Source organism: Anoplopoma fimbria, chromosome 21, assembly GCF_027596085.1.
Source record: "Anoplopoma fimbria isolate UVic2021 breed Golden Eagle Sablefish chromosome 21, Afim_UVic_2022, whole genome shotgun sequence".
In the NCBI taxonomy this organism is placed as follows: Eukaryota; Metazoa; Chordata; class Actinopteri; order Perciformes; family Anoplopomatidae; genus Anoplopoma; species Anoplopoma fimbria.
This window is the reverse complement of record NC_072469.1, coordinates 7,127,190-7,271,368: the sequence shown is the minus strand read 5'-3', so window position 1 is coordinate 7,271,368 and position 144,179 is coordinate 7,127,190. Positions and strand designations below refer to the sequence as shown.

The 144,179-nt window shown below is 39.2% G+C and overlaps 5 protein-coding genes across 5 annotated transcripts; 2 read left to right on the top strand and 3 right to left on the bottom strand.

Moving 5' to 3' along the window:
• Positions 1–54,662: 54,662 nt before the first annotated feature.
• Positions 54,663–62,941, bottom strand: mettl4 (methyltransferase 4, N6-adenosine). Its single transcript, XM_054622599.1, is given in 9 exon segments — positions 54,663–55,412; positions 58,888–58,979; positions 59,068–59,174; positions 59,270–59,301; positions 59,304–59,443; positions 60,007–60,076; positions 60,317–60,677; positions 60,860–60,925; positions 62,535–62,941. Coding segments are annotated over 9 exon segments (1,503 nt in total). The 5' UTR covers positions 62,907–62,941; the 3' UTR covers positions 54,663–55,149.
• smchd1 (structural maintenance of chromosomes flexible hinge domain containing 1) lies at positions 62,926–85,727 on the top strand. Its single transcript, XM_054622598.1, has 47 exons — positions 62,926–63,096; positions 64,372–64,447; positions 64,751–64,909; positions 64,994–65,076; positions 65,191–65,324; positions 65,459–65,573; positions 65,962–66,081; positions 66,520–66,686; positions 66,788–66,881; positions 67,002–67,215; positions 67,313–67,430; positions 68,639–68,819; positions 69,313–69,507; positions 69,599–69,712; positions 69,954–70,060; positions 70,642–70,724; positions 70,835–70,948; positions 72,273–72,347; positions 73,747–73,866; positions 73,952–74,096; positions 74,220–74,319; positions 74,614–74,686; positions 75,003–75,142; positions 75,473–75,601; positions 75,699–75,917; positions 76,099–76,241; positions 76,854–76,939; positions 77,028–77,146; positions 78,436–78,597; positions 78,791–78,919; positions 79,049–79,128; positions 79,421–79,578; positions 79,699–79,814; positions 79,891–79,952; positions 80,747–80,834; positions 81,008–81,139; positions 81,256–81,411; positions 81,497–81,623; positions 82,239–82,358; positions 82,648–82,727; positions 82,826–82,948; positions 83,139–83,320; positions 84,173–84,282; positions 84,777–84,847; positions 84,931–85,099; positions 85,186–85,344; positions 85,437–85,727. Exons 1-47 carry the CDS (start codon positions 62,965–62,967, stop codon positions 85,550–85,552), a joined length of 5,895 nt encoding a protein of 1,964 aa, XP_054478573.1. The 5' UTR covers positions 62,926–62,964; the 3' UTR covers positions 85,553–85,727.
• Positions 85,728–86,130: 403 nt separating this feature from the next.
• Positions 86,131–97,910, top strand: emilin2b (elastin microfibril interfacer 2b). Its single transcript, XM_054622731.1, has 9 exons — positions 86,131–86,321; positions 86,512–86,637; positions 88,014–88,195; positions 88,327–89,982; positions 95,995–96,204; positions 96,294–96,347; positions 96,458–96,499; positions 96,580–96,696; positions 97,600–97,910. Exons 1-9 carry the CDS (start codon positions 86,203–86,205, stop codon positions 97,908–97,910), a joined length of 2,817 nt encoding a protein of 938 aa, XP_054478706.1. The 5' UTR covers positions 86,131–86,202.
• LOC129110604 (phosphatidate phosphatase LPIN2-like) lies at positions 97,870–113,817 on the bottom strand. Its single transcript, XM_054622730.1, has 21 exons — positions 113,770–113,817; positions 109,209–109,409; positions 107,658–107,753; positions 107,090–107,385; positions 106,892–107,008; positions 106,609–106,735; positions 106,001–106,451; positions 104,977–105,076; positions 104,544–104,731; positions 104,015–104,108; positions 103,857–103,926; positions 103,686–103,769; positions 102,836–102,915; positions 102,188–102,347; positions 101,871–102,019; positions 101,639–101,725; positions 100,896–101,048; positions 100,093–100,207; positions 99,877–99,980; positions 99,659–99,779; positions 97,870–97,917 (listed from the first exon to the last, which is right to left on the bottom strand). Exons 2-21 carry the CDS (start codon positions 109,398–109,400, stop codon positions 97,870–97,872), a joined length of 2,832 nt encoding a protein of 943 aa, XP_054478705.1. The 5' UTR covers positions 109,401–109,409; positions 113,770–113,817.
• A 3,670-nt stretch (positions 113,818–117,487) lies between these two features.
• On the bottom strand, positions 117,488–142,654 carry myom1b (myomesin 1b). The gene is made up of 37 exons (XM_054622623.1): positions 142,494–142,654; positions 140,465–140,599; positions 140,171–140,345; positions 138,392–138,549; positions 138,109–138,201; positions 136,701–136,789; positions 136,301–136,342; positions 134,158–134,319; positions 133,733–133,894; positions 131,932–132,073; positions 131,390–131,589; positions 130,898–130,951; positions 130,642–130,766; positions 130,375–130,558; positions 130,111–130,285; positions 129,913–130,034; positions 125,155–125,351; positions 124,945–125,071; positions 123,927–124,111; positions 123,728–123,842; positions 123,492–123,648; positions 123,303–123,409; positions 123,156–123,200; positions 122,917–123,053; positions 122,667–122,811; positions 121,990–122,049; positions 121,630–121,697; positions 121,418–121,531; positions 120,794–120,853; positions 120,460–120,547; positions 120,335–120,373; positions 120,130–120,235; positions 119,736–119,899; positions 119,503–119,539; positions 119,301–119,323; positions 118,930–118,985; positions 117,488–118,795 (listed from the first exon to the last, which is right to left on the bottom strand). Exons 1-37 carry the CDS (start codon positions 142,652–142,654, stop codon positions 118,535–118,537), a joined length of 4,470 nt encoding a protein of 1,489 aa, XP_054478598.1. The 3' UTR covers positions 117,488–118,534.
• Positions 142,655–144,179: the final 1,525 nt, after the last annotated feature.

Below are 144,179 nucleotides of genomic sequence, written 5' to 3'. Positions count from 1 at the left end.
GTCATAAGGAAAAAAAAGATATATTCTTAAAGGAGAAACCACTTGAAAGCTGAAGTTGATGGCTTAATTACTCAAATAAAACACAATTAAGATGCAGTTAAATACAAAATGATGACGAGGTTCTTCCCCAGGCAGCTGGAATACCATGAAAAATATCTTAATGTTAAACAGCAAACATCACTCCATTTGCAAATCTCCCTTTAACGGAAGCTCCGTTGTAATTTTCAACAAATAATTATCACATTCAGTTCAAGATCATGTACCAGAATGTGACCCTGAGGTGTTTTTCTCTGATCCGAGGGGTGGATGTGTTATTAATAGTGCTCGTTATGGCCTGTGTGTTCTTGGGGAGACATTTTCATTTGTGCACCGTGATGCGCCTCTAGTGACGGTGAGGACACGGCGCCTTCACCTCGCCCTGAATTTCATCCGCTCAAACTAAAAAATCTACATGGAGGAGAAAAAAGATCCCACGGCCAGCTGTCATTTTGACCTGTAGCTTGAAATACACCACATTACAATGCTTCAAAAAGGGAATAATGGAGAAGGCTGTAATGAAAGTCTCAGTGAGCTTGGTGTAATTATGTCCGAAACCTTTCTTCATGTTTAATTGAGAGGATGCAGCACCAGGATGAGTGTTTTCCTCTTGGCTCACTCTGTTTTGTAGGAACGAGGACTTGCTCATTATTGGTCCATTCAATGCAAAGGGTGTTACAGTGTCAAATGAGATTTGTCTCATCATTATTTGAAGTAATTGGTCCAGGCTCTTTCTGTAATTTACTCTCAGCCAGCACTACATTGCTTTATGGTGAATAATTGCTCCTGTCTGGCTCACCACTGTTACGGGTAACACGAGTGTGGAGCTCCTGCAGCTGAGAGGACAACGATCCACAATCCACATGGCTCCAAAGCTCATCTCTTCTAATCTGCCATGATGTCTTGTTTGGAGCTAAATATCTATCCTTTTTTTTTTATTACAGAAATGCAGTCATTTTGTCGCTTGCAGAAATATAAGACTGTGCGAAAACGGGTAAATATTTGATGAAGTTATGAAAGGATTAATGCTTTTTCTTCTGCAAAGATATTATCTCCCTTAAAAAACTTGAATTTAAAAGTTCACTCTTGACAAGTTTGTATTGATGAAACTCCTTAAACCACATCCTGGCCTCTTGGTGATAAACAATGAATGTGAATGATTCCACAATCTCATTTTAATGCCCATAATGTGCTCATAAGACAAGCTCACAGCACTATGGATAATGCAGGCGCACAGACATTTTAATAATCCAGTACTGTGGTGCTTTTTCTCCCCACAGAGCCCCTTTGAATCACCTCACTGTATACTGATAAACTGATGAGAGTCTTGCCATAGTGGGAAAATATTATGAGCAGTTTTTCTCTGTCTTGTAGATCATCATTAATCACCATAACTGTACCCAAAAATAAAATGCAATCTTTTCTTCTTTAAGTCTACAAAAGTTGCCAGTTTCTGTCTGTGTTTAACTATGTAATATATTTTATTTTAGTTTTTTTTTCTTCATTTGGCCTTTTCATTAAAACTGAGAAAATGATCCATCATTTTTCATATTTATGTAAAAAGTAAGAAAGCATATTGAAACATGTTCACCAATGTAGCTATTATGTGACCCTCTTTCAATTTCCCTATTAATAAAATACATCTGAGACCAAGAGAATGATTCATTATTTGTGCACCAAAATGATGCATATATTTAGCATAAAAGCGGATCCGATCTAGTTATTGCTGTTCACTTACAGAAGGAAATAAAACCCTTTCATATACAGTGGCAATTGGTCATTAGTTATTAATACAAAGTATGTTATAATTTATTGTCAAAGTTTACTATCTGCTATTAATTATCATCTATGACTATAGCATCTTCCTTAATTGCATAAAAGTTGTGTAAGGATTTAACGTGGTGATGTGTATAGACCAACCATAGTGTCATTTCATATTTTAAATTTAGGAAGAGTGGAGACTTTCTTAGCTAACTGGGCGAAATGAATGAAGTGGAATTGAAGCGCCTCGGTGGCCAACAACCACTGGATATTATCACCACTCAAACTGCTGGTGGTTTTGAAAGTGTTTTCAAGTTGAAAGCTGGTTGATATTCCGTCTGAAAGCACCGACTTGCGGAGTGAAGTTAACGAGCTGACGAAATAAACGTGAGACTTCACGCTAATTACATACTTTGTAAATACTCGAACAACTGGATTCCAATAATGCAAACGGAGATTAGCACCATTAGTATCATTTATTGTTACTCGCAATGTGAGCTACGCTGCTAACTTGTTGCGTTAGCATGTTAGCTTACATTGTACTGTAGCGTGTGTGTAGTTAGTGTCGGCAACTGTCCTTATGGGCTGTTGCTTTAAATTAGATTTTCTGTACAAGACCTTGTCACCATTTATTATCATATAAAAACGCCACTGTTCATATATCTTCAGTTAATACAAATTAATTCAGAAGAAGAGTGGCTAATGCTTCCTCAGGGATAGATTTCTTTCAGAGATTTTAATTGACTTATAATGCAGCATAAAAAGAATTTTATGACATGCAGTATAGTCTATGTCGTGAAAACTACGAGAACTTGAGATTTCTATGCTGTAATGCTCCTCTTGTTTACAGTAGTTGTTGTTCCTCATAAAGATCAGTCCTTTCCAGATGGGGATTTCATTGATCTGACAATCCGTGGGTGGGCGAAAGTGAGGGAATGGTTAAAAAATCTAACTGAGGGTTCGATCAATATTGTTTTCTCATGCTAAGTCTCAGTATATGTAGGGTTGGATCCAAACGCAGATCAGCAGGTGAGGAGGCAGCAGGAAGAGTTCAATGATTTAATGACTAAATTAACTTACATAGTCCAAATGAACCAGGAGATCAGACGGGTAAGAGGGAAAACATTGGTGCAAATAATAGGTTATTGAGAGGAACTGAAAAACAAGGTAATATCAAGCATTACCTGTGGAGCTGTATTTGTTGAAAATCAGAAAGTGACCATTACCCAGTCGATTAATGGTATAACTTGCCCGTTAATATCATGGGCCCCTTGAGGGTGTCTAGGGTTAATCAAGTTTAGGAAAGTAACGCTTGGTGAATTTTTCTGCCACCCAGTTTTCACCCACTGACAGAATCAGAATCACTTGCTAAGAGCTGGTGTTGCGGTTTATCAGAGTACTGTCGTGTAGCATCTCTCAGCGCATTGCCAAACCTGTATTTTGACTCTTTAAACACGTCCTTATCCCCACTCGTTGTAACAACGAACCAGTGTTTGTTGTAGTTATCCCTTCGATAATGTCTGAGGGACTAACGTTAACTGCACAACACATGAACTAATCAGACCCTGAAGTTGAAGCAAACGATTGCTGTTCTGGTCCCATTCTGGAGATACGCAGAAATCATGAAATCAGGTGTTTTTGTTAGTTTTTACAAATTTCTTGCCAAAAACGTGCCAAATATTAATCCTTATTTCATTTACTTTCTAAAGCCCATTCTGTATGTATTTAAGCATGACTTTCTATTGAGCAGGAACCTCACCTTGTTACAGGTCACGGAGGAAATGGGCCCTCATGGTCAATTGATGGCTTTGGCTCCGATCATAGTCCTTCACTGTCTGCTAGAGGTGTACATGCCTCACAAAATTTCACCTTAGGGGTAGGATTTGAATATAAATTACACAACTGATTTAGCTATAACAAATGTTCCCATCCTTATGACACGCCCCCTTCTCTGTGTGAGATAATTTGGCAGGTTTTTCCACAACGGGGTTCACCTCTGGTATGACTTTGCTACCTTTCAGAAAAAGCACAGTAAAGATTTATGGGAGATCTTGGAGATGGGGTATTGGGAAATTAATTATTAATATATATCCTATTTAAATCTTTGATAATAACTTTCAAACATGAAGTACAGACATCAGTTTCCTACAACTTTTCAGAAGTTAACTATTTCCACATGCAAGCAAAAATAAACTACAAGCGTTCATATCCCTTTTAGATCAGTTCCAGATGAACTATGTCAGATCACAAGGTTAACCGTGAAGGCCACAAACTGTTCACATGGTGAGAGCTCATTTCTGAGTTTGACGGCCGTGATTGACAGTTTTTGGCAGGCTCCTTTGTGCCGAAAAAGTCATTTTTGCAGAACAAACCACGGTGCAGTGGGCACACGCTTGAGACGCGGCATCAAATGTCCAGAGAAAACACCGATCCTGTGGCTCATTAGTTTCTTTTTAGTCTCATTGTTAAATGTTCGAGAGTCTTTGAATCTGAAGAGGTCAAAGAATTAGCAAGTAGCAGATTTGCTAATTGTCTAAATGTGACATCGATTTATGCTGCAGTGTTGTTCTCGAGGGTAATTAGCTGGAATTATGTTAATAGAAGTCTCTGCCTCAGATTTTTCAAGAGATTTAATTACAGTTACAGCTAATTGGGCAAATATCTGGCCTTACTGTAGTAATGTTGAACAACTCCTGTAAGTCTGGAAACAGGTTAAACATTTTCTTTTGCTCCTCATGATTTGAAAATGATCTATTGATTAAAAAATTGATTTAGGATACATAAATGAGCAAAGACCAAAGTGACATGATGAGATTAAACAATGCTAGAATCATGTGTGTTGCATGTAGAAACATGTAGTGACACATTTACAAGTAACATACCGGTTCACACGCTTAATGTGTTCATGGTTGCCCCCGGCGATGCCTTGATATCACTTACAGTATGGATCAGGTGCTCGTGGAGCCCGATGAGCTACGGTGAATTCCCCTGAAGGAGAGGTGAGTGTGTGTGAGGAGGGCTGGGTAATTTACTCATGTCCATTCATTACCTTCATTAAAGTTTGAGGAGCAGACACATGCTCACTGTCTCATTCCTCCGGTCAATCACAGCAGCGACAGTGCGGTCGGTTACACTCCCTCCTCCAGTCGGATTCACCGTTTCATTCACTCCGCTCTGTAGATGACCTATGTGCAGGTCTCATCTGTTTAATTCCAGTGAGGTATTACTGTAGTTTAGATAAAAGGCATAAAATGAAATCAGACTAGCACAATAGATCTTGAGTGTCTCTGTAAGTCAAGGATGCTTCCTTGGCAGGTTCCTAAGTCCTGCAGAGGCAAGACGTCTTTGGATGGCACACATTTGAGCACTTCAGCAGATGAAATGGACGTGGTATTTCTTTTGTTTTTTACTTTTTGGTACATTACAATTTCTAGTAGAAATACTAAATCTGTGTTCTACAAAACAGTATACACAGATTTAAAATATGTATTCCTTATAAAAAAAAATCAAGAAAATCAGAGATTTAGACACTTACATAAATGTATGAAACATACAGTTAATATGCTCTCCTCACTGCCACAAGAAAAACACAGCCTTTTTTGGAATACACAATTCATTAGCACTCGACGGAAACAAAATAAAACTCATCAAAACTGTCTTTGTTAGTCTTTCCACTGTTCTAAAATCACCAACTCTAGTTTGGTCAAAACTTCAAAATAAAGCTTTTATTCACAGAGTTGGATGTGAAAATATGCTGTCTCTTCTTCTCTGTCTTTTTCTGGTGTTGCAGGCCTCTTTGTGCTAATGTTACTGGGTTAGCTCCCTGAACGGGTCTGAGCGATGAAAGTCCACACAAACTTTTAAATTAGAGCTTGTAGATCTAATGTGAAAAGTGAAGAATCTCTCTGTGAAAATTTTCTTTCCTTGTTTCCAAATTGGCATCTTGCGCATAGGATAATGTTTGGTGTTTTAGGACCCATCCATTCTTAAGAATCCTCTGAACGAAGGACTCAATCCTCTGTGAAATTCAAAGAATTCTCGACATTGGAGCAGTCCTTCGGCGGGATTCGATGACATAGCATCCTTGAAATTCAGTCGTTGAAGGATCCTTCCTTGACTTTGAGAAATACTACTATTCTAGTCTTCTGACTTTTTAACAGCGTAACACACAATGACGATGCTAGTGTTTACCATCCTAGTTTGGTTTGTTTGCATGCTAACATTTGCTAATTTGCACTAATCAGAAAGAACAGTCGCGGCTGATGAGTATACCATTAGTTTTAGTTCAGGTCATGAAACAAACTATTTGAAATATTTACATTTTAACCCTATGGTGCTGCTAGATGAAAAGTCATTAGAATACATCCTCTCGGGACTACGAATGTTTGAACAAAACTGAATGGTTGTTGAGCTATAACAGACATTACTGTCCCCAGAGTATATCGACAGACAGAGACTTACAACTAATGGACACATAATAAAGAACAAAATGTCAACAATAGTCTACCTGAGGGAATACGTGGTTTATCAGGTTGGATTGTTCCACTTTGAATGAATAAATCTTTCTTTGACGGTTAATTATTCCCGTCTCAACATAAAGACTTAACAGACTTCTTCTCCCTGACGGATATCTCGCTCGGTTACACTTTAGAGTGATGGTGTTATATCCTTCCCCATCATACTGTTTTAGCAGGAAATGTGTCAAATTATGGAAACATGATGCGCTAAAAATACAATTTCATTATGAGCTCAAAAGAAAATGATGTAAGGCTGTTAAAAGTGGTTATACAATAATAGTTAATACAATAATTGCTCAAAAATGTGCTCTTCAGTGTCTCAGCCTCGGACTCTCTTCTTTTTGTCCTCCTCCTGTTGAATGGATATTTATAGACTCTTTGCATTGCGTCAAACAAGAACCAGCTAATTAGAAGTCAAGGTGCAATCTGAAATCGTGAACCAGGAGGGATCCAGGATCTCTTTTGTGGCGAGTTAATGGAGGGTTGTTTGTCTATTTGGCTTATATTGCTTCCACCAATGTCATGGAGTGTTGAATATACAACAACACAACACCAGGAACAATATTTTATTCATATTTTGCAACATTTTTCACGCATCGTGTTATGCGTAATTCAGTCCAATGGCGCCGGTGAGCTCTGGTGGCCTCGAGGCTGAGCTGGTTGTCAGGCTGAGGAGGCGAGAGCTTGATTGGAATTAAGGCTCTGTTGGTGGAAACCCCAGCAGTGACATCCACAGGAGGCTAATTGGTCTTTGCCATTTAGCACATGGTCGGTCGAGGTGAGTGGACACATTTCCCCATTGCATGAAAGAGCAAAAGGCAGCGTGAGAGGAGGCAACATTTCCATACATTACAATCAGTGCTAGATGGACATTCTTATTATTCTTATATCGCAGCCTTTGTTATCTGTTATTGTATTAACTACAACAATTGGAAGATTAAATTAACATTAAAAGAAAACCACAACTAAGGGCGTATTGAGTGAAATTGATACTTGCGGTTAGTTTTATATTAAGTCCGGTTCAGTTTCAAAGTGCACAAACCACATCACACAAAAAAACATCATAGTTGTGTGAAGGCCCCTCCTTCCATTTGGGGTCTGGGGCCCAAATCCTAGTCTCCACACTCACAGACTCAAGGATATTACGGAGCGCTCTCGTAAAAGGCGTGAGCGTTTAGGGCTGTGCCGCTGTCAAATCATCCAGTGATTGATGTCTCCCTCGCAGACACTTTGAGCCCTTTATGAACACTCTCTGTAAATCCGTATTTCTGCAGACTTTGCCCGAGGGAATTACCCACAATTCAAAGCAATGTGACGTTAAACACTAGCTTTCCAGTGGAAAGCATGAAGACGTAAGAAAAAGGTAAACAAGGAGGACGGCACGTGTGTTCAGCCTGGCAAATTAAGTTTACTCAGAAACATGAAGAATTAAAGATGAAACATAAAAACACATGAAATCAGAGGAATGGAAACAGAGACTATATTACACAGATTTATTCATCAAACATTTTCATTTAGTCATAATGAGTAAATAGATCATTTGAAATTACCTCTCATCTTGTGTGGAAAGAGCCTGGAAGACTTTGAAATCAGGGAGTAAAAAGTATAAAATAAATACCCACAATTGTACATAATATTTTTTTTACGTTTATCTCGGTAACGTGATATGTTGCAGCAAAAGTGCTATCCCATTTCAAGCCCTGACCTCACACTCAACTGTTTACCAGGTGACGTCAGTAAGTCCCTGAGGGTCCAGGGTTTAAGGCCTTAGGGGGGACATTGGGATTGAGCCTGTGTCTCCGTTTGATGGCTCTAATTTGTCTCTTCAGGTTGTTGATTGTCAGCTGATGAGGAACACCTGAGCCCGATGAGGTTCCAGCTTTAAAGTCTCTCCACCTGAACATGGACGGTCTCTTCCTCGGCTCACATGGCTGCTGTTTGGTTTGGTTTAGTTTGTTTCAGACATTTCAATACATCCTGGAATTAGTGATTACTGACTCTACATGTTAGTTTTGTTTAGTGAATGTTATCCTTAAAATAAATGTGGTTGATTTACTACTTTTAACTCGTCTGGTCTCCCATTTATGTTACAGCCTCCATGCCGTGTTATAACAGTTGGGCTTAAATTAAGTACATAAACTATGTAAAAGTGTAACAGGAAAACATGTCAAAAATGCCAATAAACTCACTTTAAGCTCTCTCTCACATTTAATACTACCTCACTTGCTCAGACACTTACATTGAAGTCAGTACGGACTACATGGTGTACAAATGACGAGCAAAAAGAAAGAAAGGCGTCCTTATTGGATGATAAATGACTTACAAATTGTCATGTCAGTCATTTTTGTTGTTTTTAAGTTACTCTAGGTTGTTTGTGACATGTTTTACTTAGTTTATGTTCAAATTTAAGCCCAACTTTTAAAACCCGGCTCAAAGGCTGGAACACAAATGCGAGACCAGACGAGTTAAAAGTAATAAATAAACCACATTTATTTAAAGTATAACATCAGTCATACGATAAATATGAGAGCGGGCTGACAAACAATCAGTGTCCTCCGTGCACTCCTGCAGTTTGTATTCATCTCTGTATATCCAGCCTTTGTGTACTGTACAATCTTTCATAATGTACATTTCAGAGCTTTTCGGCTTTGACCTGCTGGCATTTCTGGAGGCAGAGCAGGACAGATCAGCTCTCCCTGCAGCCTCCCTGCTGGGCAACAAGGATCTCACTGAGTCATGTGCGTGTGTGGGTGTGTTTGTGTGTGTGTTTGTGTGTGTGGGGGGACTGTAGTTTTCCCTCATTGTCACCAGTTTCCACCGAGCCTGTCATCCTCAATCAGCTCATTGTGCCTGAGATCATTAAAAGCTTGGTAACTGCGAGAAGCCCACAGAGCCAAAGATCAGGAAACAAACCGTATGTGCTGTAATGATGCTGCTATACATGTCCAATCATAAAGGGGAAGGAATTACTGATTTTTCTCCACTTTTATTCAAAGATGTAACAATGCAAAGCCTCTCCTGGTGAATAACCTCAAACCTCTAGTGACTAATACAATAAAAATATATGCCAAGCTGCTTTGAAAATTGGTATCTGAACAATGCTATGCTATTCTTTTGCTGTTTAAACCTGAGTTAGAGCAACTGTTTCATCCAATGTTGCCTTATTTCATCACAGAAATTGTCTGTTAAGGCTGTTTCTCTTCATCATTTCATCATTTACTCCAAATTACATCAAAAAATGTAACCACTGTGAGACAGGATTGTGAGTTTAGACTGAGTCCAGATTCCCAGAGGTGACATGACGAACACTAGTCAGTGTTCTCATGTTGCATTTTGGAAACATCTATCCCTCACATTTTAAATGAAAGAAATAAGTTACTACCGAGAATACAAGACCACCACAATGCTGCAATTCATCCTGATGATGAACACACCTTTTCTTAAGGTACAAATTATTCCATTTGGTTTCAAAAGAAGCCTGGAAGATGCATGGCGTCTCATTATGTGTGAAGAGGAATAGATGTCAGCCTGTTCTCTCAGACAAAAGTTCAAATGTCAGGATCTTAAATTAATAGATCACGTTTTTTAGACTTGAGCACTTAAGCCTGGAGATAAATGCTCATCTGCAAAAACTGCCATGAATCACACAACCATGATACATTAAAAGCTTATTAAAACAGGTAATCACAAAATAATTAGTGACATCTTTTGTCTTTCCACCACACATCTCATAGACTTCTCTGACGGATACTGTTTTTGTCACATTGCTTCACCAATAAAAGAAAAATAGACTGTATAGATGTCAACTTTTTATTTGAGTTTTTTCACCTTTAATATATTGAAAAGCTTGTCACATTAAAATAAGTTGGACAATTTCTTTCTCTAAATTATATTCTTTTAAAAAACTTTTAATAAACTACAGCATAACTATTAACTATTATTAGAACATTTACAAAATGAACTGATAGAAATGCATCTCTCTTGTAATAATTAGCAATCACATTGTATCAAAAAACATCTCCCTTGTGACATTAATGCTTGCCTTGGTCAAGTATTTTGTTTCATTAAGCCTTGTCCACCTGCCACATTTCCAGCTCATTAGCAGCTCGCTACTTCAACCTGCTCCTTCAGCTTGCAGTGAGCGTAGCACAATGGCCTCATGGGAGAATGTGAGACCAATTCGGATCTGCAAAGGAGGTTGTTGTTGCTTACGGATGAATACCAATTAGTATGAAGGTACTTTCCATCCAATTTAAACCTGTAATGTGAGGAAATATAATATAAAAAAACACACTCTTAAGACATCACATTCTGTTAAATAACTTGAGTAGGAGATTAATATTAATATTTGTGTAAAAGAACAACTCTCCAACCTGCATACATTCTTAATACCCATCATTACTATTCCTGCCCTCTTCCACGTTGGCTTAGCTCTTCCTCCATGTCTTGGATTTAACACCTCTCACCGAAGACATTATAAGTAACAAATAAGCAAAGAAGTAAAGAGCAATGATTTCTACCAAGACTGGAAAAGAAAAAGAAGACCATTCACAGTCAATTAGCATGCATTTACTGATGTAATGACCATCGCGCTAAACCCACACACTCTCATTCATTCAGTCAAGGCCGACCGCCCTCTATTGATCTGACCGCTGCAGAATGTTGTCCTTTACAGGACTTCGCCTTCACCTTGGCTGAATTGATGTGTTTCAGCAACAAACTACAGAAAAACACAGTGGAACACAAGCGCAAAAGATGTGCGTAGGAGGTGATTCTGAAGGCTATATGTCTATCGCTTGACGGCCATGCAGGAATTGTTTTAAAATGAATAAATAAATGATATTATACCACCAAACAGGGACCTTTGAGTGTATAACATGTTCATGAACACCCACATCATGCAGTTATGGACCTTCGGCATTGTCATCAGGATGGGGGACAAATATTTCAGCACTTAGAAAACCTACCGAGGACAGCGTCTCAGCAGACAAATTGTTACTCTTTGTCTCCCAAACTCTAAAATATAGTTTATTTGAGAACTGTATAGACCACCATTGTAAAAGAGATGTCTGTATAGCAGATTGCAGGAAACTTGAAACCGCAAACAATGGTCAATTATGACTCCTTTTTATAATTAAATTTTGATCCAAGATAAGCAATTATAAAAAATACGTCCATGTGATGAAATGAAACGCAAATATAATAATAAGCCTAAAAGACCCTGAAGGAATTACAATCAACTTACACCCACTGTTTAAATGTAAAATATTCTTACAAGTATATTATACAACTGCTTTGATCGAATAATCAACACCACATATATGTAATAAGTCACATTACATGTATGTGGTAAAATGTAGTTGTGACTAAAATGTAAATATGTATGGTCAAAGATATCTTTTTACTTTATTCACTTCCTACATATCTTATCTTTCGTTTTGTCAGAAAAAGTTTTACATGAGGAGTCAACCTAATAGAGACACTGCTTCATGAATTAACGTAATTGTGAATGAAATGTAAACTAGGAGAATATTATTTAATATTCCCCAAAACTTGAGTGAAAGCCGAACCATAGAAAGAAAAAGAGCTTTGAGTATATAAGTCATTAATGTGAGCAGGGGGGACTGATTATGAAGAAAAAATGAGCTGGGCTATCACAGAGATGGAGCTCAGGTGTGTTTCGTGGTGATTGAAAAGCAACAGCTGAGCTCTCTGATCAAGGCCAGAGCCGCAGTGAATTCCCACACTGTGAATTTGATGATGCTGAATCTGATCAACAACATCTTACCTGCCAGGTTAATAATGCCGGATATTTCCAAAGGGAGAGTATTCATAATTAAATAATAAAGAAAAAAATACAAGCTTGGCTGTCGATATTTCACCCAAGACTTGTCTGGAAATGTCTGAACTTCAGGTTTCTATGGCTACTAATATTCATCCCCTCGATAAAACTTTTATAACGAGGGGGTTCGAATACCAACAGTCGGCACCAGAGAAATGCACCAAGCAGAGCTGAATGGAAATCATACAAAGCTGGCTAAACACGATTCAGCCACAATCGATGGCAGCTCAAGGTCAGGCTTTTGTTGGGTGTTGTGAATGAAGAACATCGATGTGCGTCTGTTTCGGGTCGTTCAGAAACAAGGCTCCCGTGGATCATTGAAGTACATCACACAGTGGCAGACCTCCAGGTGTTGCTGCAGTACGACGGACAGGAGATACACAACCACAGGCGTAGACATGTGACCAGGCCTTTGATGCTTCCTGAGCTACAGCTGACGTCACTGCATTTTAGTGAAAAAAAATCAGTGCACGAGGTCAAAAGCTTTGATGTGATGCCGCGTCAATGTGATGCAGTTTGTGGGTGGTGTAAGGAAACAGCAACGTAAAACTAAAGAAATCTACTGATGAATTTTGGGAGGTTTTGAGACGTAGAAATAGAAAGAATCTAAGGGGAGTTGGAAGATGATTCCCTGAAAATATCTCTTTATTTAAGCAGAAGAAAATCTGATGTACACTTTCACATTTGATAAAAAAAAAAAAAAAAAAAAAAAAAAAAAAAAGGATTCTGTTATTTTGGGAGGTTTTAAGCTTAGATTTTGATTTAAATAACCATTTTTGCTGCTGCTCTAATTTGTATTGAAAAACAGTATAATTCAGGCTGTTCTCACACTATTTGTAGCTATAGTACATATATAATCCACGTGAGCCAGCAAAGGTGAATTAGTATAAAGAGCAACAAAGTTTGCATAAGGAGAAGGTCGGGGTGGATGGGTGGGTCTACAAACACTGGACTTTAACCCAGGAGACCGCTGTTTGTGTCATGTGATTTATTTGTTAAATAACTCCCATACATAAGTAATGCCACTTCCACAGTTATTTTAACCCAAACCATAATATTTTCCTTAACCTAACTAAGTATGTTTTTTGCCTAAATTTAACAAAGTACATTTTTTTCTTAACTTAACCAAGTATTTCAAACTTCCGTTTTTCCCCTCATGGTAATGTGTTTATGTCAACTACCTGTTTCAAAGGTTAAAGAATTAACTTTCAATTTTAACTTTTAAACCAACATGGACATGAAGTCCTTAAAGTGCTAAACAAAAAAAACAAAAAACAATTTAAACATCTAAATAAACGCCATCTGCAGAGGAAGAATGTATATCATATATCATTCCTAGATAGAAACCTAGAAGGACAGGTTTATATATATATATAATTGTGTTACTGTTTTTAGATTGCACTTCCTCTGACACTGTCAACTTCCTCTGACACTGTCAACGTTCCACTTCGTGTTCCTATAATTATTGATAATTCTGCTTTCCAAAATAATTGTGGTATTTAAAAAAATAGAGGATTTCTCATTTCATATCATCATTTCATAGTTGTTTAATTGGAATAGGTGTTAATGAACAGGCAGCTTGTTAGTGCTTGTCACAATAAACCTGTTGTGTACTGAGAGGAAGGACTGTCTCTAATAAAACACACAAAGCTCCCTCAGCTGCATCTGGAAGTATTGACGTGTTTCCATAGAAACTCTGAGCTACTTTCCAAAGAAATGAAAACATTTCTGAGAACACACACAAAACATTAACGGATCGTCACAGATTAAACACAAAGACAATTTATAACACACAAAGGTTCAAGGATTCTTCCTCTTCGACTTGACTGTGGAGATAAAACTTGAGACACTTTGTTCAACATCATGACCATGAGCATCGTCCTCACTATCATCATCATCATCACCATCATTTCTCGCTATGGTTGTCAAAGTTTATCACATGCTGTTACAAATTGAAACACCTTTAAATCACCACATTTAGATTTCCATTTTCATCTTGCCCCTATATCTATATATCAAATAATGATTTTAATAGATACATTCAAATATGAATGTATTTTGTAAAATAAACCAATTAACCGATCATTTGTGGAATAATTAAAAATAATAAAATAAATGATTACAACTTATCTAATTAATACTAGTATGAAATCATTTCATCATTCATTTTCATGATAACTTTACTTTGATATTGTCGTTGCTAACAGGAGCTAATTGGCTAAATTGAATATAAAAGTGGGATATTTTGGCAGATAACAAATTAAATATGTTGTCAGTGACACTTTCAGTGTCAGCATTTTGTTTTACGTTATTCAATATTGCCTCATTATGTCAATAGAAAACATAGTCTGGTTGGCATTACCTCTCCTTCAAAGCTTATTTGCTGTCATAAATTAGTTATATACAAACATAAATTCCTGTCAATGTTCCCCTTTACACCTTAGATTAAAATGTTTCTTGTATCCAGATTGTAATTCGATAATTTCACCTGATTACGTTTTGTTTCAATATGTGTCTCCAGTGTCCACACGATGCCAGTTTCATGTGTTTAATTTCTCGTTGACATTGCAGGACCGCTTGTATCCGTTTGCACAACTATTGCTTCATAAATGGCTCTGTTGCGATAGGAGTTGTCGAGTTTTGCTTGTAAATTTTTGTCGGACTGGATATTTTATTGTAAATCCATTTTGACACTCTCGAATCACAATCCTGGTGCCTGCCTCTAAACCTGTCCTTAGATTTGGTCAAACCCTTTCTGATTGCAATCCGATCACCCAAATTGCACTTTAAGGCAGCGTGAAAAGGATGGTTAATATCCCCGGCTTTTCACGGTGTCTTTTTTCTGATACAACCACTGGGGGCTCTAAAGTCAGAAATTTAGAAATATGTATTTCTTTGCTCAGTTTTATTCAAAACTACTGTAAACTTTTAACTGGTTTTGAAACAATCTCAATTTGATACTGATGTTGCTATTAGACTAACATAAGAAATGAGACCATCATTTCTGTTTTCTGAATGGACTCTGGTGCACAGAAACAATTCCACTTTCGCCCACAGGAACCACCAACCATACTTCACTATGATGTATTTACAGCACAGATGATTGTAATTTGCAGATTAAATTAAAATGTAATATTGAAGGTAGTTACGGCTCAGGCAGTACTGAGATCAAATACACGCTCTGTCTTGTTGTGTTCACAGATCTTTGTAGTGTGTTTCCTCACGTACATCTTCAGCCTCTTTAAGGGCCTCGATGGAGTCAGTAACTCGTACATTCAGTCATAAAACAGGAGATTCAGACCCACTGATTGTGAAGCCATAGATGACACCAACTATTGCAGTTGTGGAAATACTCCTGCAGCGCCTCAAAGCTGCCATCAACCGTGTTGTTTTTCTCTCCTCACCTTTTACGCAGCAGCTTAATTGCTGGAAAACAAAGTGCTGAAACAGGCTGTCGTTTCAGAGGTGGTTATCGTACACTGTTTGGTGTTCTCTGTGTTCCTGTTTGTGTCCAAACACAACGCTGATTAAATTTAGGTTTCACGAGTTGGTTTGCAAAAGGAAAACTTTCAAAAAAATCTTATTGAACCAATGGAAAACACTTTATAACTTTTCTTCCAATTGAAAATAAAGAAGGAAATGTGCTGTCTTATAGTGATGAGTGCCCACGTCACGTTCAGCTACATCATGTAGACCTTGATGTCCTCGTACCGATCTGTTCTCTGACTCCCTGTTCAAAGGCCAATGATGTGACCCGCACCTGAATATTTTATACTTGTTCTGCTTCCTCCTTGAGAACGCCCCTCTTGCGTTATTCATGAGGCGAGCTCCCCATCGATTCGGCTGCTGTTAAATCTCAGCGGTGGCGCCATGCTTTCCCACGTCAGAGTCACCGTCACTCCTCCCTCGGCTTCAGCTGTCGCACTGAATTACCTGCTCACACCCTCCGTCAGCTGAGGTGAGTTCAGGGGTACGGTGGGAAGATTAGGCACTTTTCTAAAGCAGCAACAAGTGAGACTTTCAGGGTCCGGAGAAACTTATGCAAATATTATTGTGGAATTAGTTTGAGGAGGACTTTGTTATACTTCTACTTGCTTTGACACAAGAGTCATTATTGTAAGGGCATCGGTTTCTGTCTAGGAAATATGCAATTGTTTCATGTGTTAAATTTGCATTGTTTCAATTTAAATTCTGATATTTGTTGACCAAAGGCTAGATTACAAACAGGGATATCTTATGGGGCCCTGAAAGCCAAAGTATGTCTGTGTTGTACAGTAATTTCATCAGTTACACATTTGTTTGATATTATGCACCACTAAAACACAATACAAACTGAAATGGTAAGTGCCTTTTGATTAATTTTTATAGAATGCCTTTTGGTTACTTAAAAGCGCAAAAGTCTCTCTCTGGAGACAGTGTTTGGTTTGTTCGTTGCGAGTTACCATAGAAATATGGCGATAATCCATAAAGAGGACCAGCTCCCTATGTAGATATGAAAGGCTCATTCTAAGCTCAGGAAAACACAATGGATTATACACTTATGAAAACATAATTATGAATATTATATTACATTTCTGCAAATAGATCCCCCAAAATCCATCAAAGTGTGCCTTTAAGATTTATTTTTTTTACATTGTGGTATTGCTACTACGTAAGTATATATTGTGAATATCTTCCACCATTATCTGGCCATTATCTGATGCATGAATAATGTTGTGGCTGAGACTTAAATATGATAAATGACGTGTTTCACTAACCTGGCTCATTTAGCCTGAAAGGAACCTGTAGTTTTCCTCTTCTAACAGCTGTGGTCTGACGGTGACCACAGCGCCGAGCTGCTGATGGACTTGTGAGTGTCATTAGCTGTGAGTGCTCCCTCGCCGCCTCAGCGCTGAGCCAATCCTTAACCTTTTGGGGGTCATTATAGGCAAATAGAGACTAATTTTGATCTTATAGCTAATGTCTGATATGAAATATTCAGGAAGCTGAGGCTTTGGCCAATTAGCCGAGCTGTAGGCGGTCGATGATGCTGCCATGACTGCATTCACTGTGACTGGATATGTGACCGCACCACTGTCATGGCCAACTGCAAGGCTGTTTGTCAGTTTCCCTGTTAGGGTAGGAAGGAGCTCTCCAAGCACAAAGTACATTTCTCAAAGGTGCTGTGATTCACTTCTTCCAACAGCACAACACAGCAGTACCATTTTGTTCAGTCACACTGCAGGATTTAACAAGGTTTTAGGGTCATAAATGAATATGTCAGACCATCGACCCACCGATTGGCTCAGCTGTTATTTCAAATGTTTTTTCAGAGATCTACTAGCGACATGTCAAATAAATGTTTTGAACTTAATCCTATATGAAGCCTACTTTTTGTCCACTTGGATGTAGCTCAACAAGCTGTAAACACAACAGGTTCTGCCCAGATATAAGAAAAACTGATTCAAAATCACATTGACAGTTGTAATAATGCAAATAACAAAATACTTCAGCTGTGGTGTGAAGCATTTTCTCAACTGTCTTGTGTTGTTTATTCAATATTTCTGTCTTCCCACAATAGTATAAAGAGTGACAAAGTCCGCACAGGGTGGACTTTTGGAGACGTCTTAAAACGGGACTTTCACAAAGGAGACCACTGTTCGTGTCATGTGTGAAACAAAAGGCAATGTTGACTTATTTGTTAAGTAACACCACTTCTGTAGATATTTAAAGCCAAATCACGATCTTTTCCTAAATCTAACCAAGTAGTTTTGTTGCCTACACGTTGGTGGGCTTGCACAGGCACGCTGATTGCTTGTCTTGGTTGACATTCGGGTAAATTCACCAAAAATGACAAAATATATAATTTTAAATATCATAAGACCCGTTAAATGTGGATACATTGCAAATCAAGCAGAAATTGAACAATGTTTTGGTCGACAAACTCCTGTGTGAGGAAAATATGTTGCCCGTAAGCTGCAAAAAGGCTCCGCTAAGTTCACAAGCTGGTCGTGAAGTCTGTCTGTGAGCATTTTGAAAATAGTTAATCGAAAATCTTGATCGGAGCAGATCTAAGTACAGCGTACAGAGTAAATGTGCTTCCGTTCCACCCCTGATAAAGTTGCATGCTCATCCAGGTGATCAAAACAGCAAACATATCCTCAAAGTTTATTGGGTTTTTCAAAGACTCTCAAACAAGCCACACATGCTGCATGTTGATCATTTATTACAAACAGGAAATTTGAAAGTGTTCTCATGTTTGCCTCATATTCTGTAGACCTAAATTAGGCAAACATTGTGCGGCTAACAGCTGTATTATAAATATAATTGCTGCTATTAGTGTCAGAATGAAATATAAATACAGAGCATGTTGAGGGTTTCCACTAAAGGGGCTTACAATTGCGGTTTTAAATTATATCACTCTTTGTATTAGAAACAAGGTGAGAGGTCACTTACGTCTATTTACGAATGGGCGTTTTTTTCTGATTGGACAACACTCGTCCTCATGTCTGTTCATTCTGCATTCAGATACTTTTATCTGATACACAAGTGCAAGACCAGATCAGACTTTTTATCAAATTACATCCAAATATAGTTTACACAAAAAACTTGTGAATGCCAGTGTTGCCTCAGGAGATGAAAGAGATTCGTGACAGATATGTCCATGTTTACTAAATAATTAATCTATTTGACGTGACCACTGAATAGTCATGTAGCTGGTAGAATCTCTCTGGAGTAAAATGTACGACCAAATTAGCAGTTAAATTTCCATATCAAAAGCCATCGTATCTTCACGACTCAGGACAAGAAAACAGTACAGGGAAACGGGTTGTGTTGTTTCTGTGTGATTCATATGCAGTGTGATTATCATGTGACGACATGAATTGAAAAACCTGTTGTTGTCATTTCAACATGTGACATCCTGTAAAATAGTGCTTTGGGGCAATGAAACAGATTTTTTATTAAACTTGATGCCTTAGTGATTGCACCTGTCTCTTGTACAGCACAATTTCTTCACTTTTTTAAGATGTTTAAGGCACTTTTCCTTCCATAAGTATCTCTTTTTTGTTACAAAATATACAGTATTTGTGCTGCTGTCTGTTTGTGACTGAATCCTTTTTTTTTTAGCTAAACATTGAGTGCATCTTGGTGAATTACTTGTTGATTATATTCCTAAGAAAGATCTCCAACATCACATTGCTTGTCATTGTTGTCTAACAACAACATGAAAAAGCAAACACTTTCATTAGAGAATTTTATATCTGTCACCAGATATGGTTATCAATTGAGCTCAGCTCAATATAATAACGAGCGGTCACTTAGTGAAAGCTTCATAAATGCATAATAAGTGGGGTCACGAAACATTAGCATCACAGTATTGATTTCTAATAGTCTTGTTGGCTGAGTGATGTTCAACACAGTAATTATTTTGTCTAGCACCTCTTAATATTTCATATTAAAGTGTATAATAAGTTCCAAATGTGCCATTGAGAGGATACTAACTTACACAGTGTCAGTACTTTAAAGCACAGTTTTAGATTTATCTGACTTTACCTAAGTTATCTTCTCTGCAAAACTTGTATTGAGCTAGGTAACGGCGTCTCCTTATCCAACCAGGAGCAGAGCTTTGCCTCACTGCTCCACCGGTCCTTGCTGGAAGCAAACACCAACACGACGCTGCTGGAGACCCAGGCCGTGTTGCTGGGCCCGCTGGAGGTAAGGGAGTCACGGGAGAACCAGAACCAGGACTGCACAGGGACTACTGTCAGACCCTGTTGCAGCAAAATGAGATGTATTCTAAAGGGACTCTGGTGCTCAGAAACACTTTAGTCCTCAGGGATCGCCCAAAATCAACACAAAATGAAATTGAAAAAGCCCATACAATTTGTAAAAAAAAAACATTGGAACCTAGGGATTTACAACTAGAAGATCATTTTTTTCCATCACCGTCGCTGCCAGCCAAGACGATGGTCCAGAGCCTACGATGTAGATTTCCTCCAAACACATTTAACTTTGTTAACTACTGATATTCTCCTGCTACTTTCAGTCACATACAATCTCTTTGTAAATTGCCAACTCCCAAATCTCCATACACAGATAGGTGTCCCCTGTTTAATATGGCCTACTGTATGAATATAATAATAGAACACTGATTTGATTATCACCTAAACATAACGTTGATACAGCGAGCATGTTAGCAAGCAGGTGCTTATTTTTATCCAGCATACACAGAGTAACATTAGCATTAATTTGGTGTAGTGTTTCTTGCAAACCCATGAGTAAAAAGAACAGTTTTCACTCTACATTTAGCTCTATTTTGTTCTCCACCAACTCCTATAGCTCTTTGGCTGCTAAATGCCCCATGATGTGTCTGCTGGATTTGATGTGCAGGTAAGGAACAGTGGATTATTAATAACTCTCCGTGGGTTCATCACTGTTTATTACACCTCTCAAATTACACACATCGTTAAAACAAGTATATTCTCGACCTCTTCTTAGATCTGATATTTTGCTCCTTCAACATCACTTTCTCACTTTCCATCTAAACACATTGTAATCATCTCACGGATATTTCAAATATTGCCATTTGGTGTTTTGCCCCAAGAGAAAGAGATTTCCATTCTCCTGGTGGCGCCGCGGCCATAATGAGTGTGTGTTTGCCGAGTATCGGACCTGTCATTGATTGCTGACGCATTGTGAAGGCAGAGGACAGTGTCGGGCCAAAGGATAAGACGCTGAGCTATAGTCTGAGCACAGGCTGTCAGTGAACACAGCCTGACCTTAAAGCGTGGAAGACCTGCAGAGAAAGTGAAGCAGCGTCGGCAGCGCTTTGTCCAAGACCATGATAGTAGCTGGGAGGCTACGGGGAGTTTTATTTTTGTTTGTTTTTTCACGTTAGGAACAACCCAGGGAAGCATCTGAGCCTCCTTGTTTTTAATTGCACTCACCACCTTGGCGAAGCTTTATTTGCTTTAATGTGACGCTCATCGTGACAGTTTTGTCGCTTCATCTTCTAGCAAGTTGTTGCATTCAAAAGATATGCTAATGCTTTTGTGTGGTTTAAAATAAAACCTGGGGTACTCTTATCGGCCTCATGAATAAAAACACACGCTAAATGGTCTGTTTATCCCTCAGACTTGGGACAATAGTGATAAAGCGTAAAAAGCATTTTAAGATGCCGTAGCCATGGGAACGTGTGTTTAAACAAGTGACAGTCTCACTACTTTCTTCACTTTTAATAGCTCACTATTGACATATGTGGACTCCTGTGTACGCCTCAGAGCAAACCTCTTCACTCCGCTCTCCAAAGACGGACCGTCTCAAATTTCATAATCCCACTATTTGCATGTATGAGCATGTTCCCCGGTCAAGCAGGAGAGAGCCAGCGCTCGCCACATCTCGTTGATCGTCCACACGAGTCTCTCAAAAGAAAAAGCAATTTATTTTTGTTTTGATACTCGAGATTGTCATGAATGAAGTGGGTTGAGAAAATAAGAAACACAAAGTTATGATGACAGTGTGAGTTTTAATTCATTGTAAATCCTCTTTCCGTGAGACCTTAATCTCATCCTGTTGAAATTGAATACAGTGGGCTGTTGTTTCTGCATTTTGTTCGCTTTAGTGAAAGCTATTTATTTCAACAAGTAACACAGTTTCAGACCAAAGTTTGCATAATTTTTTTTGATAGCCTGGTGGATTTAAAAAGCATGATTTAATACAGCTGAAATCCATAACTTGCTGCAGGGTGTTGCCCTGAAGACACAGAAGGCCTCACTAATAAGATTCAAAGATACAAACCAAAAGAGAAAATTATGTCGGCCAATCTTTGAGAACTGTGCGACAGAGCTTTGCTTCAGTCAGCATCAAATTTCTTTCAGAAGAGGAAAAGCAAAACTTGTTTGATTAAACAAGGAAAGTCATTAACAATATATTATAAGAGTTTTTCACTGCTGAACTGAGACAGTCCTTGTTATAGTTTTTACAGAACCTGAATTTTGCATTTTAAGAGGAAAGAAAAGGGATATAGAGAAAACCACAGCCTTATAGAGTTAACGCAGCATGGACCATTAACTCATTAGTCAGCATTTTTTAAACTTCCTTCAACCATCAATATTTAGTTTTTCAAGCTCAACATTTGAAATATAAATAGAGATTTAGAATTAGTTTTAAAGATCAGCTTAACAGAAACTAAAACCTTGTATTTGCTGACTTCCAGAGGTTTAACTTGTCACTGCGTTGTTCTGATGCAGACTTGTACTTGAAGGTGTGTCAGTACACCATGACATCATCATTGGGCATTGTGACAGATGCAACTTTTACCAAATGGAACAAAGTATTAAGTTACTCTTCAACTAAATCTGTTTAGTTACGCAGTTTAACTCAACCTTAATGGATAAAAGAAACTTTCATTTGAATAACTTTTTAAATTGAACATCATAACGTTTTTGGAGGACACTGACAAACTGCTGTAATGCAGTTATCGCCACCAGATCAGAACATGCTCCAAATGATGGTTAATGTTTATTTTGTTGTTTTTGATTTTAAAGGAAGACAAATACTATATATGTGTGTCTTTGGACGTTGTACAGCTTTCTGAATTAAGTCATGGACTTTGTCTAGTTGTCCCTAGCAATGACTCAGATGCTTTTTTTTTTTTTTTTTTTTTACAGCTGTATTTAGAATTTTGTCTAATAAACTAAACTAAATATTTGCTTTTAATCTAGTTATTTCCATTTCGTATTTGATTTAAATTTTAGAGTTGGCTTTTGCATTTCCGTCATATTTATTTGTAAGAAAATCTAGCAACACTTTGTGTTTTGTTTTGTTCCCATCTGCCATGAACGAGGAGAAGAGTTCATGCAGAGTGACCTGAGCAAGTGTTGATTGTGTCCAGTGAGACGGAGCGAGTCTACTACTTTTGTTTTGTTTGCCAAGACATTTAAAAAAAACGTCTATGGTGGGGATTTTTTTATTTTTTATCCCTCATGTACCAACACTTCTTAGAAAAGAGCCTAATGACAGGAGGGAGTATCTATGCTTATTCTTATTCTTAGATGGAGTTAATTCACACTCATATTCAAACTCATAGATCATTTTTTATGGCTGAAGCAGCAAAAATAAAAATGTGTCAATGTCTTGGAAATCATTTTAAACACATTTTTATGAATTGAAGTTGACATGATTGGTGTCTTTTGAAAAACACTTTTGGGTGTCAATCACGCTTTGAAGGATTTTTATACTCATTTGATTTGATCTCAAGAAACTACTATACAGTGTGTTTCCACTTGTAAAAGGTGGAATAAGATAATCTTCACTTCCTCAAAACACACAATTTGCCTTCTGATCCTGTTCAAACAACAACTCTTTAACTTTACAGAGAGAGAACACATGTACATGTTGTTTCCACTCTGTTTTATGTAGAGACGCTGCTCAGTTTCTATGCCTTGTTAGCTTAACATGTGTTTAATTGCTGAGTCTCACTCTTGCATGCATTTGTTTGTTTTCTCTCCATGTGGTGTTGAGTAGGTGGAAAACACAGATAACACTATATACACACACACACACACACAAACATACACATGGAGGCGTACACATATGCTGTGATATAACATCCCCTCAATGTATACAACCAAAGTGTGGCAAGAAAAGGCGTACTGTTTCTTTATTTTTATGATGACTTAGATTAAAATGACTCACCTTTTCAGCCCAATCTCGACCATACACTCTTGTCATGGTGCTTTTTGTATTATAGTGTGATTGGAGGAAGAAATAAAAACACATTTTTGGGCTGCTCCACACCTTTAAAGAACCTTTCACCTGCCAATTTTTCCTTTGGTTTTCTGGTCTTGAGCTGTTAACACACAGAGGCAAGGGTGCACCTTGGGGAGCGGAGAGGAGATAGGATTAATAAGACCTCGATTCTGGTGTTGACTTGCAGCTGGAGATTCAGAACATGTGAAATGAGAAAGGCTGCACCTCCACTCGTGGGTGAAAGTAGGGCTACTAGAGCAGAAAACAAGGAAATATTACTCATTTTCTGTCTTTCCTGAGCAACACTGAGCAAGCAAAATCACAAAATACATATTTTTCTGAGTTTCTCTGTTTACATTTAAGGTGTCAGTAAACTTAAAACTAACTAGAACATGAAGCAAAGCCTGCCGAGGTGTGATGACCGTTCTACTTGGACACAAATTTGTTCCTTAAATGCATTTATTGGGTTGTGCTCATTTGTTCTGCCCAAGATTTCTTCTCATTAATGTTTTCCTCTTTATTAATTGTAACCACCACTATCCTTAACCATATACTATAGTTGATTTGCCATAATCACAATCATTTTCCAACCTTGCCCAAACATTGTTGAAAGTGATCATTTAGAAAAATATTCGATATCATTATGACCCGAAAACAGTATTTTCAGATTTGTCTGTCTCAGCTTGCTCACACTGGCACTCTCTCGACAGACTGACGGTGATCCTCTCGTTGAACGGACCAACGTGGATATCTTGAAGTATCTCTTCTTACTTCATACAAGTACTCCACCTCTTCTCAGACCTCCTTCTCTCCTCACACATGTTTAGCTCTCTTTGCAGAGGCTCAGTCACCCTGCTGCCTCTCTCTTTTGGCATGAAGGCTGTCTCTGTGTGCCTTCCTAAACCTCCAGATGTCACAACCAGACAGAGACAAATGATGGAACAAATGATGGAGAAAAAAATGAAGAATGAGCCTTTAATCAACACATGTGGTCAATTTGTTGAAGCAGCGCTGTTTTAAATAACATGCGCGCTCTCTTTTTTCTCACGTCCTCAATTAGTGTACGGTTCATTCACATCATTTGAGTATTCATAATGTTTCTGAGAACTGCATTGTGTGAGCCGAAGCTAAATTTAGAGTGTTAATTAACTAAGCTTTCACTCCTGCTCTGGTTGTTGTTGCAGTTTGTGTCAGCCAGCTCAGACACCTCCCACGTGCTCTGCCCGCAATCGTACATTTAAATATCTGAATGTCTGTAATGTAACACAGACTTATCAAGTTCAAAAGTTCAAAATAAATCTGCCATTAACCTTATGCATAACTATTCGCTTTTATTATGTAGTGCACAGTAAAATCAACGTTATCTATTTATGACTGAATTGAAGACTCCTGCATAATGTCTTACTTTTTAATTGAATAATTGAAGATCGCAAACTCGCCATTACAATATATATATATATATATTTATTTATTTCACATTGTCATAGGGGTTTATTGAATAATATGTTGCTTAGCAACAGTGTCCTATATTCCATCAAACTCGAAGAGCAAATATTCAGCTCAAATATCTGGGCCATAGTCTAATGTTTTAGGCATTTTTTTAATTGGTTATAGGTAAACATTTATTATTTTTTTAGCTACAGTTTAAATATTACATGATGACTCAGACCTTAGATTATTTTACGACTGTGATGATCACTTACTTAGCTATTCCCAAAGCATTCAGCCACATTCTTTTTCAGCAGGTAAAACTTGCTCAAGTGACCTCTGGTCTGAACATAGCATTAAGCAGCTAAAGAGACAGATATTTCCTTCAGGAGCTGGTGGAGACCAAAACAAAGCTTAAAAGAGAGATTATTGGACGTATATTTGTCAGACGGACAGAAACGTAACTCTAAATGAATGTCGCTCACTGTCTGCTGGATGCGTAGAAAAGCAACTGGTTGCTTACACGTCAGCCATACAAACTTGATATGTTTGTACTTCTTGGGCCAATGAAAAATTGTGTGTTATTTATTTAGTTTGATTGTTTGGTACTAAATGTAATATTAGATCTACCTTAGAAATCACCATTTATTTAATTAATTTATACCATTTAGAATTTCTTGTCAAACCAGTCTCCAGAATAAAAGATTGGAATTGTACTGCATATTACGAAAATATTGAACCTAAACATTTCTAAACCAAAAATACGTTTAATATCGACATTACTATGTGTATCGTGTTTTAACCCCTAGTTTCAAATCTGCATTCTCAATAACCTTTAGGTTTAGGGCAACATAACTACTTGTTTAGGATTTGTAAAAAATCATGTTTTGGGTTAAAATGAGTAGGTTACGTTTGGTTTCACAGAGGACACAAAACACAAGACTTTGATTAAACATATTTGTGATGTGACATCGAATATGTTATATATAAAAAAACATTCTCTGGGAACCTAAAGACCAGACTGTGTGTTTTGTAAAGCCAGAGTTGAAGTTTAACGTCTTTTCTTGCCACAGCGAACCAGGAAGGATTGAAATGTGTGCGTCTGCGGTTGTAAAACTTAAAAGTATTTACTCTTGCTATTAAATGAATGCTTTTACCCTCTTGCCCTGTGCTCTTCAATTACTTTCAATCAAACCCTCTCACAGTGGGTAAACTTTTTCTCCATTTCATCTCTTGTGAAATTACTAAATTGCAAGATGTGCTTTGTCAATACTGGATCTCTTTCTCCTCCCAACAGATACCGAGCTGATAGAGCAAAGTCTGTCTCCGTCTCTGTGTGCATGTTAGTAGCATCTGTTCCAATCTCTGCTGGTTTATTGGTTGATGAATAAACAAACAGTCACCAGATTTGTCTTGGCTGTGTGATATCGATGACAAATCTGGCGACCCCCGCGGCACTTGTTATATCTGTCTGAATTGTTATGGGGATCATTCATCCAACACCAAAGCCTCATGCAGTACCTCTGTGCATTTTCTTCACGCTGAAGTAACCACAGTATTCAGAGAGTCTGATGTCGTTCTTCAAAGGAGCTGACAAGAAGATGGTTTGACAGGAAGTGATATGTGGCTCGAACTGAGTTTATTATTGGAGCTAAATTTAGAGCTACAGAAATAATGCTCAGTGATGACTCTTCACCTCAAGACTTTAAAATATCTGAAAATGCAACAATTAATATTTTACAATCCAAAGTTGACGTGGCAGCGGATTGTTCCTGTGACAGATAAGCTGATGAAGCAGCTTTATAAGTGGAAAAACCTGACAACAACTGAAGCGCTGAAGAGGAGCACAATGTGTCTTACATGGACTAGAATAATAAATAAGAGTTTAGTTGACGTATGATTTATGAATGAGTCACATGCACATCACAGGATCAAAACTTTTAGGTCAACTGAAAAGAAACTGAGACTGAGTTCTTAGAAGTCTATTATTATTTTATTTTTAGCTTTCAGTTTCGTAAAGAAACATATATATACATATAGAGTCACAACCAAGTTCATACAGCATTATGCTGCTGTTTAAATAATGGATTCTCAAAAATATGATGTGAAAAATTCTTTATTACCTTTGAATCACAATACAAATTTGGCAAAATGTATATTTGAGTAACAGAACATTATTTTTTAATTTGTGTCTAACTTTTAGTAATTTTCTCACTTTTAGTATTTACTAATTTTTTTTACTCAGTTTTCTTTTTAGTCCACATTCAGTAAAAATAATCAGTTTTTTCTACAGCTGCAATTATCCATTACTCTTGCAACTTACCTACCAAATGACTAATGCCACAAATCTTAGTGTGACTCCATGTGCTCTTTTTAGTGCTTCTTCTAAAGAAAAAAATGACACATTTATCCTTACTGATGAGATATTTGTTATTGAGCCACAGATATTCAGAAGAGGAAGAAGGAGGAAGAAAATAACTCTGGATTCAGCTATTAGTGCAAACTGGGAAATTGATTTACCTCAAAAAAGTGTGTCTGCTTTTTTACAGACATGTCTTTCCCAATGTAAGTCTTTTGGAAGATATATTTTGGGGTCCAACGGCATCACATGACAGACCCGGAAGTTGTTATAACAAAGTTTGGCCACTATGTAAAATGAACTTCAACCTCCAGATCTAAAAAGTGAAGCCTTAAAGGGCCTTATACTTGCAATCTTTTTTAAGGCCATCAGGGGGCGACTCCTCCAGATGCACAAAGTAGTTTTGGGGAAAAAGACCGTACTTCTCACTGATTTATTTCCTCGGTAAACATTGTACACGTGTTATGGTCCCAATCTAAAATTTCAAGTCTTCTTCAATAAAACATGATGTATATTTAGTAAATTATTGTCCCAATTGGAATAAAAAAGATGATAGAGTGGGGTATGCTCATTGACAGGTCGCTACTACGGCGTTGTCAGATTTGTGTGTTACCTGTGTTTTCGTCCTACAACTTTAACCCTTTCACAGTGTGTTTTCAGTTCACGAAAGTTAATTGTAATATTGTGGTCACCTAAAAATGTTTTATTCAGCATTTGGTTGTACTTCTGGTTGCAAAACAAATATGACTATAGCACATCAAACAATATGGCAATGGCCAAAATATAAAATAAACAAAACAGCAGTTCACAAACCAATGGGTGATGTCACAGTAACTACATCCCCTTAATTAGTAGGTGTCAACTAGACATGTTTTGAAACAGAGGTCTCAAAGGAGTTTTACTGTCGGCCAGGTCACGTAAACATCCATGCCCCTCTGGCCTCCACACAAACACACACACACACACACACACACACAGACTGAAAAACACACATGTTGGTGATGTGTTATTTAGGGCTAAGCAGATATACTTTCACTCACCCCTTTGTCTTCCATTAAATCCTCAAGAGGCCGGGGCTGTTTCACTGTTCTGGCAGTTTTGTCCTGTTAATAGATGTTCAATTAAAACCCAATTGCAATGTTTTGATGTGTTTTTGTTTTCTGCGCCTAACGAGCACAATTAAAATGTATTCGGTGATTCAATGCTATTGTCTCTGTGGACCTTTAAAGCGTTTCGGCCAAAAATACTAATTAGTGTCAGATTTCGACTGTAGATTAATTTACTCTTTTTTTCCCCACTCACATAGACAAGCTCCGGTCTCTCTAATGAGGCCTGTCTGGAGAAGAAGAGAAGAGAAGGAGTACAGGTGGCAGCTCTCTAATTATGTCCCCAGTGGACGACTACATTACCCAGGTACCCCAGGCCTCAGACAGGTGGGTGGGTGGACTGGAGATGGGCCGTTACTGGGATGAATGACAATCTTAATGAATCATTTCCTCAGTTATTCCATAGAGAAGGGAGTGGGCCAATGTTTCCCATTAATTACAGTAGAGCACTTTTACTGTTTCTGCACAGTAGAATTGAAATCACTCTGTTTTACTTGTCAAGATCTTTACACTATATATATATTTTTTGTCTATCGTGAAAGCGAACCCCTACTTTATTGTTTAACAGGGGAGTTCATTTTTTGTTCACACCAATGTTGTTGGTACTGCCTACGCTACTTTGTAACCCCACGCGTTACTCCATGTTTGGATTTAAATCACATGCAAAGTGTTCAGGTTACAGGACTTCCTGTTGCTCTTCTAATTTCTCTATTTTGTGCCTCCTTGTCCCCTTTCTCCTCAGTCCTCCTTCCTTCTTCCTTCTTCCTTCCAGCATGCCATCTTGAGGGATGTCTCTAAATTCCTGAAATGCATCTCGAGGAGCGAAGAGAGAGGAGGCCTGCTGGAGGAGCTATGAGCGAGGAAACACAGGTGTATCCTTTGTGGAAGTCTTTTTGGGACCGATCATGTATGAAAGAGGCGAGACACACTCTGCCACCTTATACCGTGTTGTGAATTGAATTTAAAGTAAATATATAAACTGTCATGAACACTGTTATGGTCATGTAACAGAGAACATAAAATAAAGCTATGGACTATAACAAAACAATGGACAGATGATGCAGATGTGCCACTAATCACGTTTAATTGACGTGGCTTTAAAATGACGGCTCAGATGCACGGATGTCTCATTTTGTAAAATGCCTGTCGCCTTGACTCCTCGTGCCTTTTCATGCTTAAGGAGGCGAGGAAAGGAATCAAGGACGGACAATCTGAGACATGAGAAGAGCCAAATGTCTCATGAGCAAGCTAGGCTTACTAGCTCCCACAATTGGAGTTTAAGCTTGTTAGCCTAGCTTACTAACTTCCGTTTTCTAGGTGCAATTCCAGCTTAATAGCACAATGTGTCCTTCCAAATGTTTAATATTGTAAAAGGACAGATGGTTTGAATCAAGGTTGATAGCTAAAGCTGATGTGGGCTTGTTGAAAAAGGGGGAAAAAAATCTTGCATCAACATTTATAGGCTAAATGTCTCTAGAGAATCAGTGCTAACATGAGCAAGCTAGTTAGCATCTAGCTTACAAGTGGAATACAAACTTAACAGCTAAATGTTGAGAGATGTTTTAATTGCTCACACAACATAACAAGTACTATGTGGGCTTTTTGAAAAAGGGGGTAAACTTCTTGTATCAGTTTTTGTGGGCTATTATGACCTGCTGATTTATCCGTTTCTATCGCACTTTGCCACATTTTTATTTTATTGGTAAACAACTGTCCCACCTCAGTGATTTCAGGATTTCTCTTTTCAAATTCTCTGGAATTTCCATTTTTTTTTGTTAGAAGCAAATTGAATTTATCCATAAAAACAAGTGTATGTTAACCCACATACAGTTTAAATGTGTCAGATGTTATCCTCTTAAAAAAACAAAACAAGGAAAAACATTATAATGTATTCTTATATTGCCCTCTCACAAAAAGTAAAGTCAGTTTCACAAACACTAGATTTCAGTGTTTCGATATTTCCTCCATTCCTTCATTCCTGGACTCTCCTCTTAGTTATTTGAATAAACAGTGCTTGTCATTTTTTTGAAGCGGTCATGGGAGCAGGCCGAAGCTTCCTTGGCAGTGATTTGTGTGGAGGGAGTCAGGTCCCATCTGTTCCCTGTCCACGGGGGATGTTGGCTCAGCCAGCCAGTCTCCACCACCGCCACACTCCCCCCTCACATCTCCACTCCCCCTTAACACCCAGAGAGAGGATAATGAGAACAGGGAGAGGGTGCACCGCACATCACCGGGCAGCATGCGTGTCTGAGCTCCCGCCTTGCCGCGTCTCGTCCCCTCACCCATCAGCTGGTTGCATGTTATCTGAGCGACCAAGAGGGATTCTTCAAATGCTGATAAGCTGTTTGACATGTGTCCCACCGACTCTTGCTTCTGTGACTCTTCTCTTCAATCTCATACTGTAGCATTTAAAGGTTCAGTACACCCAAATTACAGAAAAAACAATGTCATTTCTAACTTTCTACGAATGAAGATAGATTTAGTTTGTATCTGCCTAAGAGATTTCTGCCACCACTCCAGTACAATGGAGTTGAATGTTTTGTTTCTATCGTTCCTGATACTTTTTTTAATTTGAATTACTTTTAATACAGAACAATAAAACTATGGATGGCAGGGATACTGTTTCTGGAAAGAGATGTTGCTGTTGAGGTGTTTAAACATTATTTTTGAGACTTTCCTCATCAGAAAAATCACAGCATTTATAACTTGTTAAACAACTTAAAAACAAAAGGTTTACAATTTAGTCAGCTCCAATATTTCAGAGTAAGAGTATAAGTATCTCAAAATATGTATGTCTCAAAACTGGGGCAAATAAAACTGTCTGCACAGCTTGGATACAATGTAACTGAGAAAATATGGCTTTTATTAATTTGGGTGAACTGACCCTGTGAAGAAATATAGAACTTAATCTATTCTGCTGCAGCTGTGTTGTTTTTTGTTTGTTCATATTTTAATTTACAAAACAAACATTTTGCTGCAACCTTTAGTCTTTGTAAAGGAAGGAGGTTACTAAACTATATCTAGTTTGACAGTCAGAATAAAAATTATGCAAAGAAGGAACTTCATACATATCCTGCTGCCCACTAGAAGTACTGTATGTATTTTGGATTGCATCCACCTTTTCATTGTTAAACTTTCTGAGCTACAAATGCAAGCAGGCCAAAACACAGCTTGAAATATTGAATTGACATATTTGATTAAAAGGGCAATCTGGCAAAGGATGCAGCTCTTAAATTTAGTTTTTCTGTTATTTTTATCCACCTCTTCAGAGCCAGTGACTCAGAGCAAGATGTCAAACTCACTACTCTGTAAGCACCATCATTTTTCTCTTTAATATAAAATCAATCAATTGTTTCTCCCCTGACAGCAGCTTGGACGAGCCTTTCTGTAAACACTGTCTGAGCTGTGACTAGGAGGCCACCGTGATTTGTGTCTCCCCCCCCCCAGATGACGTCGTTCATCATTTCCCTGCACCTCTCGACCCGCGAAGCTCTGACGAACATTAATTCTTTATTCAGAGTTAGACTGAGCATTATCTCATTTATTTCTGCTTGTTAAAAAAACATCTTGTTGTCGGGGTTCCCAGCCAGAGGCCGGAGGCTAAAAAATGTCACGACTTCACAGTGTGACCAGATGTTTCAGTGCCCGTCTCACGTTTGCAGTGTTACAGATGAGCTCCGGCATCACTCTCTCTGCCGGCCAGAAGATGCTGAGAGACACCCACACATGCACACGAGCGCGCACGAGGAAAGCTCCTGATGGGCTCTCGCTGTCTGAAAATGAAATTCAACCTCACTCCGCCTGCAGAACACAATGTGCTGAGATTTGCATGTGTGAATGAAAGTGTGTTCCCTTTCGTACGCCTTCTGAATACACTCAAAAATATTGTATCCTCATTCTTTTCACCCTCTGCAAGATTAGTGTCACGCATATATCTTTCTAATTTTTCAATATTTCATCCACATTTATGTTTGCAGTGTTTGGTTGATTGCTTGTACTCACATAATCACATTAAACAAAAAGGGAAAATGGCCAGAAAACGCCCTGGCTCGTTACTGTGTGTGTGTGTGTGTGTGTGTGTGTGTGTGTGTGTGTGTGTGTGTGGAGGGTGAACACTGACTATTTTATGGGACCTGGGTTAGACTATCATTAAAATATTGATTCAATAATAATTTACTCACGAATGAGCCTGGCAAAGAAACTTTTTGATGGATATCTATCCCTCTAAAAAAAACATATAAGAGTCCGGTGCAACATTTGAGTGTTCATTTGCACTTTGGAATTAATGTAGCTCACATTCAGAAAATACAATTGACATTTTTTTGTTCTAATTTAAGACCTTTTGTTTAAAAAAAAGTCACCTCCTCTCATTCAAGACACTCCCCCCCCAGAACAGCAGTCGTCCTCAGACCTTGACGTGTCCCAGTCACCTGCCTGCACACCTGCCTCCTGTTGCCCTAATTAACCAATTAGCATTTATACACTGGTCCACAAGCTCACTCTCTTTGCCAGACTGACGTGCTTTGTAACCATAGTTACAGTCTTTGCGCTGCATGCTAATGATCTCATACCTGCCTTTTGGCTTTTAGCTTCTGCGTCCTGCTTTAAGTTTCACACTAGAACTTTAAACCAGAACTGCCACACATTTTCTCTCTTTGAAGTTTTAGTTTAGTGCATGAAGGTTTAACTTGTTCAAAATTTAATTGGTAAAGCAAATTAGAGGGAAACCCACTTTTTTAACAAAGACATGAGCTTATTCTTTCAGTGTTTGTGATCAGGGTATAATCAATTCTGCACAGGTCAACAACACTACATACAGGAGGAACTACTCTTGTTAAGGCGTGCCCCTGTCTTTAGAAACAGATGCAATTATATTAGTGTAGACACCACCGTTGTGTTTATTCTTTTACAGAATTAATAAAAAAATAATACCTTCACTGGAATACCCTCTTTAGCACGCTGTGTACTATTGTGTGTCCACAAACCACCAGAAAAAATCTACTAAATTCACTCTAGTAACTTAAAATTAAGTGTTGAGTATTGTTTTTAAAGGATTCTTGTCAATGTGTATCAGAAAAATTGCCTGTAATATTAATAGTACGTTTCTTTGAGAGTGTCTGGAATTGTGTAAACTGCAGCATTAAAGGTGCTGTTGAAAAGTATGTTCACTATCTCTGTTCACTATCGCCCTTTGCTTTTTTTTCTTCTTTTCTTTCTTTTTTTACGTGTGAAGGTAATTAATTATGCAACTGGTTCAGTGTGAAGAGGTGTAAATTTGTTTTTTGTGCTAGTGTGAGAGCTGCAGGTTTAATTCATAAACACTCATTCATTTCTTTTCACAACCACCTCCCTCTGGTTTTCACACACACACACACACACACACACACACACACACACACACACACACACACACACACACACACACACACACACACACACCATCTACCTGCATCCACCTGCACAACCTACTCACCTACACACTCGTATAGTAGAGGATGTAAATGAGCCCAGAGGTCAAAGTGTCAGTGGAGACACAGGAGAAATGGAGGAGTGAAGCTTTGAGTCACTCTCCACCTCCAGTCTCTGCGTCCCTGCTGCTCCGTCGTACCTGATGGGGACACCTGACTGTTTGATGTGTGTGACAGCGGCACACAGAACACCACACCCTGCAGTTCTGATCTGGTCTAATCGCGGACCCACCTCCGCGCTCTCCCGCCGGTCCGCATCCTGTCACCTGCAGGGGAAAAGGTCAACCCAGGTAACATCACAGCCCACAAGGCAGGTAACTCACGATTATTTGTACACCGTCCCAAACAAACATGGCTGCAGCGACACTCCGCCCACTTCCCTCTCCCCTCTCAGTGCATGTTTCAAATCCACGCCTTCGCATGGAGGGTGCTGGCTTGCAGCCAAGAGGCCATGACAAAATGCTGAACGTTGAAGCCAGTGCAGAAATGCCTTTGAAAAACAGTTCCTTTAGTGGCATCTGTAGTTTAGCTCATTTACATTGACAAAGGATGTCTGGAGAGGGAGCTAATGCAAAGAGAAACTGTGTTTTTTGCTAACTGCAAATTCTCCAAAATAAATATGATAAACTTTTGCATGCAGGGAAGTTGACACACAGCATAAATAGAAGAACCGATGCATAAATACATTTTTATAAGCATCTACAGTATACAAAAGTATGCATGGAGAAACTAAAGTAACAGGTATTACTAGTTTTTAAAGTACACACTAAAGTAAAGTCTCAATAAATTCCACCTGGATGGGTGCAACAATGTTTTTTTAGGGTGCTGTTTAGACATTTTATGCATTCATTAATCATTAAACAGTACTCAATATATGCAGCCATCCTTTCTTACCCCAAATAACTGCATTATTCCTCAACTATTTCCTTTTACTCTGTAATACCCCTCAGCTCTTGTTGGGAAATATCTGCACATTAGGCCCTTATGTGACTGCTGTCCAAAGGTATCTTTAAAATGGAAACTTCTTCACAAGTTTGACCAATGAACATGCTTATCAACATAATACAACCACATGAAGTACTTCATTCATACCCAGGAATCAGTATCCACTCTTCATGAACTAAAAATCAACTCACTCTTCTTTTATCTTTCTCTCTGATTCACTGTAATCATTTGCTATTCTGCTCCATTGTCTTTGGTGTCATCGTAAATGCCTTCATAGTTGATAACACAATTGTTGCACTGATCAAGAGGGTGCTCATGTTCTTAATCCACTTTTAATGTAGGTCCTATTGTTAAATGAATGATGTGAAGTGACTTTTTCTTCCTTTTGCCCCATTTTTTGACAAAGGAAATCTAAGTTAAGCCCTTTGACACCATATTACAATGATCCAGAGAACAATATGAACATGTTTGGTCGTAATAGCATCTCCACCTTCGAGTGAAGTTTTAAATTTACATTCAGCAGAGGAGTTTTAATTCAACCAAACTGCAATAAGAGAAATTTCTCATAGAAGTTTTTGAGTTTTGAATCAGCAGCAGGGCAAAATTGCTCCACCAGCCTGTACACTAACACGCTAATGCTAGCACGTAAACGTTAACCATGGTCTCTATTATAGTTTAGTTTGTTAGCATGCTAACACTTTCTGATAAGCAATAAACACAAATCAGTTTAAGGGTGGCCAAAAAATATGAAAGAAACATGTTGTTATTGCTCTAAATGTTATCCCAGAGATGGCAATGCCTGCATATACAGTTTATTGACAAAGCAATAAAAAATTCTCTGGCCCAAAATAAGGCAAGAATATCTCAAACAAACACCACATAATGAGGGTTTAATATGCTGTACATACTGTTGCTAATCTCTGGATGAAAAGTTTCAAGGGTAACCTAACAGAAAGGCAATATTTCACAAAAACACGCCTGCTTCTACAAGGTGAGAGGTGCTGAAATGGAAAACGAATTATATATGGAACTTTTAAAAAGGGAGAAGCTGTTTTTAATGACAAAAGGTCCATCATGGGGACATCCCTGAGCTCCCTGAGAGAGGAGTATGAAGGCATATAGATTGAGACTGAGTTGGTAAAAGGACAGAGGGGGCAGCTGGGTAACGGCACAGATGAGATTCCAGCGTGGTCAAAGTTATTGATAACGTGGCTCTCCCCAAAGAAAAGGCATGAGGGGTTTAATTCACAGCTTTCTCACGACAGAGGTGGGAACAGGAGCTATAAGACCCTGAGAAAATGAGACACCTCGACCGAAAGATAGAAAATGTCTTGAGCTCATAGGAGCGTTTTTTGCATGGAGATGTGGTGCTAGGCTTTTACATTCTGTGTGTTGATTTGTATTGATCTTGGTTTGTCTGTATGAACTACCACATCTTGTTTTTGTGATATAAGAAATAAGAAAAGGAAAAGTCTGCTGCTGTAAGTTTAAGTGAACTGAACACCTCTTAAAGGAGCAGTCAATAATATGATAAGCTTAGTTTTGTCTTATTCTACCTCAATAACAAAACAAAATATGACTCAAAACCACATGTATTAAGATATAAAAGTCTGTTGTTGGTTGAATTTACAAGGCACACAGCATGTTGGCAAACATATTTGCTGTATAATAAAGTCACAGAATACGTTTTTTATTGCCATCAAACAGCCGAGCTTATCGGTGTCTGATCGTCTCTTCTGCTTTCTTCTCGCTGTGACCCGTCTGTCAAAATTCAATTAATTTGTCAGAGGTTACACGCCTGTCAGTGCTCTGCAATGTAATAAGGAAGGCTTTGATAAGACCTCCATTTAATTGACGGCAAGCAAGCAATAAAGCTGGATTTATTTATGTCCTCCTTTTATTTAGTCTCTCACAGTGGAGGTTTCTCCACGGCAGATTGATCAGTGAACTAAGGATGAGCTCTTCAAGCCCTCCTGAAATTGTATAGTGAGTTTTCAGCTAGTGATCTCACTTGAACACTCCTCCAGGGTTTCGGAAAAAAGGACAATGGCATCCCAACACTGCGACTGGTCTTCCCTTGTATGTGCCGTCTCTGTCAGGCTGGTATTCTGAGCTGACACGTCTCTTTTCCATCAAAGCAGCACATCTGGCCCTCCTGGAGCTGGACTCAAATGTCACCCGGAGCCGCCTGCAGAGTGATGCCAGCCCTGTTTCGGGTTACACCACCAGATATTGAAGCATTTGAGTGTCATTGTTGCGTCGCTGCCCACTGTGATGCCCATGGGTTTACTCCCCCGATGTCCCTTTTAGGAAATGTTATATAGCGGTTAAACAGCTTGTCATGATTCAAACAGGGTTTGTCGTCAATTGTATGAAAAAGCATCAGTTTTGTGATTTAATATTATCAGTGTGTCTATGATGTGCATTGAGTGTGAACTGTGCCTCATCATCCTGATAGCTAATTAGAAGGCGACGCATGAGTCTCATGATTTCATTGGCTGTCAAGTGGATGTTACATAATACTAAACCCGTCCCCAAACCCAGGACACACACACATGCATGTTCAGTTTCTAATCTCTAGTGAGCTTGTGCACAACTCATTTACAACTAGTTCCGCAGCTCAAGATTTATGAGTCACAGATAATGTCAACATGTCCGGCCAATGCAGACCCCCAATGAACAGTGAACAGAACTGGGTGTGTGTCACTGTCAGTTTCTGGACTAAATAACATATGCAAGCTGAAGCTAGCGGTCTCAGACAAACACTGCTTCATATTAAAGACGAGCACCATCAATTTTCACTGGTGAAAGACCTATACAACAGTATGAAAATACTGTTTCATCAGCAGAATTAAGATAATGTATCAAGAGTAAAAGTACTAGTTCTTCTGTGGCTGATACACTATTATATATAATATTATTGGATTGTGTTTAGATGTGCAAGCTGCATTTTGCTGTTGTAGCTGTTAGAGGTGGAAATACTGTCAAATTATAGGGGCAATCCCCAGATTTTACACATGAAGCTCAATTAACTATGGACTTAAAGTCAGGATATCTCGGCCTCTGCTGCTTCCATTTAAAAAAATCTCTAGTCTCTAGTGAGACCTCTAGCTTTATGGATTGGATCACTAAATCATTGCAGTACTCTGTTGAGTCTATGTTGACTGAGACTGACAGAAGAATACTTTTTATTTCACAGAAATGATGAAATTCTCAATTCAAAATTCTCAAAAATTGTTTCAAATCCATTAAATTCCCTTTTGAACCATTGTGTTCTCAAACAAAGCTGGTTATTGCCTCGGGATATAAAATACACACAAGCTGTTTGATCCCCTCAATGTTTCATTCACCCCCGCAGTCTTTTTTTAGAGACTTGACTGAGTAGTCCTCCGAGCGGCCTTGACGGGTTAAGTAGGGCACGAGACACGGCTCTCTGCAGGTCTGCACGCTGCTAGCTCACATTAACAGAAACATCTGTTTGAAGACTTTTCTTTAAAGGCTGAGAAGTCCAGCTGTCACCGGCACTTATTACTGAGTAGAGTCTCATTTTGTGAACTGAAGATCTAAGGAGGACTTTGGGTTTGGCTGCATCCTCTGTGATTGTGTTTTCAACAAAACTGCTTGCTCTTCCTCTTCCTAATTAACTCTGGCATGTTTGCTTATTGACTGTCACATTTTTACATTCATGATAATTCAACGTATTATGAAATCCCAAGCAGGGCTGTGGTGTTTCCTCTGGGCTAATCATATAATCGTTTGATGCAGGAAGCTCTTGTCTTGTTTCGACATCTGTCGAATTAAACGCTGTAATTTGGTTTATTTTGTAAGCACTTTAGGATATACAGTAATGCTGCATTAACTACTGTATAATGTATGTGTTCATGTGGTTTAGAATTTAACATTTTTAGATTATATATGCTAGAAGCAAACACTTTTATTAGCACCTTTAATTTTGTATAATAGAGAGGAGCTATAAATCAATATATCCAGCAACTGGTTAAACTGAAGATAATGAGTTGAATAAAATGAGCTACCCAGGAGTAGAAACAGAGAATAAGATAATTATTTTCCCATGAAATGCAAATGTCTACTGTAATACACAGTCCAGTGCATTTGCTCCACAGATCTCACTATATCTTGATCCTGCTACCAGTGGTAGAAGAAGTACTTAGATGCTCAGGTTAAAGTAGAAAATACTATAACGCAAAAACATTCCCTTATAATTAAGAAGTACTGCAGTGCTAGACTTTGTAATAAATGCATTGGAGTAATAGTTCAATATTTCCCGCTAAATGTATTAAAGGTATTAAATAGTCCAAGTTCCAGCGCTCCTAGAATATTTTTTATAAATTGGCATAAAATGCAAATACTTTAGTACTTCAGTGTCGCTACTTCAGTAAATACATAAACTTAATTTCCACCCTTGCCAAACAAACTCATACACAAAATACATTTTGTGGAAACTCAGACCAGAACAGATATCCGTTATAAATTTGCTAATTTAAATATGCATAATTGATCTCATATAAAGGTCGTAAAGGTCATTGGTGAACTCCCTACCATCGCCATGCTAGTAATACTAACTAGCTCAGGGTCAAAGGTAACAAGCACAAAGTCACTAACTGATGGAGGAAACAATTAAGCATTAATGTGGGGACACAATGACTAGACTCGACTGGTTTGAGGGGAGAAGAAGAGCTCGGTCTCATCAGCAAAGTGAGTTTGGACTCGACTGTCTGGAGGAAAAAAGAGACAGGTATTAGAGATGTGTGTGTGTGTGTGTGTGTGTGTGTGTGTGTGTGTGTGTGTGTGTGTGTGTGTGTGTGTGTGTGTGTGGGGGCGGTTGTTCCTGCTGGACAAGACTTTATTTAAGGCGAGAGTAAATGCCAAAGTGGCCCAAAAGGTGCCTAATTAATCCGTTCGCTGGCTGTGAGGAGAGCTCAGTGGTCAAGCCATTATATCTTCACCTTTCACTTCATCTCCTCCACGGCGAGGGAGCAGGCCTGTAATCATTAACGAAATGTTATGGATGAGTCCTTGAGGAAATCCATGTTTGCGTGAGCATCAATCATGTATTGACTGAGTTTTGGCCAAACACGGAAAGGTTCCAAGCATGTGAGCGGAATATCAGAAGTTTTAGGGCCAAACTGGCTGTTTCTCCCGGTTCTAACTTTATAACAAGCTGTCTGAAGTATCTGTGCTATTAAAGGCTCTCTGTTTGAGTCCTCACCTGTCACTTTCCTCCCAAAAATATCAATCAACTCTCAAACAGAACCGATGACGTCGAAAAGGCCTCACACACAGGAGTAGAAACTGACAATTGTTTTACTTTTTTGAATAAGAAATATCTCTTGCTTGTCTCCCTCCAGCTTTAAGGGACGTTGATGTGCTTCTTATTAGCATCAGCGTATGAGAAGGTTGAGTCCATTCTCATTTCTCCCTCTTTCACGGACTTTTCAGCTCAATGACATACGAGTGGTCATCACATTTCCCACTCAATAGACTGTTGAAGACAGGAAAATGGCTCCTGTCTGCGATTTAACCTGCTTATTTTATCGTATTTTTAATGATATTTGTTTGTTATACACCAAAAATTGGGTGTATTGTCAAAGTTTTACACACACAAAGGCTCTAGATTTAGACTAACTGCTAAAAATGGCTCCTCATATATTTCCGTCTGATGTGGTTTCATGCAACAGGCTCTGGTTCTCACACCTTCCGAGTTACTCCTGGCGATGTGAATCATCACATCAAAGGAAATATAATAAGCTCTCGAAAAAAAATGATGGCAAGCAATTAATCCCTCAGTGGAAAATAGGAGATGAATGCTGAATGAAACCAAGAATGTGATACCAGATTGATCACAGATTTTTTTTTTTAAAGCTTCGTTAAATTAAAACTCCATTAGGTGTTATTAAACCTGTTCTGGTGTAACGAGGAGTTCTGCCACTGAGCAAACACAGTTCCTGTTTATTCTCTCGATCTTGGCTCCGAGCCAACTCCCGTCTGACTCATCTGATTATTTCTGTAAACTATTTAGCACAAACCCAGTCATTAATTAACGTGATCTCCACCGGCTTTGATTGAGAACTCCTGATTGTCTTATGTAAATAAGTTCTTGTGTTATTAAAGTCACAGCAGCTGTCTGTAAGGCTTGGGTTTAATGTCATTACCTCTCCAGTATTAATTACCTCTGGCAATTTGTAAACCGATAGACATACTAAACAAAGGGCAGTTCAGGTGGCTACTGATGCAACTTTATATAAAATTGATTTAGTTTTAATATCATTTTTAAAGTCTCTATAACTAAATTAGACAGCAAATGGGGTTTATATTTGGTGGTGCATATTCTTAATATCATTTTGCTTGACACGTGCTTTGATGCAACAATTCCCCCAAATTAAAGGACAAAATTCAACAAATTCTCATTTCCCTCCCGAACTATACACCCTAACCCTCACAACAATAGGTTTATGCTTTGGCTAGATCTAATCCAAAAAAGTACTTGGTCATCATTAGGGAAAATCAGGATTTAGGTTAGAATCACTTCTTCGCGAAGGTCAGGAGACTTGCTTCATCATGGTTACAATAATAACCACAAGGTTAATGCTAAGGAACGATAGTTGACATTTAACAACCTAGTCCCCAGAAAACAATGTTGGCATTGTATGTTTCTGCAAACCACGGGATACTTGGAATGTGGACAAATCTTAAAATGTGGTTAACGTTGTAAATCATTTAGGTTTGGGCTCAAAAAACACTTTGTTAATGTCAGAAAAAGGATCATGGTTTGTGTTTTATTTTTATCTTGTCTTTCTTTGCTATGTCTCTTGTGTGCACTATCCTCTATGCTGCTGTAAGCCTGCAAATTTCCCCGGTGCGGGACTAATAAAGGATTATCTTATCTTATCTTATCTCTTATCTCTTAAAAATCATAATTAAAAACTGTAACAACGTAAGTGTAAATAAATAATTGCCCGCATTAGATTTTCCTACATAACAGGTGCAAAGTCAATGTTTACTTTTGGTTTCACACAGGATACAAACAGCTGTCACCTGGGTGTAAGTCCTTTTTGACTCATTAAAACCGGTTTATTTGACCCATCCACAATCTCTCCCAGCCGCCATTAGTGGATGTTCTACCTTGTTATACTCCTTATTATGCCACTTAACTGTTAATAACAGTCGCTTGGTATACTAAGCCACTTGCTCTGCACAACACTATTTGTACTACGTCACTTTCTCTGACCAAATGCAATAAAACATTGACATTCAATGTATATATATGGTTTGCAAAAAACATACAATGCCAACAGTTTTCCCTGGCGACAGCATTGCTTGTGGCTCACGAATCAGGACATGAACAGTGATCTCCCGTGTTTAAGTCTGATGTTTTGAACGGTCCATCCACCCCGACCTCTTTTCCTGTGTGGGCTTTGTGGCTCAGTAACAACGTCACACTACTTCCTCCTTTGCTCCCAGTTGGGGACATTCATAATTACTACTGTCGCTGGAGGACTTCACACTTCAACGTAAACATGTGACGTTTTTTGGACTCTTGCTGAATCGACTGATGGAGTCATTTTTCTTAGGGAGGGGGAGTCTTTTTCGGTGTTTCTGTTTGGCCAGGATGACGCAATTGCAACTACGCCAATTTCACTTTACGTCATCTACATTTCTGAGGATCACAGGGTTGAAGAGAAAAAAAGAAAAGGGGGCTTGTATTTTTTTAACATCCTTTTTGCCCTCTCCCTCTCTCACACTTAGGTAAGTCCCTCCTCCTCCTCCTCTCTAAAATAGCGCTCCAGAGCCCTGGAGAGCGGATGCTGAAGTGACGGCATGTCATCGCTGTCCCATATCAGTGACTCACGGAGGCCTGTGTGCCCCGGCCTGTCACCGGCCTGTCGCTCTCTCTTGCTGGGCCAGTTGTCGGCACGATGTCTCACGGCTCTGGCGTTCTGTTACACCGGCTCGGTTAAAAGTTTCACAAGAGGAAGCACCTCTAAAATACCCGTCTCTCTCCTCGTGTCACTCTGCACTTCAACACAAACCTTTTACTTTAGCATGAAACATAAATACGCAAAAACTTTTACATCCTGTTCATGCCAGTCTCTCTGCAGGCCGCAGTGATTTCAACCGCGGCTTAATTTGGTTTACAGCCACAGTCTTCCCCTGAGCCCTGAGGGTAGAGTAATTACAGATGTCCGATAAATGGATTTCCCTAAACTGCCGGACACACTATGTTATGTCATTAGAGGAGGAGGAGGCGTACTCAGATTTGCGAGCTGTCAGGAGGCAATGGGGAATAAGGAGGGAAGTGATAAAGTGTGGACTTGGAAAATGTATCTTAAACCGAACAGAAAAGCTTTATGTGGCATGACAGTGGCTGCGGGGCATCCGCTCCCCAATACTGAGCGGAAGATTTAAAATTGTAATTTGCGGGTTAATAAAAGCCACAAGTGAGGGTGTGGGTGACTGTATTTCTTTGTTACTGATATATAATGATGGGAAATTTCAAAACAAAAAAGGACAATATTTCATAGAGCCGCAGGGCTTGTTTGAAAAAATGGAAAAGTGGAATTAAGTCCTTTGTATGATTATAGCTAAACTTTAAGACCTTTATCTGCTTGTGTAACTGCCTTTTAAACAGTGAACTTATATTTTTCCCCCAATTCTTTTAGGTAGAGAGGTCTTTTGCGTGTGAACTCTTGCTTAAAAGTGACTCATCAATATCAAAGCTAAAACATAAAGTAACAAAAGGGTACAAACTACTAAAAATATACCAGCAGAAACAGATCAGTGACAGTTTGACTTGTCCTGATCAATTAAACCCCTGTAACAAATTAACATTTAGAAGGATCGCATGTGTGAATCCCTGAGTCTGCCACCGCGGGAAACCTTTATTTGACCTGAAATTCATTATAGATGGGTCAAGTTCTATCTCGACCAATCCGCCTTAAAGCTGAAACTCATTTATCTTTAGTGAGAACCTTCCTCATTGGAGAAGGGTCTTGGACTGGACTGATAGACCTGGATCTGTTAAGAAGGAGACTAAATGACGTCGCTGGATGAAGGAAGAACAATGATCTAGTAGCTTTGAACTGAGCTTTTTCTGTCAATATATCAGGCACTGAGGAATTCATTACTTCAAACGACTACATTTACCATCGACACTGATTGGACATGCACGTAAAAGGTTCCCTTTAACCGTTGGCCTTTGGAGTAATGCTGTGTGTACTGTAAGCTAGTTAGATGGCCATGCTAAAGATTGCCTCTTACGCTGGAGTAGATAAAAACACTAATCCATTCCTTTCACTTTTACTCTGGGATTTAAATTTTGTAAATACTTTTGAAAGGCCTGAAGCATTTTGAGGGATGGATATCTTTTTAAAACTCTAGAAGTCCGCTTGTTTATCATTTTACAATCCTGAATCTGATACATTATGAATAGAAGGGCATTAACAGTGTTGCTTTCTTTCTTTGCAAATTCAATCTTGCTAAATTCCCTGTGGAAGATCATCATCCCTTGGCAATAGAAAATGTCAGTAAGTACATTTTTTTTCCCACATGTCTTTTTGAAGACGAGAGCAGTGTGACCTCCGACTATTCTCCTCGGTGAATAGTCGATTTTATTGGTGATGAATTCAACACAGCTTAAATAGATATTTCACAAGTCAGGAACTTCAAAACGAATTAATGCGTCACTGTCCTCTGACATTAGAACTTTTAAAAGTAAGTAAAGTAAATAAAGAAGCCCTGCAACAATCAATAATGCAGTCTTTCTAAGAGGAAAAAGCAAAAGTTTGCTAACACCTTAAAAAAACAAACTAAGTACACAAGTACAATACTTTGTTCAAGTGATCTTTGCTACAAATGACCAGAAAAGGACTTTCTGAAAAGCCTTCAATGTTTTGTTTATTGTTAATACAATAGATTTTTGTACAATTTGCTTCAAAAAGCCCCTTTGAACAAATAAAAATCACAGAGCTTTACATTACTTCCACTTTATCACTTTTTCTGGAGTCAACTCAATGTCGGAGTACGAACCCAGAGAGTCTGAGTCGATACTCAACAAAGGTTATCCATCGGATTCTTTCCATAAAGCAGCGATCCATACAGCTGTATGAGCTGCCTGTTTAAACAGTCGCCCTACTGCTGGCTCTGTTTATGCAGGGATTTATTGAATTGAAGCTATTATTATAACTCTAAAATGTATTCCTTTCTAGTGTTTTATACAAAGTCTGACAGTGATAGCTCCCTATGTGTTTGGAGGTTATAAAAGATAAGCGTTACATTTTTATATTTTGCAGCATTTGAGAAAATAATATGATCACATTTCTACAAATTACACACCACCGTAATAAAGCTTGTATGTAATTTATCTCACCTCTGCTTCCCTGAGTGTGTACTTCTTAAAGGTCAAGAAAAAATAGAGGTTGTTGTTGCCGTACTGCGGAGGTGGGAGTTTAGGCAGGCGTAGACGCACCACTGGGACTGTGATTGATGGAAACCCCTCTACTGGGTGGCTGGCTCTTACAGGCAGCAATCTGCCAGTGCTGCAGCCTCATCAACACAAACCCACATCCTACACTCACACATTTACTCTCTTTCACATATTCCCAGTGCAACAGTGACAGTCAATGCTCTGATATCCTGTTAAAACTGCAGGTTGGTCTCGCCCAGCTTTCGTAGCTATACCAAGAAAAATAATGCTTCGTAATTCGTCAGTATCTTACGAAGTCATTACTTATGATGATCCACGTAATCATGAATGAGAAAGCATAACGATGGCAAAAGCCCACACAGGGCGGGGGAATGGAGGTTGGTGGATCCAACAAACATCGATCTTACAGCCAGGAGACCGCTGTTCTTTTCCCATGTGATAACGTATATTTATCTCTGACATAACTTTTGAACTTCAGTAAAGACACTTCCCAAACAACAAGATTTTCCTAAACCTTAAACTTAGTATTTCACAATCTACAATCAAAGTATTTTGTTGCCTTAACCTAACTGAGTTGTTTCCTGTGAAGTTTATTTGAGGAGTAACTTTTTTGAGGATATGATTCTAACCGTTGTATGATGATACGTTGTATGATGATACGTTGTATGATACTTCATGACACATTTTTTCTACTTTCGCTTTCATTTTAGTCTTCAAGAAAGAATCCAAGTGTTGCTTCATCAGCTGTTTCTTCAGATGCATGCATTGTTGCATGTCATGACATAAACATGGCCAACAGACATCACCCACCCGCTGGCTGATTTCAAGTTGCTACAGCTGCTAAATGAAGTTCCGTCTCCCAGGGCTGATGCACGCTCAAATCCCGGCTAAGTAGTCTCTTGTTGGCGGGGAGATCGAACCGAAATATAAGTTATTTTATAGTTTCCTTCAAAGTGATTGACAAGCCTTCATGCAGCTTTACTTCTTAGCCCTCTCATGTTGGACTGGACGCTACAGTGACTCACTATCACCTCTTGAGGAACAAGTGGTTTTATAAGACAGCTAGCTGGTTAGCATGCTGATTTCAGAAGATATCTCTTCAGCACAATACTTAGACATCATATCATCAGCACTGTAACATCTGTCGATAAGGTTAGTTCATCTTTTTATGTTTCAGGCAAAAATTCTGTCCTTATTTTAAACATTGCACCCTAATGTCATGATTCATTTTTTTCCTTGCTGGGGTTTTTTTTTGCCATTTCCAAAAATGAGGAGGGAAACACATTTAAATATAATAACTTATTATAACTTTTTTTGTGTTTTGAAATGCCTCATGTTAAGCAAAGGGAAATGCCTCTGTGTATGAAAAGTGCTATAAAACATTCCCTTGCCTCGTCTTAGCATGAAATATTCAAAACAAAGACTACATGTTTTTATGGCTGTGCAACAGCATTAAATGGAATTATTCTAAATGTCTTCTGCATCATGTTAAACAGACTTACCCAAAAATTCAGCCTGACATCTTTGGTATTTTTAGAAAATTTTAGGGTCCTGACCAGAATTTAAAATCATGCTATGTTTAGCTGCACAGCATGAGTTTGTAAAGTCAAATTCAGTTCAGTCAAATTGTCAACTGAAGTTATGCATTAACTGTTGATTTTTTACGTCCGTCTCCGAACTGTTCTGGGTCATCCATTAGTCAGCCCATTTAAAAAAGAAAACTACTAACACCAGCAAAGGTACAAGGCTCTTTAAAGTGCTTAGAGGAGAAAGACCCCGGTGTCATATTATTACCAGTATCACACTGAGCTTTGTTTGGATCACCAGTGACCTTTGCTCAGTAGATACATGGGGGTTGGTATTCTCCAGCTGAACCTGCTTCTCTTGTTCCTGAAACCAGTGATGATTCACAAACCGAACAGCATGGAGCTGGAGCTGCACAAACTCTGGCCCGTTGCTGAGTATAAGACAATCGCAGCTGCCTCATTTTCTGTAGCAAATTTAGCTAAAAGGATTTCACTCAGGAAAGGGAGGGCGATTCGGTTGGGACTATGTTTCCTGGGAAAGCATGGTCCACTAGGGGACACGGACAAAAATAAAAAAAACATATACTGTCAGCAATAACAAGCAATAGTTTTGCAACGATATGTTTTACACAAATCGCACATAAATGTAGTTCATAGACAACTCTGAACTCTAAAATATTATACATTTTTATTTTAATAACCCTGTAATTCCATAATAAAGGGTAAACTAGCTGTGGGAATATTTTCATAATACATTTGTTAAGATTTCAATATGGCAGCCTGCATTGACACTCTCCCATGGACCCTTGACAGGCAAAGAAGGAGAGGTTTTGTGCTTCTTCAGCTCACCACCATTGAACTAATCACATTTTGGGTGCTGATTCTGGGCGAAAAGGCCTGACTCGCAATCTGTGTTCAGGTCCTCGCAAAAATGTTGGATGCCGTGGCAATTTAAGATAGGGGAGACCAAAGGGGTTGCCAGGTTAGGTTAAGGTGTGCTAATACCAAGTATAGAGAAATGAGTATAGGAGGAAAACAATAGAATTAAACAAAAGGTAAATATTTTTTATATAAATCTTGTTTGGAAGGGATATTTGCAACTTTGCTGATTGTAAAGTGAATATTCTGGTTTATAATAACTTTTTCCTCTTGACATTTTGTCCCTCCTACATTTGAGAGCTGGAGCAGAGATATAGTCATCGGTTTCTGTCAGTGTACATTACCATCACGTTACTCTCAATCAGTGGAGTAAACCACATGATTCTAAAAACCTACAGTGTATGTTTTACCCAACTCCTTCTCTTAAAGTACGTCCTCATTGTTTAACCACATCATTATTTCAACTTGCCGATCACACTTCTGCAGTCTGTATTAAACAGTAGCCTTTGGCATTTTATTAATTTGCATAGATTCATTTTCCTCCCACGGAATTAAAAACGTCTTTTTTGGTTTACTCCTCTCACAGTGGAGCACCCTGCGGCCGTCCATTCATTGTGATGCAACATGACCCGTCGCTGACGCAGAAGTAATATTTATCAAAAGCTTCCTGAGCAAATATAATTAAGTGTCTCCTATGGAAAGTGAGCCAAAGAGAGGAATTTACTGCAGAAGAAGGTTTTTCCGTTTTGTTAGTTGCCCATTCACAAATTTATCCACGACTTCTTGCTCGTGCTGAACTACTCCTTGTATGTTCATAAATGGAAAAAAAACAGCAACAGCAAGCCGAGTAAGAACAGACAGGAAAAGAGAGCTGTCACGAATCTTTCTGTTTAACAAAGCCAGACCATTTGTAAATGTAGCGCAGAGTGATTTCCACCCCGCTGCCATCCACCTGTCAGCCATATTGACACCTAAGCTGCTAACATCGCTCCATTTATCTCATTCAGTGACTATTTTGGACTGGCTGCTCCTGTTTGGATGTTCAAACAGTCCTTTTTCTTTCTCTCTGACACCTTTTCATTGACTCACTGACACATGCTGCTTGCTGACAGACAGATCTGTACATGAGAGCCATGAGGTAGCCGGTGAATGAATATGGATGGAGCCGTCCATCTGTCCATCTGCCATTAGGCCTCGCTGACTTTGAATGCTGACAGCGAGAACGCTGAAAAGAATCTGAAAATGAGCTTGATGTGAACGGGTCTCTAATATTTTTTCTTGAAGCCCAGGGGAAAAGCAGGCAAGGACTAGATTCAATCGCATTTATATTCCTTATAAAGCCGCGCAGGGAGGTGCAACATTTTAAATATTCGCTTTAAGCTTCCTGTCAATATGTGGAGAACGACTGTCAAAATTAACAGACAAAGAGAAGGAAGGAAGCCATGTTCAACACAGGAATATAGACATTTATATACTTCTCTGGAGCTGAAGCCCATCCCAGCATGCAGGAAAATACCCTGGACCAGTTAAAAGCCAAAATACAATGCTAACTTTCAAACAGGTTGGCGATTAGGAGTCTTCATCCACCTCACATGCATGTCTTTGGATGTGTGTCGAGAGGGGAGCAGCATGAAGCTGAAGCCCAAACATTGACAGGGAGGACTAATTAACGCAAATCAAAATACAACTGAAGCCCCAAGATGTAAATAAAACATTACAATGCAGCACCAGTTATTCAGTGGAACAAAATGACAGAAAATCAAACTACTGGAGAAGATGTGTGTGTGTTTATGGTTCTATCTGACACAATGTGTGTGTGTTTCACTGTTTCGAAGCTTGTTAGCTTTCGGCTATCAGTGGGGAATTCCTATTTGTCATTAGCACTGACATCCCCTGTTAACTCCCTTTTGATCGTCACCAACTCTTTAGCAGGTCGATGCTCTAATATGTTATCCAGCTAGTCTCTAACTGTGTTTGTCTGCTGATTGGTGCTGGATAGGAATTATACAGTGGGTTGAGGTTAAAACAGCTGCCTGCTGCAACTGGAAATGACACAGATGAGAGACTTGGCATTGAACCAAAAGATTGGGTCGTACAAAACAGCAAAATTGCAACAAATCCTCAGAATTAAATGACAGAAATCAGTTTGTTTGTCAATGAAATGAGCCTCAAGCAGTCGCCATGACGCCAGATCAACATATTTAAAAGTTAGAGAGACTTGTCAACAGAACTCACATAATTGAATATTAGCAAACGATACAAACGTTAGATATATCATTTGGTAAACATTTAAGCCCTTTCCCTCTTGAATTTGATGCTTAACTTAAAATGTAAACTTTGATGATGTTCCCATTGTGTTACACATTAGTCCAGCTGGCTTTTCATCACTGATTCAGGGTAAAAGTGTGAGATCTGCGAGCCGCAGTACGTGGTCTTGTAAAATTAAGAGCTCGTGTCTCGATTTAGCGCCGAAACATGCTCATCTCTCTTTCTCCTCGCTTCATATGTATATTTAATGACAGCCTGATATATCTTGTCCCTTGGGTGACTTTGAAACATTTCATAAAGTACATGACGCTGTGTTAAATCAGATTATGTTACCAGCGTCTACATCCTCATGAATACATTTAAGATATTCTGCAGAGCATTTGCTTTCATTCCTCTCATCTCAAATTTGGAGGTAAATGAATCCTTTGAAGAGATGAAATTATCAGTTGAATGTGTATCAGAGGGAAAAATCTAAGCACATGGGGTCTGTATAAGAACTGTGAGAGAGAAAAAATCACTATTATTAAATAATATTAGGATATCTGCTGATGAATAATAAAGTCTGAGTTAGGGAGCAAGACGTGTCTGTGATATTGTGTTTTTAACAAAAAGAAAGTTTGAAGAAATCAGAACTCTAGTTTCTTTTAATCTTTACTTATTTTGTTGGACTTTCTACCTTGTAGAAAGGAAAAATAAGATACCACTCAGTTAGGAATATTGGTGTTTCTTTTTACCACAAACATCATACTAGAGCTGCAACCACAAACATCAGAGTTGATCCTAATAAATGTACACCCTGGGAATCGTTTCTACGTCTGCACACTCAACTTAAGATTTCACATTCTCTCTGATGGTGCTGACTGACTAAACTACTAAGTGTCCGTTCATTGTGGTTGTTGAAAAGCTGCGTACGTCTGGCAAAGGCAGCGCAGCGGACAGGGCCGAGGGATCGAAACAGACGAGGAGAAGCAGCACCTCTTAGGAAATAATTATCTCTCTCATCCCCCCGCGGCCTCCTGTGGGAGATCTAGCAGTGATGGCTGCCAGTTTGCTGCACGGCTGTCTGAAAACCAAAGGCTTCGCTTTTCCCTCTGTGAGCAGAGTTGTTGACAAAGCGTCCGACTATTTACTGCAACATTTCTCTCTTCAACTCTCTCATTCATGGGAAATATGTCTGCCTCTTGTGATGGCTTTCACGCTGGAGGGACAAAATCAGTCACTTAAGTACAACAAGCAGAGTGTCTGATCTGATCAAAGCAACAAGATATGACACATTCCTTCTCTCAGTCATCTTGAAACAAAACTTACATCTTTTTCTTACTACCCAAACGTAAAATGAGAGCAAGTCATAAAATTTAAAGGGACATGTAAGATGTAACCAATCTTACATGTCAAAGTCAATTACTAGCCTTCTACTCAGCCTGTAAGGGAAAGCAAGTAGATGTATTCAAACGCTGCACTTATACAACTATACTGATTCTCCATGTTTGTTTAGTTTAGTTTATCTATCCTTTGAATAAATGTGCTTATTTATTACTTTTACACTTGTCTTTTCTCCCATTTATATGACAGCCTTTGAGCAGGGTTGTAACAGACTTTATATTTATAGTCCACGACATTTCAGAAGGAAATATTGCACTTTTTACTCCACTACATGTATTCGACAGATAGTTATTTTTTATACTACGATGAAGAAGCGAACATTAGAGAAAAGTCCAAAAACAGCTGAATACAAATGTGTATTTTTTATTCTTTCCTTCATCATTATTAATCTCATAACCCTGCAGGTTTATCAACTATTTATAGAAATTGATTTCATTGTCTGTCTTGATTACAGGCCTTCAGCCTTCAAGACGGATCTGATGATGTTCTTAGAACTGACTCAAGATCAGATTCTATCTGTCAACATCTCCTTGAACATACGGGGAGTACAAGTCCATACAAGTTACCGGCTGGTTTGACAGCAGGAATAAAATAAAAATAAAATGAAATCTCAACTGTGCCCCAACGTGCTGAAACAAGCAAACATCCCAATGGTTGATGTGATCCCCGATGAATAGGACTAAACCTCACACTTCTGCAGTTTTTAATTGTACAATAGTAAGCATCATTGGTGTGGGAAACATTGGTGCCACGTGATTTTTAAAATTAAGAGCAATGTCATGATGGTTTAATTTGAGGTTAGGAGAATTCTTACAGCACATTAGGTGGAACTGTAATAGCTTTGAAAGAAAGTTTCTTAGTCCTCCATCTCGTCACCACAAAGTGAAACAGCAAACTGTTGCTCAGCTGATTGACAATTCGAGGTCAAGACCCTTTGCTGCTGGTTGACAGTGAAGTCAAATAGGAGAGCTGTGATTTAAACACAAAACTCACACAAAGGAGGGGGGAGATGGAGGAAGAAGGCACGACTAGGTCTTCACTGTGGTGCTTCATCTTGATTCTGACAGGACACTCTCCATCCAGTGGCGCCTTTTCGAAGAGAGATGATGACCGCGGTGACATCACTCTGTAGCGTATTGCAGGCTTTTACAGCGTGAGTGCGTACTCAGAGAGTAAAAACAAGCCATCGATGAGAAGGGAGAGGAAATCGTTGGATATCTGGGACAGTGACACTGTGATACGGTAGAGTTCAGGTAGACTCTGTAATGATTGCATTTCAGTTAATATCTGAGAAGTTCATGCATGAGGAAATCAGCCATACAGACTTCTCCACAGCATGTGGCAACTGTAATCGTAATGCCAAGTGTTAAGCGTGTGAGCCTCGGTAAATAGGTTTTGAAAGAGCAGAATGTGGAAAGTCGTCAATGAAAGGCCAATGGGAGCAAAGTGCACCACGCAGGCAGCTTAGTATGCGTCAAACGCCCGAGTTACATATGGCGTGTTTCATAAAGGGACTGTTTCTGAGAAATATTCAAGGATGAGTGATGACTTTCCTTGATTTGCCTTTGGTTTCCGTGGAAACACAGACAATAACGAGATATCCTTGACGACCTGATTGGAACTGTTGAGTACCTCTCCACCTCCGTCTCGCAAAAGACATTTCATTACGACTTTTGAATCCTTTTGAACAGTTATGTTGTTTTCTCAATTGTTATTGTAGTAACCTTAAACCATACATATGTTTATTGTGCAACTAGGAAAATTGAAAGGCTGAAAGAGCGTTATGTCCTTTGTTGCACTTTGTGACACACAACAACTGAATGGAGTGATTAATTGCTTAGATAATAACATAGTTCATAATCACATCAGTAAAGTTTTATACGTAATCAATCTTCTAACACGTTTTGAAACCTAAGACCTTCAGGTTTAGGTGAGATCCTATTTCATATTCTACATGGAGCCACAACAGTGACGTTAAACTTTGGTAAAAAAAAAAGAAAAAAAAAAGTAAGTGGACCTTTTGAGATATATGAGGTTTTTGGGCCATGAATAAAACCATATTTACTTACAATGGAAACTTAACAGGGTACCTTTAATGTAGTACGACACAATAGAGAGTATGTTAGGTTTTAGCAGACTGCAACCGAGTCTGAAAGGTAAATCCTTAAAGTGCCTTAAACTTGCATTTTCTCCAGCAGCCATCGGGGTTGCAAAAAGAAGTCTGATTGTATAGAAGTCTATGAGAAAATGACTCTACTTCTTACTTGATTTATTTCCTCAGTAAACATTGTTAACATAAGTTTTTGGTCTTAATCAATAATTTTAAGTCTTCTTCAATACAGCATGATGATCATTTAGAAAATGATGTTCCCATTTAGCGTAAAATAGACAACAAAGCACGGTGTGCTTTAGGACGTGGCTATCTTATATTTTTGTCACCTAAAATTGTCTTGTCGGTTTTACTTTGCTCCACCCACTCATTTTGCTTCTGGTTGCAAATAAACAAGATGGCGACGGCCGAATTGCCAAACTTGAGGCTTCGAAATTACAGTCCACAAACCAGTCCATTTCTTATAAACAGTGTTTGGGCTGTAAAGAAAAAAACTTTGATTTCAGATGAGAAATCGATGTATAGACTGGTGTGTTGGTGTGTGTGTGTGTGTGTGTGTGTTGGATAGACGGAGAGAGCATGACAAGCTAATGTGTAAACGACCCTGCTGGAGTCACACTCTGGCTTCATTAGCTGTGATGTGTACTGTGCTGCGGTAGTCGTAACTCATTCTCATCTGCTTTTAAGACAGCACCACCACACCACCTCTCCTCTCCGGAGACCACAGACTCATTAGAGGCTCCACCCGATGGGAAAACGTAGGTTAATGGCTCTGCTGACGTTTAGACGTGTCACACAGGGAGAGTATGTCTTTCAGTGGAAACAAGGAAAGTTCGTGGACACGTTATGTAACTGGGCGTCCTTGATGTGATGCAGCAGCATGGTGTGAAAACTTTATTTACAAAAGTTCTGTAAAAGGACAGCTTCAAGCAAACGCATTCAATATGAAACTGTTTCTTTCATTAGGAACGGGAAACATTTTGAAATTCAGTTCAAAAGAGCATAAAATGAGTTAAAAATAGAAATACTTTGATCATCCTTAAGACACATATTGCGCCAAAAGATTACTCAAAAAAAAAATAAACTCAGAGTGTTTATCTGTATGCAGTGTGGGACGTTAAAAACATAGCTGCACAGAAATGCACTTTCATCTCTCCAAATGCATCATCAGCCTTGTGATTCACTACCTTAAAAATGTACCCAGACCCCCCACCCTCCTTTGAAAATCAAAGGTCCCACAGGCACGAGATGGCAGATCAAAAGGAACTTGTATAGAAGTGTTCTGGCATTGAATCCTAATTGAAAACACACAGAAATACTGATGTGACAGGTGCTAATGGTCTTTCATTAGTCCACAGTGGTGGAACAGCGACGAGGAGGAGGAGATGATGATGATTCTCCAGGTGAGCTTAACACCGGTGTGACTGTGGGTTTGTCTGCGGCGTCGCCTTCAGGGACCTCTGCTCCATCGTCTGTAGGGGTCATGGTGAAATAGCTCGTGTGCTGAAATTTGAGCACTTCGTTGCCCCAGCTGGTCCATCCAGGTTGAAGACTTCGGGCAAACAGCTCCAAGCACTCGGCTTCAGCTCCGACGTGGGGCTTCAACACCTCTACAGAAAGACAGAGAGGAGGAAGAGGAATGATTGACTGGTTCAACCCTCTCTGGGGTGAAAAATAAAGCTCTCATTGACCTTCAGTTCCTCTCCCTCTCTGTGCATTGTGTCTGTGCCCTGATGTTAGAATGTAAATGATGTGCAAACTGCAGACTAAACATGGCGACAGTGAATTTCACCTAGACACCTGATAAACAACCAATTCTTACTGCCTTGGGTTTGCTGTTTTAAGGCTAAAAAAAAGCAGGGTTTTACTGCCCTCTCTGGTTAAAGCCTACTAATGCTGATCTTAAAACGAGCTTTTGACTCAAGGGCACTTTTTTTCATGAAATGCATACTTTGTGTGTATCTGGAGGATTAAAAGGATACATGCTGAACAATTCCTGGCCCCGAACACACACCAACAAATTATTTAAAAACTTCAAATGACTCGACAATTAGTTGACATTGCAGCTTTTTTTCTGGCTTCCTGGTGCAGTGGCCCTGAAACACAAAACATTCAGGTCCCCAAGATGACTTGCTTCCATTTCTAATGGTGGCACTTTGCTTGTTACTCTGTAATAGGCAGAGGACAGCACTGGCAACCGCCCAGCTCCTTCACAGCACAGCACACATTTTGCAATGTGCTAGTGACCTTGAGTCTACAAGAGATGATATTCCGGGAGCGGTACACCTGACAGATACGTTTCACTTCCTCTGGCCCCGGTGCTATTCTGTCTGCTCTTGTGCATGCTCAAACCACCCTGACACTCGCCTCAGCCAACACTCAGGGAGTTAATGAGCCCAAAAGCCTGATCCCCAAAAACCGATCCAACCTGCACAATGTGGAGTCCTGCCTCCCGGTTTCTCTTCCTCTGCACGTCAGTGAGACAGAGTCACGGAGAAGAAAAGGCCAAACATGCAGCTCTCCGACTAATTCAACCTCAAACGGTGACTCAGCTCTCAAAGTTGAACTGAGAATAAAAAGGTCCAATTATCATCTTTACTCTGAAATTGGACAATGTGTTATGAAACTTCTGCCGGGAGAGGCTTGAAGCAAAGAAAGGCATTTCTTAGCTACTCTCTGGACAAGTAACATATTCATTCTTAGATATTCTGCCTTACTTGGTTGGATGAAGTAGAGGATGCCATTGATTTTAATGTTTGTTCTTTTAAATGTCATTCCTTTCCCTCTTTTTAATAGGTTTCAATCAATATAATCAATGACTTTGATTTTCAGCACACATGTGGAGTCCCACAGGATATTGTTTTTGGCTCCATCTGAATTTTGATGCTAATGCATTTAGCGTTATCCGCCTGAGTCTATCTAAGCCTTTAAAGCTGCTCTAATTTATATTTTTTACATGAATAAATGATGAATAGTGTGAAAGGAGTCACTATTGTCGATATTTACCACCAAACTCTGCAGTTTCCCTTCAGCTCTTCTGAGCATTGGAGTGTCTTTAAATCTATTGTTTTATTTTCATCAGTGTCATATCTCGACGTTTTGAATGAAAAAAAACTCTGTACACTACCTGCTCAGCAGCATGCGTCAGATAGTCAAAAGTTAGCAACTAACTGGTGAACATAGTGAAGCGTTTAGCTGCTAAAGGGCCCGGTATTTACCTCAGGAGTTGGTGGAGACCAAAAACAGAGCAAACAGCTGTTCACTCAGATTTCAACCATCTGAAATACTACAGTGTCACAGTCTCGTAAGAGCTAAAAAACACAAAAGGTAATTGGACTTTTAACATCAGGGTTGACAAGTCTTGGAACAACAAGCTTGATATTAATCTTGATATGAATCTAATACACAAAATGGACAGCGTGCTTTAGGAATATTAGGAACAGATATTCAACCACAAATTATAATGGCGAGTTGGGAAGGGACTTTTTTTTACAATATCTAAAGTTGTAGGGAGCCCTAATTTAATAAAAAAAACACGTCTCATCTTTCAGAGAAGTGCAAACCCTTTTTTTTTTATGCAGCTTGACCATCTGGCAAGGTTGTGTTGTATCTGTAATGGTGTCCCATGTCTCTCCATAGCAACCAAAAGTGTCCATGATGGGAGCCCCATCTGAGAGGGGAGGAGAAGTGGGTCAGGGTTTCTCAACACTGCAGACTTGAGGGTTTATGGCTTCACACCATTGATGCTGCCCACTGGCTCTTACAGATCTGACACTCTCGACAAAGTGCAGCAGAATAACAGGGATGGAAGCTTGAGATGAAAGTAAAACGGCTCAGGTTATTAATGCCAAAGGTCTTGGGATATATTTGAAATGTCTAACTTCTGGCAGTTGCATAATATATTGCAGGAGAGAACAAAAGAAAAAGAAATCCACCTTTCATTCTCGGAGGTGTTGAATTATCTTGTCAAATAGTTAAATAAATAAACGGTTCTGCTTCTATTGGCAGCTTTGCAAGAGTTGGGTCAAGCCCTTTTGATATTTCATGACACACCGCAATTTGAAATTATTACACTCACAGATTTGAGCCACACCCACTGTCTCTCGCCTCTAACTGGAGTTGAAACAGATGCAACTGAGCCACACCACAGTTACAGATGCTGCTCATTATGTCATTTTAATAGTAGTATTTTTTCGTGCTTATTAGTCTAATTAAGGTGCCTGCATTTCATACTATAAAAATACCTCTACAACAGCAACTAAGGCAGCCGGAATAAACAAACCAGTTCTGATTAAACCTGCAGAGAGGCTTGGCCATGAACACAATCTGTATCCTAATCCACATAAACTCTTTGGTATCACAGCTCCACAACGCCGCCATTATGATCTAGATCAGTGTTTGGTTTTTTTTTTTTAAATGTCCAGCCGCTTTTCTCTGCTGCTGAAAGAGCGCCGGCAAACACTGGCTGTGTTTTGCTCTCCATACTGCACAATAAATCGCATTCCCCTGAGAGGGAGGGACATGACGTCAAGCCTCTCTTATTCATCGGCCCTTCATATTCATTGTCAAGGTTTTACATCGATTCTAAGTAGCGGAGGCCATGTTGGAAGTCAAGTCCTGCAACACCACAAACACCAGTGCAGATGGGACAAATTTGATTAAATCGGAGCAGCAGAAGTACCCACTCTGACAAAGCAAACCTGTCATGGGTTGAGGATTCCTCCTGTTCTTATGCAACACTGCATGTTCTGTTTGAAAAGTTTTTTTCTCCTCGGGTTAACCATTTAAAAAGTATGACATTTCTACTTGCATAACTTAAAATAAAATGATAATCATTTATTACTTTAGGGTTTCCATTTCTCATTAAAAACGCACTGCAGTGATCATTTCGCGTGTAGTAACTGTTGTTGTTGGCTGACATGGAATAAAAATCTAAATGGTGCATATTAAATACCAGCGTACCTTTAGTACGATGTTGGACTTATCACCGAGGCTGTAAAGCGAGATAACAATCTCTGATGTTGCAGCATTGCCCTCTGGTGGCAAGGAAAAACACAACAGTACTTTTTATGTTCTGCAATTTACCTGAGAGTGAAGGCTTCTGGGAGTGGAGAGCTGATGGGACGCTGACAATCAAACGCTGGTCCTCCACGGGAACCTCTGATGTCCCTGAAGAGCTGAAAGTGGTTGAACAAATGTATTCCATTTAATTGTTATGGCATAAACAGTATGAAAAGTGACACAGAGAAGTCAAAGATTTCGCACCTTGTGGCGTTATCTGCAGTGGAGCGATATCGGCCCAGCACCAGCACTTCATATGGCTTCTTATGATGTGAATCTAGTGGAAACACAAACTCTCCAGATGTGGTCACCTGAGGAAAAAAAGAAGAAGAGTAAAACATCTGGAATAACTCCAGTAAGTCAGATGATCATGATTGAGAGCTGTATCTATTCGAAGTTTTTGTACCTTGACCCAGAACCATTCGGCCACAACTTCTACCCCCAGTGTGGATACAGCTCATCACGGACAAAACGCAGGTGGCTGGGCCGGTTCGTGACCCAGGTGACCACTAAACAGTTGGGGGATGCCAGTTTTGGTATAGGGAGCCGTTTCAGCTGGGTCGAGGGCAAGGAACTGTACCTTTATTGAGAGAATAGATTTAAATGTTATGAGTTGTAAATTCAACATGATATCTTTTCTCTCATTCTTAAAAACTACAAATAAGTCCAGATAATTACATTATTGAACTACTTTAATGATTGCTTTTTGCACAAATGTATTTCTACGTGTTGTGTATGGTCTACGGCAGTGGATCCCAATTATTATTATCACCCTGGTAATTAAAAGAGATAAGAAAGAAAAATAAATCTGTTACAATTATTTTTTTTTAATTTCTAGCCATGCTCCCAATATATATATATATATATATATATATATATATATATATATATATATATATATATATATATATATTTTTAACAGATTTTTTAACTTAACTACATTTTTGCACTAATAAATTTGGTTCAGATATTAATGTTTACCTCAGGATGAATTGTAATATAAGTCTGTTGATCCCTTTACTTTAACAACCTCACAGGGCTTCTACCATGGCTGTAGACTCTTAGTTTAATCATTTTATTATATGTATATATATATATATATATATATATATATATATACAAACACACACACACCCAAGTTACCTGCGACTCCTTTTCACAGACTTGTTTTCCCACGGTGGGTCCATAACTATTAAGTCAAATCTTTTTCCATCTGTGTGAAGAATAAGCAGCTTTAGTAAACAATGTCAGACTGGGCAGAAAACTAGTATACTCTCTCCTGAGAAACACACTGAGTCATGCTAGAATTATTTACAGTGATATAGAAAAGATAAGTAGAAAAGAAGTCATCACAAATTGTGCAGTGACAACAACTTTGAGAAATGTTGTTAAATCGGCTCCAGATGGCCTGGAAAACCTTGACACATTCCTCAGTTCCCAACATTGTACTCACAGTGGACTAGGGGTTGTATTCTTGTGAAATCAGACAGCAGGAAGGCAGTGTGTGGTGGTATTACATATTCCTCTCCCATCAGTGTGACCGCCGTAGCCCAGTCCTCCCTGTTCTCTGTTACCCGAGAGAACAAGTCAACATGTGACGCAGAGCCATCTTCAGCAACAAGTAGCTGCACGCACTCCTCCTGCTCCTCCTCGTCCACTAGAGGAAGCTCTTTGGCCATTTCACAAAGAGCAGCGAGGCTGCACTCCTGAGAGGGAAGAGGCTCTTTCACTGCGTCTGGCACGCCGTTTAGATATCCGAGAGGTCGGGCAGAATCCACCAAGGACTTGGTTCCCTCAAGGACAACGGACCTGATCTGCATTAACACACAGTATAATATTATACATAATCATTTAGGAGAAGGAGAATTAGGAAATGTGCAATGATCATCATTGGTGGGATGCTATTAAGTACATTTACTTAAGTACTGTACTTAAAGATATTAAACTTCTACTCCGGCACAAAACTCTTTCGGAAGATAAATGAGATTCAACCTACCTTCTCATGGAAGGCCTGAGAATCAATCTCCCCCTGGTTGAGTTCACTGTGTTTTCGTTTCCTTTTCTGGAAGTCAAATTGATATTAAATCATTAAATCGTTTTTGTTTCACAGATAGTAGATATTCATTCATGGATTTTTTTTGCTTAGAGAATTTCCAATTAACAAATAATTTCATTACAAATAGTTTAAAATAGAAATAGAAATGATAAATCTTCCTTAATAAAAGTTTTTGTTGTTGTTGTTGAAATATATGTATTGTGGTATTATGAGAGGTTAAATTAAGATGGGATGGAAAAATAATAATATCTGAAGGAATAAGGACAGCACTAGTTTAGCTTTGTTTACGCGTTTGTTTAGGGAATCTAAACATTAGTGCTGCATTACATAAATGTAATGTTACTCCACATGTCATTACACAGTGTGGTGTGAGTGAATGCAGTTTGAGGACCAGCAGCTGTTGCTGTAAAGTCATTTTTGTGAGTGTAGTATATAATTTGATATCAAAGGATGAAGGAAGATGTCCAGGTCCGTTGATGCAGTTTCAACAATTTCTTCATTAAATCAATGCATCTGAAGTCATTCTGCTCAGAATGGAGCCCATACAGAGATTCAGCACGGACTGAGGCCCTCAGCCTTCAGTCTGAACTTGTATCTGTGCTGTGCATCCCTTCAATGTGCGCAAAGGCAAAACACATGTTGAGCAGTACATACATCATTCAGACACCTCGAAACATACACTTTTTGGAATACGTTCCTGAGATCCTAGTATCCTCCATCTGTGTAAACACCACAATGAACAAGGCTGTCATGCCATATGTTGGTCATGAGGTCATTATTAGGGCAGCTCCTAAGAACCCAGGCTCTTAACATCACACAGCATGCAACAACTTCATGGCCTCATTACAGCAAGGGATAGCAGAATATGATAGAATACACTACAACAGCACTAGTTTAGCTTTGTTTAGGGAATCTAAACAACATTAGTGCTGCATTACACAAATGACATGTTATCCACATGTTATTACAGTTTGGTGTGAGTGAATAGTTTGGTGTGAGTGAATACAGTCTGGTGTGAGTGAATAGTCTGGTGTGAGTGAATAGTTTGGTGTGAGTGAATAGTTTGGTGTGAGTGAATAGTCTGGTGTGAGTGAATAGTTTGGTGTGTGAGTGAATAGTCTGGTGTGAGTGAATAGTTTGGTGTGAGTGAATAGTTTGGTGTGAGTGAATAGTCTGGTGTGAGTGAATAGTTTGGTGTGAGTGAATAGTCTGGTGTGAGTGAATAGTTTGGTGTGAGTGAATACAGTTTGGTGTGAGTGAATAGTTTGGTGAATAGTTTGGTGTGAATGAATACAGTTTAGTGTGAGTGAATAGTCTGGTGTGTGAGTGAATAGTGAGTGAATACAGTCTGGTGTGAGTGAATACAGTCTGGTGTGAGTGAATAGTCTGGTGTGAGTGAATAGTTTGGTGTGAGTGAATAGTCTGGTGTGAGTGAATACAGTTTGGTGTGAGTGAATAGTTTGGTGTGTGAGTGAATAGTCTGGTGTGAGTGAATAGTTTAGTTTAGTGTGAGTGAATAGTCTGGTGTGAGTGAATACAGTCTGGTGTGAGTGAATACAGTTGTAGGACCAGCAGTTGTCGCTGTTAAGTCATCTGTGTGCGCCCCTGCTTTTACCTTTGAAGCTTTGTCTATTTTCTGCAACATATCCGCGTTTCCCACCTCCGCAGCAGCGCCAGCACTCACACTATAATGACTTCCTATAACCTGAAAGCATTGCTTTTTGAAGCTACACTTCATGCGTGACTTCTGATTATTATCTCCCAGTCGGATGCAACAACGACCAATGAATGAGTGCGCGTCCACAACGCAGCCCAGCGCGCTCCGGACTACTACAGACATTGTAGCAAACCCGATTGGTTTCGATTCAGCAGCCCCAAAGTGCTCAAACCAGCTCCATCTACCAGCACATGATGCAGTTTCGTTTCCGCGGAAATGGATGAGGTGTGTCCCTGACGAGCTGCCATAGAAAACGTGTGGACGCATCATTTAAAGGGCCGGAGCCTCTTATCTATGGTTCATACTCGGGGTATACTGCACAGCCTCCATGGAGCGAGGGGGAGCCCGCAGGAGGGTCACTGTCCACGACCGTCGCTCCGAAAAGAAAGAGAAACTCAGGACGCATTGTCTGGACACGACTGGTCTGGACTTCAATGGCTTTCTTGAACTTCTGCAAAGGGTAATGTTGCAACTTGTTTCTAACAAGACACCAGAAACGTTACATTATATAACCAAGTTGATTGCTGCACTTAAGTACAAAGTCCTTCCTGTGTTTGGCCATACATGAAATGTGCATTGCACCTTATATATATATTGAATATTTTTGTCTCTAAACCCATACTAAACTCATTGTTGATATGTTCTGTACAGTACCAGTCAAAAGTTTGGACACATCTTCTCATTCAACTACTTTGAAGAATGTAAAATATAAAACATATTCTGGTTTGTTGAGCATTTGGTTGTTTACCACATAATTCCATATGTGTTCCTTCATAGTTTGGATGTCTTCAATATTAATCTACAATGTAGAAAAAAAGAAAAATAAAGAAAAAACATTGAATGAGAAGGTGTGTCCAACCTTTTGACTGGTACTGTATATATATATATATATATAAATAAATAAAATATATATATATATATATATATATAAAAAATAAAATATTGTATATATATATACAGTACCAGTCAAAAGTTTGGACACACCTTCTCATTCAACTACTTTGAAGAGTCATATTCTGGTTTGTTGAGCATTTGTTTGTTTACCACATAATTCCATATGTGTTCCTTCATAGTTTGGATGTCTTCAATATTAATCTACAATGTAGAAAAAAATAAAAATAAAGAAAAACCATTGAATGAGTAAGGTGTGTCCAAACTTTTGACTGGTACTGTATAATTTAGCCATTTATTTATTTTCAAGTGATATTTGTATTATTTATTGTTATTTTATATACTGCCATATGTTCAGGTTGGGGGAAGGTTCATTTATGTATGTAAATTGTGTTAAATGTATAAAACCAATAAATATACAGTACCAGTCAAAAGTTTGGATACATCTTCTCATTCAACTACTTTGAAGAAGCTAAAATATAAAAACATATTCTGGTTTGTTGAGCATTTGTTTGTTTACCACATAATTCCATATGTGTTCCTTCATAGTTTGGATGTCTTCAATATTAATCTACAATGTAGAGAAAAAAAAATAGAAAGAAAAATAAAGAAAAACCATTGAATGAGTAAGGTGTGTCCAAACTTTTGACTGGTACTGCATATCTTTTAAATGGACTAGTTCAGTGCTCAAGTGCTTTTGATATAGCAGGCAGAATGGAGATGGGTTTATAATGGTTGAAAATGGCTTGCAAAAGTTGCCTCTACATTTTCTGTTTATTGACTAATCAATGAATGTTTCAGCTGTAATAAAGATCCAACTCTCACTTTTGTCATTTTGTTACAGAAATTTGCAATCCATCCACATGAAACATATGTGCTGGCCACAACGGACCGAATAGTCCTGGATTTTGACAAATTCAGTGAGTATATAAATCCTTGTTGGTGCAAAAGTAAACAATATCCTACCATAAATGAAAGCTTAGAAAATCAAGCTATTTATTAAACCTCTATTTAGACAGGGTGTGTGTGGGTGCGACCTTTTTTTAGCACAAATGTTAGCACAGCCGTTAAAACCTGGTTAACCGGTTTGGCTTTCCGAGTTATGTACATATAATAGATATCATCAGAATATAAAGATTTAGATATATTTTTTTCATTTTATAAGCCGGTATTTATAGGACTATACACAAGACAGTTAAAATGGTTGATATTTTTCATTGTAGGGCAGCTCCAGGATGGCAGCACCCTCCACTTGTTGCAGCGGGAGAACCAAGCTCTGGCAGTGGCAACGGATGAGCTCATCAAGTTTGAGCCTCATTATGATACGTTGATCCGGGGGGGCTTGTATGAGTACTACGCCAGCGAGGGCCAGAAATCACTGCGTAAGTTCTTGTATAATGAAAGTAGTATACTTGAAATGGACATTGACATTTGGCTGCATCATAACTTTTTATTGTTTTTCCCAGCATACGCATTCGCTGAGCTGATCGACAACTCCCTTTCGGCCACAGCTAGAAACACGGGAGTGAGGACAATAGAGATACGGATGGTTGGTTATGCATTTGCATATGATTTGATCACCAAATATTTACCTTTTACGCACCGTGCCTTCTGTTTTATCTAAATCTGCCATGGCGTCTGTCCTTCTCTCTCTGATGTCCAGGTGTTTGATGAAACTCTCGGGAAACCTACAGTGATTGTCTTGGATAATGGGTGTGGGATGACCTCTAAGCAGCTCAAGAACTGGGCAGTGTACAGACTCTCTAAGTTCACCAGGGAAGATGTCACAGTTGGAGGGTTCGTGTGCTTTACCTTTTAGCTTCAGTTTAGCCATTATTGTCTAAGGTTTGCTTCTAATGTTTTATCTTTTAGTTTTAAATGCCAAAAATGTGATTATACATCTGTTTTTTTCTTGTTTTTCATCACTACAGTCAGCAAGAGGGGTATGTTCGGCCTAATCCTGTCCGTCGGAGCCTCAACAGTGACATATCCTACTTTGGAGTTGGAGGAAAACAGGCTGTTTTCTACATCGGAGACTCTACCAGGGTATGCCTTCTATGAAGTAGTTAAGAGTGCAAAACTCCCACAAACAGTAACAAAGACTGCCATGAAGAGGAATACTAATGGAGCCCATGTATTCTTCTTTTATCTTTTATGTTTTGGTTTATAAAACTTTTAACTTTAGAAAGTTATCACGGTGACATTTATTTGATCTTCTGTTGTGACAATCCAGAGGTTAACAGTGGAAATTCGGCATTCACATTAAAAAAATCAATCTACCAGGGATGTGCTCTTGCATGTATTTGATTGGCCAACACAACACCTTTTCCGATGATGTCATATTGCCCCTAATATATTCTGCTTCGCCAGGCTGACCTCATTCAAATGAGTTTGCCAAAAATAACCATAAATTGTTTTTTCCTTGTTTTTTTAGATGATTACTAAACCAGTTGGCTCTCCAGATGTTCATGAGCTGCTTCTGTCAAAAGAGGAGTTTGAGAGAAGAGAGAAGGAGAAAAAGGATATTTACAGCGCTTCCATTAAAAACAGGAAGGTAAATCTATGTTCAGATTAAGTAAATGCTCATTTGTAACTTAAAAAACAAAGGGATTTTAATTCACAATTGGGAGTGGGCTTCTTTTGAACACACTTCTTATATACTCATTTTCTACATTCTTGTGAGTTTTCATGCACCAACTTTAATAAGTAATGTATATTTTTCAGCAAGACATTCTGCTCATGTTGAAGACATTCTGCTCAATCAAAACATAACCCGTGTATCTGTGTTCTCTGATATTCTGTGAATAAAAAAAGTGAGATTATTACATGAATAAAGTCGCAGTATTTCCATAATAATTGATCCACCTGTGCTATAGTCGGCTGTGCATTATGTTTTTCAGAATTTCTGACAGACACAACCCCATTTAATGACCGCTGCTCTTCTATTCTCTGTTGTCTGTCCTCTGTATGATGTCTCATCCTCCTCCTGCAGCCCGGTGACTCTTCACATGTGCGTAAAGAGGATGGACGCTGCCTCCGTTCCCTCATCGCTGAGGAATCTGGGAAGGAAAGCTTCACAGCCGTGGTCATCACAGGAGTCTTACCTGAGCATATCGCCTTTTTGAAACAAGATTTTGGTTTGTGGACCAGACAGCTAGCGTGAGTTCATTCACCAACACCATCCGATATGCATGTTTATCTTTGATTCATTTTCATGTAAAAAAAAAAAAAAAAAAAGTGCTGTTTTGTCCATATTTCAGCCACATTTATCACTATTACATTCATGGAGTCAATGGAAAGGAAATGCTTAGCTGCTCTTCAAACTCGGATCATCTACCTAAAATCGAGATTCAGGTGAGGCTGCGGGTCTTAAAAGGTTTCAATTCTTGTCAAGACTGACTTCTACTTCTCTTTCCTGCTAATGTGTTAATGCAGTCCCACCTAATGCTATCACATGACTCCTTTTTTAAACAGATCACTTTGCGCGAGAAGCCTCCCAGAATTCCCCGTGCGCTGAATCTAAGGGAAGTTGACAACGACATGCAGACTCTGTACATAAACACCTCCGTGGACACGTTCGAGTTCAAGGCCGTAACCGAAGACGACGGCACAGTGGAGGGAGTCATTCGGTATCATCCCTTCCTCTATGACAGTGAGACTTACCCCGAAGACCCCGATGCTCTGCAAGGTGTTCTAACTCAAAAATATTGAATATACTTCATTAAAAATATGACAAATTCTTCTTTTTAAACTGCCCATCTCATTTTGCTCCTTTTGTTTATCAGCCTCTGTTGATGATGATGACGATATCGAGTCTGGAGCCCGGCATCAGGCGAGAGGGAAGAAGCCGATATTTGACTGTTTCTGGAATGGACGGCTTATACCTTACACCAAAGTGCATGAGTAAATACTCTAACTGTTTTGTTACACAATTCTTTCCAATTTCAGTTAAAAAGAATAAGAAGTAACTTAATTCCTGTAAAGGTTGTAAAGGTTTATACATTTCGACTACCCTTGATGCAAGAGTTATACAATTGAGATGAACAGCTCAACATTTGGGGTAATACGCTTATTTGCCTTTTAGCCGATAGTCAGAGGACAAAATTGATAAGACTCTTGTGTCACTACAATAAATATGAGCTAGAGCTAGCAGAAGGTTAACTTAGCTTAGCACAAAGACTGGAGGCAGGTAGAACCCGCTAATAATCACAGTGGAGCAACCAGCAGAGACTCTGGGAAGTTGTAAAACCGAAAATCCATGTTTTTTTTACATTTACCTTTTTTGTATGAATTACACAAACAACATATAATGTGTCTATTTGTGAGGTTTAATGGGTGCCGGTAGACAGGTTTGTACCAATGCTAGCCGCGTGGCTTTACAGATAGTGATGTCAATCAGTTAGTTGGTCCACCACTTTGGTCCAGACTAAATATCTCAACAACGTTTTGATAGATTGCTTTGAAATTTTGCACAGATTTTCATAGTTCCCAGACAATGTATCCGAATGACTTTGGTGATCCCCCAACTTTTCCTCTAGCGCCACCATGAGGTTCACATTATTGGTTTTTAGTGAAATATCTCAAATTGATTGAATGGACATTTAGTACATACAGCCATGTTTCCCAGAGGATGAAATATAAGTTTATATAACTTTGGTAATCCCTTAACTTTTCATCATCAAGTCCAAGCTCAATTTGTCCTGTACCTAACTAATGACATCATACCAGGAGCTCTGTTTAATGGTAATTAGAAAACATGGTAAACATCATACCTGCTAAAAATCAGAATGTAAGCATGCTGACCGCTATGCCTAGCTACAGCCTCACAGAACCCCTAGCCTGGCCGTGGACTCCCTAGTCTTGCTCTAGTATTGTTAAAAACTTTGCTCAGCTAGCCTTAACAACTCCCTGCTTATCTATCTATCTATCTATCTATCTATCTATCTATCTATCTATCTATCTATCTATCTATCTATCTATCTATCTATCTATCTATCTATCTATCTATCTATCTATCTATCTATCGGCATGAAAGCAACTCTAACTGAATTTATCAAAGAAACACCCCGGCGGTTGATTTTTCTTTCATTTTTGCCGTCCATTTGTGACAGGTTTGACTGGTGTTCTCCGAATAGAGGAACAAAGGAGCTTGCAGAGTGTTACAGTCGACTTTCAGGAGCGCTTTTCAGTGACGACAAATTCCAGGTCACCACAAACAAGCTGACCTTCATGGACCTGGAGCTAAAGCTAAAGCAGAAGGGCACCTTCTTCACACGCATTGTTAATTCACAGGTGATCTTATAGGAATGCACCTTTTTTTGATGTTTAGAACAAATAACAGCATGCAAGAATTGTCCTTTGTAGAACGCACCTAAATGAGATGTGGATATACAGTATTTTTTTAAGATGGATTAGTGCATCAAAAGTTACATGCTGATTATTTTATTGCTGTTGATGTTGTTGATATTTATTGTTGCAAACGTCGACAGGAAAATAACAGTTCTAGAGTTCCTCTCCTCCCTGATCATACGCAAAAAAACTGAAAACAGGAAATGTTCAGTAACTTATTGTGGTGCGCTATTGAGTCCATAAGTAGGCCTATGTTGTCCTGTCTGGTTGATGGGTAATTAGGCAAATATGACAGATCATCAGTAGAACATCTATCTTTCTATCTCCTAGTGGGCAAAAATCTTAATTTGGATGCAGCTTTGGTCCGTTTGTTTTACTTTGAAAACTAGAAGAACCACCATGTGTTGCTGAACTGTTTAAATGTGTATGTCCACAGAAACAAAGAGGAAACATTCAGAGGGACTTTACAGCGTGGCTGAAAAACTGCCACGAGAAGTGGGACAAGCAAATAAAGTTCTTTGGCTATAAGGAGACCATAACACGGGACGATCTGCCCACTAAGAAAAATTATCCCTGGGCGGTGTTCTCCTCCATCGAATGGGACGGCAAAATATACCAAACAGGCCAACTTGTGAGCATCTTCTTGTTAGTTTTTTTTCTGAGTGGTATATGTTCCGATTGTTCTGTATTTTATACTGATGCCTGCACACTTCTTCATACAGGTGAAGTCTCAGAAAACGGTGCCCATTATTCATGGTCATGTGGTTCGTTTCTTGCTGTACGGAAAACATGACGGCAGTGTCTTTGCCACAGGAGGAGAGGTTGAAGTGGTTCTGGTAAGGAGGGAATTATGGAGTTGTGATCAAAATGTGACTCACATGAGTCTTTTCTTGCATGTCAGTTCTTTCTTTTTATCGTGCAACATTAAACTGCTCACTACAGAAAAATCTCCTCGTGCAAGCTTTTTATGTTGCAGGAAACTTGATGTTGAATCTCTTCTCTTCTAAACCTGGGAATGATGTTAAAGTTTTTATTTTTTTCATGGAGCCTGATATTGATAATTAAACATGTTTCCAGGAACCCAAAGCATTTTACGACAAGATAAAGACCATAGCCATTTCCAAGATTGACAAGACCGCCACTGATGCAGCCATCCAGAACAACATTGACAATGACTTCGCCAAGTAAGCTCTGAAAATGCTCTCATACTCCTAGGATCTAATATGGGTTTTTTACAATGTATTTTTAACGCGAAGAAAGACCACCATATATAGCTTTAAACAGCACAATCCTCTCAATAAGAACGAGTCCTAAAACCCGGAAATGGGTTTGTCTTTAGCTTAGTTGTGATGATGTGAAGTCATGCATTAGTTTGCTTATAACAAAATATCTTAAGCTTTTTATCTCTGGCAGTGCATTTCTGATTTAAAAAAAAAATCAAAAAGTGGTGTTTGTTTGTGAAGATTATCATGCTTAACAAACTGTTTAAGGTTCAAAATGTTTGTCACAGAGCTTATTTTCTGCAATAATCCAAAATCAAATGGAAAAATCTCATTGGCTTTTTGTCGAAGTAACCAGGGCGATGTTGACAAATATATATCATCCCTGCAGCACTCTATATCCCATTTTTTAAATATGATTCAGTGGTAATGAATGTGTTTGAAGTAAATTGTGTTTCCTCCACCTCATCTGCTTGTCCTGACCAGACGTGAGGTAGAAGTCTGAGGCTTCATCTGCTCGAGTTAATTGTATTTTTTTGTGTCAGGCTTCCAGATCTTCTGAAAGTGGATTGGCCAGAAAGTAACCCCTGGCCACTAAATGCTGCTCGTCCAGCTGGGACTCCATTTGGTAAACTGCGCCATTGTTTGCACACCACACCGTTTGACACATACCGGTCATTGGTAATGATGACGACATGGTAATGTTTAAAATAATGTCCTTTTCCCACATCATTTCAGGGCCACTCAAAGTTGAAATTCTTAACAAGAAGGGAGAGTTGTTATCCAAGATGCCAACTGTGGGCCAGGGAGCAGGGAAAAAGCTGAGTGTTGGGCTCAAAGTCATCCTGAACGGTAAGAAAAAATAAAACAGACTCCTCTCAACCGCTGAAAAGTTAAATCAGATGGTTTAATATTTACTTTTTAGAGATGAAAGTGACAGCAGTAAAACAGTAAGATAACTAATTAGAAGAGCTGGGCACAAATTAAACATGATAATTTCAATGGAAGCATATCATGATAAAATCATAAATTATACATCATGATACACAATATTCTTGACTAAATTGATAATAACAAGCACATACCAACTCAGATATCTTAAAAAACTTGTGTTGGCGGTGGGTGAACTTTTATTAACCATATGGTTACTGTGTATGTATGTATGTGTATGTGTATATATATATATATATATATATATATATACACACACAATATGAGTCAAAGGTAAGGATTTGCCGCTATTTTGTTATCTATAACAGTAAACTGAATATTTATATTTATGTTTTTTTTTTTTTTATTACATTCGTTCGTTCGTTTTATCCACGTGTATGGACTGCACATAATTTGTAACCTGCGCTCTCATAATGAGGATTGGTGATTGATTTATATATCTGATTACTTATTCAAATAAACCAGGTTAAATAGAGTTTAACAGAACCCTGATGATTCACACTTGTTTGTAACATTTTTATCTGTTGCCGAGAGCTGTTGCCGATAATGATGATTGATTATTAATTAACCTGTCAATTCATATTCCTCAATCTTGATTAATCATTTGGCCCCTAAATAAGTTAAAAATGCCTTTTACAATTTGAAGAGCTGCAACGATTAGCTGACTTATTGATAAATCGTATCAACAAAAAAATATCGGCATCTATTATGGTAATGGTTTAATGGTAAAAGTAATTTTTCATGCAAACATAGCAGAAAAGGCTTTTTCAACCTCTCCTCTTGTATTAAATGGAATCTTTGGGTTTCGGACTGCCAAAACAAGACATTTAGAAAATTAGACTTTGTGAAACTGGGATGGACATGTTTACATTTCTTCTCACATTTTATAAACAAAATGATTAATCTAGAAAATAATTGGCATGTTAATCAATAATATAAAGAATAGTTAGCTGTAGCCTAATGATTTCAGGAGCTCAAGTTGATGTAGTCAAATGGCTTGTTTTGTTTGTCTAACAGTCTAAAACCTTAAGATATTAAAAGCGTCAAACCCTCACAATTTAAAAGTAGGAACAATAGAAATATTAACTTATTTAATGTTTAGAAAACATTTTTTCTTTAAACTTCATTTTCCCCTTCTTTTTTAATTCTTTGTTGTTCAGCTTCTTGGTTTGTAGCAGCTATTATTTTTCCTCTGAATGTTGGTCTGTTTGTCTTTCTTCTGTAGGTCCTAAAGGAAATGAAACGGTTCTCTCTCTTATGGCCCAACATGGAAAGTGGGGTTTCTGGTTCAACAAAATTGGTACGTTTTTTTTATTGATTATATTTTGTCATTAATTGGGATAACTTTCCATTTTTCCATAATAAGTATCTTCCCATTAAATTGATCACTGTTGCTACCTGACAAAACATGAGAAACCACCATGAGTAACGAGGACCCACAATCCCCGAGATTGAGCAGTGTTCACTCCAAGTTGGTTTATTTGCATCTATACAGTGTACAATCAAACCGGGTTTTCTCGAAAGCCACTAACCTCTCTAAGAAATGTATTCATTATCGTAACTTATGTCCGGGCAGTTGCTGTAATGCTGCATTCCATTTAGCTTGTAAATCAGAATAAGGAACTGGGAATGAGTCATCCAAGATGACTGCGTTTCAGTACACGTCATAAAACTTAATGGAGATTGCTTCATATTCTTAAGCTATTATTGGCATTATCAGTTGATAATAAATCATCACGCAGGTATTTTGTGCATGCAAGTAGCAACATGTTGACAGATAGGAGTTGCACAAACTGTATGTTCAACTGATTTAATGACACACAAGTCAGGACTGAAGTGCTAATAAACAGCATATCCACATCCATTTTCTTTCCTCCTTGGCTCAAACATTTTGCTTATGCAAATTTGGCTCCACAGACATGCAAAGATGCTGCCTACAACTGTGATCATAACTTTTAGTAGCTTCTTTCACTTTGCTCGAGTCTATTGATATCTTACTGCTAACTTAATAACTTCAGCTATCTGACAAATGGTGAGACTCCACCAGATCTCATTATCAGGAACTCCGTAACAAACGCTCGCAGGCCACGAAAGACAGTGGATTGTTTTCAATCAACGTAGGTTTATATACGAGCAAACCGAGTTGTCCCTGGATCAACTAACTACACAATAGAACTACAAATCCCTTTTGCTTTGGCCTGGGTCTGGGTGCCCTAACTGCCCCTAGAGACCCCTTGGGTTCCTGCATCCCTGCCTCTAGGCTCCTGAACCAGGCACTCACCTCCAGGTGTCTGATTCATCTCCAGCCTCTGATTCACGCCGCAGGCCAGGGGGACCTGCTTATGTTTCTTACCCGTTTGAAATCCTACGCACATCCGCTCCTAGCCCTTTGCCCTTGAGTATCCTCCCACTGCTTTCCCCCCGAGGCCACTGTGCAGCCTGTGCTAACCAAACTAATCCCAAGTGAACAGCGAAAACACTGAGACGGAGCCTGGATGGCTACAAAAACACATTAATGACACCAGTGGGATTGATTCTATATTCAACAACAATCATGCCATTTTCACTCTATATTCGATAAATAAGGATTTGTGTAGTCAAACGGATTAAAAATGATTGACACCATTTCTTTCTGATGACCTGATTGTTGTCCGCTGATAGATCATGTATCAATTTTGCAAACATCTCATCTTTTGCAGAAAAACTGACCAAGCTGGGGAATTATACTCTGTCCCTAAACACAATGATAAACGAAAACAATGTTATCGTCTTTGGAGGCAGAGCGCTTCCGAGCTACAAAATCAAGTTCACCATCACCGGTAAGTAAAACCAGAGCACTGTAACTGTCATATTTATAATCCTTTCTGAATCCCACATGTACACTTTTTTTTCCTTTCTTTTCAGCCGGTGCTGCTGAGAGTTTCGTTGTGGGGGAAGTGAGCGCCACTCTTAAAGTAGGAGTGCCATTCGACATTCCTCTGCTGATAAAAGATGGTTGCAACCACTCAGCAACGCCTCCTGCTGATCTCAAACCTGAACTCCAATGCAGGTGGGTCACTCCATGTTTTTTTTTAACATCTACTGTCATTTGATAAGATAAGATAAGATAATACTTTATTACTCCAACAGCTGGGACATTTTTGATTGTAACATTATCATTATTATTATTTAGTGGCCTGGTTCTGAGTTACGAGAGAGTGGACAACACAGGGACCACCTTCACCATCAAAGGTGTCAAAGCAAGAGGGAAAATCCTGAACCAACAATCCAAGGTTAGAAAAACAATATGCCTCCTATTATAAGACATTAGTTTGCCTATTCACTAGAAAGGTTCATGAAAAAGGAATAAATATGTACAGAAAAGAAAGTATACACAAATTATCTTTTAGCCGTTTTTTGCACATGGAGTTATATTTTATTTATGCCATAAAATCACATCGAAGTATGAAATAAATAACACTTCTCAGCTTTTGAGACAAAAGTACAAGATTTGACGTAATGAGAAATTGCTTGATACCAAAGAGAAGAGACAACAGCTGCTTATCCTCCGACTGTTATTTTTGCAGACATATGACCTGAAAGTGACCCTGCCTGGCCTGAAGACAGACACACAGACTATCAAGATCTGTCTCCTTCCTGGTAGGACTGCAATTATTTATTCATTTAGAACAATAAGTGACCTTAAAATAATGATAATTCATAGACAGCAAGAAAGGTTGTTTTTATGTTAATGTTCAAATTAATCGATTTCAGGGTTTAAGTATAAATGTTTTATTAAATGCAAAATATTTTCAGGTTCTAAAATAAAGGATTTACCATTGCTCACTGTTTTATATCATTACATATTAAAAATATTTAGTTGGATAAAAAAAGCAATTTGAATTGACACTTTGGGCTCTGGGAAATTTTTCAGCATCTTGAGTAATTAAAAAATAGTTGTTGAAATATTTTTCAGGTTATCCACATTCCCTCCATGTGACGCCAGTAGACAACCCAATCACAGTAGAGAACGGGAACCCTGTCACGTTTAATGTTGAAATTCACGATGAGGCTGGAAACATCACCGCTCACCCCAAACAGACCGTTTGCTGCCAGGTACTGTCTGTGTGTGGAATGGATGGGAAATCATCAGGTGTCTGTGTGAAAACTTCAGACTGTGATTAAGCAAACCCACTATGTATGTTATTAACCAGAGACACTTTGTCTTTGTTTTTGTAACAGACTTTTTGGTTTATTTGCTAAATTTATTTTTTTCAGACAACTAAAGATGCTTTTTTTTAACTCTGTGTAATAAAATATTTTCATAGTACAGCCTGCTGTTGTAACTCTCCATCTTTCTTTTAATTTAATTATATAATCCAAATGAATATAAATGTAAAAAAATGTGTTGGTTGAGTAATCCTCATTCTTTTATTTGCAAATCAGGTTCGGGAGTTTCCACAAGTGACAACTGACTGCAGCACCACAGGAGCTGGACTGCTTGTGACAAAGCCCATAAACCTGAAAATAATCAATGGAGAACCACAAAACCTCATAGTTACGCTTGGGGTGCCTGTAAGTAAAAACAAACAAAGCTTTCTGTTTCGTTGAACATCCCCTGATTACAACTTTTAATGTGATGTCTACACCTGTTCTTCTTTTTACCCACAAGACTCAGAAGAAAATCCAGTTGGTCATGAGGCAGCTGAAGGTGATGCCCAGCACAAGAGTGTCTCGCATGGAGCTCTGCAGCGACGCGAATTTGGTGCTGAGAGACAACGAAAAGATAGAATGGCTGGCTGGAGGCCTTCTGGAGAACCTGTTCTATAAGCTGTATGATGAGGCTGGTAAAGAGGTTCCTCCCACTGCTCAAATAGCCTCCATGATCAAGGTGTGTCCAGCATTTTAACAAATATACATATAATATTACATATAATGCATTGTCTGCCTGTTGAACTTACTATATTATCCTATTTTGTGGCGCTTAAAAAAAACAAAAACAAAAAAACTGTATTTGAACACCTCCCATCTTATTGCTGACTTTTCATTGTTCGCTGTGGCTGTGTTTACAGGTTAACTGGACAGGAGATGTAAATCCAAAAGATTTGGTCCAAGGGAAGCTGCCTGACTTAAAGGTGCCCACGCAGGTGCAGACGGCGGTCTTCTACCAGGTGTCCTACAAAGACCAGAGTGTGTCTGTCTCCTTCCACATAATGTAAGACACATACCCGACTCAAAGCTGTGATTTAAGTGTTTGCAAGCTTAAAGGTGCTGCATTTAAAATTCAGAGCATTAATATTGCAGCAAACAATTATTTTCGCCACAAAAAGTGTGACGCCCACCCGCCGGTCCCATTTTGGGAAATATGATTATTTGCTTTTTTTCAAGAGTTAGATGAGAAGATGCTCTCATGTCTTAACGATAAATATGCATCTGATAGCTTAGCTTAGCATAAAGACCGGAATGGGAGGGAAATTGCAAGCCTTGCTCTGTCAGGAGGTTAAAAAAAATACATCAGTCCCTCACTAATTAACATATATTTCCGTTGTTACATATTTACAAAAACTGAAGTGTGATGACGACACGTTGTTGTTGTGACAAAGCCAAGCTGGCAGATTTCTCGTTGCCAGTCTTTATGATGAGCTAAGCAAAACCTCTCCAGGCTTTAGCTTCATATTTAAAGGATAGATGTGAGAGTGGTATTGATTTTCTCACCTAACTCTCCGCAAGAAAGCCAATAAGTGTATTTGCCAAATTGCCAAATATTTCTTTTGATATCCACACTGGTATCTGTCGAAGTCTGCATCCTCTCTTATTTTGTTTGTAGGCCTTGTCCGGATGAACCAACACGACTCAAAGCAACTCTACTCCAAAACACAGTGAAGCTTGGAGAAATCCTTCCTGGAAACATCAGTTAGTATGAACCTCATCTCCCCCCCAAAAAACGTATTTTGAGGATATGGTTTCATACTGGATAACACGCATATTTTTCCCTCTACAGACTTGGAGCTTGTGGACCAGTATGATAATGTATCCAAGACACTTGCCTCCACCTGTATGAACCACATGACTGTGGACGCTGAGGGTCTGGACAAATCGGCCATCGCCTTTAGTTGGCAGGTGGGGAAAAAGACACACACTTAAAGACAAACTTGATTTAGAATTCAGAAATTAAAGGAATTGTACAGCACACAAAAAAACCCAATCATGCTATCTTCACTCTATTTCAGCTCTCTCTAGATGAGGTCAACTTTACTAAATGTTTTATAGCCACTTGTGGGTCCAAATGTAATTTTTCTATCTAACAGTGTGTGGCATGAGGCTAAGTTAGCCTTACTCCTGCATACTGTGTCATCCTATATCTCCCTTTACGACCCCCACACCATAAAAAAGCCAAGCACAGCCTGATATAGTATATGCATGAGAGAGTTAAGCAAGCAAGGTAATAAAACTTGAACTGCACTGATAAGGAGTACCTCCTGAGATCAAAAAGGACTCTCTCTCAATAGAAAGTAAGCTCTCCTCCTCTGCCTGGCCGGCATCAGAAGCATTCCTGACGGGGGAGAGGGTCTTTGTTGTGACCACTTCCATCCCTCGGGAATTTACTGATGATGTATTCGTTTTTTTGTAGAATGGGAGCATCATTTTCGACTGAAAGATAAATAGCAAATATTATGATTATGTTGCTAATTTTATTTTATTTATTTGTCTAGCAGCTGTTACTGATGTGCAACTTCTTTTTCTTTTTGTGTGTTCTATAGTATTCAGATCAGTTTGAGGTATTTGAATTTTGCACAAGTATTAGCATTTATTGCTGCTTTATTACTCCTCAGCGGGGCAATATTCTACTTATACTCCCCTTTATGTATTTTTAAGTTATAGTTACTTGTTACTTTGGTTTGATTAAAAATTTGAAAACCTATAATGTTCGTAAAAAATATTAGGGCTGCAACTAACCATTGTTTTTTTGCTTGATTGATCAAGCATTTGGTCTATAAATATCAGAAAAGAAAAGATGCACACTGACAAAAATGTCTGCAGCAAAGTCATTTTTGCTTGAGAAAATTCTTTAAACGATGACTGCAGTAGCTGACGATTAAGTTCCTTTAATCGATTATTAGTAAATATCAATGAGACTACCTGTTTAGAATAAATCATTTAATACATAAATAAAAATACTCTATACTTATTTTATAGTGACGTGAGCCTTTCTGTATAATGAGTACTTCAAGTACATTTTGATGCATTTACTTACTCATTGATTGTACTTTTACTTAAGTCACATTTTGGATGCAGGACTTTTACTTAGATTGTGTTACCAATACGTGTACTTAAGTAAAGGATCTGAATACTTCTTCCAAAACTGTATAAATGTACTGAAAATAATTACTGATGTATGTTGAAATCAGGAGAGCAGCAGTTCTGTTCTGGTAACGGGGGTGCAGTTCCAGTCCGGGCTTCTTGGCCCCAGAGAGTTGTGCTTCACCTACAGGAGCTTTGTGGAGCGCATCATGGTTAAAGTGACGGCTGGAGTTCCTGCACTGTTTAAACTCATCAGTGGGCCCGAACAGGTAAGGAAGGATGTTTACTGCCGAGTCCTGAGGGGCTACGGGACTAAGAAGCTGACCCTGGTTGGGATTCCCTCTCAATGAGATAAAAGACAGCCTTTTGATCTTTGTTCACAATTGTGTTATATTTGAATTATTCAGCAGGTTAAACTGTCAAGAGTCAAAGCATTTATTTATTTATTTTTTTTCATACAAGCCTCTGCAGGTGATGAATGACCGAGGCATCGCCACGCCGTTCGTCGTCCAACTGTGTGACGACTGGGGCAACCCAACTACAGACCAGAGGGTGGTGGTAGAAGTCAGGCCTTCAGCTCCGACACTCGAGGTCAGCTCCACCAGCAATGCACGAATACTTTATACTTTTCAAAAAGTCAGTCATGGCAAAGGAACTTCTGAGTGGTTCAGAATTATCTAAGTGTAAAAAAATGTAAAGAAATCCTCTCGTTGTTTTTAGGTGAAGACAGCTGTTACTTCACATCCTGTGAACGCAGACGGGAAAGCCTCTTTCACTGTTAGTAGTGTGAGCGCGCCAAAGTAAGTGTTACTTTATACTACCATATATTAAGGGGAGCATTTTTTTATCATCAGAATGCAATAATGGTAGCGTCTCAAATCAGGTATTGTATCATCAGTCAGCCACATGTCCTACAATTATTCTGTCTGTATATATAATATTTTAGTTATTGTGGATTTTTAACTTTTTTTAACTTATTTAATATTCTCTACTGTGTTATTACTTATTTATAATACTTGTTTTTTTTACTATGTCTCTTGTTTGCACTATCCAGTCACTAATGGGAGTGTTGTTACCCTGTTGTTCCACTAGGGGGTTCTATCAGCTAGAGTTTAAAGGTTCTCTCAACCAGAAATCCATCCCTGGTTCCATAGTGAATCTCACCGTCGTACCTGATCCCACCAAACCTGTCCACCTGTCGGTGGAGTATAACAACAGTGCCGTTTTCCTTGCTGGAGGCCTCTTCCCAGGTTTGCATCTTAATCAAATCTCTATTTTTTTACCTCTGTTTTGTGGACCTCCTATTTCACTATAAGCAACCGATTAAGCGTCTCTAAGCAAACTAAGGGCAGCTGTCTGTGTCTGTTCAGTCTTCTCGGTCACCGTGGTGTCTGATGAGGGAAGCCCGATGACAACTTTGAACCCCGCTGCTGCGTCCATGTTGCTGTGGAAGGGAGCGCCGTCAGGACAAACTCCTCCACAAACGGTGAGTGACTTACCGTCAAGCCGAAGGACTGTCACTGATTTTTCTTTTTTTTTAAACTGCTACTTCTCTTGTCTAGGTCACTGAGCTGAAGTGTAATAAACCCATGGAGAATGAAAAGAAAGACTGTTTTCACTTCAGGTAAAATGCTCTTGCATCCTGTCTGGTTCTGTTCGGCCTGAGTTGTTGCTATGATGTTTAAACTCACAATATCCGACAACGATTTAGCCTCTGAGGGCTTTGGTCACGATCTCTGTGGTTGCGGTGTAGTAAACAACTTGAGACGGGTGAATGGAGTTCCACAAGGTGCTAGTTATCACTCAATTACATTTTTTAGTACATAAAAAACTAAAACATCATCAAACCATAGCTGACGGGTTCCGAGATTACATTTCGGCCCTTGCGTTCCGGCTCTGTTGCTCTCCACACGGTCTGTTTACCTGCATGCAGCCAAAGCTGGCTCAGGCATGATTGGTCAATGCCAGTAAGACCCCAGAGCGCTTCCAATACCAAAATCTTATCCAGATTCTGCCTACAGATTCTACAGATAACTGTTTATAAGGATTAATTAACAGGAAGCAGACATCAGTGACTAAGCCAAGACCTCTGTCTCTCTCCTGGCACTTTTAATTTTTTATAAACAATTTCTATTTGTCTATTTTGATGCTCTTTTTTTTAAATGCACTCCGGCATCTCATTCAAAGCACAAAAAACTATTCCCGTTGTCATTTAATGTATTTTCATTGTCAATTAGAAAATGGTCGAGACTTAGATGATAAGATTGACACCAATCTGAGGGGAAGCCTGATGTCAGTACAGTCAATATGAAGTTACCGCAAGCAGCCGGTTAGCTTAGCTTAGCTTAGCAAGACTAGAAATGGGAAAACAGTTTGCCTTTTAAGAAATTTTAATATTGTTTTGTTTTTTTCCTGCAGAGATAAAGATATCCCAGAACATGTTGGAGAGTACACCATCCAATTTTCTCTACAAATAAAAGATAAAAAAGCCCTGTTAAGTGATCAGGTTGGTTGAATCTTGAAACATAACAGCACCTCAATAAGTTGTTTCCACACATCCAACAGCATCAATACAAAGCATATGGAGATGGTCTCTCATATCTGTTTAACAGGAAAGGGGTTTTTGCGTTGTTGCAGAGGGTGTAGGTCATAACCTCTTCACTGTTTCCTGTCTTCTAGATTTCTATAAACGTGGTGGCCAATCGACCTTACAAACTGGGACCCGACTCTCAGCCACTGACCCCGGTTGTTTCCTGCTGCAAGGTCATTGCCAACCGAACTTTGGTGGAGAATATGACTCTGAGGATCATGGTGAGCATTCATGTTTACTTAATGCAAAAGAGCAAAAACAGCTTTCCGCTTAGACGTATGATTTGAAAAGCTGTAGTTTATCAGCTGATTAACAGAGTTGCTTTGACGGATTCCAGGATTCATGTGGAAACCCAGCTGGGCAGAACCTGTACGGGAAGGTGGTCGTCTCTATACAGAACTCCAGCGGAGACGGCAACAAAATCCTCCCTCTGTTTGAAGGCAAAACCAACCGCTTGACAATAAACTTGGCAGGAGGAAAGGCCCACATTACTGTGAGTAACCAACACAGCTTTTATTTTGAAACGGCGCCATGATGCACATCACACATATGATAAATGTATAATTTATTCTCCACAGAGGCTGGTTATCATGGAGAACAGCCCCGGCGAGAATGGAAGTGCATACATCCTCCTCTTCACACCTGAAGTTGTATCGTTTCCCACGCCCCTCGCTCATTTTAAGCTCCCCTTCCATTTTTCCAACGGTATGGCATGAAAACACTTGAAATTAATTGAAATCTGCACCATATTTTTTTTATATTTAGTTTTAAAGGGATGTGATGTGCAAGCGTAGTTTGAGGAAATTAGACTTTACGTTCTATTTTATGTTATTTGCGAAAATGTCCCTCATTCAGTGTTATCTAACTCTACAGAGAGTTTGGGTTTTATCTGCTCAGGTTTTCAGATATATCTCTATAGACATTTTAACTAATAGATATCACCAGTCACTAGAAGTCACCAGTTGATTAATAACATTAAGAAATACGTTTTGTATTGCAAATCATCAACAATGTTATGTTAAATACGCAAATGAGGAATTATCTTTTTTCAAATATGTGCTTATTTACATACACTTCCAGAACAGAATTCTGAACATTGGATAAAGCCACATTCATAATCCTTATATCATTATTAGAGTCAAATTATTTTAAAAAAAAAGTGAATCTCTTTTTATCAGTTGATATACTGTCAACTCATTACTCGATACGGTCAAATCAATTTTTGCTAAGTTTTTGGTCAAAGAATGTTCTATAATACAGACTATGAATGATATATACAAAATGTTTAAGTTTGTCTATTTATCTTTTTTTCTGATTTAGATGCTGATAATAAAAGGAAAATGACTGAGCTGTCCAGGAAGAAAGATGAGCTCACTACGGCCATTGCTAAATACGAAGATATCTTTCATACATATAGTGACCTCCTTAATTTGCTGACCCGTAAGATTTTATCTCCTCTTTATTTTTTATTTTTTTTAAATAAGACAAAATGCAGTGTGCTTCCGGACAAATGTGTGTTGTTTTCTTAATTATTTTTGCAAACAAGCCAAAGCTCATAAATCTTGTTTAAACACAAGCAACCCTACAATATATTTGTCCATCTAAAATGTCTGATGTATTTTGATTTAAATAACATTTACATTTACATAACTTGTGTGTGCTTTATTTTTTGTGTCTGCCAATATGTGTTTAAAATTGTCTCTAATTGCAAGTTCTTCTTCCATCATAGCTCAACACCTGAATGCATGTGAAAAAGAGAAGACCCTTCGAAATAAGCTGATCAGTAGGAACGTGGATATTGCCGAAACTGTAGGTATAAGGTGTTAAGTCTATTCACACTTAACTTCTGTATATCTATATATATTAATCCGGAGATGAAATTCCCATATTTGTAATATTCTCTGTAGATCCCAGATATTGACAGACTCCTTAAAGAGAAGAAAACCGAAGTTGACCGGATCCAGCAAACCCCCAGAAGAGTTTGCTCCATCCCCGATCCCTTCAGTGGCCAGCAGGATGTTTTGGGAATGGTAATATCAAAGAAAAGAAGGAGTTTTCTGTTAGTTTAGCACCTTAACAAACCCATAGTGTAATTCCAGGATACGGTGACCTCCATACAGATGTTTGTGCCAAATGTGTGCGTTAAAGAGAAGCTTGGTGCGACTGAAGAAAGTATGTTTGCCCCACGGTTTATTTTCACCCTTTACCTTCTGAATACAGGTCGGCCACCTGGCCTTTGTGCAGGACGACGATGCTGCGAGGGTTATCTCCTGGCACATAAGGAGTGACATGGATTGTGTCATCACCAAAACGATCGCAGCAGCACGGAAGATCTATGACAACACCCAGGGCAGCCAGCAGGTCATGTCCCTTGACAGTGTCAATGTGTCAGCAGACAACAGGTAATCCTTCTGTGTCTATGATAGATTTCCTTTAAATAAAGAGGTTCCTGCACAGCTGTATCCCTGTTCACGCACCGTCATTCATTTCAGTATTGCTGTTGCTGCCGCAGTTGCTTTTCCTGATGAGGTTCCTGTGTGTCCTTGATTATAGTCTTTAATTCTTAAGCGGACTCCCACTCCAAGCCTTTCAACAATAGTCTGTTCAACGAAGAAGTGATCTTTAAATTACTGTTTGGAAAGAATCCGTAGGAAGATCAACAGAGGAGAGATCCCTCCTCTTGCAGACATGCAGTAAATGTTGTGTGTACAGAATAGAACAAGTAAAATAACTGTATCAGGATGTGTCACGATGACAAAATAATAGATAGATTGTAAGGATATATGTTTAAGTGTGGAACACATTACTATTTGTGCTGCAACAATGATTATTTTGTATTATTTATTTATATACAGATCGTTATTTTTTTTAATTAATCAATTTAGTTTGTCATATGAAGTGTCAAACGTTTGAGAAACAATTTCCAAAAGTTCAAGGTTGGTGTCTCTTTATGTCGAGCTTCATCACACCAAGAGTCCAAAAAAAACCCAAACATATTATATAAATTAAATTTAAGTTATTTAAACAATTAATTATCAAAATGATTTTAGTTTATCAACGATAACCTGATTATTAGGAAATTAATTGGCAGCTATTCTAAGAATGGAACAACTATTTGAGTCATTTTCCAAACAAAAATGTGCTTGTTTCAGCTTTGAATCATTTTTTTTTTGTATATGATGTTTTGCTAAGGAGCTTTGTCTTGAAACGGATCAACTCAGCAGTCTTTCTACTAACATTTGAATTGCTTACAGACTGTTGCCACACATAAGAGGTTCCCGCAAGCTCTTTGATCCCCCTGGGAACCCCGTCCACGCCAAGGACCTCCTGCTTTACACCGAAGACCTGGAGAGCCGTACCCTTGGTGAGCTGCCTCAGAGGGATGTCCCCTGCTCAGTGTAACATACCCTAGCTGTTGTTGTTTCTTTCATTGCAGATTTATATTACACGTCCAGGGTTCCTGTGGGTTTTCTAGAGGCTTCCCAGGTTTCTTTGTGTTTTGCTGATGTTGTGGTATTTCCTTCATGCTCCTGTTGAGTCATGGGTAAATGGTTCCACCTGGGATTAAACTTCTCAGGGGTGGAGGGGTTTTCTCATCGGGGGCCCTGTCACAGGAGCAGAAATTGGCTTTCTTTGGCAACATTAAAATTACTTTTAATAAAGGGATTTTCTTTAATTGTTGGGTTATGACTTGTTTACTTTGAAACAAACATTTATTTAAAACAGCCATCTCAATTAAGCTCTTCGGTCTCCTATAATCTCCTCTTTGTGAAGGTTTACAGTAGTATCAGAGGAAAATAAGTTAGGAATGTTTAGATTTGTCTAAACAGCTCTGAATGTTTCCTGATTTCTTTGCAGTTTTTAAAAACATCCTCAGAGACACTATTCTGATTGATGACCTGGATTCTGCAACAAACTACAGAAAGGCGGTGAGTGATGCTCGCTGGTGGAGGCGTGCCGTTATTTTACTGGCCGGTGGTTATTTTTTCTCTAAATTCGCCGTTTCTTACAGGTGGTTCAGAATAAGCAGCAATGTCCCACCATCCTGACCAGACAGGGCGATAGGATCAGTGCCACGGGCAAGTTCGGAGGCAAACAGAACAAAGCCCCCCCGATGAGCACGTTAAAAGTGTTTGGAGCCCCCCTCCCGCAAGATTATTACACCTTAAAGGAACACATAGGTGATGTCGCACATATTTCTCAGGTTTTTTTTCGTATTCCTGCTCAGTCAGATTGTGATTTAATTCATTTTATTTTTTTTGGACAGACCTGCTCAGCCAGTACCGGTCAGCTCTGGAGAAGAAGAATCATGCAGTAAAGGAGCGCGATGATCATTTAAGCACCATGAAATCTCCTGACCTGCTGAACAAGCGAAAAGAAATGGAGGAGAAGACAGAACAGCTGAAGGAGATTGAGAGACAACTTAGTATGTTTGTTGATCTGGTTGAAAGGGCAGAGAATTACTATTTTTTTTTTGTTGTATTGTTGATTTCTAATTTGTCTGTATTCTACTTCTAGTGTCGACCCCAGTAAGACCAGTGAAACGGGTCTTGACGGTGCTGGTGAGCCATCCAGCATCATCCCAAAGAGAGCGAAGTAGAGGTCAGCATAAGAGGTGGACCAGTCCAGCCTGATCTCATCTTTGAGCTATTGGAGTTTTTGTATTTCATTTTATTTGTGTTTTTACATGATTTTATACTTTTATAATAATCAGAACTGATGACAAAGTAATGTGCATGGAATGATTAATTTCAGAGAATGGCTTTATTCTTTCTATAAAATAAAAAAAAATACATATTTACAAAGATCTATTTTTGCCTGTGTGATTTTCTTCTTTTTTTTTTTCTACCCAATAATAACGTCATTAACATACAACACTTTAAAATAAACTGATGTCGTAGTCTGACCCATCTGGGTGGAGAGGCATTGGCAGGCTTGATTATGGTGCCTCTCCGAAACAAAGACGATCATTATCCAAGTTTATACCTCCGGGAAATCACGTAATTCTATGATATTGTGTTTTTGGATGCCGAAAGTGAGTTGGATGTAGGCGTGTGCGTGTGCGTGCGCGTGTGTGTGTGTGTGTGTGCGTGTGCGTGATCCAATAAACGGAAAAAGGCATCTGTCAGTGTTGGAGGGTTTCCCGAAACGTCACATCCAAGGACGGTGGAAGGAGCATGTAGGTTTGCGCAACACAGAGAGGGAACAACACACAGCAGACCTCCACTACACTCTGACTGCATACTGGGGCATTTCAAATAAAAACAGATATATATATTTAACCATGGAGTGCGGACTTATTCACTTTTTATTAGCCTTCCCTCTCATCTGCGGATCACCTTTCCAGCATGGCACGTTTCAGGGGAACTCATACTCCAGCACCGAAACACGACAGAGAAACAAGTGAGTTAATGAATGTTTAACGTTTAAATCACGCTTGATTGTTAATGAACTTCAACTTTTTAATTGACTCATTTTTAGTGTCTTAATTAATCCTCGTCCGTGCGTAAAATGCATTCAGTCACTTGAGTGGAAAAAGTATTCCATAAATGATATTATATTATTATAATATATTATAATATTTGTCCTGCAGAAACTGGTGCGCCTACGTTGTGCAGAAGAACGTGAGCTGTGCCGTGGTGGGAGGCACGGAGAGCTTCGTGCAGCCGGAGGTTTTGCAGTGTCCACTGGAGATGCCAAACTGTGCGCAACAAGTGATGTAAGTCCCCAGAAGTCCAGGGCTCTGGGTGGAAAGCTGGTATTCTTTGATTGTGTTATTATTATTTTTTAACAATGTGAGGCCGAACGGCTTCTCATATCATACAATGTGGACTGTGGTGGTAAAAAGCATCTCTTGGTCTTGTGCGTCTGAGGTAAAGGACAGAGCGGTTCCTCCAATATTCCCCTTTGTTCTGGTTTATGTTTTTACAGCTGTTTTTTTTAATTCTATACTTATAAATTGTATTGTAGTTCAGATTATTTATCTTCTTTCAGGCCAAAACTGACAAAGTTTCCGGGGAGAAAAAAAACTTTGAACACGTTGTAATACGTGCGTTTGTGAACTGCGTCATTATTTCATAATTACAGCAGAGGTGGAAGAAGTGCAGATGTTTTACTAAAGTGAAAGTAGTGAAACAGTACTCTGTTTTAAGTCAAAGACTTGCGTTTAAAACCTCACTTAAGTAAAAGTACAAAAGTATTAGCAACAAAATATACTTGGAGTACCAAAAGTATAAGATCTTAATTATGCAAAATAGGTTATTTCAGAATAATATCACTGGATTTTAATTAGTGATGCATTAATGTGTAAGTATACTTGTACAGTTTGTTTTAAAGATCTGAACCTGCAAAGTAACTGAAGCTGTCAAATAAATGTAGTGGAGTAAAATACAGTATTTCCCCCCAAAATGTTGTGGAGTAGAAGTATAATGTAGCATAAATTGGATTCAGGTAAAGTACAAGTTCCTCAAAATTGTAATAAAGTACAGTACTATGTAAATGTACTGTGAAGTAAATGTACATTGATACATTCCACCACTGGATTACAGTCCACTAGAGTGCTCTGCCTTTTGGTGTTTCTTTCTTTGTGTGATAATCGCTGGCTCTCTAATTAAAAAGAGATTTATTCTTTACAGAATCTTAAAAACATGAAAAAGATTATTCAGGCATCTGTGTTGAATATTCGTGAAAGGCAAACATGGGCAGACATTACTCTGACTTTGTTTTGCTTCAGTGTTCATTGTGCAACAAACACACTTGTGAGATGTAGTTAATCATGGAGTGGCAGGACCATTTGGGCCAACATGGTGTCCTCCTCATGAGTGGAAGTGGTGAGAAGTCTTTGCTGCTTCCTGCCAAGTCTTCCTGATTAATTAAATGCAGATTACACGGGTGTTTATCTTGATTTAGTTGTCAACAAATTGTCAAAATGCTATTTTGCATTATATTCCAGAGAGTTGCACAAAGCCTTACATTGAGCATCTAACAAACATAATTATTATTTCTACTATACTTAAAAGCTCTAAAACATTCTTTTGTGCAGCATCTTTGAATGTTTTGAATATTTTCATGTCTTCATGTGTTAAATGCTTCCAGATATCGGACACACTTCAGGCCCATGTATAAGATTGCATACAAGACTGTAACGGAGCTGGAGTGGAGGTGCTGCCCGGGTTACCGGGGCCACGACTGCCGGGAGGTGAAAGACATTAAACTGCTCCAAGTAGAGCGCTTGCCTCATGCTCCCTCTGCATCAGGACATATTCCAGTCCCACAAGGTGAAAGACTAAAGAAATGTAGCATGGAAATAAGTGTCACAAGGTTAAACAAGTCCCTGCTGGAGAAATGTAAAAATAAAAGCACTCATGTTCCAGTTTTGCATCCCTTTTTCTGTTATTTCTCACTACAGCTCCGGAGCAGCCAAGAGAGACCCAGAGGTTCCACCCATGGGGAGGAGAGGGGCAGTTTGGAGGTCAGACGGGTCACAGGCCAGCCGGGGGTCATGGAGGATCTCAAAGCGCTCAACACCTGGAGGAGGAGGTGCAGCAGCTGTCCCAAATGGTCCTCGACATGCAGGCAAGAATGACGGACATGTCCTCCAATCTGAGACTTGATTTCCAAGAGGACGCCAGTAAAATGCTGGTCACGCTGCTGAACAACTACAGACAGCCTGCCAGTGCGAGAGGCGCTGAGGCGCACACCGTTCAGGTGCAGGACTTCTCTTTCGGCAGCGAGAGAACGCAGATGGACGAGGTCATGAACAAGATCAGCCAGGTCACAGACGATCTGGAGTCCAAGAGCAATACCCTGGATGACCTGCTGGGTCGCGTCGACCGCCACGACGGACAGATTCATCTGTTGATGGAAGCCGCCGACAACCAGCTGTCCACTCCCCCTCCCGCTCCATCGGCCAGTGATACAGACCTGCGCGCCTACCTGGACGAGAAGATCCGCGAGCTAAGAGAGGAGTTGATGATGGGCATGGACATCAAACTGGCAGATATGAAGAACTTGTGCGATTATAAAATCATGCATGTTCAGGAGCAGTGTGAGGGGCAAGAGACCAACTATTTCAGCCTGGCGGAGCTCATGGACTCAAAAGAAACCGACCTCCGCAACGAGATCAATGATCTTAAAGCCAAGCTGGTTGATCCAGGAAAGGAAGCCACCCGTCTTCTGGAGAACCTTCAGATCTGTCTGAACTCATCTGAGAAGACCGAAGCTGCCCAGTGTCTCTCTGTGGAGGAGAAGCTGAAGAGAGAACAGGCAGAGGCCATCAAAGACCTGAGGAAGACTCTGGAGGACAAGCTGGCCTCCATGGAAGACAGACTCACCACCCTGTTGGTAGATACAAGCACCGACTCCCCATCTGGTGGTCTTCTGACTGCTGCAGAAAACATCAGCCAACAAAACTTCCAGAGCTGCAGAACTGCTATAGACGCTATGGAGACTAGGCTAAACGGACAAATAAATGGCCTTGGGACCATTGAGGGGCAACTCCTCAACTTCAGCACCAGCATTGAGAACCTACATGGTGAGTTGAGCTATCTGAAAGGGCGTGCAGGGAAGTTTGAGGACTCGCTATCAGATATAGTCCACCAGCAGTCTCAGGTTTCTCTGATTCTTAACTCCACATGGGGTCAAGTTAAAACGGGGGCTGATCAGGAGGCCAACGACCTTCTGGAGCTCCACAGGACTCAGCATCAGGAGCTGAGAAACCGTCTGGACGATCTGGGCAGGGAGGTGAAAGCCGAGGCCGACCGCTGCAAGGAGCAAACTGAAGATGTCGGGAGGGAGATTGCACACGTGGACAGCCGCGTTGTTAGTGTGGAGAGTTTATGCGGCAGGCTGGATCCCATCTCCAAGAGCATCCAGAGGATCAAGGAGGGTCTGAATAAACACGTCACTGGGTTGTGGACTTGTGTCAACCAGCTGAATGGTACGGTTAGAGCTCATGCCCAAGATATTAGAGGACTGAGGGGAACCTGTGTGAACCTCCAGAACCACATCTCTAATGTGGCCAGAGACCTTCAGATGCTCACAAACAGCAATCCTGGGAAGACAGGTAAGCTGTAACCATAAACTGACCCATTGTATCGCCTTGAGGGGTGAATGGTTACGTCATATTATAGCCATTTAAAATATAATATACATTCTTCTTCTTACAAATGAAAAATGTAATCCCTCAGTGTTAAAACGTACTCTTGCTCAAGACAAAACACTTGAGGGTTTTGGTGCTACTGACCAAGCGGCAAACTCTGGTGCTGAAAAAAGAGGCCAACACTTGAGGCGGGCTGCAAAAGCAAAATGTTAAAATACTTAACTTTAGATCAGAAATAAATATGTGTACAGCCTGGTACAAAAAACGGTTTTGGTCTCTAGCTAAAATCCCTGTTCACAACAACTGTACATTTAAAGTGGCCCTATTATGCTTTTCCACTTTTTCCCTCTTCTTTAGTGTGTTATATATGTTTTTAATACATGTAAAAGGTCCGTAGAGTGTAAAACCTGAAGTCCACACCTATAAGGAGTTACCCTCACCCTCAGAAGCTCCTGAGCTCCTGAAACAGCTCGATTGAATTATCTCCTTCACTTCTGTAACTTTATGAGGTCATAATGTTACGGAAGTGACGTAAAACTCCTTCTGGCTGGTTTGGCCCACACTCAAACAACAAAAGAGAGAGACGGAGCTGAAGCTCCAGAGGAAGAGTTTTTTGAAATGTGAAACGTTGACCAATCACAACAGAGCGGGCTAGCTGACCAATCAGGGCAGACTTTGCTTTCTGGAGGGAGGAGCAAGCGCTACAACGGAGCGATTCAGAGAGAGGGTGAGAAGAGGTGCTGCAGGACAACTAGGATGAGAAAAACAAGGCGGATTAGGAGCATTAACGCATGTAAACATGTTGTAAGTGTAACTTATGATAAAAATATGCACCCGGAAAATAGCATAATAGGGCCTGTTTAAATTATATTAAGGCTTTAAGTTGGGTATAATCACGTGCGTGGCAGCTTTGAGTGACAGGTGGGTGCCTCAGGTTGCTGCATCATCGGGGACCTCCTCACCTCCACCAACTATCCACTTTCCATTATCCTGTAGACATCACTTGCGGCTGCAGGGGGCACTATTCAGCAAAAGTTACATAGTGTCGCTTTTAACAATTTTTTTTCCAGGTTTATTTCAGGTTATCCATCCATCCATCTTCCGTAACCGCTTATCCAGTTAAGGGTCGCGGGGGTGCTGGAGCCGATCCCAGCTGTCAATGGGTGAAGGCAGGGTACACCCTGGACAGGTCGCCAGTCTGTCACAGGGCTATTTCAGGTTATATCAGATTTATTATCCACAGTTTAAATAGTAGAGGCTTGAGATCAAATAATATTTCCAAACCTCTGAGATCATTGCTTGGACTGAAGTTGTTTAGTTCATTTATGGAGAGGCTGCAATATTGGAGTGCGTTTCAGTGCGTGAGTGAGAGGAAGTTTTTTCATTCGACCATGTTCTCAGCTAAAAGGAGGCGGAGTTGATTAAAGACACATGCTTTGATTTAATAAACCCCACCAGTGTTGAGCAATGCCTTGGCATAAAGAAATATTGCTCACTTGGCTTTTTTTTTGTGCATCCAAGGGTGCATTTATGTGTCATTAAACTGTGTACGTGAATGTCTAGTTCTTTGGGGTGTGAATGTGTGATCTTGGTGATCTTATTCAATTAATCAAGTTGATGTTTAGCTGTTTGTTTATCATTAATGCTGGATTTTTATTGTAAGACTTGTTGCTGTAAGCATGTTTTAGAAAACAGATTTTCATACCAATGCATATGTTGCATATTTCTCTTATGAGCCTTCTTATTAATGTTGCCTATGAGACCGAGCTGGACTTTAATGGCCCATAATGTTTACAAGCCAACTCTCTTCCACTGGGACCAGCTAGTTTCCGGTTGCTGGTTTATGTGGCAGGTGATGCAGCGTATGATCCAGTCCAGAATCTCATGGGGGGTTGAAAAAAAAGAAAGTTCTTGTTCTGGTTCCAGCCCAAGAGTGTGTATGATTCATCTCTGTAGCTCAGCGATTGCCAGTCCACCCCGTGGTTGTTGTCATAATATGGCGTTTAATTCATCATTCTGTCATTGGAAAGTTTTGCCCAGTTATTCATGATTTCCACTCCGGCTCAGTGATGTTACCAGGATACATTTTGATGTTAAAGCTTTGGCTCGTTCGTGTTCGCCCTGCCAGCTGCCTCATCCTATTGTCTCCTTCCCCCTCTGCTTATCTGAAGAGAGAGTGGAAAATGCTGTTTGGATGAGTCCATTACAGAGAGACCTCCACACAGCTTATCACAGGAAGCACTCATGGCCGTCTTTCTATCAGAGCCAAGAGCTTGAGTGGGTTTGGATGAGATGCTACTGGACTGACATTTAAATCACAACCTCTTCAGTGCTTTATTTCACTCCAGACTCTTAAAGTCCATCTGCAGTTTTCTCCCCGTTTTCTTTTTTCTTTTTTACTGAGTTCCTGTTCTGTTGAAATAAACAGTGTGAACACTTAAAGCTGAACCCTGATCCCGGGGGTCGTTTGTCAATGTGTTTACCATGATGTCAAACCTGTTGTTAACCTGAAATGAGAGGGTCAGGAAAGGGACGAAGGCAGATGGTAATATGTCTTTCTTGAAAGGATTGTGTTGCTTTCAGTGCCAATCATGACGTTCTCGTTTTGATTTATTATGCCTTGTTAACACAATATGACAGAAATCCATAAGCCACTGAGGTTTTGCTTGAAAATCCCATTTCTTCAATCAAAAATGGGCCTCTACTGAATGTTCACAACAGCTGGTCCAAAGTGAGAAAAACTAAACTGTTGATAATTAATAATTTAACTGAAATGGTCATGACAGTCGATTGTTGACCTTGAAATAGTTTGAAACAGAAATTGGTTCAACTGTCTAGAAAGGCACTGTTTATAAAAGTGATGAAAATAAATTATAAATTTATAATAATAATAATTCCTTATAGATCCGATATAGTCTAACAAGAGCAACTTTTGCCCGGTTATGAAAAATCTCCATCAAGTCTGGAGTTATAAATATTGGTAATAATAATAACAACTTGGTAATAAATACATTTTGGTCCAGATATTCTGTAGGTAGGTGGTCTATTAGAGTGTCTACCTGGGCTATTTAGTTATATATAAAAATATAACAAATTGTCCTGCTGGAGGACAATAAAATAAAGGGATTTTTCTTTAACTTTGCAATCCAAAGTTATTGTTTTGAATAGCTTATAACTGATGTATCAAGTAATATAAGTTATTTATTGTTATTATTAGTTTTTATTTAATATTTATTTGTCAATTTTTGAATATTGTAATGATTAAAGCCGTTACAATGTTACAACGTTTAATGCCTTTTTTAAAGTAATTTATTAGAAAAAAAGAAATTATTCTAAAATGACTGCTTATGGTAGGATTATTTTTGGCATATTTTTCCTTATAATATATTGTATGAGTAATTAATTGATCACTAAAAAAAAGGTATGGCCCTTGTTTGCATACTTGGACCCAAACACAAGGAAGTGCCACTTCCTCAGTTTGTAAGTGTGCATATGTCAGATTATTCCTAATCCTTTCACTTGCGTTAAAGCACATCCTTCTCATTGTGTTTGACGAGATAGCCTCGACCCACTTAAAACGTCCTAGAGCTTTATTATGGGGACGTTCTGAGATAAGAAAACGTGCTTCCCTGCTGCTGAAAAATGCTCAGTGGTTAAGCTTGGTTAGGTCACTGACCTAGAGGAGATAAGGTAGCTTTTACGGTGATGCAGTCAGGTCAGCAATCTAAGTATGATAACCCCATGAACCAAAAACAAGATGAGACATAACAGAATTCCTTTGAGTGTTTAGTGTTTGATCATTTTATACCCCGTATATATCCTGACGGAGTTGGTGAAACTGTATCTGACAAAATGTAGCAATCCGTCTTTAATCCTCTGAGGCTAGATTTATTGATTCTTAAATCAAAATCTTAAGAGCTCAGTGTGTTGTTTTGGTTTTTTTGCCAACAGTGAGTCATAGAGACAACACGCACCAAATTGCTGTGCAGTCATTATCATGCGGCATGTAATGTGGAAAGCGGCACAAGGGACTGTTGAATCATGGGCCTCAGTGACTAACAATAAAACCAGGGTTTCCCATGCTGCTTTGCTGGAAGGATGCAAAAACTGCGATTGACAGCTGAAACCAGCTGCATTTGTTTACAGCTCTCCTCTTTCATCGTGACAAATGCGTACACACATCCTGTGTTTGCCTCTTTTATCCTTGTGGCACTCGGTCTGAAGTCAGTTTTGAATCCCTCCCATCAAAGACTGCTTGCGTACCTCGTTTTATAGGATAAGCACGTGTGTGTGTGTGTGTGTATGTGCAAACTTACACCCCCCCCCACTGTGCGGTTTAATGGTTACACACCAGCCTCCCTTTCCACATGTTTTGTTTTACAGGCTCACCTTTTCTGGCTTCTATACTAAATGACCCTCGTCCTCGGGGGCTGAGGGGACAAGTTGTCCGGTGATTGAACATGTGGCTGTGTCTTGGTATGCTGCTGGTATGCCTTTTATGTGCTGCCTTTTTCCTTTTGGAGCTGCAGAGTTTTTGGGGGCTTGCAGTCTCGCCGCTGTGCCCTTCAGCCAGGAGGGCTGATCGGCTGATAAACACCCGGGTTTCTCCTCGGCTGTGGTTTTTCAGGAATGCAGCGGTTGCGTGTCATTCAGAGCCAATATGATGAACCGTATGATGGGAGAAGTGGCAGCGGTCTGTCATTTTCTCTGTTTATGTCCATAATACCAGGCCTTCGGATAATCACTCGCTGTTTTGTCTGTTAATTAGAGTTGACGGCGGCCATAAACTTCCACACAATGGCATGGTTTTTTGAAAAGTGGAAATACAACAAAGATCATAATTAGATGTCATTCCTGTGAGGTTTGTCAATATTTGTTGGTGCAAACAAGTAACTTCATAATCACAGAGTTTAAAACATGTGGACGCTGTGAAGCTGCTTTATGTGAAATTCAGGAAGAAGTAAAAGTACCAGAAAGCAAAAGCCCTCTGAACGCTATCATTTTTAGTTTCTGTGTCGGAGAGGTTTTAGTTTGACCTAAAACGTATTAGAAATGTTCAACCAAAGTTTGCATTGGGATTCATGGTGACAATGCATGGTCAAGAGACTTTGATACACTGTTAAATTCGGTATATTCAGGGCATTTGTTCAAACCTTTTCTGTCATGCCCCCCAATGAGAAAAAGCAATAATGCAATATAAAATAGTTTTTAGACACAAAACTAACAAATCTGTCCCGTTAGATTGATAGTGAAGTTTAGAGTGAGATACACTGTGTCATTTCTTAGTAACTCTAGCAAACCTGAATCTTGATAGCCTTGCAGGCATCGGAGCACGTTGGCATCATCTCTAATACTTTAGTGTAGTAGTCTATGAAAGCAAATACTGTATACTTTTTCATCTTCCAAATGTGATTTTGTTTAATTTCACCATTCTTAGTCAAATGATCACTTTCTTCTTACTCATGAACACATTCTCAATTAATTTCCCAATAACTGTACTGCTATCATGAGATTAATCAATACTGCACAATATTTCATTAAACTGTTAAATGACATATTCCATGACATCCACCCGTATTTGGAGGGTGAAGTTTAGGGTTACACTTACATGTTTATATTATAAGGTGTACGTAATATTTCCCTCTATTATCAGGAGGACATCATCCGCAGTAGAATAGCTTTAACTTGTCCTATAGCAACAAATATTAACATCTATGGTTTCAACATGTCAGTAAGTCACTCCTGTGAGTAAAAAGAGTTATTATGAGAAAAAAAATATTTTAACAGTAGATATTCATGTAAGATAACCAAAAGTCAATTATCTCAATACAAATCAATGGCCATTTGTGTCATCTGCTCATCATTTAAAGGTTTTTGACTTGAGTTATGGCCTCCAAACATCTGGCCCTGCATCTGTCTCTCTCTGACCTGCAGCTGCGTCCCCCTTCACTCGCTCCATATAACTGTCTTCCACAGGAGTTCCGGTTGCTGTGGAGGACGCAGGACTTCCCCAGGGTTCAAGTAAGAGCCTCACAGTCCCGGTTTCTCCCCCGGACGCCTCCCTCCCTCAACCTCCTGTGATGGAGACCGGAGAGGCCGGACCTCCCGGCAAGATGACCTCGTCCAAGCTGCCCAAAGGGACGGACGGCAGCATGATACCTGTTCAGGGTTTTGCTGGAGCTCCAGGTGAGACACACACACACACATGTTGCACTCTCATCTGCATGTTATACAAGGATTATTTCATGTAGCTTTGTTTTTTTTTAAATTCATAGCCTCTCCAGTCAAACCCACTGACTCACTAAAACCCACCCTGATGGTATTCTCAGGTAAAAACTCATTATTAGCTTCTTTCTTTGATCTTGTTAACTCTTTTTTGCGCCTCATTACCCTTGAACCTCTCCGGAGCGGATGAAACTATTTCTCTTTTGATCGTCAGGTGTGACGATGCCCCCCGGACTACCATCACACACAGCGTCAGGTCAGAATTTATTCATCACGCAGGTTCTTGCCTCTGTTAATATAATGTTTGTTAGTTCATGTTTCCTTTCCTGTGTTCAGGTGAGAGGATCTCGTTCTCAGCCGGTCTGACTCTGCCTCCGTTCCAGGGAGAGATTGGAATCATTCGATTCAACAAGGTGCTGGTCAACGATGGAGGTCACTATGACGCTCATACAGGTAACCGTTACTACTCACTGAATCATGAAACCTACATTTTACGCCACAGTTGGAAACTGTAAATTCCAGTTTGCACTGTTGCTGTGAATCCAATTTGATAACTCTTGATTATTTTTTTAATTAATTGATCAATTGTTTAGGCTATAAAATGTATAATAAAGTTGGAAAAATGCCTATCAGAGCTAACAAGAAACAAGATGACATCCTTCTTTTGTTGACCAGCAAGCTAAAACCAACAATGAAAAATTGTTTTAATTATATGTATGAACTACAGAAAATAATGTTTGTCATATTTGCTTCACAGATTTTTTAAACATAAATCTTCTGTCGTTTGAAAACTGATTTAATCCGTTACTGTTGCAGCATGCAGTTAACTTGAAAAACAAGTTACTACATACAATCTTGCGGACTATTGTGAAGGATGGGACGGTGATTAGTTTAGATTGGACTTCTTTATTGTTCACGTGCATTGAAATATGTCTTTGGTTTCACAGATACATGCACTTAAATGCTTCCTTTTCCAAGTGTTAAAAACATGAGATAAATTAAAAAAACAGAACAAAAGAAAACAGCCATAAGTCTGCCAAACATGTGAGATTTAAAATATGAATTAATTGACATAAATAACAGCAGCAGTCATTAATAATCGTTTTCCATTGTTTAGTAAGATGACAGAGGATTGAATAAAAAAATGATATTTTGAAGATGTTTCTCGTTGCTGTGAGTAGCAAAGATGTCAACCTCATGATGGCACTGTGGGAAATGATCAGTAGGATTAATCCTCTGGAGAACATGAATGTCTGCAGAAAATGTCATGGGAATCTATAAATACAACAGTAGTGAAGATAATTAAAAAAGCACCAACGTAGTGGACATAAACTTAATGGTCTGTGTCGTTCTCAGGTATCTTCACAGCTCCAACCGACGGCCGCTACCTGGTGACCGCTGTGCTCACAGCCCAGCAAGGTGAGAGGGTGGAGGCCGTCCTGTCTGTCTCCAATCGCAGCATCCAGAGGGTGGACTCCGCGGGCTTCCTGTCACATGATCAGTGCAACTGCAGCAGCTCAGCCTCACTGAGCCTGGTGCTGTCGCTGAGGAGAGGAGATCGAGCAGGACTGGCCATGACTGCTGGGAAACTCGCCATCTCAGCGTCCTCTGAGATCCTGTCGTCGTTCAGCGCCGTGCTTCTTTACCCGAGCTCATCGAAACGGTAGCCCTGCTCTTTATAAAAGACACCTTATGAAAGTGGAGTATGGCGATCGTTACTGGGGACACATGGTGATATTTCATTATCAGGAGCAGGACAACAAAAAGAAGATAAAAAAAAGTCTCCAGATTATAAATTAGATCATTTCTATCATTAGTACTAATATATAGTTTGCTTACATTGCAATTATTTTATATTTTTTATTGTGAAATTTTGTTTATGACCTAGATTTTACAAATACATATTTCCTTGAACATTTAATTGTTGTCCACTGCAGTTATCAGTTTCTTCCTTGATAATTAAAAACACCTCCTGGTAATTGCTGATGTTAAATATTGCTAAATGCTCAAATTTTAATTCCAGTTAATCAAGTTTTTTCATTTGCTTATAAAATCAGTTACAGTGTTTAATATTTTCTCAACTTACATTTCATACCAGTTTTCATTATTGAAGATATTTTTGTAGTAAATGTGTAAAAACACTCTTTAAATGTTCTTTCAAATACAGCTTGTGCTTTTAATAAAGCATCATCCAACATTTGATTTTACATTTTATTAATACAATGCATATATTAAATATGATGTGTACAGAGTTCATACTTTACACTATAAATGTATTTAAATAATCCAGGTTTTCTGAGCTCACCTTTACTGTCTACAAATAGAAAGCAGATCTAACAGTTAAATGTATTTTTCCAAAACATACTTTGTGCTTACATTGTTACATCATAATGTAAAGTGTTACATCATAATGTAAACTGGATTACCACGAGGTAATGACATCAATCTACAGAAAACACTTGAACAGCAGCAAAGTTTCTTCACTGAAAAGTGAAATGCGACTCCACAAAACCAGGTAAATACTGTGTGTTCTCCTCAAAGTTCATCACTTTCATAGAAAGAATGCATTAAAATTTACTTACAGCTGTTACTGAGCGTGAAAAGGATAAAAAACAAAAAGAGGCATAACATTAATAAACTGTAGTTTTCACAATAGCAAAATAAAAACAAGTCTGGCAAAAACATCAGCAAAGATTAATTCATCAAAATCCTGATTTTGGAAAAATACTTAATACCAAATAGCAGCAGTATCTACAGTACACAAAGTGCTTTTTTTCTTCAAAGTATTATCTATGAGCCAACAAATTTCACATTTTTTCTTCAAAAGTTATTTGTGCAAAATCATTAAGCTTTGGAGCAAAGATGTAAGACATTAAATACGACTATTAAAGTGTGTATAAGGCCTTAAATGGATGAAAACATAGCTGCTATATATATTACATTGTATTTTTATGACAGCTCAGAATCGTTTCAGTTAGTATTTTTGTTTCATATTGAGCCAGGGGCCAGTTTTAGCATCTCCACTGCCTAGAATTGTGCTCAGGGAATGTCTTCTCATGAGCACTGTAACAGAAAAACTATGCAAACCCGAACTGATTGGTCATACTTTGGCTTCCTTATGTGCCAAAAGCTGTCGGCGCCTTCAAATACACCTCTTAACTCTGTAGCTCAAGCACGAAGAATACAAGTTCATGAAGGGAATAGTCCCAAAATGAGAAAATATGTAATGCATTCATATCCCAAACTTTCTCTCTGAAGTGGAATGTTTCCAAGAAAGTATCAAACTATTCCAGTAGCCTACAAAATAGACAACTACAAAATCTTATCAATATTATAAGCCAGTGTATACAGTCATTACGGTAATTAACTGTTAATTCAGAATAAGTTTGAGTTAAAGCAGCTCCTCCAAACACACCTCAGCGATCGGCTGTCTCCAGTAACAGAAGGAGCTGAACTCTGGGCAGCTGAAGGCGGCGCTGTGTTGTGAACTTCGCAGAGGAAAGACGTGCTCCACCAGCTCACTCAGCCGGCTGTATCTGTGAAATAAAAAGCAGCGACGAGAACAATAAATATTTTCTGAGAGAAACAGCTGACAGACACAAACCACGACTCCAGTGATGCTTCAACACTCACGATGTTTTGTTGCCTTTGGCTTGCTCGAGGATCAGCTCCCCTTTGGGATTCACGGTGAATATCCGGCACACGGGCACGCCCACTTGCTTGTAGGCAAACACGTCCTTAAACACAATAAGACAATAAGGATCATTGTCAGAGTAAAGAGCATCTAACTGTTGTTTTGATGAAGAAGAAGAAGTTACAGATAAACCCCGACAAGAATGTTTCACGTACGCTTTCTCTGTTTCCAAAGGCGGCGTAGAAGGGATGTGTGTTTGGGAGAAACAGGTTCTTGATGTCTGTGAGGCATTCGATCTTGAACTTCTCAGGCTTTTTTTCTATGATCTCTCTAACAAAGAGGATGACAAAAGAAAAGATTATAGATTTAACCTTTGACCTGCTTACTTTAAATTATTTTATACAACTTTAAACATTTATAAGCATTTATAGAGTCAATGAGTATCCAAAATCACCATAAAAACAGGTTAGTACGGTTACCAATCAGTGCGAATACATAACACGCTGCAACAAATTATACCGTTTTTGGTTTTAAAAAACTGTTCTAAAACAAAAGAATTAAAGGTATCACCACAATGTTGGTATTGCGAACATACAGAGCGTTGTCTTGCAGACTTTTGCTGGCAACATGGAGGGAAATTAAACATTGTTCATTATACTACCTGCATTGTTATGGTACAAAGCTGGTAGAAAAAAAGCAAAGTTTCTCTTTTAGTCTTAAGCTGCTCCACAGTGCAGAAGTGTGACCAGTTACACATTTTAATTCCAGCAAAGCAAACAAAAGACAAAGCACAATGACTATAATTTATTTGTAATAAATCACCTGTAATCAGCTGGTAGATTAGAAACTAAAAGTTTGACAGTAAAGATCTGTCAAATCGGCTTAAAATCTTGATCCTAAACACGTCCTTGTAAACATCTTTTACTTAAATTCTGAATTAAATTTCAGCTGAATAGTGTCTTATCAAAATGAAGCTGAAGCTGAAACTTAGAATGAATGCTTAGAGAAGGTTTCTTACCTGTGGAAGGCGGAGAAGAGGCTGCTGGGAGAGAGCATGAGGGGTCCCTGAGGCAGGAGAGTCCCTCTGTCGTTCACCCAGTGCAGATATCCTCGGGTCATGTCGGCCATGCCGATCGCTCGGGCCGAACAGTACAGGAACTTGTAGCCGTTCCTGTAACAGTCAGATACGTCTTTTATGCATGTAATAACAACCCAGTATGTAATAACACCCGCATTTTGTAATAAACAGCTTGAACGCAATATTTAGTACATTTTCCCCACATTTATGTAATAAATGATTACAAATTGCACTGGTTGGAGTTGACATTTTTGTATGAAAATGTTATAGTACATGCATTATGTAATAAACAACCAAAATAGATGTCTTCATCTTGATGAAGTTTTGGCCAATTAAAGATCATCTATTATTCTACTGATCTTTTTATTTGCCTTAATGCATATAATAAACGTTATAAAGACTTTTATGAATGAAGAAATCCATTTTTGTTGGTTATTACAGAATACACGTATTATTATATTTTTATGGAACAAGTGTGCATTTTGAAATAACCACTGCAATATGTGCATTTATTACAAAATGCAGGAAAAATGTATGAAATGGCGTTCAAGCTGTTAATAACAAAATGCAACAGATTATCACAGAAAGCAAGTTATTACTAAATTAGGTGATTTTGTCTAGTTACCTAATGCAGTATTATATAATGTGTTAATTATGACAATAGTAATCGATCTGTATCTTACTCGTGCACAGAGTGGTAAAGCTTAGCGATGCCTTGATGAGTCCAGTCTTTTCCAAGCTGAGGGAGAATCTGACCGAACACATCTGATCTGTCGGAAAGAAACGATTCAGGGAAGTAAATACTAAAATAAAAACTCTTGGAATCAGAGGATTTAAAGTCTCAGCGAGCAGCTCTGACAACAGGACAGTGTGATTTATTGCTGCTTGAGATTAAACATTTAGACTCTCTCGTACTTGGTGATGGTGCCGTCGATGTCAGAGATTATGACTTTGTCGTCCCAGTTCCACAGGTAGATGGTGCCCTCGCAGCGACACGTTCCCTGGTACTGAGTGGTTATGCTGAAGGTGACGTCATTAGGCCCGTCTCTTAGATTCAGGCTGGCCTGTGAGAGACAGAAAATTTGTGTTTAAAAGTGTATCCATTAATTCGGCATTGCTTGAACACATTTTTAATTCCGTATGCATGATCATAAAACAGCGAACTGATGGGATAGTTTCTGTGTTTGCCTACTTTTAGCCACACTACCAGTATCAGTGATCACTTGTCTTACTATCTGATCAGACGGCAGGCGAAGGGACTTCTTGTAGGAGTGAAAAGCTGGCGCCGGTGCTGGGCCGTCTGCCTGCACATGCTCAGTAGGTGTCGGAGCAGGTGCCACAGCGCTCAGCTCTTTAGTCTCATCGTCGCTGGACCACTCTGATGCTTTCTGCCTGCGGGTGAGAAAACAGTCTGAAGTGAGACCAGCAGACAATATCGAGACTAGAGAAGGAAAACTTGCCATGTTTCGGACAAATATATTTCAAAATAAGCACAATAACGTGGCAATGCGCTGAGCTTAAAGCCATATTTATACGTGTGTGTGATACAGGGTCTAAAAAAAACCTTGCAGAATAATTTAGACCACCAGTGGGCAGCAGATCACCTCCTCTGCCTGTAAAACTGTTTTGTTCAACAGTAAATATGAAATATGTTGTTTTTTTTACCTTATTTTCCACAAAAACTGGATGCATCCTTAATAATCTTTAACACAAACTAGAATCTACCAGCTGGCTGGTTCAAACAATATTTACAGTTTTGCTCTTGAGTTCTTAACACAGGATTTATTAGTCACAAAATGACTAGCCTCCGTGGGATGTGTTTACCCAACGCTGCTTGTGTTGGTGTGTGTGACTGTAGTGTAGCTTTGTTGCTGACTCACTGTGTTTCTGGGGCCTGGTGAAGGGCAGGGCTCTCTCTGCTCAGAGACTCCTGTCTCTCTAACTTGGTCTCTGATGATAGCTGAAGAAAGACAGAGACATTATTAGCCATTACATAAATGATAATGCCAAACAGTGATGTAATGGTTACTGACGCATTTGGGCAACCTGTTCCTAATTTAACTTGAATCATTTACAATGCAAAGTTACTCAAACAGTGTGGGATTCCAGTTGACTCCAACTATCCTGTAAACCAAAGACTGTATGTAAGAAGTGGACGTAGTCATGGACGTCACCCATTTGTTTGACAACTACAGTTTTGAAGCATCGTGTTTGGCGCTTTGGCAGTTGCCATCTTGGTTTTGACACGAGAGGGTGGAGCTAAGTTCTACCGAACGCTGCATAAGACATTTTTAGGCGACCAAAAAGAAAACAATTGAATTTGACGAACTGAAAACAAACTATAAGGGTTAAAGTGTTAAGACAAAAACACAGACTCACAGACCGGACAACTCTGTGGTAGCGACCTGCTGCTACCCTGATTTATTGTCTATTTACTCTAAATGCACCATGATTTACTTAATGAACATCATGCTGAGTTGAAGAAGACTTTAAACTAGAGATTGAGACCATAAACTCATGTTTACAATGTTTACTGAGGGAATAAATCAAGTGAGATGTAGGGTCATTTTCTCATTGACTTCTATACAATCTGACTTCTTTTTGCAACCAGAGGAGCCCCCTGCTGGCCATTAGAAATAATCCATGTTTAAGGCACTTCCTCATTGGCTTCACTTCTTAGAACTGGAAGTTTTCTGCCTGCAGATGGAATGGGATTCACACATTCAGTACCTGCTTTACGCTGCTCTTTCTCCAGAACCACCAGCGTCCGGACTTTTTGGGCATCTTCTCCTTCACCCAGGCCTCCTCTGTAGCCTGCCGTTTAGATAAACGATTAATGTATTAATAAATATAAAGTGCAGCTACAGAGTACAATATAAACACATTAGACCAAGAGGATACCTTTGGCAGGTTCTTCTGAAAAGCCTGCATACATAGTATCAACGGCGCTGCCAGGGTCCAGTTGTAATATCTGTGAAAAAAAGGTTGAATTAATTAATGAATCATATGTTAGACTGTGATGAGGGTTTGTAACTGAATAAGGAAGTAGGAAAACTCACCTGTTTGCAATTTTAACCACCAAATTGGGATTGTCGATTATTGCTGGATTCTCTGCAAAATCGTTGTAGGTGATGATGTGCTCCATGAATGTTTCTGAAATAAATGGAACATAGAAGCCATATTTTAAAATGATGCCCATAATATGTATGACTTGGTCAGAATGCAGGGCTTAAGACAAAAGACAGTCAAAATATGTAATGAATAATGTTAATTTAATCCTTATTTACAAGGATTCAAAAGTGTATTTGTCACGTGTTATTAGCAAGGTAAAAAGATTTTAAAAATGAAGCTGGAGTGTATAAATATAGGTTGAAAAAACTAAAATATGTAGCAAGCACGCAACAGAAAGGGCAATGCATTCTTAAAAATAAATACAAAATAAATATTAGCATGCAATAGAGATCAATCAGCTGCTGCATCTTTTAAAATCTACTTTCCTACTGGACTTTTAAAACATTTTAAGAGGAAGCATGTTTTATTAGTGGTTATGCAATAAAAAAAAAGCTGCTAAAAGAGATAACTAGGTACCTTTAGGGATCTCCGAGTTCTCGCCAACACCTCCACACAGCGACAGCGTGACGTCAGGGAGGTCACCAGCTGAGTCCGACAGACACTCGGTGCCGCTGTCTGCCGCTGCGCTTCCGACAGACTGGGGAGACTGGGAACCGGAGCCCCTCCCCACCTCGACCCAGTGTTTAGGACCCTGATCCGACTCACTGAAAACACACACAGACTGTTAGTTATTGTAAATAGTTGCAGCCATTATTTTCACTATTTCTGTGGTTCTGTTTATGGAAATCAAACCTCCATGTTTTGGCAAAATTGTAATTATAAAGCAGATTTTTCTCAAACTAATTATCAACAGTTGGAAATGAATCTCTTGTCTCATACTGTAAATACACCCAAACACTCCTGAAAGAGATTATAGGACTTCTCTCTGGAAGGAGTCTCCAATTTGTACCATTTTGGGAAGTAACGGGCGACAACATCAGGTTCCAGTGCATTCAGGTCATCCAGGTAAATATCTTCAGGCCCCTGATGTTGGCTCCTCTTCCTCACACCTTTTCATGAAAGCAAGACAAGAGAGGCCTTCTCAGAAAACGTTGACTTTGACATTTTCTTGTCACTTCCTCTTCTTTGAACTTCTGCTTGTGAGTGCAGAGCAGCCCCATAATATAAACTCAGGCCCAAATAGAAACCACATCCTTCCTGTTAACATTCACTTACATCTGAACTGTATGTAGACAGCCCGCATATTATCTACACTTTCCCACGATTCAGAACGATTGAATAATTGACAATTATAATAATCTTATTCCCCTTTTTTTTTTAAACATTCAAGACAAATAAGCAGACAAAAGTTTTTTTAGCCTGTTTTAAAGCCCCTTGAATCTCATAATTGACAATTGAAAATTATAAAAAAAGGATGAGGGTTATCTATTTTTTCTTTCTGTTGTAGAGAGATTGGTGTACATTTTCTCATCATGGATATATTTTTTAATCATTGTAGGGATGCTGTGAGCTTACTTTTTCAGTCCCAATACTGATACTTGGGTTTTGGGCGTTTTTTAACACCGAGAACCGTTTCAATACCATTTATTCATTAATAGGCTGGCTGCCTCACTATGTGGAAAAAACAGGGATTATTCTTTTATATACAAAGGCAACAGCAGCCTTGACATGAATATTGATTTCCTAACTGAAAAAGCATATCATAACAGATATCCGATCCAGATATTTGAGTCCATATTAGGCCAATATCAGTATTGTTGCATATCCATTTCATCTTCCTTTGTAAGATTCATTGTGCTCATTCTGTAAATGTAGAAACAGTTTATTTTGCTACACTTTTCTAAAAAAGGAAGGGACCAACTAGATTCTTTTTTTAGGCTCGCCATAAATATTTAATCTCTGACACATTTTTCATTCATATATCCATACTGCAGAATGAGAAATACTGTAGTTATAAAAGCAGTTTGTGTTACCTCTCCTCTTGTTGGGGGAGTCGCTGGGTTTGGATGAGGCATCAGGACAAACCGCTGCTGAGTCTCCAGCCACGCTACTGACTCCGCTGGCAGCAGAGCTGCTGTTTCTGCGGCTGGGCGGCGAAGACTTCCACCTGGTCTTTGTGCTGAGGTCAGAGTTAGTGGAGCATGGCTCAGAGGTAAAACTGCTGGACCCTAAATCTGAAAGGTCTGGCTTGTGCTTGGTAATGTCTGTATTGCTTGACGATGCTTCAGGAGGCTGCGGTTTACAGATGCACTGATCAATTGTGATGGTCCGTGGCTCTGGCTTTATAATACCGCAGATGAGATCTGTGGGACTCTCTCCTTCCCTTTCCTCCATGGCTTCTGTGCTCAGAATAACCCTGAAATGTGTGTTCTCAGAGGGGGTGATTGTCAACATCTTTGGCTCTGATTTGTCCTTTTTGTTGACCTGGATGCAATAAAAGAAAGATTAAATATACATGCATGCATTTCCAAAGAAATCTCTCACAAAGTCTCTAAATATGCAAACTGAACTAGACTTAAAAGCAAATTTCTCTTGCCTCAAAGTTAAGACCAGATCCTACAAGTTTAGATCTGGGTCTTACCCTGGTGGATTCTGGAAACTCTCCCCAGGTCCACTGCATGTGGGACTCGGCCCTGAGCATGCTCTCTGCCGGCTTCACCATCAGCTCAGAGTCACTCTTGGGCGACTCGGGCCCCGACATCTCCCTGCTGTAAGCAAACACCACATTTCCACTGAGTCAGCTGTTACGACCTTGTGGGAGTGATTTGTTTTACTCAGCCCTTCCTGTTTTGATAAACTGGATCGTCTCATTGTTTCTCTATGCTTGTATGAACAATGTAAATATTGGGGGGGGGTTGGCGTACACTGTGCAAGGGGACCAGTCTCCGTCTGAGAACGGGTAGCTGTCCCATTCGAGGGCCGTCAGGGGGGAAAGTTGCCTGTGGTCCATATTGTCCTTTATCATGGAAAGTGCTGATGCCCTGAAGACAGGAAGCAATGAAATGAACAAAAAAGTTGATGACAACTTACATAAATATCCAGCTTTTAAACTGTCTAATTACCGTCCATTGTGCCCATTGTTCTCCTCATCTGAACTGAGCTCACACAGCTCCAGCTCCACTCCTGCAGGTGTGGTTTGCTCCTCCTTTCGAGGCTCGGCCTTGTGCTTTTTCCTGCGTCTCCTCTTCTTCTTGCCGCCTGTGTTGGAGCACGGTTGGAGGTTTCCAGAGGACGGGTCTTCTGGACTCGGAGGCTGACTGCTCTCTGCCGCAGAGCAGCCACATCGGGGCTCTCTGCTCCTGAGCAGAGCCTCCTCTGTGGGGATGGGTGAAGTCACCAGGTGGGCTGGAACAACCTCCTGTGTTGAGGTAAAGAAACCAAAAAAACAATAAACAGGTCAATGAGTTTACACCCGTGCTTCTGCGTGGCTGTTCTTAGCGATGCTTTGAGCTAAATGCTAGCATGCAGATATAATGTTATCTATGTTCACCTTCTTAGATTAGCCTGTTAGCGTGAAGCAAGAAGTGTTAAATGTTGTTATCACAGTCATTTGTTTCTACTAGTTATCAACATCAGTTTAAACTCAACATAAAAATATTTCATTTTCATCATAAACTCTTCAAAACTCACGTTGTGCTGCTCTGTCCCCTGGACAAAAAAGGCCTCTCCATTGTCTCCAAGCTTCATGTGCAGCTCTACAGGTTCCCCATTGATTTCTATATCAATCTGAAGAGTCAAACAACATATTTATGTTAGAAATACTTTGAACTTTACCGTGTAATTGAACAAATTCTCCTCAGATGGCCTCAACAGACATCAATGAAGTTTGTTCACAGCAGAAAAGCTTTGTATGCATGCACAACAAAGCTTATGGATAAAAAGGACTGTGCCACAGATTTACCTGAAGAATTAGAGTTAAGCCAGAGAAAAAAACAAAAACAGGGAACAGCTTGTACCAAGGCTTTGAATTAATTTGTTGAAAATGGTCAATAACATCAGAGACTTACTGTATGTAAGATGCAATGCTTTCTTCCAATTTTGAATAATCAGAAAGGTTACCAAATTAACCAAAAATCTGCTTAAAGTGTCGACATTTGATATTAGGTCAAGATTAAGAGTTCTTAACGATGACAAACATCCTTCTAAGTCTTCTCTGACTACTTCCTGCACTGTCTGACTCTCCTGTGAGCTTATGAACACTTTTTCTTGAATGGGAGGAATCTTTACATGTTGAGAGTAAGAGGCTGATTCAAGCTTTAGTCTGTCTCTCTCACGTTAGTCCTCAGCTGACGACTGCGTCTATAAATAGATAGAGAGGGCGATGAGCTCTCATGAGAAGCAGAGAGTGGATTGGACGGAAATGAAGAAGAGGAGCAGAGGGCCTCTAGAAAAATGTTTTGTGCAGCTATCCCATATTTGGGATACAAGTTTTTATTGCAGGAGGATTGAAATGTAATAATATGTTGTGCTGCAGTAAAGTGAGGCAGTTTTGTTTTTCAAAATGAATCGTAAATTATTTTCAGAGGGGAAAGAAATACTCAGATCTTTTACTTAATAGCAGCAATATGATCATCTAAAAATACTCTTTTACAAATAAAAGTACTGCATTATAAATGTATTTACTTTGACATAAGTAAATGTCAGCATAAAAATATACTTGAAGTACCAATAGTAGGACATTTCAAATAATATTTACATTATTGGATAATAATTATTGATGCATTAATGTAAGCATCTCTATGTTGCAGCAGGTAAAGGTGGAGTTTAAAGACAGCCGGGTGGCTTAATCTATATTTAAATATCAGAATTTATTAGTCAGTATTAGCTTATACTTTGTAATTCAATAATCTCAACATTGAAAGTTGTGAAAGGTTAGTAGTAGGCTGGTTAGGCTGGTAATGTAGTGGAGTAAAAAGTACAATATTTATCCCTGATATGTAGTCGAGTAGATGTATAAAGAAGTATAAAATTAAAATACTCTACATGAGTAAATGTACTTAGTAACATTCCACCACTGATTATTTTTCACCACCAGTTAATCTTCCTTAATCAACAGAACGCCGGATTTGTGCAGAATTTTTTGCCTCAAAAACAAAAACAAACATTGATTAAAATATTGCCAAAAGAGTCAAAAACTAAACCTCAAAACATTCAGTGAAATCAACATCTGGGCTCACTCACTACTTTCTCCCTGGAGCGCAACACTCCCAGTTTCCCAAAGCGAACGTGGAAAGGGGAGCACTGGAACGTCCCATCGGGCTGTCGGACCACGATCACGTCGATGCATCCCGACAGAGTGGCCTGATTGATCCCCTTATACAGCTCCTTTACCGTCACCAGCACCTGGCCCGCCAGCTGCCCCACGTAGTTCATGGTGTCCACCTGTAAGCGAAAAAGAGCCTTCATTAATCACTAATTACTCTTTATTTATTACCTTCTAAATCACCTTTAACACACCTGAACTACTAGCAGAATGACACCACACACTACTCTCCTATTTGCATCCTACTAGGTCAGTGTCCCTGTAGTAAAGCTCCTGTTGTTCAGAATAGTCTGCAAAGTAAATGCAAGCAGGTCCCTAAACACAGCGGCTCTGTCCCATTTTCCTCAAAAGAGTCCTCAGCTGATGGAGATTTAACCCCGCCCTCGATTGCCGCAGCAAGAGCAGAGCGGCTGTGTGTGTTTCAGTCAGCACAAGAAACCAAAAACACTAAAAAATCCCATATGGGTCAATATAACCAGCCGCTCTAGTTATTTTTTAAACTTACATGTCACTATTTGAGCCACTTGACTGCTCAGTGATCCCCTGTAACCTCAGTGAGAGTCATGTGAGTGTCATTATGTGCTCTCACCTTGGCTCAGCACCTGTAATTACTGTAGAGGACATAACACCATTTTATAGATACATGTTCACAGCTCGGAGATTATCTGAACAAGGACTTTCAGTTTCTGTATGTGTGTGTGTGTGTGTGTGTGTGTGTGTGTGTGTGTGTGTGTGTGTGTGTGTGTGTGTGTGTGTGTGTGTGTGTGTGTGTGTGTGTGTGTGTGTGTGTGTGTGTGTGTGTGTGTGTGTGGCCTGAACAACACGACTGCAGCATGTTTCAGTATTTAGGACAATGGTTTCCACTGATTAAATCAAAGCTGCATAGTAGCTGGATGGACTTTGAAACCATTCAGTCTCTAAGATTGGCAGCCATTGCACTAACTAAATGCATTTAATGGTAGATGGAAATATTCTTTGCAATTATCTGCAGAGAATAAAATAGCTATGACAAATACATGAAACATACCAAGAACACAACGAAAGGAACACGTGATATCATGCCTCACATGCTGGACATACTGTATCTCTACCCGTCATGATAATGAACTCTATCAGGTGACGACAGTGTGTCACTGCTGACTTTCACGCCATAACAAATTTCATATCTTGATAACAATATTTATCACGATATAGCATGTTATCTGGTAATTCAATAAATAAATAGTCTATAATAGGCGATGTGGTGATAAATACAATGAGAAAATTGTATATACTGTGATTTATCCATGTTATTATCAATGTTCCCCATCTTGGTTTGGCGTGTTAGCATGCTAATATTCTAATTAGCACTTATCAATGTTTAGCAAATGCAGATAGGAATATTTAAAAAAAGATATTAGGCTACATGTTATCCTAAGGGGGAACATGAATCATTGTACCAAAACCAAAGACAATCCATCAAATAGTTGCCAAGACCTTTCACTCAGAACTGGTGCTAGAGGAAAATGTCAGGGGATCCCCAAAGTTAGGATAAATCTTCAGGGGATCATGAATGTCTGAGCAAAATGTTGAGCCAATCCATCAAGAAGATGTTGAGATATATTTCACTGGAAACACTTTGGCTGGAAAAAGGAAAGGTCAGGGGGTCACGAACGTCATTAGGATTCATCCTCTGAAGACTTTGAATTACATTACATTACATTACAGTCATTTAGCAGACGCTTTTATCCAAAGCGACTTACAGGAAGTGTATTCAACATAGGTATTCAAGAGAACTACTAGTCACCAGAAGTCATAAGTGCATCTCCTTTCTTAAACAAGCATCTAAGAGCATAAACCAGAGCAAAAGTATAGTGCAGAAGCAAATTACTACGAAAACAATAATTGCAACAGTCTAATACGAATACAATAAGTGCTACAAACTACTACAAATAGGATAAGTGCAGTAAACGAATACGAATTCAATAAGTGCAGCGAACTGATACGAATACAGTAAGTGCAACAACTAATACGAATACAATAAGTGCTACGAGGAAGGCTCAGGGTAGTGCTTCTTGAAGAGGTGAGTTTTCAGCCTGCGCCGAAAGATGGGCAGCGACTCTGCTGTCCTGAGGTCAGTGGGGAGTTCATTCCACCACTGAGGGGCCAGGACAGAAAAAAGCTGAATGTCTGAACATAACAGCAATCCACCTAATAGTTGTTTAAATATCTCAGATAACTATTATCATTTAAAGTCACCGCAAGCATCCAGTGTACTTAGCCACCGGTCGACGATGGTGTCAACCTGTACACTTTGTTCCTGTTGTGGCTTTTCCCCTCAGCTAACCGCAGCACATAGCAGAGTGAAAGTGCATCGCTCGTTTAATGGACAAAGCAGAAGAGTCTGGATGAGAGTCATCGACTGTGATAGCAACGCTGCACAACCTGATCTCTCTGGTGAGCTGACAACACACTCTCTGCATGATCTACACAACAACACACCACGTTTAGTAAAAAGCCTCGACTCCCACGGCTCTTCACATAGACCCCCTCTGCTGCAGCACTTTAAGCCTGAATAAAGATGTTGTAGTATGAGGATATTCTGCAGAATCAGGCCTGCTTGAAATGTGCTGGAATTATAGTTAAATTCAATCAGAGTTTGTATCCTGATCATTGATAGTGTTCACATTAAGGAGCGACATTAACTCCCTGTTAGGACAAAAAACTCAACGGAAAGTACTTATTGTTGTTGGAGCTTTTGACCAGTTGAAACGCTCTTCATCATCAGAAAGACTGTCGAATTAATTTAAGCTAAGACGGATGAGATTTTATCTCACATTTTATTTATTTTTTCACAAAACAAATGTGTAAACCCCCCCCCAAAAAACATTATGTTTTAAATAGCCCATTGGGAGGTATTCAAATAGCTTGTTTGTCCAACAAAAAGTCCAAAACCCACATTTATTTAAATTACTATCACAGAAGAAAACAACTGAGACGCTGGAATCAGTAAACATTTTCATCAAAAGTGTTGATCAATCAATCAATTAATCATTTAGGCAAAAACATGAATGAGCCCCATTTGCATGACAACTAAGCAAAGTCTGATGATGAAGACGGGTTGAAAGCTAAAGAAAAAGTGAGGAAGTGGATCTTGAGTTTTCAAGTAAAAAAAACAAAGAAAGCGAAATTTTTAGAAGCAGAGGGAGGTGTCGTTCTTCCGTTTTGTGGCTGTAGCATTCACAGGAGGCAGATTGCAACGACTTAAGGGTTTAAAGCTGCATTAAGACAGTAACACATCCTCCATGGATACCGTGCAATAAGAAAAGACTGACCAAACAACTCGGGCTCTATATTTTGAGCTACATTACAAAATGCCCTCTACTTGATGACTCAAATCCAGCACAACCAGATCTCATCCACGACACTCTGCAGGGACCTTAAGAGGTGTTAATCCTGTTTACAAGATTAGGACAAATCTATCTTTCCCTGTCTCTGCACGTTTCGTCCTGATATGTCCAAGAGTACATCGTGATTCTGCGTCAGCCGGTGTTGTTATGACCAACGTTGTGTCACTGCAGGGTTTTTATTTCAACCAGCAAGTTCAAACCAAACACCACAGTGTGTTTTTGACTCAGCTAACTGTGTGCTGAAAAGGAATCTATGGCTGCATTTTACACTTATTTTCATTTTATTTATCCGTCTACTATTATATTAGATTCATCAATCATTCAGTCTGTAAAATCTCAGTGTCGAACAGTACAACATTATTGAATATACGTTGTATTTAAAGACAAAAAAAAGCTGCAAATCCTCACATTTCAAGCAATGGAACCAGAGTATGTCTGTCAATCTAGCTGATTCATCAACTTAAAGTAATCATTTCAGCACAGATGCTATTTATTTTCTATTATTTGGATTCTTTACACAATCGCTGGTCATTCAGTTGTATTCCACACAGCTAAACAGCAGTTATAATAGCCTTGATCTTGGTGAAAACTGACTCTCCAATCACATTTGAGATATAACACAGTACACTGATACATCACACATGTCAGGAGCTTATCTCTGTTTGAGAGTGTGCTGTTAACACAATCAAATGATTAAACCTGCATACTATCAGCCACTGAGAGTGAGGACTATAACATGATAAAGAAGTATCTATATACCTCGTCATATTTATGTTATTGACAGATTTTAATTATTCAGATATAACAAAGTATTTAAAAACCTATGAGGCGTTTAGGGACACAACTAGAGGGTTTGATCTGACAAACAATAGAAATGTATTAAAAGCAACAAGGTGTAAATGTCCCCTTTACCCTCATTTCCTATAAACATCCGCGACCACAACACTTCACTCGCGATACTAAATGTCTCCTAAAGACGGTTTCACGCGACGTTAAGCAGCTTGATCACATTTTTCTGTCTGTGTTTGTTTCTGTGGAAGTGATAAATGAGGTTATAAGGAGGGAGAAGGGGCTGATCAGAGCCTCCTACCTGCCGGAGTAGAGGCTCATCCGCAGCCAGTCACACCTTCAGCACCGCTCCTGCACCGGTGCGACTCTCTGCTGCTGCTGCTGCTGCTGCGATGAAGCCGGACTCAGTGCGTCACAGTACACGTGATTATAACGCAGGATGACGTATGAAGAGGTTAATTATAAGGGTAAATAATTAGACATTTGTTGTGAGGAATGTTTGGATGTCATCCTTTGCATTTTGAAGTGTATTGCCCCAGAAAAACTCAAATAAAATACAATATAAAGAATGAATAAGATAGCTATTAATCTATTTATCTCAAATAAAAAAAAATATGTGTCCATCTATGCTTTTTTTAAATTGTGCAATTAAGTTAATTTTTTTTTTTCAGGCAGTGTACTCTCAGTACAATCAGTTTCTTTGTTTCTGTTTCATTCTTGCACTGCCTTTGATCTAACTTGTGTTATGTAAGTTTCTCAGTTAGTTCCAGTCACAAAACCTCAAAGGACAGCTGCTTATCTTCAACCTTTATTAGAAATATGTTTAGCAGTTTGTGCATTCATTTAAACAAAAAAAACATTCTCAGGCAAATGATGAATCAATGACATTACTTGATTCACCAGAACAGGTGCAGATAAAACATTTAATTTTATTATGATGAAAATATATCCATTATACTATATATCCATATTTATTCAGGCCTATGTTATATTGTATCCTTATATGTTAATTTCGGCACTAGTTAGACTAATAAGTCTTAGATTCTCACTGTTTATGTTAGTTTTTCTTTTTATAATAATGTGCATTGTTGGAGGGACCCTGAGTTCTCAGTCTAATCTGAATCCTCAGCCAAAGAAAGGGCAGTGCGCCACCAGCTGTCTTACAAATAAAAGTAAGGAGGAACAAACAATGTTCATCATTCACTTGCTCTGTAGGGAAGTGCAAAGTTTCAGTTCCCCATTAAACACCTGCTGAGTCAGACTTGCTGGATGTTTACAGAGTTTTCCTAGATTGGGGACCTTGTCACATAAAAGCTTTCTGCCTTTAAAAAAGTAAACTATATAGCACAAAAACATGTGCTTTAGCTGAATCATCCGTAACATTAGATCTTTTTAATTGTTTTTGTTTATGTCCCTGGAATGTGTCTGTTAGCAGTATATTACAAGTATTACTGATATAGTTAATGTTATTTGCTGTTTTCAATGCTCAATAAAAACTCATAATCAGTAGCGTAAAGTATTCAGATACATTTAGAAAATAAATGAGAATCTAAATGTTGTATTAAAGTAGATCTGGCCGTTCTCCTTGACCTCTACAATTTTACGCTTGTTAATTTGAGTTAATTCTGCTCTGTTTCACTCCAAGAATTTCTCATGTTTGCTTTGTTCTTCCCTCCAACTAGCGAGGGCCTCACCTCTGTAAGCCTCTATGCTGCATATCTAAAAAATCTTTTGGCATTATACACTCAAAAGTGTTGTCATTTAAACCAATATATATGACAACTGATTCTTTATTAAAGGAAATATGATGAAAAAGAAAAATATCTAGATTAAATCCAGGGAAACCGTTAAAAGAGTGGTCTTTAAAGTGTTTTTATGAGTGCATCATATAAAACAAAAAGTAAAGTTACATAAGACATTTATTGCATTTCACAAATGTGGAGTATTGTTATCATTAATATTTGATAAGAGCAAATCCAAAGTCTAAGATACAATAACTGGAAACACATCAATCATATTAGGCTCAAAAGCCCACATCAAACTTGTAGCATATTTTATATATGTGATTATAATCAAATTCACTCTCTTTCTGGCTGTGTTTCAGCTCCTTGTGCAGGCTCCTCTGCTGTGTCTGCAGGATGCTTGGCTGCTTCTGATTGGTCAGCAGTCAAAGGCTGGTCAGCAGTTTCTTATTTTGCATCCTCTGTTTGTTCTGAATCCGAAGCTTTGGGTTGAACAGCAACCTTCTCCTGATCTTTGTCTTTAACCTTTTCCACTGTCTTAGTAACAGATTCTGCAAAAGAGCAGTCATGAGTAAACATTTCATCTCAGTTATGACAAAATAAAAACACCATTCTGTGTTGTTTTAGACTTCCCATATTTCATGTCAGCCCTCTCACCCTTTCTCTTCTGCTTTTTCATTCCAGTCACAGTGGTTTCCATCTTTTCCTTTGGGGTGTTTGGTCCAAACACCACGTTTCCCTCTGCGTCAGTTGAGTATGAGGTCACCCCTAAGTCAGGGGTTCCTTCTGCTATCTCCAGCTGAGAGGAGAAAGACTGGAGTTAGAGGTCCCCATGTATAAAAAGCCTCGCTTTAACCAGAATTAACCATCACACCAGCCAAAGAATGAACTTTCTACTTACCAGGACGTTCAGTAAGGTCAGACCTATCACTGACTGTAAGTAGTCAAGATACACTTGACTAAAATCTTCAATAATCTATCCAAATCTGTATTCACCTGATATTATATGTACCCATTTTGGGGTTGCATTATATCAAATATTTTTAAAGGTTTCTTTCTGAAACACAAGATAGGATATTGCTTCATATTAACAATTAATGTCTTATTTCAATCAAATTTTTAAACCAATTTAAACCAGTGATTTCCAAATTGGAAAAAGTAAGGAAATCGTATGTTATGCACGCAAAAAAAAGCCCACTTTCTAATAAGAACCGTTTTCAATTTCATTTTCATCTCTTCTGTTTAAAAGGATGTAAAACTAAGCCACAGTAACAGCCCTTAACACTTGTCAGATATACAGTAATTTGATATTTCTAGATTTACATTTTCTTGCTGGGAGTCATATGAGAAGATCAATAACAATCTTATGTCGGTTCAATATGAGGCTAAAGAGAGGAGACGGCTGGAGAAGTTTAGCTTAGCTGAGACTTTAAATAGAAACAGCTAGCCTGGCTCTGCCCAAAGCTCACTAATTAACACGTTATACCTTCTCTGTTAATCTGTACAAAAACTCTATGCGTTTTCTTTTACGTTATACATTTCCCCCCCAAAATCCTCTTACCTGTAGTGCTATTCATCAATCTAGATTGTTTTGGTGAGAGCTGCCTAGTTTTGGAGATATAGGCTGTAGACATGTTTACCTTCTCTCCAAAATAATAAATAAAATAGTTCCTACATGGAACTGCTCACAACAAGGTCTGTGGATTACATAGATTTAACTGGGTTATTCGAATGTATTTTTTAAAATATATTTTTTGGTGCCATATTGTCCTCAAGAGGAAACAGATATCTCTACGGCTGATATCTCCAAACGAGGCAACTCACACCGAAACAATGTAGAACAATCTTGACCTGAATTGTCCCTTTAAAACTGACGAGGAAGCTACATTTATATAACATTTCTCTTACAGCAAAATCTTGTATTTGTTCTTCTGTATATTAAAGTTGGATTCTGGTGACCAGACAACAAAGGGGACACGGTTGGTCTTCTCTGAATTACATTCAGCTGAGCTTGATTTGTCTCATCTGTTTGTGCTCATCTTAAAGTGTGTTTTCTTTTAGAGCATCATCAAATCAAATAAAGGATTGTTTACAGTAGAGAGCGGTATTGTCTCCATGCTGGTGATTGATCTGTTGGCGATCCAGGTCTACAGAAATGGTGAGTGGGAGTGAAAATAGACAGAGTCAACTGGAACGAGAAAGTGAACAGTGAAGGGTGGAGTGTTCAAACCAAAGTGAGACGACTCAAAGAGGAGGAGGAGGAGGAGGAAGTGGGGAAGTACATGCTTGTTTTTATTAGTCTCATCAAGAACCAGGGGGAAAGGAAGTGATGCAATAACCACTGTTAATGAACAGTGATCAGACTTCATAACAGTGGCATCAGTATCGTCACAATAAAGGAGGCATTATCATCATTAATGACTGTGAAGGGGATCTCATCTCAATGGTGAAACACATTATAACAACAGTGACAGTGCGCAAACAAACATTATTCCACTACAGGAAGGCAGACAATGGGAGTGATGTCATGATCACAACATTCAAATGACCGTGATAAACAATACAACAGGACATAATGTGAAATTTGATAAAATGACACAATGAATGTTTCAGCCCATTTGCGACAAATTGTGTTTACTTCTGCTGTTTAACTTTACAAAGCAGAGCCTACCATGAATTAACAGTGTGTTTGTCTCCTCGTAAACTGCAATACTGTGCTGAATGTTTTAAGTCAAACTGATTTCCATATTTGAATAAAATCAAGTAAAATGCATGGATCAATCTAGCATTAATGGGTGCTTTCGTTGGCAGTAAAGTATGCATGATTTGCAGCAAATGGGATAAAACATGTTAAACCATTTGGCTTTTAAATAGACATTGCACACTAACTTCATGATTTTCTTCTGTGTGATTTATCGTCAATATCATCCCATCAACACAACACGTCTTAAACTATATCTTTGGCTTTCTTTCATCAAGTAATGTTTAATTTTTCTCCTAAATCAGACCAACATGTGCCTCTCTGCACGCAGCAACTTTACACAAACAAAATCTAAAATTGCACCAGTAACATTTTTGAGTGGACAGGATGTAAGATTTGTTCTTATTGGACCAAATGCTTATTATAATTTCAAGTCACCACTCTTCACTACACTCTGCATTTATCTCTGATTTGTTTATGACATTTCATTGCAGATTTAGCACCTCTAGAGATAATTGTATACACTACACAAAACATCTAACACATCCTCAAGTTGGGTTCTTTCCTTTAACTTTCCAGAGTTTTTCCATTTATACATATTTACGACAAGACTTGGACCGCTTTTATTTTTTCTTGCCGCCCGCCTCTTCAGGGTTGAAGACACTTACGGTGAAGTCCCCGCTCTCTGTGCCATACTTGTTCTTCACCAGGATGCTGTACTTGCCAGAGTCCGCCATGTTCACGCCGGTGATGGTGAAGCTGGCAAACTTGCCTGAGGCAAACTTGAGGATGCAGTGGTCGTCGGACGTGATCTCCCTGTCGTTCTTCAGCCAGGTGACCTCCGGCAAGGGGTCGCCCGAAATGTTGCAGGTGAGATTGAGGGCCTGGTAAGAGGATAACACGCAACACACTCACATCAAATTATAAAGTAATAACGATAATGTTCAGGCATGTAGAGTTAGTCTCTTATTGTGCAGTCTAAGGTGCTGGCCACATAAAATCAGCTGAAACTGTTTACCTTGCCCTCCTGTATAGTGACCACATCAGGCAGGCCTCCTGCTACCCGAGCACGACCTGAAAGGAAACATTTTAACTTCAAATAATCCTGATGAATACGTTTTATTTACATGGTAATTTAAAGAAAACCACCAGTTTGGACCTTAAGTATATGGGAATATTAATACTACTATCAGTGGAATCTAAAAAATATGTTAACAGTACTTTCTAGAAAAGAATAAGAATTTTATGATCTGTCTTTTAGTTAAAATCCAAGTTGCAGCTTTTATACATAATTCTAAACAAAAAAAAGACAGGTCTTTCTTCTTGATGATTCAATAGCACGAGACCTTAAAATTGATGGAAAAAAAGTCACTTTAAAAAAACACTTACTTCTCTCTGCAATAGCAGCAGCTCTGATGAGGCAAAGAAAAGAAAGAAAGAGGGAACACGAATTAGCTGAAATGTGCTGAGAATCAGAAGTGATCTTCATGCCAACTTCTTTGTGTAGTTACTCAAATCACTCAAAGAATTGCAGATTGCAGCTACATGAAGCTATAATAATATGATAGTTATGGAGGAATAAGTAACTTACTGCAGTCTCTTGAATTCTGCAAAAGCATCGTCAAATGCTGCAAAACAAAAAAAAGGTTGTATTTGAACATAAATACTTGTGTAAGATAAAGTGAATGCAAAACAAGAAATCTGATTTATAAAAAGAAGTACAAGAAGTCTATTAGAGGTCATCAAGAAACATGAAATCATAATACAAGTACAATACAGTCCTTGTGGCTAAGAGAGATGTTTCAAATATGCTGGAGGTCTCACCTTGACCGCCCAGCTCAACGGTTCTCCTCAGGCCACCTTTCCCATCATGGAACTCAATGGCATATTTGCCCGTGTCTTTCTCTGTGGGCTCTGTGATCTGCAGCCACAGCTGCTCTCCCACCACACCGCTCTTTATGCGGTCAGAGAAGGTGATGGCTGAATCCCTGTCAGTCAGAGAGACGACACAGACGTGGAAACACGGAAACATGAGGAAGTCTACCGATGGACAGAGCAATGAAATATTTTGCTATTGTAAAACTATTTGCAATTTACTCTCAAGTGTAATTAACAATGCACAGATGTTTGCATTAGTTTGTGTTGCTGTAACTAATGGATTTTGATAACAAATGTAAACAATTGCTTGCACAAATAGCAATTCAGACACAGAACATACTTGTAGTGCCACGTCACTTGGAGTAAATCATTATAGTAGTTGACGAAGGTGTAGAGTCTGATGCCCTGATCTGTGCTTGTGATCTTCAGTGGAGTGGAGGAATTGGCTGCAAATCAAATATGATTTTTTTTAATCAAAACACAAGTTTAAAATGAATCGGGTACCAAAATGTTTAATATGTGGACAAAATGTTCAATCTTCTTACCGATAAAACTGAAAACTTCATTCATCAAGTCTTTGAAACCTTGAAAAGAACAGATTTGATCATCGTAAGTGATATATTTGCTCCAGTTATTATGTCTATCTCAGTGTGTGACTTCAAAAGGTTACCTTGATCTTTCAAATTCAATGTGGAAGTGTCTTTTCCTCTGTCATCCTTCAGAACGACCTCGTACACACCAGAGTCCTTCTTGGAAATCTGACAGAGAGCAGGAAACATCAAATTCAGTTGTAAAACAACAACGAGCAAGGAATATAATTTGTATTCATCTGAGAGGGCAAGCTTTTCTCTTCTGCTACTGGTGCTGCAGAAAACACATATATAAAAGCAAAAAAGCCAACAGACAGACGAACAAACAAATAATCAAATTAAGCATTCTCAGGCACAGCAGCAAAACCAGAAATGGCTGTTGGACCGTGATGACAACAGATAACTGTTCCAAACTTTTAGTGTCCTCCAGATTACATCGTCTGCATAGTCTGCTCTGTCTGCAGGGGAGTCGTGCTGAAATGGGACACATGTGACATCACGTTTATGTCATGTTACGTTATGTTTATATGACCACCTGTAGGGTGTCATATAACTGAATGGCACTCGGACAGACATTCAGAGACGATACGATGGGATGGGAAAGAGATGTGAGATGTTTCAATGAAATGTAATACTTAAAAAAGAGAAGAAGAAGAAGACAGAACAGTGAGAGAGAGAAAGTTATGATGGTATCCAAAATTTTAATTAATTTAATGGCATTGTTAGGAATTATTATTAGGATATGTCCAATTTATTTTAAAGAAAATAAATTATTGTTATTTATTCCAAAACCTTTTAGTGTAATTAGTCAAATGTAAATGATTTTACTCCATTTTGATCATTTCCTATTCCAACTTACTCAAAGACGTTGTGGACCAACATTGAGGGGAAAATGCCCATAAAATATGAAGGTTCCATATATTTTTTGAGAAAGGATTCCACCGTTAACATTCATATATGCAAATGAATTCAGTGACAGAAATATACATATATATATATATACATACATTCACACTTCTCACCTTCCCTAATTCTTACCTGAGCAATTTCCAGCTTCAGGACTCCCTCGGTGAAGCCGAGATTCTCGTCCGCTTTGAGCTGGTGTCCGTCTTTGTACCACAGCGCAGAAGTCTCCTTCTTCATGTTCCCAACCTGAAATGCATCACAACAAATGGATGTGATTAAATCAACACTCACAGTTTGTCTTTAAAAGAGCGCAGCATAAAAAAACCTTCAAAGTTCTGTCTCACCTTGCACTTCAGTATAACGCAGCACTCTTTTGTCACCTCGTAACCCAAATACTCGATAAAGTGAGGACCTGCAACAAACATGGCAGTTATAAAAAGAAAAAATATATCATGTTATGCAAACGTAGATAAACAGAGATTCCAGTAGAGCTAAAATGTTTGGTTGATTTTTGATTAATTGATCAGCAAAAAATTAATCTGCAACTCTTTTGATAGGCGGTTAATCGTTTGAGTCCAATATTTAACTAGACAACACAACTAATTGTTTAATCAATACAATAAGCAACAGATTCATCAATAATGATACTCATTAGTTGCAGCTCTCATTACATGACTAATACACGAGTATGCAGCCACCCATACCTTGCTTTCTGACCCATTCTTTCATCTGGAACTGTGATTCCTTCTGCAGCTCCTTGAACACTGCAAATAAAAAAAGTAAACTATGTTAACATTGTATGGCTCAAAACAACACTTAATCTAACCGTGATATTTAACCATGTGATACTTGTTTGTTGTTGCTGTTAAATTATGTGATAATATGAATGTAGTTTTGGATCAGTGTTTCCAGATTAGGATGATCCAATCAGAGCCTAGAACCGGCTGAATCGTCATTAAAGTAGCTACATTTTTTGGGAAGCATGTTTTTAAATAGTATATGTCCTGTTCTTTCGGTACAATTAGGTTAACCCCAAAAAAGTGGTTTTAATAATGAAAAATGAATTATAGGTCTTTTAGGTAATGTTCATTTAACGTTAATTTGAGCAGAAACGCTTACAGGTCTCTTTCTCACAGAGCTATGACATACTTGTGAAAAAAAGGGAAACAAATCAACTTAGTTGTAACAAACTGAAATTAAATTGGGTTTAAATCTCAATCAAACTACTGATAAAAAATAAACATCTATAATTCTATACCAAAAAGTATTGATTCCCAATGAGTTTTAGTATCTAAAATGGTATCTAAACTAGACTAAACTCACTTAACCAATCTTCAAAAACTATGTGATTAGGATTATTTTACTGTTTGACTGAACATACCGTCTCCTATCAGCACCAAGCTGGACTGGTTGGTAGCTTTCCCATCCTTCAGCTGGAAGGTGAAGGTGCCCTCATCTGCCGGAGTCAGACAGTCCATGATCATCTCAATCACGCCGGTGTTCTTGTCAAAGTTCATCTTGTATTTCTACAAAAACGAAGACAGCACCTCTTAAACTCGTCTCCCCAATATAAAACATAACTCCAAAAAACAAATTCCTAGATGCATCATGACATCAAATTGTTCACTTACGTCCCCCTGAGAGAGAGCGTTATCGTTGAAGACGTAATCGACTTTTCCATTAGCTGACATCTTGTCCGCCTGCAACCAAAAGCGAACTTTGCCCTTCTCCAGCAGCTCCACAGCCAACTCCGACTTCAGGGGAATAACTAGCATGAAGAAAGAGTGAGAGCCAGTTAAAAAAAAAAACAGTCCAGTTCATGATAAACTTTAAAAAAAAAACAGCTGTGATTAAGTGCTAATACACTCACTGGGGAATTTGTGGTCATGGCTGACCTCCAGCAGCCTCTTCAACTCTGACAAAGATATGAGGAAATTATTAATTATTAAAGAATAAAGCAGAATACTTCAGTATTTTTATTTATTAACTTCTTGAAACGTGTATTTATGTAACCCACCTTCTTCAGAGAGAGTGTAGCTGGATGAAGCACCATCAGTGTGGGTGACAAGACATGAATATATACCAATGTCCTCCTCCGCAGGAGTGTTGAAAACAGCTTTGGATCTGAAGGGAAAAAGAGTAACTAGTAAGAATACTGAGTTTTGGTGTGTTGATCAAAGAGTCTCAACTTATAAAGTCCTCTCACTTGTTTCCCTTGGTCTCCAAAGTCAGGCGGGATGGATCTGTGATTTCCTTGTAATTCCTGGACCACACAAATTTGGAGTCGGGCGTCATGTTACAGCACTCAAAGTTCAGGGAGATGATACCGTCATCATCAACGTCCACAACTATCTCCTTGGTGCCTGAGATTCAGAGACGGTATATTGTAATAATAAGCTTGTCACCACCGGTTCATCACAATCAAACTTTTTCTTTTCATACCTGGTTTGGTGACAGCTAGAACCGGCTCTGTCACGTCGGAGGTTTGTCCGACGCCGGCTTTATTCTGAGCGCGCACTCTGAACACAAACGTCTCTCCTTCCTTCAGATTCTTAATCTGCAAAATGAAAGACATTGTGATTATCACACCAGCTGCTGTCACACATGTAAAGTAAAAAGAAGTGCTCATGATGATGGCGACCTTCAGGTACGCCTTCTCAGTAGCCTTGTTGTTGACTCCTCTCCACGCCTCCAACGGTGCGTCTGCTTCCTTGATGTCAACGTAGAAACCGTTGACCGGGTCGCGGCCCTGGTACACAGGTGGTTTCCATAGCAACACCAAAGAGTCGCTTCGCACCTCTCTGATCTGCAGGTCATGAGGAGGTCCTATGGTAAAAACCACAAAAACACACAAAGGCTTAAAAACTGCAGATCAGTCAGTCTGATTATGTTTTACTAATATTAAAGGGATCAATAAACAATCATGGAGTCAGAAAAAGGAAACATGCTTCTCTCTTGTTTCATGTGCAGCCAATCACAGCGTGAGCAGGAGGAAAGGTTACGTTTAGGACATGAAACCAAAGGTTTAGGACTTTAGAGGTTGACTTGGCACATTTTTGTTTGATGCTGCTGAATTTAAAGTGCAGTGCACTTCCACAACAAATAAATAAATATCATTACATTAGCGAGACGCAGAAAAACAATGCCTTGGTCCCGCCTTTTATTGAAACAATAAATGTAACATTAAATATTCTGTACAACTTCTATAAAGTGCTTTGGTATATTAGTTATTAGGGCTAACCTTGACCACAGAAAGTCTTAGTCCACTAGCACTCATATGATTTTTTGGACTAAATGATTAGTTGATTTAATCAGCAGATCTATTAATCTGAGTTTCTCCACAAAAAATATGCAAAAGATAAACTTTGAATCTTGTATTTACCAGAGATGTGATTAGTTTCTTGGAAATAAGTCATACAGTGAGAAAAAAGCATTAAAATTTACTAATAACAAAATAAATCTTGAAAAATGTTGACTGGACGGGGCAGCCCAAATATTTGTAATATATGTGGATTGTGTGATTAATTTCAAGGAGGAAAGGAAACTCAGATATCTCTAAGAAACAAAGCTATATGTGTGAGCCTTTTCTTGTTCTGTTCATGTTCTAAAAAGAGTGCTCTGTTCATGAAAACATCTTCTATGTGTGATGAATAACCAACCTGGCACGGCGATGGTCCACTCCTCGCACAGGAAAGTGTCACTGGGAAGTGAAGGGATGCCGACACCTGCCATGTTTGCCGCCCTCACCTGGAACTGGTACTTCTTGTTCTCCTTCAGGTCAGACACCTGGAGACAAAGGGACATAAAGTGACTTTAAACATCTATATCAACTTAACTCTGTATTTGGGTTGTTGAACTTATTATCCTACCCTGTAAGCCCTCTCGCTGATACCCCTGATGTTGGCCTCGTGCCACTTCCCCGGCACGCCATCGATGACCTCACGGTAGTCCACGAAGTAGCCGGTGATGTCAGCACCGCCGATGAAGCTCGGCTGTTTCCAGGCCAGCACCATGGAGTCGCACACACACTCCAGGACACTGATGCCATAGGGTGGAGCAGGGGAGGCTGAGATGACAGAAAACGCATATTAACACCATAATGCCTCAGGAGGGGAGGAGGGTGATGTAATGGGAAACTGAAGCACTACAATGAGGCGGTACTTTTGATTCCCAAACTCATTTTTACACCTCCGGCCAGCTGCTTTTATTTATTTATAATGATTGATTTTTGGAACTTTTTGTTCTGTGTATTGTATTGGAGCTTTGTTGATGCTGACAAGCTTCAGTGTCCCACTATTGAAAATGTTTCCAATTACAGCAGGTATTGGCTGCATTACAACTTACTCTCTTCCATAGCCAAAGCATCACTGAAGTCACCAATGGATTGTGTAAAAGTTTAAAGACAATAGTAGGCGAATACCTGCTGTAAAAGAATATAGTCAAACCTACTGTACAACACAATAGCACCTTTAACCTTTTATATCAGGCTTATGTATTATGATTTGCTTAAATGAACAGTTTGAAATATGCTCATTCGCTTACTTACTATTAGGTGAAAAGATCGATACCACTGTCATGTCCATATGCTAAATATGAAGCAACAGCCAGAAGATGGTTAGCTTAGCTTAGCATGAAGACTGGAAACAGGGAAGGAACATTTAGCCTGACTTTGTCCGAAAAAGTAGTCTACTAAAGCCCACTTATAAGAATGTATTTTCTTTTTCGTTTAATCCATACAAAACATAAAGTGTAAAAAACACACTAATAACATACGCCCCCTTAAAACTCATTATTTTGTCACTTTTACACTTTGGTTTTCAACATATTTAAAAAAAGAAGATATGTGTATCTTTTGTTACCTTTCAACAGAGACAGGCTAACTGTTTCCCCCTGTTTTCAGTCTCTATGCTAAGCTAAGCTAATCTTGCTTAGGTTCGTATTTTAACAGACAAACTAGGGAGTCTTATCAATCGTCTCATCCAACTCTCTGCGAAAAAGCATAATTTTCCAAAAACTTCAAACTATTCCTTTATATTTCATTGGAAAATAGTTATATATTACATCAAATGTGTGGTAAGAAATGACACAACAAAGGAAAAAGTGATTTATGTGACTTGGATGAAAGAGCAACTGTGAGCAAAAGGTCTCCCCAAAAGCAGGATCATGTAACATTGTGATAATAAATTGACCTGTTGTACACAAATAGTCACGTGAACTTGACCCTCTTCCCCTTTTTAGGGGTGAGAAGTTGGTCAAAGTGTCCCAGAGCTGGACATCTGAAGGAGTTACACAGTGCGCTACCAAAAAGGTCTCGGGTCACAAGTGTCCTGCTCTTGTGTGGGCTGGATGACCCACTTTTGAAGCACAGGGTGTGATTAGCTGGCTCCTGCCATGACATACTTGTGTGTATGTGTTAAAGGGCGCTGGGTACTGAATGTGATGGCAGGTCCTGAGGTGCATGGTGACTGATGTTGAGCCACCCAGTTGAGGAGGGGATTGTGGGTAAATTGGTCGCCAGGAAAACTACTGACAAGCGTGAGTGTGTTGAGTTAAAGTTTGGTGGTGTTTTACAGTGACTTACCTTAAAGAGAAGGAAACCAGTAGAGAACTTCACCAACTGTTTATTGATTAGTATACATCAAAAGTATGTAAAAGTAAAAGTAGAACCTTGCAGAAATCTGTATTCTGTTACTTGTAAGGTCAGGGCGGGATATTTTCATGGATGCTAATTCATTTGGGGTTTCTTTTAGATGCAGAATAACCATCGCTCCACCTGGCTTGATCTTAACTAAGGGGCTGGAAGTATCAAAGACTCTATCAAAGAGAAGTGTGCGTGTTTGTTTTCGACAAAATATTTCCATCTGTGCCCGGGGCTCACCTGTCGACCCTCTCCTGGGCCTCGCTGTCTCCCGATTAGCAGAAGCATCTACAGGGAACTTACATGCCTGTTGGGCGTCAGGCTCACTGACTGTCGCTACAGCCTGATCCTGAACCTCCACAGTGACCGGGTCTAAGTGTGCAGCTGGGGCTATGTCAGTTAGTGAGTCAGAAACTGAGTCTGACACAGACTCTGAGACCAGGTCTTTTGCCAGGTCAGGGGCCCAGGACACACTGCCTCTCTTGCCCCCCTTGCGTTTGCTCTCCACGGGTTCGGGCTGCGTGAGGGCCCCCTGCCTGGCATCAGTGTCAGCCTGAGCTTTATTGCGCTTTTGCATAGTGTCAGGGGGGGACTGGACAGTGTCATGCGTGCCCGTCCAGCGTGGCCTGTGCTCGGTTAGTTGGCCCGCGTTACCCCCCGGCCCCATCTCCGGCAACACACCATGAGGGATGCCGCCCCCTACAGGAGTTATCAGAGAAAAGCAAAAGAGGCTTTTAAAAAGAAAAAAGAGGCAAAACATCCAGAGAGAAGCAGAAACAGAAACAACATCAAATATAGTAAAATGTCTTCATCTGACAGGAATGAAAAATGAAGACAAGATGACCAACATCCGTGTGAGGAGGTGAGTAGGATTCATTTTGGATTATGAGAACATGCAGGCGTGTTAAGTAGAACATGCAATGACTGGATGTGCAGGCTTTGCACCAGTCCTCTATGAAAGAACACTGTACTTTAGGAACAATGCCAATGGATTTCATCACCGCTTAGATTTCTAATCAAAAGGTTAAATAATTGGTGTGTTCTGAATGAATTATCTAATTAATACAATGTAATTGTTTTAGATGTTCTTTCTTTACTATTTTTCCTAAATATTAGGAAATTTGAGCTTCAACTTTTCTATAAAATATAACGTAAATGAAGTTTATTAGTAGTTGAATCATAACAAGCCATTACAATATTTGTAATTTAACAAAGTAGAAATTATTGTGTTCCTTGAAAACACTATCAGTACTTCTGTCTGCAAAGCAAGTGAGTGTGTTTCATAAGAGAAAACAAGGAAAAGAACAAAGCTGGTAAGTGAGTGAGTGACCTCCAAAGGCTGAAGGTTATGCTGGTTATAATGCAGAGAAACTTTAGGGAACACATGCAGGAGATCAGAAAGAGCAGGATTGGTCTGTTTTGCGCTATGTGCTCCAATTAAATATTATAATTTATTGAGATTCATTGGAATTGAATCTTAAGATCTAAAATGAGTTTTAAGAGATCATGTTTTATATGTGTGAAGGGTTTAATTCCGATGAAAAGGGGAAAAAAGTGTTTTTTTTCCATATTGTGATATAATATCACTATTGGAGTGATTTCAGCCCTAGTGTGTGTAAAGTGTTGCCAGGTCTGACTGAAACCAGATAGCCCAGTCACATATACATAATTTATAGACAACTTCAGTTGTCTAAAAATTCAGTTAACTATCGAACAGAACAATTCCACTGCCGGGTTAGCTGCTAGGAGAGAGGTGAAGACAGAGAAACTCAGTGCAAGTTGAGGGTACCGGTGGGGTTGGGAGAGGTGTGTGTGCCGCTACCTTGAGCACCAAGAGGGAATGCCGACAAGACTTTTGCCCAGGAAAGGTGAAATGGGTGGTGGTGGTGGTGGTGGTGGTGGTGGTGTGTGAAAATGGCCTGGTTTGTGAAAACCACTGTATTGGATCGCAATGACCCAAATTAGATGAAGTCTACAAGTCCTGACCCCGCCTCAGGCTGTGCAGGGAGGAGGAGGAGGAGGAGGGAGGGTGGATGTGGCTGGACTGGGTGGTGGGTAGGTGGGGCCCATAACAGTGCAGAATAACGTGACAGGGTGACACAGGGTGGAACCATGGTGGAGAAAGTGTGGGGGTGTAGATGCTGATGGTATAAAAAACTGAAGACATGTCTCAATAGACGACATCATGTTAAAATGATATTCCTGCAGAGTTTTTTTCCTCCAAAAATATGGACATACAATTATATTATAGACAATTTCACCATTTGGCCAGATATTTAAACCAATCATCATTCTTTGGTGCGGAGTGCATTTAAAAAGTCATTGTGTGGGGAAATTTCCTCTTTTTATTGAGATCAGCTTAACCTGCCTCACTTACATCTACTTCAGGTTTCAGGCTCTGGTTTCCTACATTTCCCAGAATACCTTTTCTCTTTTATACAGGCTAAAATTAAGATATTGTTATTATATTATATGTTTTTCTCATTTTTCCTTTTTAAATTGTTAAAGAAGATAAATTTGAGTGTGCTGCATTGTATTCTGTGTAATCTTGTGGAAATGTTTTCATGAGTAGTATCTGTTGCATCTGTAATTATGATTTCTCGCTATAATTGTTAAAACATTGGTGTAAAATAATCTAGAATGAAGCCCTTTGTTTCCTTTTCAGTAAAAATACCTTTGCGCAGATCAGTGTGAATTAAGATAAAATATAAATTGAATATCATATAAATTTCCTTACATAATATATCCCAACATGATTATCTATGTTAAATATATAGATGTTACAAAATATAGTCTAACTAACAGCAAAATGATTTCAGAAATGCACGCTACAGCACCAATAGCACATTTTTAAACATTATTAAAAGGATTTCTTTATCCTCTAATCCTTACGTCTGAATACACAAACAACAGGGTGAACTATAATTCTCAGTATCTGACTCCTGCATTAGCTTGTTGTACTGATATATGAACTGTCGGTTTTACTCACCAATAGCAGCCTTCACCTCCACAGGCTCAGACTCCGGGGAGAACTGGCTGAGCCCTGCTGCGTTCACTGCCCTCACCCTAAATATGTATTTCTCTCCCGTCATCAGACCATGGCAGATGAACCTGCAAATATGATACGTTTATATCGAGCAAATGGACTACATAAAGCTTGATTAAATAGAAAGAGGAGACATTTCACCTCGTTCCATTCACTGGCTTGTTGTTGCACGGCTCCCACACGTTGCTGTCCAGGATGCTCGCCTCAATGTAGTATCCCACCAACTCCTTGGCCTCCTTGGACGCTTCCCAAGACACAACGACTGACGTGTCCGTGTTTCTGGTAGGGACGACTTTGCTTGGGGCGGATGGGATATCTGAGGACCAGAATGATTGACATGTTTTGGGTCATAAGCTGTGAATGTGACTTCCTGCTGTTATGATGCATGCATTCATGTTTTCTGACCGAGCTTGTCTCCAACAGTTGTGGCCTCAGTTGGGTCGGATGGCTCGCCGACACCGGCAGAGTTGCAGCAGCGGACGCGGAAGCTGTAGGATTTCCCCTCGGCGAGATCAAACAGAGCGAAGCGAGGAGACTTGACTGGGATCTCTGTGTTCACCCTCTGCCAGCTGTCTGTGCCCGAGACACACTGACAGACAAGGATACAATGTGTTAGTGCGGATTTTTCCTTTAACAGGTAACATGTGAGAAAAATTCTGTTTAATAATTCACCTTTTCCACATAGTACATGACACCCTCAAGGCCTTTCTCTCCAGGTGGATTCCAGCTCAGCACCACGTAGTTCTTGGTTGCTTCCGTCACCTGCAGGTCAAGAGGTCTGCCGGGAACAATGCCCTCTGATGATCAAAAAGATAAGGAATTAGGTCCCTGAACACATCACCCGTGCAGCAGGAAAATGACCTTCATGCCACCGAGTGTCGTAGACGTTACTGGTATAAATGATGGTATAAAATGTTTTATTCTTTACCTGCAGGTTCCTCCTCTGTGACAATGATTTGGCCGGTCCACGGAGCAGAGGTGCCTAAAAGCCAGTAGATGATCATGAAATGATTTTTTTATGGTTGTAACATTTCTGTATTTTGCTACTAAGTTCACAATTTATTAATTGGCCCATCTTTAAAACAGAAAACATGTTTCTATGCAAAATTATATCCAAGGTAGTGGTAGGAAACATTTTTTTAACTTTTTAAACTTAAAAGCAGTTTGAAAAATGACGCACCACATCTATTCAGTAAGAAGAAAATACTTCAATATAACATTCCTGAACAAATAAATAAAATGTGTTTTTAAAAAAAGACTTATACATGCTTCTTTTATGGAGCTGTTATCTGCTTATATCAATGTATTTGTCAACAAATACATTTCCCAGACTCTTATTCCACTTTTTTATTTTTCTTAATTATTAGAGCTCTTTAAAAATGGAAACTGACATACAGACATACAGTAAAGGCTGCAGTACCTCTCATGCGGGCGCGGTCAGCTGGGTCCATGGCAGCCACCGGCTCAGATACTCGGGACGGGCGGCTCATGCCACTCATGTTGACGGCACGCACACGGAACATGTAGGAGCGGCCCTCCACCAGGCCGGTGATGGGGAAACGGGCAAATTTAACCGGAGTGTCATTGCACTGGATCCAGTGGTTGGTTCCAACCTCACATCTGTACACATATTAAAATATTTGTTAGGTTTTTATTCAATATTTTTACTTTTTAAAGAGAATTCTATCAATTTAGTTTTGTCTTTTTCCCCTTTTTATTTGGTACCCTTTTCTGTGGTATCAATACAATTTGTTTTGTGGTTTTAAAAAAAAAAAAATTGTCGCTGCTTCATGTGTGCTGGGGGATATTTTCATGATAAGAAGTTCCTATTTCAGTGTTAAGAGTGTCACCAACAAAGACAAGCAAGATGTCACAGACCATTGCTCTAAAACTTTGACACTCCCATTCCCTTAACTCTTTTATGGATTTTGTCCAGATGACCACAGCTGTATATTCACTGACCTGTCCACAAAGTATCCCAAGATGGGGTTGCCACCATCGACAGCTGGCTGCTTCCAGGTGACAATGATGTAATCCTTGTTGGCATCCAGGCAGCGCACATCCAGAGGAGCGCCGGGAGCTCTCTCAACCTCGGCTTCAGCATCTAACACAAACGGTATCAACACCATCAGGATAGTCGGTATGCTTACTCTCTCTGTCTTACACTTGTTTTTTTGATCTCCACCAGGAGATTATGTATTTGGTCATGTGTATGTGTGAATGCATGTATGAGTGTGTGCATCTATGTGTCTGTCCACAGCTAATCTCCCACACTACTGGAATCAATCTAATATGTTTTTCTAATGGTTGTGCTGATTCACAGTTTTGAAAAAAAAAAAAATGATTGACTGTTTTATATCCTCATGAATGCTGAATCCTCGCTACTCTTTACATGTCGGTAAAGTCCGCAAATGATCAACAACTGCTTCAGTTTGAACTCTTGTTTCCATACATATCACAAATTGTTCCGCTCTTGATTTGCAGGCCTAGGTAAGCTTGTGAAAAACGTGCCTGATACGCTTGCAGTCTAGAAGGGGGGAGATTGTGATTTTTATTAATTCAATCAAACAGTACAGCAGCAGTCATTGCAGACACACCTGGCGGGGATCTGGACTCTACTGAGTGCACCTTTGAGCCAAATATTTAATTATAGTGAACTGATTCTACTGTAGCTGGTGGTTTTAAAGTGAGCTGTGCCATTTGCTGAACGATGTGGCTGCAGGGTTTGATGTCAGGAATGTTTCTGGACCTCAAGTCAAACATAAGCCAACAGCAATCAGCAGTGGGAGGACAGAATTAGCTGTAGCCCTCCCCGGAGTGAAAGGGGATAAGAGAGGTGACTCTTAAAGAAACATAAGGGGTAAAGCCAGGCCACCTAATAGTTGCATCATTAAGTAAGAGCATGTATTAACTGGGTACATGTGTACATATGGTATTACAAACCACAAACCATCAGCAAAATGATACTTCAAAAAATTTACTTTTCAAAAGGGGAGGCATCACTTCATTAATCAGAAAATACGTTAAACAGGCATTAAAAAATACTATTTTAGCCATGTTGTAGGAATGAATGTTTTATAAATCAGGCTATGAATGATATTTGAACAAACCCCTCTATAAATTCCTTCAGAATATAGACTGGAATGAACTTGAAAAGGTTGTTATTTGTAAGTGAAGGTAATGTACTAGGCGACCCTGAGCTGTAACCAAAGACAACAACAGGATCTATTTTCTAGAAGCTGAAGCTTTAAAGGTCAGATTGTCTCTGAAGGCAGCAAAGATAAGCTCTCACTGACCACTTTTTCCACTGTATTCAAACAGATGCCAGAGAGTTTATCCTATTTAAAACCAGTCACTCACATCCAAACATTTTGACAATTAGCTGTGGTGTTGTCATCAGGTGCCAGAGGACGGGCTGCTGTGACTTTGACCTTTGTGACTTACTCGACAAAAACAAAGCTGGAGGAATCAGGTTGCATTTACAGAGAACTTCTTTTCGCAGAGAACATGTATGTGCAGAGACATCTAAGATATGTAATATTTTATAGTACTCAAGGCTTTAGGACCTTTTCTAAATGTGCTTCGAGGGAGGTTTTAGAAAAGGCTTTGCTGATGCTTTAAAGGTCATCATGTCCACAAATAAATCAGAGTCTGAGCTTTGAGTCTTCTGTAGGAGTATCAGGCTTGGAGGATCTGTATTTGTTATTTAGTCATCTGAGAGTCATCTAACATTTAAATGACAAGTGATGGAAGGTGTCCCCACCTCTGACAAAGACGTAGGCTGAGTAGGTTTCATATCCAGACTTGGTGGTGACACGCAGGGTGTAGAGCCCCTCGTCCTCCTTGTTGAGGTGTGTGAGAGTCAGCGTGGCTCGGTCTCCACTCCAGGACATGTGATTCCATTTAGAAGCAGACAGCAGAACATCTGGGAGAAAAAAGATGGAGGGCAACACAAATATAATCCTTCATAAAAGAATAAGCAGAGAAATGGACAAAAAAATCATTCACAAATCATTTCACACTTTTTAGATATGCAGTTATCCCAACCCAAAATAATGCATGTGATGTATTCAGATCAGATACAGATAGAAAGTAGCTAAGTACAATTACTTTAGTACTGTAATTAAGTACTATTTTTAAGGCACTTAAATTGAGTGGCTTAATCCACAATAATCCACATCTTCTTACCATCTCTGTACCACTGGATCTCTGGCTGGTAGCGGTTCAGCGCTGGGTAAATGATGACCGTACATCCCAGACTCATGGTCTCACCCTCTCTTCCAAAGGACACCCCAAATTTATCAACAATGTGGGTCTGGAAGTTGATGCCATACTCGGACACTGGGCCATCTACAGACAAAGCAGAGACTGCAGGGTCAGAGCAAACACTTTGCACACACAGGAAGGGTGAAAAGAATGTGTTCAAATCAAGTAGGGGAACAAAACATTGCACTGTGAAAGAGAAATAAACGTTATCATATCAATAATCATATCCACAGAAACTACTATAAGCTGGATTGAAACTTTTCAGTCAGACAGAATAAGGTGGAGAATGAAAGACAGCAACAAATACAGACCAAAAGAGTGACTCTAAAAGTAAAGTGCTCAAAATTGTTTGTTATCATGCATTTAACAGTGAAGCATAACAGACACGTGAAAATCCTATTTGAAATGAAAAAAATATATATATTCATTTCAATTCATACAATTAGGATCTGTATTGTGAACATTCACACATTTGAAACATTAACAATATATGTAGGATTAAATAAGATCCTCTAAAATATAAAGGAACACTTTGTATCAGTTTTGTTCCTTTAGCAATGCATTCTATTTCTAATGATCTGCTAATTAATGGCAACAAAATGTACTCTCAAAATGTACAGCACATTCCTTATACCTTATGAGAACATACATTTACAAGGTTGCATACTTGCAACATTGTTTTCAACAAATAAATGCAGAAAAATCTGTAGATTTTCCCATGTGAACCTCTTGAAACTCTAAATATCAATCACAGACAAGAGTGGTCATGCACGGACACGCAGTGGAATCATCAAGTTAACCAAAACGTTTTTCAAACCAGATTCCAGTGACCCCGTTACCTTCAGTACTGGCACCTGCATTGTCACCACAGCATCAAGGAAACAGAAAAGTTGTTAGTCCAATAGCACCCACCTGTCTTCACAGCCCCAAACCCACCACATCACACTCATCCCTGCAGGTCAGTCATGTACGAGCAGTTAGCCGAAGCCCAGCATGTGTAGTGTTCATAGCATAGATTTCTTTGAATGACCAAGAAATGCATACTGATAAGATTAAAGCTGCATTATTTATATAAATAAAATGTTATCAAATAGCTCTGTGGAATAGGGCAATTTATTACTATAACTGTTATTTTCATTGTAACACAATTGTTTTGCTTTGTGGAGCTTTTTAGCCTTTTTAGCTCATTTTTTAAAGCCACAATATTGCTGTTCAGTGTTACTGCTCTGATTAACTTTGCTTCCGGCTGCAGGGGGTGGATGTTTTCAGCAAATGGTCTTTAATCAACAACATTGTAATAATAATAATCATAATCAACATCACACAGAAATACGTGAAATGGCCGCGTCCTCATAACAGCGCATTAGGTGATTGTGGCCGCCACCATAGAAACAACTTAAAGTTGGTTAGGTTTCAGAAAGAAAAGTTTACGGTTACGGTTAAAAATACTACATTTGTTATGTAACTTCTAAAGTAGACTACGCAATTTAGAATAACTTAACGTTGACTTTTGGTTTAACACAGGAAACAAACACCGAGGTCCTGAGAGAAGGTCCTTTGTTTATATACCATTGCCCATGTTTCCTTGATGCTGACACCTACTTTAAACACATTACGGGCCACCACCATATCATTACATGTATGTCTTTGAGATAAAGCTGCAAGCAGTTGTACGGTGTATGCCCAACAACAAACAGCAGACAGACAAAGTTAGCAACTAGCTGCTGGTTAGAATCACAAATCTTGCAGCTGAAGAGAGAGGTTTTTCTCAAGAGTTGGTGGAGACCAAAACAGAGCTGTAAAGAGACTGAATGTGTGATTTATATCCATCAAATGGCAAAAAATAAATGCTAATGTTGCTCAGCATCTGCTGGATGTGTAAATTAGGAACTACTTGCTAACAGGTTAGCCAAAACAACTTAACAAGAGTACATATGTCAAGGCTGTGTATTTCAGCTTGTTCCTCTGCCCCCTGGTGACCATAAATGAATGAACTCAGCTTTAATTCTGCAATACAGCAAACAAATAAAAGATAAAAACAAATACATAGTAAAGTGACACTTACGTCTGGGTGATGGCAAGGACTCATCAATTTCACCTTTGAACCCTATGGGAAAAAACAGCAGTTACTATTAATACCTGCAGCAGACACACAGTGTGAATAGTATTATACTGACAAGATGTCAAAATAAAATGAGAAATGGCATACTAATTAAATTACAGGTGCCATGTTTCACATAGTGGGTCTAATTATTGAGACTTGCAACTTAAAGTACATTAGTTTCTTACATTAGTAAAAAAATAACTTTACATTGGAAACTATACAGACTAATAGTATTGATCCACGGTGAGCTATAATTACTGTTTTTTGTGATTTAAACATTTTTTGTGATGAAGACAAAACAGTTTTGGGAGCTTTTTTGTGCCTATAGCATTTGATGGTTTTAAGACTGGGTGAAACCTACTCTTTACAACGACAGAGGCAAATGCAGACTGCTCTCCCTTGGAGTTCATGGCAGAGACGCGATACTGCGCCGTGTCATCAAAATCACATCTGAAAGAGGAGAGCAATCAGGTGATCAATGTCCGTGATGCACACATTCTCTCTCTTAAGGGCTCATGCGTACAGTGCCCTTCCCCCACATCATCCTCAACCATGTAAATAATACCAAGTATGCGGTCCCCCTGAAAAAGCGTTCCATCACTCCTGGCCAGGAATACTCTGGTAATAAATAGACACCACTGGTGATGTCATGTGCACCAGGTGGAGTGCGTCTCTGTTCATGAAAGTATCCACAGCCAACATATTCCACTAAAATGTGATAAAGATAATCTCATATGTTCCTCCTTGTGAGTTTTATTGGCTGCTGTTGAAATGGTCAGATGGTCTTCGCTATGTTTAGACATGCTCTTTGTTATCAGTGGCAGCCTGGGAAATAGTCTCATAGTCCAACCATGTCAGTGTGCAAGTTAGTCAGGGACAAAGGGATATATCAACATTATCATAAAGACAGAAGCTTTGGTTCTACCCTGTGGGTACAATCATGACTGAAAGTAGAAGTGAATAGGCTAAAATAAGATGCAATATGAGAAGATATAAAAATATGTGACTGAATTTTTTTCAACTGTTTAAATTTATTACACATTTAATTCACTCCACTATGTGTTGGTTTTTTTGGAGAAATGGTCACTTCAAGTTCTGTGCCCTTGAATAAATAACTAATTTATCTCAAGTTAATGTGAAAAACAAACAAAAACATTTTGAGAATTTTGATATAAAAACTTATTCCGTTTCTTTTGACAGGTGCAGTGTGTTGGATTTTACATCTTGGGGTTCGGTTGCAACCAAGTCAAACTTCTCCCATTTGTCAAATGTGTAGGAGGACTACGGTGGCCGACGCATAAACGTGAAAATGCGCTTTGTTTGTCCGTTCTGGGCTACTGTAGAGTCATGGTGACGGGCTCTGTGAAGAGGATCAGCTCTGCATGTAGATATGAAAGCTTCATTCTAAGGTAACGGAAATGCTAAGCTAACTGTTCAAGATTGCAGACAGCAGTAAATCTAAATTTCACATTTTTGCTCCAGAAACACAAAGGGAGGCACTACTTCCATCTCATGCTTTTCTACAGTCTATGGTCTGTTTTTAAGGTAAATAATATTACTGGTTGGCAAGAGAAAAGGCTTGAGAAATGCAAGTGTTCTGCCTTAAGCCTGTTTATAAAAGAAAGATGAGAAGAGCTATTAGCTAACTGATAACAAGTCAAGCTAACGTTTCCTATGGATTAATAAAATCCATTATGGTGGTGACATGTTATGGAAATTAAACTTTGGCACAAGATGTTTCAGTGGCATTTCGAGGAGTCTTAACCTACCTGTTAATCTCCAGTGAGTGCACGCTGTATCTGCTCTCAAGTTTATACTTGCCAGCATTGGAAAGAGGGTCAATTGCCACATTGTTTTTGTACCTTTTCGTGGGAGGCAGAAAAACATGACAGAAAACAGACCAGAGGAAACAGAAAGAACTTGAAAAACGACGAAACTGAATCAGGAGGAAAGAGAATAAAGCCCAGAGTTCAAACGAATAAGCAGAATGTTGAGGGGACAGAAAGGACAGATTTGAGGTGATGTCATAGGTGATGTATATCTGTGACCTACCATACGACCCTTGGGTCAGGCCAGCCGCTGACAGTGCAGTGCAGCCGCACACACTGCTTCTCCCACACGGTGTGGGAGCGTGGTTTAATCACAAACTCCGGGGGATGCATCAGGCTGTCTTCGTTCATGCGCTTAAAGTGTTCCCCGTGTTCATGGATCTACAAACAGAACAGTACTTAAGCATTAAAACACTCGGGACTACTGTACGTTTACCAATTATACACTATAGAAAACAATACAAATATCCACATCATTTCACCAGGAATTCAAAATGCATTGTTGAAGCAAAAACAAAGCAAGACAATTGAGCAACAATCAAACATTTCTTTATTTTTTTTCAAACATGCAAGATGTTTGCTCTTTTAAATGCGACATTTGTTATTATACAGTCTATGGTTCTTAGTGTGTGTTGTTCCTAATGTCCAATAAATAGTTAGGGGTGTTGAGGCCCCGTCTCGTTGTGCGTCCAGTTACTCAACACATAATATGACAACACCATTAGGACACTGCTTCTCTGTGTCTCAAGAAACTGGATCTCCTGAGGAATTTGTCACCCAGTAGTGAGTCTATCTGGCAGAGTGGAGACAGATAAATACAGCGAGGGGGTCACTGTGGCTTGTGTGATGCTCAATGAATGGCTGGACACTACTTCACATAATCACCCAGGGACATTAACAACTCCCTTGTATAAGGAGTAGTAGTAACAACCACCAAACCACAGGCACTTGGTGTTCCTAAGCAGTACAGCAATGAGTTATTCTCAGTAGTTTGACTATGCATATAAAATAATTGTTATGTAGCCCAATATTACGTTTACATTTTTGTTTTCCACTGTGATAAAAAAAGATAATTTGTGATATTATGAAAGAGGATGGTACTGCGATGATGTCAGAAGGAACAAAAGCTTCTCTTGGATTCAACAATTGAAATGCCATGAGGCAGAAAGGATTACTGTGATGCCACAAGTAACAACAGACGTTCTATGATGGCCTTAAACAGAATAGTTTACTGCGATGTCTCACATAAGACAAGCAATTCTATGATGTCATGAAACATGATGGTAAACTGTCACGTGTAACAAAAACAAACTTGCATGCAATGAGGCAGAATGGTCTACTGCGATGTTACAGTAAACCAAAATTACAACTTGTGATGAACAATCTGTGATTTCAAGAAAAACAATGACCTAAAATGATGTCAAAAAGAGAGGAAACCAACTCCTCTATGATGTCACAAGTAACAAGAATCATTATTTAATACCACGAAACAGAACAGTCACAAGCAACAATAGCTATTTTATGATGTCATGAAATTGAATAGTCTACTGGGATGTCATATATAACAAAAGCTATTCTATGATGTCAGGAAACAAAATAAACAACTGTGATATCACAAGTAACCAAAAACATTCTATGATGTCACATACAAAACAAAACATTAAGTAATGTTATGAAACAGAATCGGCTACTGTGATGACACAAGTTACAAAAACATATCCGAAAGAGAATGGGCCACAGTGATGTCGGACGTTGGAAGAGCCAATCTGTCAGGTCATGACCGGGATTGTCTGCTGTGATGTCATGAGTAACAAAAGCCAGTCTGTGACATTTTGATTGAAAATGACATTGGTATGAAAAGCCAATCAGTGACGTCATGAAGGAGAACAAAAACCTAAATTCTAAACTGCAGATAACAATCAGTTAGTAATCCATGTTGTTGTAAGTCAACAGCTTCCTTTATGACCCCAAAAGAGTTACATGTAGAATTCACCCAACTGACCCTTTTGTTCAGAGAGATGCGTTCAGCCGACTCTCGAATGGCCTCCCTCCTGGAGGTCTGCTCTGACCTCTCCATCTCCAGGCCACTGGTGAACAAATCCCTTCCGGCCATGTATGAGGAAGTGTCCCTCACCCTCGCTCTCTCTGTTTCCAAATATCCCGTAGCAAACTCTTGACTACGAATTTGTGGATCAGAGCCAGGGATGGATGAGTGGAGTAAGGCATACCGTTAAAGCTGAAACAACTTTTAAGATGATGCACAACATTCTTTTGCAGTTTCAGTTTAGTGCATTACCTGCCCCTGAAGATAGGCACTACATAGCCGATGATTTGGTTCTCTTTATCCACAGCCAAGTAAGTTGGCTTGGCTCTCTTGAGTACAGGGGTCAGTCTGCTCGAATCCAGCCCAGAATATGAAGACACTTTAAGTCTGGGACATATAGAATACCATCATACCATCAGCCAGAATACATAACATCAACATGTGGGGACAAAAGCCAAGATCAGGGTAGATGTGTTGTAGATTAAGGTTCAGTGGGTAGTTTAATAGTGAAGGTGGTTTAGTTTTGATTATTTGAACACCTCCACAATGATTCAATTTACACAATCAACAAAGGGCATCTGATACGAGAGACAATCTGAGCACCATGGAAACAATAATTCAATCATTAACAGACCCAAAGTCATCATCAATCATCTCACTCTTTGTGCATTATTGAGATTAATTGAGGAAAAGGGATGACAAGTTGATTAATAAGTGAAGAACATATTTTAGGTGTTAGGTCAGACGCCACACAGTTTATCCGTGGCAACACTATCTGCAGCACTCTGAGAGTTGGGGGTTGGAGCTCCGGGTATGAGATAACAAGAACCTGATAAAGTGACGGGGGCAAGAAGGGTGACAGGGCAACTGCCCCAGCTTTTCTTGTATCAGTCTGGGTCGCTGTCCCTTTAACTCTGACCACTGACACTCTCTTGACTTTCCAGGATCAGGGCGGCAACAACTCCCATTACAATGAATTTGAACATGACGTATAAGAGAGCTTCTGTTTCATTACTGAAATCCATTACCAGGTATTTCATACAACAAATCCAATGTTAATGTCCATATAAATGCAGTATCGCTGCCATAACAACATTATTGCAACCACACTGAGTGTTTAATCCTCATCATATCATAATCCTCCTCTCCACAGCACAGATTTGGTGACTGGTGGGCTGCCCAGCCACAAGAGTGTAAAGGCAAAGATCAGATGGCGTTAGCAAAACCTGAGCCCTCCGACCAGTTCACACTATCCAAGCCACTGTGTTTAAAGACCTGCCAGGCTCTGTACTAGATAGAAACTCTTGAGTGTCTTGTTGAATCCCCATCTTCACAGAGATGAATCAGCTATAAAACCAAACAACTTGACACTGCTTCCACTTTTATTATTGTTGCCGTACATTTTTTAAAACTTTGACATTTAATAATAGTCACATACACTAACAATAATCTAATTTGCCCTATGAATATTCTCTATTTAAAACACTGGACAGCTGACCAATGTATTCAGCAGGGGACTCACAAATCTTGGCAACAAAAATAACCACGAATAAACAATTCTCTGCATTTAACCCATCCCGGAGGAGCAGTGGGCTGCTAAGAAGCGCCTGGGGAGCAACTTTGGGGTTAGGTGTCTCGCTCAAGGACACCTCAGCATGTTGACTGTAGAGGAGTTCGAACCACCAACCTTGTGGTTGCGGGATGAACGCTCTACCTCGTGTGCCACATCCGCGATAGACAGACAAACTGTCACTAGCTACATTCCCACCGACATGGCATGTACAGGTCAAATTCTATTTCAGTCCATGGTATATACCAAAACTCAGCCATTACATAACAGAGCATTTCCTCCCAGCTCATCTAACAAAAGGTTTAAAACTAGACAAAAACTCATATTTTCAAACACATTTTAGTTATTAAGGAATATGTGTGTTACCGGTAAGAGTTTTTAAGCATGCAGAGAAGCAAACAGGGCATCTCTTCTACATGCAAAGAGCTTCATGCAGAATTCATGAAGCTCTCCTTATACTTTTTTAACCAGTATAAGGAGTAAAGACCTATGTGAGGGATGATCAAAGAGAAGGAGAGAAAAGTATGGTTACTTTGGTGTCAATATGGCAGCAAACCAGGAAAGATGATCCCAAAGCTGTGACAGGGAAGTGATCCAATAAAGTGGTTGGAGGTGAACTTGATCAGTTGGTAATGGTGATGGTGTTAAAGGGAGCTTCTCTGTGACAAAGAAGTGGATTGATGACGGTATGATACTCTTCCTCCTCCTTACCCCCCGCTCCTGCTGGTGGTGGCGGAGGAGCTGCTGCTGCTGCCGGCAGCATACCTGCTGCTGGTCTGGTACTGGCTCAGTTTAGACTCGGTGTCTTTGCTACGGTAGCCACGGTCATAGTGGCGATGGTGCTTCTGGTAGAACGGTAAAGATCCAGACATGCTGCAGGCCGCTCCTGGTACGAGCCCCGAGCTTCTGAGTTTCTTGCTGCCTATCTGTTTTTCTGTGTGACTGGTTAGTGTTCAAGAGCAGGTGGATTGACTGTTATTATATAGTGTGGGTTCATTGTGACTTTCACTGACATTTTCAAGTTATAGACTTTTTGTTGAAATTAGTCGATTTGTTTAAAAAGCTAGCTCTACTTTAATTTCAACATATTGTTTAAAATTGAACATGGACAGTTAATCTAGCTCTCAGGATGGAAATAAAACTATTGACCTGTGACTAAGACATTTTATTGAGAAGTTATGCATCCCCCATGATGCCAGTATAAGTATTATTTATATATTCTAGCCAAAATCGGCAAAAATATTTTCTTGATCAAACAAAGAAAACAACAGGGAAAAAGACTTTTACCTGTCATGAAATTGCAAATTCAAACTTGCAAAATCAGCTAGCAAGACATGACATAAGATTCAGGCACTTTCTCATCATGCTTAGACAGACATAATGCAACAACTACAACCTGGCTCCTCACATCTTATCCCTGCACAACTGTTGCCACTTACCCTGGACAAAAAAGCCTCAAACTCCAAGCTTTAAAGGAAAAGATAGTCCAATTCCACACTTGAAGCTCAATATCCCCGGTAGGTGCTTACAGGCCTGCGGTTTCTGCACAACCAAAATAATATCGGCCCTTGCCAGAGTGTCCAAGCAGCAGTCACAGCCTTTTATGGTGACGGTAGAGATAAATATAGCTGAGAGCAGAGTGTGGGGGGGCAAGTCAACTGCTGCAGGGCAACTCATTAATGGGTGCAGGCTTCTGCAAATGAGCATTACAGCCTGATATGCTGGTAAACACAGGCTCACTTTTGTAGTTTTTGTCCATATTCTTACATTTTTTATAGGAATTTTGTGTCCTTTAAACAACTTTTACATTTATGAAATCTATCACATGTAAGAATCTAAACTGTATGTATAGTATGTACTGTAATGTAAACATATTTTTCAAGTATGTCTTTCTGTTTATATTTCTGCTTGTTTGTTTGTTATTTTGTCACACTCTACAGAAGTAAGGGATAAAGTCAAGGAGTTTGCCAGTTATTTATCAATATTATAATCATCAAATCAATGTCACGGTACAAAAGCACCTCAGAATCCAACTTTTCCCAATACTCAGCAATCCCCAGATTTCCAAGTGGCTTATAATTAATAAAATATCTCTTTCTTTTAATTCAAGTCCACATTACATCATCGTAGGTTTATCTCTCCAGCAGCTTTTGTCTTGTATTTTTACCGAAGCTCTCTCAGCTGTGACTGTCGCTAACTTTAGCGATGCTATTGTTACCTGTCTCACATGCAACAAATGCCAGTTACTGTCTCTTTGTCACTCTCCCTTTTAGTCTCACTCTTATTTGTGGAAGCAGACAAATGTCCCCTCTTGTCCCCTCAGCTCATAAACAGCTACTTAAGAAAAAAATTTAGTAAATCAAAGACTCAGCGGCTGTTGATAAAACACACTCATGG

What these genes read in the sequence shown, in the direction of transcription:
- myom1b (XM_054622623.1), bottom strand. Translation starts at nt 142,654, where the DNA reads ATGTCTGGATCTTTACCGTTCTACCAGAAGCACCATCGCCACTATGAC. An exon ending in GTCCTTGCCATCACCCAGAC is followed by an intron (nt 134,320 to 136,300) that starts GTAAGTGTCACT and finishes CTTTGTCTGTAG; the next exon opens with ATGGCCCAGTGTCCGAGTAT. An exon ending in TAATCTGGAGGACACTAAAA is followed by an intron (nt 120,548 to 120,793) that starts GTTTGGAACAGT and finishes GCTCTCTGTCAG; the next exon opens with ATTTCCAAGAAGGACTCTGG.
- smchd1 (XM_054622598.1), top strand. Translation starts at nt 62,965, where the DNA reads ATGGAGCGAGGGGGAGCCCGCAGGAGGGTCACTGTCCACGACCGTCGC. An exon ending in AACAGACCGTTTGCTGCCAG is followed by an intron (nt 75,143 to 75,472) that starts GTACTGTCTGTG and finishes TTTGCAAATCAG; the next exon opens with GTTCGGGAGTTTCCACAAGT. An exon ending in GGAGATTGAGAGACAACTTA is followed by an intron (nt 85,345 to 85,436) that starts GTATGTTTGTTG and finishes TTCTACTTCTAG; the next exon opens with TGTCGACCCCAGTAAGACCA.
- LOC129110604 (XM_054622730.1), bottom strand. Translation starts at nt 109,400, where the DNA reads ATGAACTACGTGGGGCAGCTGGCGGGCCAGGTGCTGGTGACGGTAAAG. An exon ending in GTGGTTAAAATTGCAAACAG is followed by an intron (nt 103,927 to 104,014) that starts GTGAGTTTTCCT and finishes TTTTTTTCACAG; the next exon opens with ATATTACAACTGGACCCTGG. An exon ending in TTCAGAAGAACCTGCCAAAG is followed by an intron (nt 103,770 to 103,856) that starts GTATCCTCTTGG and finishes TCTAAACGGCAG; the next exon opens with GCTACAGAGGAGGCCTGGGT.
- emilin2b (XM_054622731.1), top strand. Translation starts at nt 86,203, where the DNA reads ATGGAGTGCGGACTTATTCACTTTTTATTAGCCTTCCCTCTCATCTGC. An exon ending in CACCCTGATGGTATTCTCAG is followed by an intron (nt 96,348 to 96,457) that starts GTAAAAACTCAT and finishes TTTGATCGTCAG; the next exon opens with GTGTGACGATGCCCCCCGGA. An exon ending in ACCATCACACACAGCGTCAG is followed by an intron (nt 96,500 to 96,579) that starts GTCAGAATTTAT and finishes TCCTGTGTTCAG; the next exon opens with GTGAGAGGATCTCGTTCTCA.